This window comes from Dasypus novemcinctus, chromosome 14 (assembly GCF_030445035.2).
Source record: "Dasypus novemcinctus isolate mDasNov1 chromosome 14, mDasNov1.1.hap2, whole genome shotgun sequence".
Classification (NCBI taxonomy): Eukaryota; Metazoa; Chordata; class Mammalia; order Cingulata; family Dasypodidae; genus Dasypus; species Dasypus novemcinctus.
Genome location: NC_080686.1, coordinates 80312107 through 80456285, shown reverse-complemented (window position 1 = coordinate 80456285; position 144179 = coordinate 80312107). Strand labels below are relative to the sequence as shown.

At 36.4% G+C, this 144179-nt stretch overlaps 2 protein-coding genes, 2 non-coding genes and 1 pseudogene across 5 annotated transcripts; 2 read left to right on the top strand and 3 right to left on the bottom strand.

Moving 5' to 3' along the window:
• Nucleotides 1–3315: 3315 nt before the first annotated feature.
• UTP23 (UTP23 small subunit processome component) lies at nt 3316–14108 on the bottom strand. Its single transcript, XM_004471432.4, has 3 exons — nt 13818–14108; nt 9397–9571; nt 3316–4066 (listed from the first exon to the last, which is right to left on the bottom strand). The coding sequence occupies exons 1-3, from the start codon at nt 14003–14005 to the stop codon at nt 3674–3676; spliced, it is 756 nt and encodes a 251-aa protein (XP_004471489.1). The 5' UTR covers nt 14006–14108; the 3' UTR covers nt 3316–3673.
• Nucleotides 9238–9368, bottom strand: LOC111767345 (small nucleolar RNA SNORA51). The gene has a single exon (XR_002799190.1). It is a non-coding gene; the product is annotated as a small nucleolar RNA SNORA51 (small nucleolar RNA).
• Nucleotides 14109–23578: 9470 nt separating the features above from the next.
• On the top strand, nt 23579–24535 carry LOC101423110 (spliceosome-associated protein CWC15 homolog; annotated as a pseudogene).
• Nucleotides 24536–32537: 8002 nt separating this feature from the next.
• Nucleotides 32538–141222, top strand: EIF3H (eukaryotic translation initiation factor 3 subunit H). 2 transcript variants are annotated; one of them, XM_004471431.4, is made up of 8 exons: nt 32538–32713; nt 67301–67457; nt 124246–124413; nt 125929–126028; nt 127379–127528; nt 133322–133442; nt 135229–135361; nt 137561–141222. In XM_004471431.4, exons 1-8 carry the CDS (start codon nt 32582–32584, stop codon nt 137656–137658), a joined length of 1059 nt encoding a protein of 352 aa, XP_004471488.1. In that variant the 5' UTR covers nt 32538–32581; the 3' UTR covers nt 137659–141222. The 2 variants fall into 2 exon arrangements, with proteins under 2 accessions (XP_004471488.1, XP_058131919.1); XM_058275936.2 differs by lacking the exon at nt 133322–133442 and having other exon boundaries at nt 137561–137815.
• LOC111767349 (U6 spliceosomal RNA) lies at nt 61781–61884 on the bottom strand. Its single transcript, XR_002799194.1, has one exon. It is a non-coding gene; the product is annotated as a U6 spliceosomal RNA (small nuclear RNA).
• Nucleotides 141223–144179: the final 2957 nt, after the last annotated feature.

The window sequence follows — 144179 nt, the reverse complement described above, 5'->3', positions numbered from 1 at the left end:
TTCTGATGGTACTAGCAAATTTGTACTTTTTTCTAAAAGCATTTTCCAAGTCAATAGCCTCATATCGGGTGCCAGGGTCTGGGTTGATTTGTTCTAGCAAAGATACTAAAACTGGAAGAGCCGCTGCAAAACAGTCATTTCCTGATATATATATTTAAGGTTTATTTTATTTATTTATCCCCCTCCCCCTTGCCGCTTGCTTGCAGTCTGCTCTTCATGTCCATTCACTGCATGTTATTCTGTATCTGCTTGTCTCCCTTTGTTGCATCATCTTGCCGCACCAACTCTCATCCGCTTTCCTGATATTCTCTAAATAATCCAAAATTGTTCTTCAAGCTCCATCCACCTTCTGTACAGACCAAATAAACAGATGAGCTAAACGGAGATATAATAAGAACTAATACTCCTGTGCCATTCAAGTATTTGATGATGACAGTAATCTCTGCAGTTGCTTTTAGTTTATTATCCTGGTAGGGATGTTCCAACGGCTTTCACTTGGCCCTTCCTACACTAATAACCCTTCATCCATAAATGAGAGAGAGCCAATACTAGGATATGGCCAGTTGCCAACAATTATACATTGTAGAAATAGGAAAAAACACAGAGTGGGTTTGTGGACCAACTGAGCGCACTGATTTAAATTTAGGCTAAGATTTGATTCATCCCCAGATACCATAAACTCCCACTTTGGCAAACCAGTAACATCTTGAGTCCCTAGCAATGTATGGAAACCACTTATCTAAGACCACATGGGAAATCAGTGCCTAAGCTCAGTCTAGGTAGACATTTATATTTAGAGTTATCTTACATATTTTTTATCTTATATATATTTTCATTTACACTTAAATACTAAAGAAAGTGTAGTACAAATAAATGTTTTTAAAACATTTTAAAGAACTTAAATTCTACCTATTCACTCTACCCACTTATGAGAAACTATTAATTGAACCTGTCAGATCACAGCTATCTTGCTTTACCTAGATGCAGAGACATAAAATACAATCTCTTAACTACAGGTTTAAATAGAGGAAAAAGGGGAAGTATTTTTACCCTTGAAACTCAGTTGTAATGAATCATTTCTAGCCTTAAGCTACATACTTGTAGGGATGAGAAGTAGCTGTGGGACCATGAGAAATATAAGAAATACAGAATTCAGCCCATTCTCAATTCCAAACACTATTTGGAAGTATTTATGAGTATTCACAGAGACCATTTTTCAGAAGGCAAAGTTTCAGGGAGTTTAAATTACATCTACTCCACTTTTATCTCTAACAATGCTAGTAGCTATCCCCTAATGCAAACAGTCTTCTCAACAGTTTTTCCCCCAAATCACAAACTGGATTATGTTTACATGTGCATGCTTCCATGGCTGTATGGCCCTGGGACCACAAACTTTCAATTGTTATGAATAAAGCAAGTAGCAGTAGGGATTTTAGATAGGGCAAAATATTGTACACGGATATAATGAAATACTTTTCTTAGAGATCTTTTAGGAATTTAACTTGGAAAGTATATAAATGAAATAGTTATAAAATCTAAAAATATATACTAAATAATGCATTAATATTTTAAAATTAGCATTTTTAAATGGTTTTTCCAGCTTTCCTAAATAAGCCATAGTTTTTTTTAAACAAAGGAATACCTAAAATATATGCATTTTTAGTATATATTTCACCTCTTTATCACTTTCTCAGCTTGACTTATAACCCCAAGTCCTGTCATTATTGATAAACGCTATCCTCCCTCACAGGAACTACATATGGACTCTTTTTTCCCCAATATTTTTTCCTTGCTTTCCTTATTAAAAATGTTCCTACAGTTGGGAAATTAAAATGGAAAAGTGAAATTATAATCCACCAACACTACTCTAATTTGCCAGATGATAGTGTACATCTCTGAATTCAACTAGGAATGGCATTTTTGTAGGAATACACTTGAATTGTCTCAAATTTAAGAAATCATTTATTCATTTATTTTAGCCATTAGTAAGAACTTACACATGATGACTTTCATAACTGATCATGCTACTTTAACGATACAGATTAAGAACCACTGCTCTAAAATGTCATGGAAAGCCCTAAGTGAGAAGCTGCGGATTGGATTTCACTTTTTCAACGACTTTATACTTCAATGTTAAAGTGCAAAAACATTTCAATTTTGGCCTGATCTATGACTAAAACAATTGGAGATGGAGGGGCCGAAAAATGCAAGTTTTTAAATTCAATCTTTAATTGATCCTTAGACTAATTTAGATTCTTTTGGATAACAGTCACGAATCGATCTTAAGGATATTATGCTGGAATTCTTGCTATAAAGTTAATATTCACATCTAAAAAAATCATCCTCTGTAAACAAGTGAAATTCAAAAATAGTAAAGGGATCTTCTTTTTCCCCAGCATACTGTAAATAGCTTTGTAAAAGATTCTTTAAAAAAAAGGAGTGAAATGATTTTCAACCAAGAATTATCTTGATAGACGATCAGTGCAACAAATACGAGGATAGAGAAACATTGAGGTTTAAGAAGTGTACATCCTGCATAGCCTTTCTCAAAAATACTAGCTGTGCTCTACCATAACAAAGAGGGGGAAAAAAGAAAGAAAGAAAAAAAGAGTAAAACAGAGGATCTAGAAAATACAAGTGACGAAAATAAATCCCCTGGATAAGAATAAGAGGTAGTATGTCTTATTCCAGCTATGTGTCTTGCTGGACAGAAAATCTGTCTATATTGGAGAATGTCAGAGGGCTCCAGGAGTAACATCTTCCAAGTGGAAAAAAATGACCTGATATTATCTGATAGGTATGACCATATGGGAAATTAAATTGAGGTCCATCCCAGAGTTATTTGAGAATGTGGCAAAATTCAGTGAGATGCTTAAAGAAAACTAGGCCATTATTAACTTCAAGAACAATTTATATATATATATAAAATAAATGTAGTCATGGCATGCAACTTGATCAGCAGTGAACAATATTTATAATCACAGTAATGAAAATACTCAATTTCTGATGTATAAAAACTGAAATATTAATATATATGGAGATTGGAGGGAGGAGTACAAGCATTTCCTTTCTTTTTAATAAGAAGTCAAGTGATAATGGATGGATCAATAAGTAGCACTGTATTCATATTATATGGAAATATAAAGGTAAATTCTACAACTAGAAGAGTGGAAAAAGGTTTTCTTCTGTGAATGTGAAAGAGGGACTGCTTTAGCATATACTGTTTTATCAGAGGAAAATAAAGGACACACTAAGTTCACATTGAAAAACCACCTCCCAAAACCACTAAGTAAAAAAAGTAAATATTCCCACACCTAAACACATCCACTCTTTATTTTACAAATAATTTTAGGCAGAGGCTTATGGGTCCATATTCATTTACAAAAATAAATTCAGTCTTTTAACATAAGTACTTCCACAATTTTAAATACATTTTTCACATTTTAAAGTCTTTAAAAATATCCAAAGAATTCATTATACTTCTGCCTCCTGCTTCTCAGAAAGTACTTTTACCAGGGCTTGAACCTAGGACCCCGTATGTGGGAAACTGGTGTTCAACCACTGAGCCACATCAGCCCCCAAGTTGGCTTTTATGTTTGTTTGATTGTTTGTTTTCATTTTTTAGGAGGCACCAAGAACAAAATCTGGGATCTCCCATGTGGGAAGCAGGCGTTCAACTGCTTGAGGCACATCCACTCCCCTCCGAAAGTACCTTTGAGGTAGGTCTGTTTCGGATTCTTTTCCTTTTTCTTTTCTTATCAGAAGTAGAAGATGGTTTTGTATCCTGTGCTTTCTTTTTTTTCTTCAAACAGCTAAGAGGATTGGGACCACTTATTTTTTTGCGCTTTTTTCTTCCTCTCTGTTCTGGGTTTTTCACTAAACCCTGTTCCTCTTTGAGTTGCTTGATACTTTGTTTCTCATGCACTGAGACAAGCTGACCTGACTCCACAGCTTTAACAAAGGCAATTGTTTTGACAGACGGTTTGTCCAAGACTATAGTGTTCTGAATAATAAACATGAGAGGAACTCCAGGCTTTTTCTTTACTTTCACAGACAAATTCTGATCCTATTAAAAAGAAAAATAGAATGATGTAGTTCAAATATGTCAATTAAACTAAGGTGCCTTCAAATGGTAGGGTTTCTAAGAACTTTCTAAGAAGGTTACATTAGAAATAAGGATCACAGAATTCATTTTTTAAAACGGTATGTCTCACTGGTAAGGTATTTTATGATAATAAGAAGAGAAACAAAAACTGCACAAGGTGGAGTTCTGGGAAGATGGCATCAGGGAAAGCAGGCAGGACACAACTCTCACAAAAACAATGAAGAAAGGGCCAAAAGCTGTCTGAGGGACCTGCTTTGGGGGTCAGCAGATGAGGACAGTGCTGCACAACTCCTAGGAAGGCAAGGGACAGAGACACGAAGAATCCAAAACAATCACATCCTCAAGACATTAAGCCTGGATAAAATGCCTACCTAACTGCAGCTGAATGAGAGTGGAATAGACATCTAGCTCTCCTGTCAGCTGTTATAGAGGAAGAGGGAGGGTGAGTCGGAGGGCTTCTTTTCAGTGAATTTGGCTAGGAGAGCCTGCTTTGCATCTCGGCTCCAGAACAGAAACACAGAAAAGTGGACGTTGAAAAGAAATACCTCTCATGAGACACATAGCAGCAAATGTGAATTGCTCAAAGACAGAATGAGTGATTTGGAGGACAGAACATTTGAACTGGAAAAGACAGAACAGAAAGAGAAAAGAAAGGAAAAATGGAACAGAGTCTCAGGGAACTGAATGACAAAATTAAACACACAAACAGATGCATTATCAGTGTCCCAGAAAGAAGAGGGAATGGAAATGGGGGAAGGCAGAATATGTGAGGAAATAATGACTGAAAACTTCCCAACCCTTAGGAAAGACATAAATATCAATATCTAAGAAAAACAATGCACTCCAAACAGAACAAATCTGAGTAGACCTATCCTGAGACACCTACTATTCAGAACGACAGAGACAAAGAGAGGATTCTGAAAGCAACAGAAGAAAAGCAAAGCATCACATGCAAGTGAACCTTGATACGATTAAGTGCCAATCTTGCATCAGAAACCATAGAGGCGAGAAGAAACTGGTATAATGTATTTAAGGTACTGAAAGAGAAAAACTACCAGCCAATAATTCTGTATCCAGCAAAACTGTCCTTCAAAAATGAGGGTGGAGGAGCAGGTATAACTCAGCAGTTGAGCACCTGCTTCCCATGTACAAGGTCCCATGTTCAATCCTCAGTACCTCCTTTAAAAAAAAAGTCTGATAAAACTGAAGGGAGAAATAGGTGTCTATAATAATATTTGAAGACCTGAATACACCATTCTCAGTACTGGAAAGAACATCTGGGCAGAGTGTAAAGAAAAACAGAGCTTGAATAAAATGAAAAATGAACTAGACCACAGACATTTATAGAGCATTATACCCCCAAACAGCACAATATACATTCTTTTTAAGCACCCATGAATCCTTCTCCAGGATAGATCATACGTTAGGTCACAATAGAGAACTTAATGAACTTATAAAGACTGAAATTACACAAAACACTCTGATCATAACAGAATGAAGATGGAAATCAATAATGGATGGGAAAAGGAAAACTCAGATAAATGGAGATTAAACAACACACTCTTAAATAATCAGTGGGTCAAAGAAGAAATGGCAAGAGAATTCAGAAAATATCTTGAGATGAATTAATATGAGAACACAACATATAAAAACCTATGGAAGGAACTAAGAGTCTACAACTGCAATCAGGAAAATCCCATCCATCAGCCATGTGGGATCTAAGTCCCCTCTCAATTCAGAGGTGAAGTGGGCATCGCCATCCCAGGGTCCTCAGGATGGAGGAATAAAATATGGATTAAAGTGGACTTACTGGTATTCTACTATAGAATTATTGTGACTCTAGCAATGGAAGAAATTATATCATTGACGTAGACAGTGACCTCTGGAGTTGCGGAAGGCAGGGAGAGGGAAAAGGAGGTGTGATACGGGGGCATTTTCGGGACTTGGAGTTGTCCTGAATGATACTGCAGGGACAGATGCAAGACATTACATTTCCTGCCATAACCCACTGAATTGATGGGGAGAGAATGTAACTACAATGTAAACTAAAATCTATGCTGTGTAGCAGTGCTCCAAAATGTACTTGTCAAATGCAATGAATGTACCACACTAATGAAAGAAGTTGTCAATGTGGGAGGAGTAGGGGGTGTGGGGAGAGGGGTATGGGGAACCTCTTACATACTTTAATGTAACATTTTGTGTGATCTATGTATCTTTAAATTAAAAAAAAAAAGATTAAAAAAAACCCCCCACATCTATGGAACATTGTACAGGCAGTGCTGAGAGGGAAATTTGTAGCCCTCAATGTTTACATTAAAAAAGAAGAGCTAAAATTGAAGATCTAACTGCACTGCACACCTGGAAGAACGAGAAAAAGAATAGTAAATCAAACCCAAACCAAGCTGAAAGAAAGAAAACTAAAGATCAGAACAGAGGACCACAATGTAAGCACAGATGTCACCTTGTTTGAAAGCTATTGTTTCGAAGTCTGTACATCAGTTTCAGTAAATATGATATGAATAAGTTAAAAGATTATCGTTGTGGAAGGGAAAAGGTTTTATGGTGGATGTGTGGGAGTACTGTATATCGTATATATGAATTACTGTGATCTAAGGCTCTTGTGAAGAGAAGCTCAATAATTAGGAAAAAAGAAAAGAAAAAGATAGGATGTAGAATTTTTTCAAATCAATTCGTATTCTAGATCTAACCTTTAAACTCATTGCTATATTCCATTTTACTAGTAAGGGAACCTGACATTATACTGGGCTTCGCTTTTCAGGAAGTTTTGGATCACAGAGTGGTTCAACAATGGTGGCGGAGGAATACTGGTATGGGATGTTATTGACAGGCTATATATGGTTGACAGGGAGTTATACAGGGCATATGTCCAGGGTGCATGGTAATGTTTGGATATACTCATAGTGGAAACAATTAAAAACAACAGCTGGGGGGGTACTGGGTTCCTGGCCGGGGGTGCTCTGTCGTGGTCCCCAGGGGAGCAGCGGCAGTCCCCCAGGTGCAGCGGTAAGAACCAGGAAGGAATGAGGGTCCAACAGTGGGCCCCTGATACTAATGACTATGCTTGTGAGCCTATACGCCTGAAATAAGAACAAGGCCTAGAGCAGCACTGTGCCTGGGAGTTTCCTCCTGACAGCCTTCATGTTACTCAAATGTGGCCAGTCTCGAAGCCAAACGCAGCATGTAGATGCAGTGCATTCCCCCCAACGTGGGACACGACACCCGGGGATGAGTCTCCCTGGCACCGAGGGATCACTACCAAATACCAGCTGATGATGCAACTAGAAAATGACCTTGAATTAAAGGTTCAACGCAGACCAGCAAAATATCTGTCTACATATAATAACAGGACTTTAAAATGCTGTTTGACCTAATGTAAGGGGGAAATGGAAAGGAGAAACGAGTTTATATGGCTATGAGTCTCTAAAAAAGAGTCTGGAGGTTGTCAGGATTGCCCTTATGCACACCTGAGCAGAGTCTCAGAGACAGATAAAGTAGATACAACCCCAGGTATTGGTTCTTTTGAGGGCTAAAGAGACCTACGGGTTCTATGGTCATGGCAGATGGGGTTCACTGCCATGTCAGTTGGCCCTTCTTTGGAGCTGGTGTTTCTGCATGATGGAACTGTACTCAGATGGGATCTCTTTTCACAAGACTTTCATGCTACTTTACTGGAATTGTAGTTGGTGCTGGGGTTTAAGATATATCTAGGGGATTTGAATCTCTGGACTGACAATATGATAGCCACACCCTGAACCTCAACAGACTTCAACGCCTACACTCTGATTTATTGGACTTACCCCACTCAGCTAACATGGAGTTGAAGAATGTCAACCACCACACCATGGAGCCTAGAGTGCCTACAACTGAAAGCAGGAGGATTGCATCCAGTATCCATGTGGAATCTAAGCCCCCTCTTGACATAGATGTGCAATGGACACACCAATCCGATGTCCACAGAGAAAATGTGGCATTGGTGTGGGAAGGGTGGCCATTGTGGCTGCTGGGTACGGGGAATGGGAGGAAGAGATGAGATGTGGAGGCGTTTTTGGGACTTGGAGTTGTCCTGGGTGGGGCTTCAGGGACAATTACAGGACATGGTAGATCCCCCCAGGGCCCACTGGATGGAACGTGGGAAAGTGTGGGCTATGATGTGGACCATTGACCATGAGGTGCAGCGATGCCCAGAGATGTACTTACCAAATGCAATGGATGTGTCATGATGATGGGAGAGAGTGCTGCTGTGAGGGGAGTGGAGGGTGGGGGCGGTGGGGTTGAATGGGACTTCATATTTTTTGAATGTAATATTTTTTAAAAAATGAATAAAAACAAAACAAAACAAATAAAATAAAATGGAAGCCAAACACACACAAAAAAAGATCAGAACAGAAATGAAATTGAGAACAAAAAAACAATAGAGAAACAAAACCAAAAGTTGATTCTTTGAGAAGATAAACAAAATCAACAAACCCTTAGCTAGACTGACAAAGGAAAAAAGAAGTAAATAAATAAAATCAAAATGAGAGGGAGCACAATCACCACTGACCCCAAAGAAATAGAAGAGATCTTAAGAGGATATTATGAACAACTGTACACCAAAAAACTGGACAATGTAGATACGATGGGCATATATAAACTTCTAGTTATGCAAACTTATTTAATATCAAATCTGAAAGAATGTCTCTTCTCCTGCTTAGTCTTTAAAAGCCTGAACAGTTCTATGTCAGTGGTGAGGTCTTAAACATATGAACCATGCCTTTTTGAGACAGTATGAAATATATGAACATGAAAAAACACTCATGACATAGAATGCAAAATCTTTGCTCTACTCAACTTTCCTTCAAGAACCCTAAATCATTTTCATCACACGTTAGTCTGTAATTTCTAATTTTAATTTCTTTCTGATTATAGAAATGAAGTTACTTTGTAATCCTTTTTTTTAAATTATAAAAACTGATGTTTATTTTCCAGTACCCTCATTTCTACTTCCTGTTGGAACTGTGGATAAATAGCTCAGGACCACTCACACAGTGGCCTGAGCACTGGGAGCTGCAAGCCAGTCTTCAGCGGCAGGCTGAGTGCTCTGGTCTTCAGTAGGGAACTGCTGAATTCTTCCATGTCCCCCATTCACAATTCAGACCAGGCACAAGGCCTGGGCTGAGGTGTGTATGGGGTAGGCTCACTCTGCCTCCTTTTTCTATACAGTCAGTGCAAGAACACAGTCTGTGGTAAGCACCAGGAGGCCTACTTTGTAATCTTAAAAGTAGTATTACCTGTGTTGCCACAAAATAATGATGAGGATTTCCCTCTTCAACCATGGAGAGCAGACATTCTGATCCACTCACTGAATTCTTGAAATGGGGACAATTTCGAACCTGGGATTTTTGTGCAATCAATTTTGCCCCATATAAGTCCTTTCCCAGAGTTTCCAACTCCTTTAAAACACATCTGAAAAAAAAAATTCATTAGTGGCCCACAATTATAAGATACATTTCAGTTATTTACATAAAACAAGTAAAAAACAATATTCCTTTTTTTTTTTTTTTACAATCTGAATTTGTCATACAGGAGCCATAAATCAGCTTTTAAATTTGACATTTCACTTTTTACAGTGGTATTACCAAGATATATTCACACACTATACAATTATCCAAAGTGGACAATTATGGCTCTCAGTATAATCAGAGCTGTACATTCAACACGACAATCAATTTTAGAACATTTTCATTGCTCCAAAAGGAAAAACCTCATGTCCCTTATACCCCTTTATTATTTTAAAAGAGAAGACCTGGAAAATGCATGCACCAAGAAGAAAGAAAAGTAATAATAGATAAAATTTACTGAGCACATATATCATTCCAGGCAGCATGCTAATTTACTCTATACATAAGTCTCACTTGAATCTCATAACAACCCTCTTAAGTTAGGCAGCTTACTTTAAAATTATCCTTTTTTTGGAGGCCCCCATTTTAAAAGATTTGAAGTAACATGCCCAAGTTCAAACTAAAAAAAAAAGTTGAAATATGAATCCATGTAGTTTGATACCAGATCCCTTGCCCCTAACCATAGTGCAATATGCTTCCACTTTAAGTAAAAATCAACAGACTTTCAAAGTATTTTCAGTTAAGAAATGTAAAAATTCTCAAGTCAACAGGTCACTTAAAAAAAATCACAGGGAGTAAGTGGATGTGGCTCAACTGATTGAGCTCCTGTTTCTCACATGGGAGGCCCCAGTTCAGTTTCTGGTACCTCCTTTAAAAAAAAAAAAATCACAAATTATTTTCAAAGTCTCTATACATCCCCATTCCCACTGTTTTAAGGGTTGGAGACTTTACAGTGAGCTGTGTGGCCTTGATCTCAGGATTTAACCTCTCTTTCCCCAGTTTCCTCATTTTAAATGATTCTACAGGACAGCAATTTCAAAAAGGAAGTTTGAAATATTTTGATTGATATGGACTAAATAGAATGTATTAGGCAAATGAACAATATTTTACTCAGTAATCAATAATTAAATATACCAGTTGGTAAAGATTTAGAGCTGCCTCAAAAACAAACAAAACATACCTGAGAATTCCAATACCATATTACTATAAAATTCAATAGGATGTAATCTGGGAATCTACAAAATGCTTGATTTTAAGAAATAGGGATCAAAGCCCATTCTGCCAATACCAAAGAAACACTAGGCTACTCTAGATTGAAACCTAATTATGTTAGACTGTTTTGACCTGGTTTAAGTGTATGGTTCTGATAGCTAGTTTTTGATGTGGTAAGAGTTGAATAATCTTTTTCTGAAATGGCACTGAACTTTATTAATTTCTATCAACTTCAGATTCCTGGTAGAACAAGCTTTATATTTCCAGCTTGGCACTATTTAGCAGTGGAATCCTAGTGCCTTTTAAAATGTATTGCTAGTCTCTTTACAAAAGTCTCTGTTGGTTTTGGAAAATAGTTTCGGGGTAGAGCATCAGTTCATTTTTGCACATGAAATAAAGTTATTTCTGAAGTTAAAAAAAAAAAGAACACTATGCTATATAAGTATATAAGCATTATTTCAAAATTGAAGGCCCTAAATTACAAACAGGAAGAATAAGTATCTTTAAGAATGAGATCAGAAAATGATATATATGACTATACCATAAATAAAAAAACAGTATAGCTTAGAAAAAAATCGTAATGTTGAGGATCATCAATTAATCCTTAGCTAACAAAACAAGGCACAAGGAAGATATCAACAAATATTTTTCTAAGATTGAATGAAAATTTTGCAGAACACTAATTAAGGGCTATTAACTTATTTAATCCTCACAAAACCCTAAAAGCATCATTATTCCCTTTTTTTTTTTTTTTTAAGTTAAGGGGTTCCAGCAAGATGGTGCTGGCTTAGGTGGTACTGGAGTCAGTATATGTACATTCAAGAGACTTAATCTTTGATCTGTTCATGTCCCAGCTGGGCCCTGAGCCTTAACAGAGTTACAACACCTACTCTCCAGTTCACTGGACTCACCCAGGACAACTAACAAGGAGGTGAGGCTGGACAACCACCACACCAGGAACCAAGAGTCTACAACTGCAAGCAAGAGAGTCCCATCCATCAGCCGTATGGGACTGAAGCCTCCTTTCAATTAGAGGTGGAGTGGGCATCACCATCCCAGAATCCTCAGGATTGGGGAATAAACTATTGATAAGCGTGTACTAACTGGTATTCTACTATAGACTTATTGTGATTCTAGCAATGGAAGAAATTATATCATTGATGTGGAGGCAGTAGCCACTGGAGGTTCTAAGGTCAGAGAGAGAAAACAGGTGTAATACGGGGCATTTTCAGGATAGTACTGCAGTTATCTTTTTAAAAACAAAACCCAGTTCTGATAATATTTTGCTGCTCTATTTCCTCAAATTAAACAGCAAATTTCTTCAAACCTCAATATGCTTAAGCCCTCTAGATGTAACTACCAATGGTCTGGAAATAGAGACTTCTTAAATGACTTCAAGGGGCTGCAATATCCAAATATTGAACATAGGACATTCTATAGAAAAAAATTTTAAAGGGGGGGAGAGGGGATCTGTTAGAGTTAAAAAAGACTTAAGAGACATAGAAACCAAATGTGATTTTTTTACCTTGCTTGGACCCTGAATTTAAAAGGCATCTTTACCTTTTCAGGATGCATACAAAAGAAATGACAGAAAATGCTTTAAAATAACCCATCAATAAGGGGAAGAAAAGATGAAACAATTGGTCGTGTTGATTATTGCAAAAGCTGGGTGACAGTTGTTTCATTATACCATTTTGTGTATGTTTTAAAGATTATTGAAGGTGAAAGAATTGAGTTCTTTAGGAAAAAAAACGTTGCAGAATATAATTTCATGCAGTACTTTTCAACCTCTTTTATATCATAATACATAATGTTAACATTTCTATGGCACACAGGGGGACGTGGACAAGCTACGTGTAGCCAGAAGCAACTTAGGTGTACAGAAACAATGTGGGCACAGGTCATCTAAGGACATGTCTGGAAGCTCTGAAGGCTAAGGGGATCAAAAGTTTGGAGATGTCTGTAGCCCAGGCACACTGTTTGGGAAGCTCTGAACAAATATGGCAAGCTGTTCATGCAGCAGTATTATGTGAGAAAAGCAGGCCATTAACATAATATGCACAGTAAAAGTCCACTATTGGATTGCAACACACAGCCCATGAAACGGTGGTTAATCCCAGGTGGTGGAATTGAATCACTTTTTTTTTTCACTTCTTAAAAAGTCAATATTCTACAATGAAAAAAACCCTACTAAATTTCTCAGCAGTAGTTCTTCAAGATCTAACCTCATTTACCTTCTTCCCAGCTTCATTTCTAACTATATTCTGTGTGCTAACCTCGTTCCAAAGCATTTCACAACCCTATTCCTTTGCTCAAGACAAGGAATGCCTTTGTTTTTTTGTCATTAGTGGTTCTCTGGATTGAATGTGACTGGGCTCAAATGTTATCTCCTCTATGAAATCTCCAGTGAGTCCATCCTCTCTCGCTCAAGGTTCTATCCTAAGTGTTTCCACACTTTGACGACACAAGAAAACAGTCCTGGAGTCAAATAACACGGATTACAGACTGACTTAGGCACTTCACAGGCAGTGAGGACTAAGAGCTTGTCTGTCCAGTTCACGAAGTTATCTTCAGTGGCCAGAGCTGCGCTTGGCGTATGGCTGGAAACACAGTTGCTTTAATCTTGAGTCCTGACGTCTTATCCTAGGAATCGAAAATACTACCTCATAGGCAGTTGTAAGGTTTGAAAAACTTTGGGTTAAACCAGAAAAAGTTACGCAAACAACCTCTATTTAAAGAGTGTTAACTCTGAATACTGATATACCCTCTATATACACGATACCTTTTTTAACCCTTACAGCAATTTTATAGTTACTAACTGTGTTAAATAACTTGCACAAAATCACAGAACTGACAGGACTGGCTTCCGGATCCAAAGCCAGGTCTTTCTGAACACAAGGCACGTGTTCTTACTCGCCCAGCTAACTACACGTAAATACTTTCAGGATCCCCTTTGCGCTTCCACACAACGGTCAGCTCGCCGCCGGCGGGGCGCTCTGCTCCACGTGGGCTCGCAGCGTTTGCTGAGTGTGGTAGACCCTGGTCTTAACCACACCTGCCCGGCCCCGCCCCTCCCCTCCAGCCCCAACTGGGCCTACCTGGTGGTGCACAGCTGCGTCTCCCCCATGAGGTAGCGGGGCAGCTGCTCCCGCAGCTGGATACGGCCCCGCAGCGCCGCCTGACAGAAAGTGCCGTCCAGCAGTATCTGGTATGGCTCCCGGACTCCAAAATTGTTGCGGAAGAAGCCGAGATGCTTCTTGGCGTGTTTTTGCCTTGTGATCTTCATGCCTGGTTTACAGGGACCGAGGCGGCTGGATCAGGAAGCAGCGGCAAAGAACTCGCTCGCCGCTGACTATCGGTTATGCCTGCTGCTCCCGGAAGTGAAGCATATTTAGACCCGGAAGCAAACGCCTCCAGCTCTTGGATCTGCCGGGGCCCCTCCCATTGACGTCACGCCGGGCGAGCACGCGGTTCACTCGTGGTGCCCGCGCGTAAGGGGCGAGCCCTTAAGGCGGAGCTTCTGTCCTGGCTGGGAAACCTCTGGTGCGAGCTGCTCTGCTAAGGATCGCACAGGAGCAGTTTTGGGTCAGAGGGAAGAAGTGTGCGTGACCTGTGTAGCGCGGGACCAGGCTCTCAAGACTGGACTCTCAGTACCAAGAAATAATAATATCGAGCCTTAATGTGTTCCAGGCAGTCCTGGGTGATTTATCGTACATTATTCCTTTTAATGTTTATAATTCCCAAGAGAAGGAATGAAAGGGGCTGGCATATATATTGGACAACCAGGACTGCATGGGCTTGTACTGGTTGCGTTCCCTTCAAGAATTTTAGCAAGTGAGGGCATATGGTTCGTTAGTGTCAGAATTATCACCGGAACCCAAGAACTTCTCTTGCCTGAAGTTAGACGTTGTTGTTACACCCCATAGGGACTACCCTAACTTGGAAACCATATGTCAGGACAGAGTCCCAGGGCTTTGTATTCCCTCCTTTCCTTAAACCCATCTTAAGTCCCTCACAGGGAGTGATTTGGGACTCACTCTCCACACTTCAATTTCCAAGAGCTAGAATCACTGAACTTAATTAAGCCTTGATTCTGCCACTAACCCAAGCAGTTTGACCTTGAGCAACTCCACGAGAGAACTCCGTTCATCTTCATTGAACCCAGTACTTCATACATGGGAAGCAGGTGCTCAACCACTGAGCTACATCAGCTCCCAGAGGTTAGATAATTTTTAGGGGGCTAGCTTGAGTCAGAACATTTTTAATTTCCAGTGGCTAATTGCCAAGTATCCACTTCAATTAAAGAGAAAATAATCAAAGAATGAGCAGTATGGGATTTTACGTTTTTGTCCTGGCCTGGAGTCTGTTCCAAAAGACGTTTTTGCTAAATATTTAGAAAAAGAACCAAGGCAGAAAAAGTTTACAAAGTGACTGAAATGCATTGTTTGCATTCATGATTTCATTTCACGATAGAGGTTTATGAAATAGAAACCAAGATCTTCTGAAACAAGAGTCCCAGTATATCACTTAGATGGCTGCTTACATTTAACTGGAAATAAAAGTATTTTCAAAAATAAATTTAGGAATTATAAGCCATGAAAATTCATTGTAGAATTGGATTCAGTGTCCTGGATTATAATTGCTAACTACTTTCCTATTCAAGTCCACTCTTTTTTTTTAAGATTTATTTATTTATTTCTCTCCCCTACTCCCCACCCACCCCAGTTGTCTGTTCTCTGTGTCCATTTGCTGCGTGTTCTTCTTTTTGTCCATTTCTGTTGTTGTCTGCGGCACGGGAATCTGTGTTTTTCTTTTTATTGCATCATCTTGTTGTGTCCGTTCTCCGTGTGTGCGGCACCATTCCTGGGCAGGCTGCACTTTGTTTTGCGCTGGGCGGCTCTCCTTACGGGGCGCACTCCTTGCGCGTGGGCGTGGCAGGGCACTCCTTGCGCGCATCAGCACTGCACGTGGGCCAGCTCCACACGGGTCAAGGAGACCCGGGGTTTGAACCACAAACCTCCCATGTGGTAGACGGACCCCCTAACCACTGGACCAAGTCCGCCACCTCAAATCCACTCTTTATTCCTGTATGCCCATCCCCACCCCAACTATGCCTCCTCCACAGACAAGTAACACCACCCCAGCCTTGCAAAAATGGTTTAAAACATGAAGGAAGGGAAGAAAGAAAGAATGGAGGGAGGGAGAGAGTCAGCCCACAGATTTATCTACCTGTTCCATCCCATTGACCACTTTTCAGTATAAAGAAAAATATGATGCAGCATTAGAGTTTTGATTCATATTCTACTTTTTACAAAAACAAACTACAGAATATTTTTTTCAAACTCTTTGTATAGAATGGTGCCATTTTGCACACCTGACCCTTATTAAACAAACATGAAGATAGCTTAGTGATGATTAATCAAGTTTAAAAGTTTTCTATTACAGCAGCATTTCTCAAAACTTGATCTTAGGATCTGCAAAAACGGCTTTCAGTGAGCTTGCTTAAAATGCATGTTCCTGAATAAGAAAAAGTATGGAGGAAAAACAAGCTATTCAGAGAGGAATTGAGATGTATTATAATCTCCCCAGATCGTTGTCATGTGCATTAGAGTTCCTGAAGGACTGTTTGCAGTAAAGCACCACCTTCTGTCTTGTCATAGTGTACATTCAATAGGATATTTTCATTAAGTGGGCCACCGAAAATATATTTTGGGATGGATGCCAAATGGCCTAGTATTGGAAAATCAGTATTTGACCAGAAGTGAGGCAGAATCCAAATATTGCCATTATTGAACTACTTGGATATAAGATTAAATCCTATTTTGAAAATTATTACAATATTGTTACTAAAATTTTTAATAGTCATTAAGGGTTTTTTGACCTTATATTGCAGGAACAGTAATGTCTTAGCCTTGCTAGCTGCCCCCCTGCCCCTGCCTTGCCACTTGTGCTTGCTATCTGCTCTCTGTATCCACTTGCTGCATGTTCTTCTGTGTCTCCTTGTTTTCTCTTCTCGTCTTCTCTTTGGGAGGCACCAGGAACCCATCCTGGGACCTTCTGACATGGGAGAGAGGAACTCAGCTGCTAGAGCCACCTCAGCTTCCTGGTTATTGAATCTCTCTTTGACTTTTTCCTCTGTCTCTTTCTTGTTGTGTCATCTTGTTGTGACAGCTGTCTGCATGGGCCCACTTTTGCCTTCACCAGGGAGCCCCAGAAATCAAACCTGGGACCTCCTATATGGTAGATGAGACCCCAATCACTTGAACTACATCCGTTTCCCAATATAACCCTCTTTCATTATTTTAATGGCTGTATGACATTTTTCACAAAATCCCAAATGTAACGTAACATAATGTAACATAACAACGTAACATATGTGGCACTGACTGTGAGTTGCCACCCATATTTCTTCTCTTCTTTTTATTTATATATACCCAATTTTATTCTGGACAGCAATGTGCCCAGATAAAAGAATTTATCTCCCAGCCTTCTTTGCACCTGGTTTACCATATGACTAAGTTCTAGCCAAGGCTATGTAAGTGGGAGTGTTAAAAGCAAATTCTGGGAAGGCTGTTTAAAGGAAGTTAATTTAGGTTAGCAATAAGCACTTTTGTTTTTTCTATCTTTTGCCTTTCTGTTCCTTGGAATTTGGATGTGATATGATGAGTGGAACTCCAGCATCCCATTTTAGACCATGAAGTAACCTTGAAGAGGAAGACCATGTGCTAACACTGGCAAAGCAGATATCTTTATCTTGGGTCACTTGTGACTGTGGAGCTAGTATTCCAGATCTGGGCTTCCTACCTGTAAACTTCTTTTTACATTAGAAGATAAAGAAAAACTTTCCTTGGCAAAACTATTATTCTGAGTTTCTTTCATATGCAGTCAAACCCAATCTGACAGAGTAAGCTAAAGCTACTTGCAAGAATTAGAGAATTTTATATTAACAGATGTGTTTAATGAAACCTTGATATTAGTTAGTCCTCCCAAAACAATAGCCCTTTCTTTGAAAAGATCCATAATCCCAGTTAATAAGTTTTTTCTAAAAGGTAGATGTTTTTGAATTCCCTATATATATTTTTATCTTTATCTCCCTCTTAAAGATACATAGATCACACAAACTGTTACATTAAAAAAATATGAGATTCCTATATACCACACTCCCCGCCCGCCCCCCCCCCCCAACATCAACAACCTCTTTCATTAGTGTGGCGCTTTCATTGCATTTGATGAATACATTTTGGAGCACTGCTACACAGGATGGATTATAGTTTACATTGTACACTCTCTCCCAGTCCATTCAGTGGGTTATGGTAGGATATATAATGTTGCATCTGTCCCTGCAATATCATTCAGGACAAATCCAGGTCCTGAAAATGCTCCCATATAACACCTCTTTTTCTCTCTCCCTACCTTCAGCAACTCCCTTGCCCACTGTCTCCACATCAATGATACAATTTCTTCCATTGCTAGAGTCACAATACTTCTATAGTAGAATACCAGTAAGTCCACTCTAATCCACATCATATTTCTCCATCCATGGACCCTGGGATAGTGATGCCCACTCCACCTCTAAATCGAGAGGGGGCTTAGATCCCACATGGATGATGGATGGGATTCTCCTGCTTGCAGTTGTAGATTCTCTCGATTCCCTGGTGTGGTGGTTGACCATCCTCCCCTCCCTATTAGCTGACCTGGTAAGACCAATGAACCGGAGAGTAGGTGTTGCAACTCTTCTGAGCATCAGGGCCCAGCTGGCACATGAACAATCCAGGGATTCAAGTCTCCCGAACATGCACCAACCCCAGTGCCAATGACAGGTTCAGCAAAAGTGGCAGAAGAGGCATGTGTAGAGAGGTCACATCTGAGCCCAACTCCATCACACTCAGGAGTACAAATTCCAAAGTAGGGCCCACTGGCAAGGCACTGAACTCCAGAGCCATCTGCCATGGGTGTCTCTGTAGGCCTCAGTAACACCACTAACTGGGGTTGTATCTATTTTGGCTGTCTCTGAGATCCTGCTGAGACATACATAAATGCGACCCCTCTGATGACCTCCTGACTCATTTTGAAGTCTCTAGCCATATAAACTCATTTGTCTTTACCATTTCCCCCTTTTATTCAAGGTGCTTTCCTAGTTGCATAATCAGCTGGTGCTTGGTAGTAATCCCTCAGTGCCAGGAAGGCTCATCCCTGGGAGCCATGTCCCATGCTGGGGGGAAGGTAATGCATTTACATGCTGAATTTGTCTTAGAGAGTGGCTACATTTGAGAAACATGGAGGTTCTCAGGAGGTAACTCTTAGGCACCCTGCAACTCTAGGCATATTTGAGATTTCAAGCACGCAGCTCAAACACATAGTCATCTGATGACTATGAATTCCCCATATTTTTTATGAACATTTATATTATCTAAGTACCTTTAAATTTTTTTTCTAAAACAGCATATTAAGAAAGAAAGAAAGAAAGAAAGAAAGAAAGAAAGAAAGAAAGAAAGAAAGAAAGAAAGAAAGAAAGAAAGAAAGAAAGAAAGAAAGAAAGAAAGAAAGAAAGAAAGAACAGACAAGACAAGATAAAAAGAAATGTTTAGTGTCAGGGAAATGCTCTATTTCATCACCTGGGTTAGTTCTCCTCCCTTGCTTGTTCCATGATGCAATATAATCAAACTATGTGTTAGTCTCTAATAGAATGTTTAAACAATATCTGTCCAAAAAATAAAATAAAATAAAATAAAAGGTCAATTTTTTTTCAAAGAAAAATAAACTAAATCCTTTTTACATTTCATAGCAGCTATCTTGACATTTGTTACTTTTAAGAGTATAAACAACTTGATTTGGATTCAGTATGTCATTGAGATTCATCTCCTGTTGGGAACCATTAAATATGAAGAATCCCAGCTGCTTGGGGAAGAAGCATCAAGGAAAAGGTGTCATTTGGTTGTCAATTAAAGAAAGCAAGCTGGATTCCTGTGCCTAGGACCAAGTGGTACCAGTGAGCTCTTCCTCCAAAGCAAATGAGAGAGAAACTGTCTCTTAGACAAAAGGTTTCAAGAGATTTCTGTTTCTCAAGGATATCTCTGAACCAGACATTAGCCAGAAAGTGTCACAGTTAGAGGATTATAAAATTAGAGTAGGCAGTTTGTCTTCTATAGTACTTTATTTGGATGAAATTATATTTACAGAGAGCAAGTATTGCCATGTGAGGTTAGTTGAAAGGAATTGAGTATTTCACTATAAGTGATATGAACGTGCCCTCTAGTGAAATTTTACCACAAAATGCTTCTTGGTATTAATAAAAGTGGTGGAAACAAAAACTGGTAGAGAAGGAGGGAAAAGTTAAGAAGTGCAGTGAGTTTGTTTGAGTCTTTTATGTGGTCCCTGGAAAATTATTTTCTTAAATTGGTCCATTCCTGTGGGTGTGGGACCCTTTGATTGGATTGAATTCAGGTGGGGGCCTTTGATTGGAGTACTTCAGTGAGGTGTGACCCAGGGTCTGTCTTAATGCTTTTACTGGAATCCTTTATAAATGGTGGAGAAGGTGGAGAAAGAGAGCATTGTTTTACCCTGCCATATGAGAGTGGACTTCAGGATCACCTGCAGCTGCAGAAACATAGAAAACCTGGAAAAGCTGAGAGAGAGGCTGGAGCATAGAATCAGCAGAGCACAGAGGCACAGAAAGAGCCCCCAAGAGTCTCAAAGAGATGAGGCCTGGAGGAGACAGGAAGATGAGCCTGAATGTCCCCAGCTGGGCTCAGAGAGAGCCTGGGGGAGAAGGCAGAGACTCTCCGACATTTTGACCTTGCCACATGGCAGGAGTAGAGGATTGCCAACAGCTGTGAGACAACATCTCTGATGATGCCTTGATTTAGACATTTTCACAGCCTCAGAAATGTAAGATTTTTAACTATTCAATTTATTTGTTTATTTCATTACTTTTTAGGTGTTATCAGGGATTGAACCAGCACCTCTTACATGGGAAGCAGGTGCTCAAACACTTGAGCTATATTTGCTCCCCAAAACTGTATGATTTTGAGCTAATAAATTCCTATTATAGGGAAGCAGATTTGGCTCAACTGGCATCCACCTACCAAATGGGGGGTCCAGGGTTCAAACCCTGGGCCTCCTGACCCATGTGATAAATTGGCCCAGGCGCAGTGCTGATGCGCGCAAGGAGTGCTGTGCCATGCGGGGGTGTTCCCTGCATAGGGGAGCCCCAGGTGCAAGGAGTGCGCCCCATAAGGAGAGCTGCCTGTGCAAAGAAAGTGCAGCCTGCCCAGGAGTGGCACCACACACATGGAGAGCTGATGCAGCAAGATAACGCAACAAAAAGAGACACAAATTGCTGGTGCCGCCGACAAGAATACAAGCGGACACAGAAGAACACACAATGAATGGACACAGAGAGCCGACAACTAGGGGGGAGGGGAATTTTTTTTAAAGTTAAAAAAAAATTCCTGTTATAAAATCCAACCCATTTGTGATATTTTGCATTGGCAACCTTTAGCAAACTAAGACAGGCAGCAAGGGGGAAAATGTTCTACTTTAATGCATCACAAAATTCCGCTTGGCATTTAATTAAAGGAAGACTGAAACTGGTAGAGAAGCTCATGTTATAAACAGGTTTTATTTTAACCCATCAGAGCATTTTAGAAGATAAATGAATCCTTATAAAATTCATTGAGGTAAGCAAATATTATTATTGTTACTTAAAGGAGTTTAAAAATTAAAAATTATGTCAGATTATGGCTTTAAAAGCATTTTCTAAAAATACTATTTATTTACATTGAACAAAATCTTGAAGACATCTTTCAGTCATGATTTTGTGTATTTTTTTGAGCAGCAGGAGAACTTCAGGGCAGACACTGAACTCCTGGTGTCAGGCAATTAAACATGCTTTTAATAATCCAGTAGAATATTATTTCAAAATCTAGTGTTTATAATGGATTATACCCATAAGAGGTAATAGTTACATGATATACAAAATAAAAGATCACTCCTAGAATATTCTCAAATGTTTTCAAAGCGAGATCATTTTGTTTGAATATCAATTGGTAAGTCATAAATCAAAATACAGGGATGAAAAGTCATGTCATTTTAAAAATTATTATTATTATAGCATGCTGAGTCTTACGTATAAATTAATATTGCTTTCTTTTTATTGGCCCTCACTTTACCCTCTCTATTGTTCCTTTAACACTTAACGAATCACTTAGCTTGTCAAAATACAACTTCTCATAATTTCATTTCACATAAGTACACTGAAGGAGGCAGATGACTTAAACTGATCCCAATCAGACTAAAGATAAACTAGTTGTTTTTTTGCGTGGTTGGGGGAGGGGTTTTCTTTCTCTTAAAAAAAAAAAGCATAAAAAAGGAAGAATATTACATCAATTGTTATGAACAGCTGGTTTGAGATTCCTGAAATGCCAGTTTGTGGACAGAATCAAAACATAACAGAAGACAGAGTCAAGAGAATCATCAAGTTATGAAACTAGAGTCTTTCTGGTGCTTCCTTTGGAGTATACCCTACTTAAAATAATTTAATTTTTGTTGTTGTTCAATTTGTTTATTTTTGGTTACTTGTAGTGCAAATCATCTCCACTGATGGAATATATGTTTAATCTGGGCCAAATACTTCCTACGCCTAAACTAATAAAACAAACTCTCTTTAAGAGGGAAAATTATTGCATTACCTTCATTATAACCTTGCTTTAAGGGAATTTAAGATAATCTGCCTATGTTATCTTTTCTGTCCTTGACAACATTGTGAGGAGGCTGAGATGCAGAAGTAATTGTTACTATTAGCTTCTTTCAACTGTATACCAGGTGGTATCTTTTCTGCTCCATTTAAATATTAAGCAAAGTATTCAGTGTTTTAAGCTGAATGATTTTCTTTGGCCAAATGACTATTTATGGATTTCTAAAAAGTGTACTAATTTAATAAGAAATTTTAGTTTTGTCCTATTTATATGTCATTCCTTCTTGCTTTTCTTAGGTCTAATTTTTGTGACTCAGACCTAGTGCATTTGTTATGATGGCATAATACATTCTTTTGGGGAGGAAGAACTGGGACAATTAGATCCCTTTCCTCCCATTTCCATCAAGTAGAGAGCTTCTTCATGATTGAGAACAGCTGAAGGAAGGACTTCCTGTATCTCTCTATATCCTGTTACTTGTGTCTCTCCAAGGAGAGTGACTAGTCTGATGTTTTGGGAGCGCCCAGACCATCATATAATATCTCCTTTTCAAGGGAACAGATGGGGATAATAAACTGAAACTCTTACTCTTCAGTTTAATAAAAAGGGATCTTTGTGTCCCCTTCTCAGAGAATATTATACACAGTAGAGATAAGAATATTCAACTCTTTAAAGATTTGTTGCTGACATATTTTTTGTTGTTTAAAAATGGTGCTTTCCTGCTTTCTATGTTTCTGATAGAGACAAAAGAACTTGCCCCTCAATTGTTTGCCATGAATATGCAGTTACTTCCTGGAGGGACAGTAAGAAGAAAGATCAAAGTACATTCTAAGCACTATTATGCACACCAAGACTGGAGCAGATGCCAAGCTGGTCCTCTAGAGTTTGGTTGTGAGCACTGAGAAGGAACCCTCCATGTCTACCTACCCCATCACAAAACCACTGCTTAAGCTCAAGCCCAAGACTTTAAGTTGTTCAAAGGAACCTTGCCTTCCATAGAGTCTGGATGCAGGCAACATCTGCATATTAAAAAGAAATGACATTTAAAAAAATCCTTTGGCTTGGCATTTGGCCTTGGGCACAGAGGTTTCTGGGAGCCAAGAGTCATAGTGGTGTCTGTATGCTCTCCAGGTACTCCTTCATCAGACCTCTGCCAAACATAAAAGATGACAATAACAACCAGACTAACTTTTGAGCCTGTAAGAGGTGGAAGAGGAAAAGGAGAAGGTGATTTTTTTTTCTTAAGGAGAATTTATTATTTCATGGTTTTGAGGCTAAGAGAAAATCCAAATCAAGTTGTCATTAAGGCAATGCTATGTCCCAGAGGATTGGCATTCTGGGGCTGGCTGCTGGTCATCTTAAGTCCTTAGCTGGCTTGTCACCTGGCACAGCGACTCCTGGTCTTGCCCTTCTCTTCTGGGTTCTTTTGATGTTCAGTTTCTGGCTGCTGCTTCTGTGGCTAACTTTCTGAGTTTCAGAAAAGACAAGGAGGTGATTTCAGCCAGCTTTCAGAGCAGTATTTGAGCAGAGACTTACCCTCTCATACAAAGATAAAATACAGACCACCTACTCAGGCTGTCCCCGAAAAGGCTCATAACCCTGACTTCAGGAAAGAGTTGGAAGAGAGAAAGAGAGCTGCTGCAAGAGAAAAGAATTTTTAAAAAAAGGGATCTCCCAACCTAAGAACTTACAACCTCTTCCTCAGTGTCAAAGAAGCCTTAGTGACACCAGTTCCTGCGGCTAACCTCGATGCAGATGATCCTTTAATAGATGAGGAAGCTGAAGATTTTGAAGAGGAGAGTGATGATGATACAGCAGCTCTTCTTGTAGCACTGGAAAAAATTAAAAAGAGCCAATGAGCAGGCCAGGAAGGAACAAGAACAAAAAGCTGAAGAAGAGAGGTTTTATACAGAAAAACACTCTGAGTGGAAACCTACCACTTAATCTCACCAGCCCATCCCAGCCTCAGGCAAACTTCAAAATTAAAAAGAAGGTAGGATGAGGATGTTGTCTTAAAGAAATGGGCAAAAGATGTAGATGATCAGAATAAAGGCAAAAGATTTGTGAACAATAGGCTATAATCTGAATTTCACAAAAAGCTCATGGAGAAATATATTAAGTAGTACAGCTTTATGGGCTTAATTATTAAAAAGCTAAAATTGTAAAAAACAAAAAGAAATCCTTTGACTCATGTTTAGTGCCTTGACTCTTTCCTTTTATTGCACTTCTAGGGACCTACTTAGTAAGTAAAGTGAAAGCAGCTCCAATGCTGGCTGGTTCTAAGGCATGGACTGGTCATTGGCTGACATTTACCGGGCTGTGTTTTTCTAGTGGGTAGAGTCACTGTGCCACAAAAGTAGAACTAGTAAGACTATTTATTTTTTCATTTTTGCACTCAGGTGTGGCAGGCTATCCTTTGCTTCCTGAACCCATGTAGGCTTACAGGTTGCTTTGGAAGGCTCTCACCATCTCTTTCATTTTGACTGTAACTAAATTTGAAAAATGTCCAGCAAATACAAAAATACACTAAAAACTTGAGTTCCTAAGACTGGGAGGATGAAGAACATATTGTTGGGAATATATGGTACACATTTTACTCAGTAAATAAATACCCACAATGAAACACATACCCACAATACCAAACTCTTATTTTTGGAGGCAGAAATATAGCTTAATGGTTGCAACCAACCATCTTGATGTGTTCAAATGTTAGCATAAATCTTGGTTGCTCACATTTGAGTCAAATATTAAAAAGCAAGTTGTCTAAAAGCACTGCATATTAGTTAGCCAAAGGGGTTCTAATGCAAAGTACCAAAAATCTGTTGACTTTCATAAAAGGTATATATTTAGTGTAAAAGCTTACAGTTACAAGGCCTTAAGGAGTAAAATTCAAGGTTAGTTCCTTACCAAACTCTGTTGCCACATGTTGACACAAGATAGTGGGTGACATCTGCGAGGGTTCAGCCTTCCTCTTCCGTCTTAAGGTTCCATGGGTCCAGCTTCTTCTGATCTCAGCTGTAGGATGACTTAGGGCTTGTCTCTCTTCCCAGGACTCATTTCTTTCTGGGCTCAAGTGCTTTGTTCTCTTCACAAGGTTATCTTTAAACTATTAAGAAAATGGCTCATCTCTATTCCTGGGGCTGCAGGATTCTTTTCTGTGTCTACAGAGATATCTCTATTCCTCTGTGTATGTCCTTCTCTGTGTGTCTCCTTGATTGGGTGTCCATTTATATAGCCCACAAAGGGGGTAGGGACTCAAACTGAGCCACCCTAATGATGTGATTGAATCAAAGCCCTAATCTTAACATAATTTGATCAAAGTCATCTCAGCTGAATCTAATACAATTTAAGGATATCGCACCCAGAGGAACAGACCAGTTTACAGACATAATCAATATCTCTTTTTGGAATTTGTAAATAATATCAAGCTGTCACAACTGCTTAATCAAAATGTAATCTGAGAGCTTCTGACATAAAGACAAGTATCAATTAATGAAATGTATTTAAGAACATCTATTCGGCATCTCTTATTTTTATGTATGTTTTATTTTGTAGATATCTTCTTTTTTTCTGTCTAGTCTTTAATTTTTACTTTTGATTTTAAGATATTTTCAGACTTCCAAAAAAGTTGCAACAATAGTAGAAAGAACTCCACATGTCCTTTACCCAGATTGCCCAAATGTTAACGTTTTATACATGCGTTGTCATTCTCTCTTGAGATATATACACACACACATACATACACATACACATTTTTTCTGTACTGTTTGAGAGTAAGTTGTGAATTCAATGTCCCATTATCCCTAAACACATTACTATGTATTTTCTAAGAACACAGACATTCTCTTATATAGCCGCAGTATAATAACAAAATGAGGACATGATATATGTAGTTTTTAAAATGTTGTGCCTGCAGTTTGACTCCATGGCTTCTCCATGTTACTGCAGCTGCCATACTGACTAATGCTATATCACTGTTCCAATTAAATTTTTATTGGCTTAAATGAAAAGAAAAATCCAAGTACAGGACCATTTTTCATTTTGTTTTGTTTCATTTCTAAGTACTTTTAAACCAAAGCAACTTCAAATAATTTCAGTGCAGATAATCCAAGAGTCTCTGAGAATGTATTAAAAATATTCTAGGGAAGAAGATTTGGCTCAATGGATAGAGCATCTGCCTACCACATGGGAGGTCCAGGGTTCAAACCCAGGGCCTCCTGACCAGAGCGATGAGCTGGCCCACACACAGTGCTGATGCATGCAAGGAATGCCATGCCACGTGGGTGTCCCCTGCATAGGGAAACCCCACATGCAAGGAGTGTGCCCCTCAAGGAGAGCCACCCTGCACGAAAAAGCGCAGCCTGCCCAGGAGTGGCACCGCACACATGGAGAGTTGATGCAGCAAGATGATGCGACAAAAAGAGACACAGATTCCCAGAGCCACTGACAAGAATATAAGCGGACACTGAAGAACACACAGTGAATGGACAAAGAGCAGACAACTGGGGGTGGTAGCGGGGAGAGAAATAAAAAATCTGTAAAAAAAAATTCTAGGTCTTCATGACGTTTTCCTGTTAAAGTCCATATCCCTCAATTCAAATGATTATCTTATATAGTCAATATATTCTGCCTATTTAGAATAATGTAATAGGGGGTCTGGGTGGGGTGGAGGAGATAATTATAGACCATTTGTAAGATTCTGACTTTTACTTCAAGTAAAACCCATGGGAGGATTTGGAATAGAGGAGTGATATGAACAGAGTTAATATTATGTTAACTCTGTTAACATTATGACTGTGATGTTGCAAACATCCCAAAAGGGTGGAAGAAGTAAAACCAATTAAGAGACTACTTGCAATACTGCTGGGAAGAGATGATGGTGACTGTGTAGTAGCAGTGGAGTGATAAGAAGGGGGTGGATTCTGGTTATTATTATTAGCAAACTATTTTGAGTTAAATGTAGATTCACATGGATTTAAGAAATAATGCAGAGAAATTCTGTGTACACTTTACCCAGTTTCTGCCAACGGTGACATTGTGCAGAATTGTATTTCCACCAGAATATTGACATTAACACAGTCAAGGAAAAAAACATGTCCATTACCATGAGGATCCCTTATGTTGCCCTTTTTAGCCTTGCCTACTTTTCTTCCAGTCCACCTTCTCTTTATCCACTGGCAACCACTAATCTGTTCTTTGTGTCTATGATTTTATTTCAACAGAATTATGTAAATGTAACCAGGCATTGCATAACTTTTTTGGGACTGGCTTTTCTCAATCAGCATAACTCTCTGGAAATTCATCCAGATTTAAGCAATAGCTTGTTCTTTTTCATTACTGAGTAGTGTTCCATGGTATGAATGCACCAGAGTTTGTCTAATCATTCACTTGTTGAAGGATAATTAAGTCATTTCAAGTTTTTTTTTAATAAAGTTGCTATAAATATTTTACAGGTTCATGTGTGAATATAAGTCTTTATTTATTTTGGAAGAGAGCATTTAGAATTTCCTAATGGATCAGTGGTGGGGTATAGGGAAAGAGAAGAGTCAAGGATGATGCCAATGTTTTGGGATTGAACTCTGGTGGTCTTCAATATTTAAAGATTGGCAAGAGGTAGAGGAATCAGTAATGGTGACTACTAAGAAAGGAGCAGCCAGTGATCCAGGAAGGAAATATCATTGCTTCTTCCAGGCCCTTTCTAGCTAGGATGTTCATACTGATTTCCTAACTCAAATTCTACCTTGTGGGGATTTTCCCCTTAATTTATTATATATTTTTACCTCTGGGTTCTGGGGAACACTGTTTCAGATGGACCACAAGTACCATTTTGGGTCAGATTAAAAGAACCCATGTAATGTGTTTAGTACACATGGATTTGTGGGATATTTCTTTTTCTCCAGGTATTGAGTTCAATTTATTGTTAGTTCACAAGTACACACCCTAGGGAAGCAGATGTGGCTCAAGCATTTGGGCATCTGCCTACCACATGAGAGGTCCCAGGTTCAGTTCCCTGTGCCTCCTAGAGAAGACAAGCAAGACAGCGAGCTGGCAGGACAGGCTGGCATGACAATCTGATGCAATAAGATGATGCAACAAGGAGACACAAAGAGGAAACACAATGAGAGACACAACAAAGGAGGGAGTGGAAGTGGTTCAAGCAATTGAGTCTCTCTCTCACATGGGAGTGCCCCGGTTCAGTTCCTGGTGCCTCCTAAAGAGAAGACTAACAGATACAGAGAGCACACAACAAATGGACACAGAGAGCAGACAGCACAAATAACGAGCGGGGGGATAAATAAAGTAAATCTTTAAAAAAATGTTTGCACCCCTTTCAATGGTTCAATTCCTGTCTACGTTTAGTTTAGTTGAGTTTGAACATGTGACAGATGCAATGATGCAGCCATGAGATTACCAAATTCAATCTGTTGGAATCTTGCAATGGTTGGTGTTATTCATTTTTAAACAAATCAATTTTATTGGTACATATTCATAAAGCATACAGTTCATTCGAAGTATACAATCAATGGTGTCTGGTATAATCACATAGTTATGCATTCATCACTTCAATCATTATAACAGGATTTTCATTATTTCAATAATAAAAAACAGATAACAAACAAGAAAATGCTTCACTTCTTAATCTCTCTCTGTTTCCCCTGCTGTACATAGCTGCTATTTCTGGCTATTCTTGCACAATAATTTATTTATTGAGTTATTTTATTGAGATATATTAATATATCATATGATCTATCTAAAGTGTATAATCAACAGCTTTTAGTATAATCACAATGTTGGCCATTCAGGAGCACAAAAAATTTTTAGAACCATTTCATTATTCCAAAAAGAAAAACTCCACACCCCTTTGCATGCCTTCCGGGGGGTGTATCTAAGAACAATAAATTGAAAAGAAATTTTAAACTTTACTCAGTTTTATTCTTAGTGATAATATTATTTGAAAAATAATGTTATCTATATTACAGGATAAAGCAAATACATTCATTAGTATTTATAAATAACCTGGGCATTCTGTGATGCTCATCATTCCAGCTACCCAATGGCAGGCACAAACTTCCAATTCTGGTTCTTCCTTGAGAGATTTTCTTTCTTTTTTCCTTTTCTTTCCCTCTGCTTTCCCCCACTTCCTACTCCTTCCTTTGTTTTTTTTTTCCTCCTGTTGTTGATTTCTAGTGTAATTTTACCATGATCAATTTTCAATACTTCTAAATTTGTGAAGCACTTGTAAATACAGGACATTAACTTTCCATTTTGTATCAGGAATGTGTCCTGAAAACTTTGCCAGATGTAACTATTTCTGTTCCCAGATTGTAATATTACACTCTCTTCCACCCTCATGTGGTTGTTTAAAGCCATATGTACCCCAGGAAAGCATGTTCTTAAATTTAATCCATTCTTGTGGCTGTAAACCCATTATAAGTAGGATTTCCCCTTTCTCCCCCAGATGGCTCCAATGTCTGTTTGCTCGTTGTTTTTGCTCATTGTTTTTGTTTGTTGTTTGCTTATTGTCTGTCTGTTTTTCCTTAGGAGGAACTGTGAACCAAACCTGGGACCTCCCAACTGGGAGGCAGGTGCTCAACTGCGCGAACCACATCCACTCCCTGATCATTTTTTGTTTTTGCTCATTGTCTGCTTGTTGTTTTGCTCATTGTCTGCTAGTTTTTGTTTTGCTAGATGTCTGCTCGTTGTCTGCTAATTGTTTGTTTGTCTTCTTTAAGAGGCACTGGGAACTGAACCCAGGACCTTTCATGTGGGAGGAAGGCACCCAACTGCTTGAGCCACATCTGCTCCCTGTAAGTAGGACTTTTTTTGTTCTTTCATTTTTTTTCTTTTTCCCCTCCCCCCCCACCCGCTGTTTTTTGCTGTCTCTGTCCATGCACTGTGTGATTTTCTGAATCTATTTCTCTTTTTGTCTTCTTTTCTCATGTTTTTTTTTTCTCTTTAGGATTCACCGGGATTCAATCCTGGGGACCTCTGATATGGACAGAGTTTCCCTGTCACTTGTGCCACCTCAGTTCCTGGTTTCCCCTTGCCTTGACTCTCCCCTTTGTCTCTCTTTTGTTACGTTTTCATCTTGCTGTGTGACTCACTTGTGCGGGCACTGCTCACCGCTTGGGCACTTGCGCAGGCACTCAGCTCATTGTGCGGGCACTCAGCTCGCCATGCGGGCACGCTTTTTACCAGGAGGCCCCAGAGATCGAACCTGCGTCCTCCCATGTGGTAAGTGGAAGACCAATCACTTGAACCACATCCGCTTCCCTCCTTCATCTTTTTTTTAAGAAGAACTTTTTGACGAGGCTCCTTTGGTAAAGTGTGACCCACCTCATTCAGTTTGGGTCTTAATCCTCTTACTGGAGTCCTTTAGAAACAGAACAAATACAGAGAAAAAAAAGCCATGAAAGCAAGAAACTGAAAAGGGAGACACCAGCAGCAGATACTGCCAAGTAACTTGCCATGTGGCAGAGGAGGGAGAGGAGGATCAAGAGCAGCTGATATTTGAGAAGAAAGCATGGCCTTGATGATGACTTGATTTCTACATTCTCATGACCTCAAATGTAAGGTAATAAATACCCATAGTTCAAAGCCAACACATTTTTGAGCAGCCTAGGAAACAAAAACACCCCAGCAAAATAACAGCAAAAAACATCAGGGCAGCTGAATTTCAGCAGAGCTGCAACACCTACTCTCCAGTTCACTGGACTCACCCAGGACAACTAACAAGGAGATGGTGATGGACAACGCCCATCCCAAGGAACAGAGAGTGTCTATAACCGCAAGCAAGATAGCTCCATCTGTCAGCCCAAAGGGATCTAAGCCCCTTCTCAATTAGAAGCAGAGTGTGCATCACCATCTCAAAATCCTCAAGACAGGGATTGAACAATGGACCAGAGTAGATTTATTATTATTCTACTATAGACTTATTATTCTAGAAATGGAACAACTCTTATCATTGATGTAAAGGCAGCAGCCACCAGAGGTTCTGCATGATGGGAGAGGGAAGATTAGGTATAATATGGGGACATTGGATTTTGACATAATTTTGACATAACTCACAAAATTGTGCAGGACAGCATGTAAACTATAATGTAAACTGTAGTCCATATTAGAGGCAATGCTTCAATATGGATTCATCAATTGTAGCAAAGGTACCAAATTAATTAAGGATGTTGTTAATGTGAGAAAGTGTGGGAGGGGGCGGGAGGGGGACATATGGGACTCCCTTATTACTTTTATGTATAATAACATTTATATAATGTAAAGCTTCTTTCAAAGTAAATAAAATTAATTATTAAACGAAACAAAACACACCAGGGTAGGAATTGTCCTTCATTGATGTACCTAATTCATCAGTTCTGAATACATACATACTGAATTAATAAACATTCTCTTTTGAATGAGAAAGTTATCTAAAATGGTTTTCTGAAGTTGTCACAGTACTCATTTTAAGAATTAAGATGTTAATTTCAGAGTAATGTGTTATATGTCACGATGTTCTTAAGCAATATGTTCTGCATGATTATTTAACACTTTACATAAATAACTTTTCTGGTACTTTACTCTTGTAAATTTTTATATGAAACTAATAGCAGTGATGGGCTACTAGTTCTGATAATTCTGACCAAAGTTCCCATGTTTTTAACTCATTCCGTACAAGCTAAGTGGTTGCAGACTGCTAACTATAATTACATTAGACAAACTATGCAATACCTGCTCCTCAATAATTAACAGAATGATGTTGAGCAGATGTTTCCTAGTGTGTAATGGGAGCTAGTATAGTCCCTTAAAGTTTACAAAGTTGGAAAGAGATTAAAAAAAAATGAAACCACTTTTACGTATGAGACTATATAAAAGTGCTAGCTATAATGTTACGACCATCTGCCTAACGGAGAATGATAAAGTGGAAAAAGTTATGAAACATCTACGTTTGTCTTAAATCATGCGATGGGACCAAAGACCACAAATGCACAATGCGCATGTGCAAAAGAGCCTGTCCAGTAAAGACGCAAATCTGGAAAAGAGGAGGGAGTCTGGGCCCCACGCTCAACCCTCCTCCTAGTTCCGCCGGGGAACAGAGGGCCGCGCCTAACGTCACACGAGGTTTACTTCCGCTTCCGGGTACTCACTTTTCTCTTTCTTCCTGTCTGACTGCGAAGATGGCGTCCCGCAAGGAAGGCACCGGCTCTGCTACCTCCTCTTCCACCACCACCACCGGCGCAGCCGCGAAAGGCAAAGGCAAAGGCGGCTCCGGAGACTGGGCAGTGAAGCAAGTACAGATCGATGGCCTGGTGAGTGGGGTACCATCTCCCCTGGTCCACGTGGGGATCGTAGTTTCCAGTCCTGTTCCCCAGACACGTTTCCCTGTCGCCGTCTCTCTGGGTTTGATGTAAGTGGGCAAAGATTTTCCCTAGGACTCTCTTCCGTGATCTTACTTTTTGTTGGGGAAGTGCGTTAGCCTTCTCTGTTTTCTGATGGGAGTTGATGGTTGAGAAATGGGGCCGAGGCTAGGGTGTGTGTGTGACAGATGCATTTGAGATGGCTGGGAGAAAAGACTCAGAGAAAGACTTCTCTGGGAGACAGGCAAGTGACGGAGGTGTCGAGAAGTATTTTGTAGCCTAGTTTAGGGCTCCTGAAAGGGCAGCGTAAGGGAAACCTTTCATTGCTTTCCTGCTGAGATCCGACGTTTGTAACTTCCCAAGTGGAGATTTACTTTGTAGCCACTCTTTAGAGGTGGTTCAGCGCTTTACCTTGAACGGCATAATGGAAATAAACTTTTATGTAGAGCTTTTCCTCCAGAACATAGAAGATATAAAGAGAATTACATGTATTGAGTGGTTGAGGTTCGTTAACTAGGAAATCTAAGGAAATCCTGCATGAGGGAATGGACTAAAAGCAAGAGGCAAATTTAAGATGATGTGGCATTTTATTTCTATTGCTTTTAAGCAAAAAGCATGTTTACAACCATCTGATTTTTAAAGCATTCTTCCTTTGAGAGTGTTCCTGCCTCCTAATTATTATTATTTTTTATTAATGCAGACTTTAGATATTTGTAGTAAAGAAGTAGTTGTAAATTCATTTGAAAAGTTTATTGTAGGGGTCTGTGTTTAAGTGGAAATTAATGGTCAGTCTACCACATAGTTGGATCTTTGATTTGAAATTCATAAACTTGATAAGGAAATGTAGACTGGTGGTTACGATCTTAGACTCTGGAATCATTCATTTTTCCGAGCTCTGCCACGTTTTTCAGCTCTTTGAAATTAGGCAAGTTAGCCTTCCAAGGCTCACTTTCTTCATCTGTCAAATGAAGGTGAGAAATACTTAGGTTTATGGAGTTTTGTGGATTAAATGAGAAAATTCATGTGGTGGCACATAGTAAACACTTATTAATTGTTGTGGTTATGAGTTTACTGTCAGTGGACAGCAGGCTTTGAAAGATGCAGACAAGTTTGGAAATGCTTTGTCCACTTCTTTTGAGTCACTTGCGTAGTACTTTGAAAATGCAGTCTTGTCTGTTCTACTTAATTGATACTTCTGGCTTTCTCTGATCTGTTGGAGGTAGTTGTGTGTTCAGGAATAAATGACATATCTTTAGATACTGAAAATCAGTTGATGGGAGGACTTGAAGTATTGAAGGAAGAACAGTTTATGTACTTGAGAAATGTTTAACTCATTTCTTAGAAATTATAATATTTCATATTATATTTCCTTATGTAACAAAATCACTCTTCGAACCACTTTCTAGAATTGAAAAAGCAACAGCTTAGTGACATACATCTATTTGGTAGAGGTAATTTATTCAGCATATATTTTAGGACTGAGTACTGTGTTGGAGAGAGAATGACCTCAAGGCACTCACTGTCTAACATGGGAGAGTGATGAAGATATACCACTAATAGTGGCCTGGGTGCTGTAAGAGAGATTGTTGAAATAGAAGGAAAGCTGCATGTGGAGCCACACTGAATCAAGCTGGCACTATGCTCAGCAAAATCAAGAGACTTGTTCCCAATTTTCTGGCTTCACAGTTTAGTATTTTTAGCAACTCTCAGAGTTGATCACTTCCAAAGTACTGATTAATCCTAACCACAGTAGATTGATTTATAAATCTAAATGCCAATTTACTAATTTGCTATGAACAGTATACCTTTTCATTGATTAAAATGCTTATATCTACCATCAAAAGCACTCTGTTTGATTATCAAGGCATCTGGGAAATCAGATTAAAAATCAGAAGTTTGCCAATGACCACAGAATCATAACAAGGGCAAGTGAAAGACCTCGAGGGTTAGTTTTTTCAGGTTCTTGAAAAGTTCATGGATTTTTCTCTTACTTGGAGTAGTGGGTACCTCTGTGTTTTTGCTTCGTTATATAAATATTAACAAAATAAATTCTTAATAATTTCTCTTTCCCTTTCTGCAGATATCTGCCTTTCAGTCATTTAAAAAAATTGGTGGCAGCTAGATTATGATGCATTTAATTAGTTTTTTTGTTTGATTGATTCTCATATTTTGATCACAGTTATTTCCCTCAGATATCATAATTCATGTAGGAAACATTTAAATTGTACCTTCTTTCTGTATGCCAGATTCTGCTGTAGTTGCAGGGGATACCAGTTACTCCAGATTTCTTAGTGGGTTTTTCTTTATGTGGAATAATCAAGAGTTGTCAATCCTTGCATAATGTCTCTACATGGATATACTATAGATAACCCATAGTGTCCATACTCAAATTATTTTTAGCTCCTTCCTTAAATCCTTTTCCTCCTTTTCTTCCTTTTTCCCTTTTCCCCTGCCTTGATTACCAGTATTGTGTAATGACTAAGAGAATGCTGAAGACAGACCTGGATCCAAATACTTTTTATAGTAGTAATCATGACCTTGAGCAAGTTATTGAAATTTCATAGGCTTCCTTTTTTTCCTCTGTAAAATGGGGATGATGGAAAAGTAGTTATAAAGATTGTACAAGTGAAAGGTATGTAAAATGCTTAAGCTTGATATTTGTGTTTTAGTAAATGCTCAGATTAATGTTCAGTGTCTTGGTTATCCTCATCCCTTTTAATACTATTTCCCAAGTCATTCGGGCTTTAAGTGCCACCTTTGCCTGTGTAGTTTGAAATTGTAGAAAGAGCACTGGACTGATAATAAGGAGACACATATTCAAGTCCTGCACCCTCAAGTAACTAATAACACTTCCTATACTTGAACCTCTCCAAAACTATATTTCCTCATTATTATTATTATTATTAATATTACTAGACTCTCTTTGAGATATTTTCATCCTATCCTATGGCTCTAAATATTTATATGCTGATATTTCTTTCTATACCTGGCTCTTGAGTACCCTTCTTGAATACCCAACTACCTGTTTGGCACCAGTCTGTGGAAATCTCTTAGACTTCTCAAATTTAACCTATCCAAAATAGAATTATTGCCATCTCCCCCTTCCTCCTTCTGCCCTCATTGCTCTTGCCTTAGTCTTCTCCATCTTAGTAAATGGGACTACTACTGTTAGTCAGTTTGAACAAGTTAGACAACACCGGCATTAACCTAGATTCGTTCTTTTTCATACCCTTCGCACCATATCCTTCAGTAATTCCTGTTGGTTCCATCTCCAAAATATATCAAATTCATCTGCTTCTTCCCGTCTGTATGGACCACCAACCATGTCTACTTAGAATAAAATCTTGAGAGGAAAAACTTTTTAGCATAGTCTCTAAGACATTGCTGCTCTTGTCTCGTTCAGTGTACTTTCTTTTAGGCTGCAGTCCTTGTATTAGTTCCTTGTTTTCTCTGCCTGAAATCCATTCTCAAATAGCTCTTCCTCCTTAGTGGCATCTTTTGATCTAGGTGGCCAAAACCAATTTTTCTTCTTTTATGTTTGAACCTTTATTTCCTTTCCTAAATTGGTATTATTCCATCAATTCTTCTATCTCTTTGCTATTTCCTTTTTCTTTTGCATCTGAACATCTTCAGGTGTTTCCCATATTAAAATTTTCATCCTAGTCTGTCTTTACTAGGAACCTTAACTGTGTTCCATTCTTAGCTCCCACTTTTTCCCTCTTGATGTCAGTGGTTAAAGAAAACTGTAGTCTTCCGATGTTCCCTGAACTCACTTCTTTCGAAATCTGCCAGCTCCAATTCCTGAATTAGGTTTTTATTTTTATTCTTTGGTAACATATGTACAATCTAAAACTCTCCCTTTATTCAGGAATATTCATTGGTGTTTGTTACATTCACAATGTTGTACAACCATCCCCTTCATTTGTTATCATAGCTCGCCCATCACCCCCACCTGAATTAGTTTTTTAAAAAGATCACTGAGGGAAGCAGAGTTGTTGCATATGTTGAATTTTTCATTCAGATAATTTGAAATCCTTTCAACTACCAAAACATCTTAACATTTGGTCATTTTAATTATAAATCTTTCTGAAGTATATTACACAATTTAATCAGACAGTTTGAACAGAGTTTAGCCATATTTTGATGACCTGGCATTATCATTAACAGCATAAGTTATTGGCCTATTCTGGATAGTAGTCATCAAGAATCCCTTCAGGTGTTTTATAATAAATATGCCCTGTCTTTGGATTTTGAGTGCCTTGACTGTAGTTCATCATTTTCTTTGTCTGCCTGCTATTTTTGTTGTTAAATTTATCTCTTACCTCCTTGATCTCTTTTTTGCTTGCTGTGGATGAAAAAATAATCAGTATTGTTAGCATTATTATTATTATTTTTTTTGACATACTGGGGCTGGAGATTGAACCTGGGACCTTGTATGTGAGAAGCCAGTGCTCAAACACTGAGTTGGTTTTTTTTCCCCCATTTGTTTGCTTGTTGTTTGCTTTTTTGTCTTTTTAAGGAGGTACCGGAAACCAAATGGGGACCTCCAATGTGGGAAGCAGGTGCTCAACAGCTTGAGCCACAACTGTTCTGGAGCATTATTCAACACCCCCCCCCCCCAAGATGGCTCCCTCATCTGTTTGCTCATTGTTTTTGGTCGTTTTTGCTTGTTGTCTGCCTGCTTTTTTCTTTAGGAGTTACACAGAACCAAACCTGGCACCACCTATGTGGGAAGCAGGTGCTTAGTTGTTTGAGCCACATCAGTTCCCTGCTTGTTTGGTGTTTATGCTCGCTGTATGCTCACTGTCTGCTCGTTGTCTACCTGTTTTCTTTAGGAGACATTGGAAACCAAACCTGGGACCTCCCATGTGGGAGGCTACTTGAACTATATCTGCTTCCCCCAGCATTATTTATTTATTTATTTTAATTTCCCCTCCGCCCCTTGCGGCTTGCTTATTGTCTGTTCTCTGTGTCCATTTGCTATGCACTCTTCTGTGTTTTGTGCTTGTCTCCCTTTTTTGTTGCATCACCTTGCTGAGTCAGCTCTCCACGGCACCTGTGGGCCTGGTGGCGCCCTACAGAGTGTGGGCAAGCCTGTCTTCACAAGGAGACCCGGGACGGGAGCTCAACTGATTGAGCCACAGCTACTGCCTGCCCCAGCATTATTATTATTATTATTATTTTATTTTATTTTTTTAAAGATGCCCAGTTGTTGGTGAAGCAAGCACTGGGCTAATTGTAATACAAGGGCACTTCCTGGACTTTTTATTTTTTATTTATTATTTATTTCTCTCCCTTTCCCCTCTCCCCCCCGAGTTGTCTGCTCTCTGTCCACTCGCTGTGTGTTCTTTTGTGTCTACTTGTATTTTCATCAGTGGCACCGGGAATCTGTGTCTCTTTTTGTTGCATCATCTTGCTGCGTCAGCTCTCCGTGTATGCGGCGCCACTCCTGGGCAGGCTGTGCTTTTGTTCGTGTGGGGCAGCTCTCCTTACGGGGTGTACCCTTGCACATGGGGCTCCCTTACACAGGGGACACCCCTGCGTGGCATGGCACTCCTTGAGTGCATCAGCACTGCGCATGTGCCAACTCACCACATGGATCAGGGAGCTCTGGGTTTGAACCCTGGACCTCCCATGTGGTGGGTGGATGCTCTATCAGTTGAGCCAAATCCGCTTCCCCCCTGGCATAATTTTTAACATGAAGTAAGTACACTCTGAGTGAGGTTTAAATTATATATACAGTCTGGCATTTTGACTGTTAAGTTATATATTTTTCTTAAGCAAGTATGACATTGCTTATAATGATAGCTTCTTATACTAGGACAAAAAGCACTTGATATACATTATTATTTCTTAGACAGTAGCTCCAGATACTGGTAGGATCAAGATTATCTGGCTTATTCATACGATTCAGCCATTCATAGAGGCTGAATGACTTTTTTCTTTTTACAAAATCAGTTTTATTGATACATATTAATAAAACATATAATTCATTCAGACGGAATGACTTGTCAAGGACATAAAGCGCCTATCTCCTGGAGCTCTGACTCATATCACATCTTAACCATCCTTGGTTTGTTGTGCCTTCTATTATTATGGCTGCTTCCTCATTGTAAGTACTCAATACATGTTAGCTCTTCTATTTGATATAGAAACCATTATTTATCCCTGTTTTACAAATGAGGAAACTGAGGTACAAATAGGTTATGTAATTTCATGAATGTCAGGATGGGAGAAAATAGAAATTGAGGTGTCCACAAAATAAATTGGTGTTCCTTGTTTTGAGTGTCAGCAAATATATTTTCTAAAATTTAGGTCTCTTGCAAATTTATAACATTAAAATGTACAAGAAAACTAATATACTGGAATCTGTATATTTAATAATATGTTATATTGTAGGAGAAGATTTGTAGTTGGTTATAAGAGGTCTATTTAGTAAATTTTCTCACATTTGGAAAAATACAATCTTTAGCTTATGGATCACACAGATTAAGATGCTGGGGGACCAACAGTGAAGAAATTAGGAGTTATATTGAGAGTTGAGAGGAATACTGGTAACTATTCCTAAGTAAGGTAGTTTACGTACTTCAGGGGAACAAATCTGAGTTATCTGACTTTTCCATTTCAAAATGCTTCCAAGTTTTGGGATAACCCTACAGATATCCTGGGCACTGTTCCTTTTTCTTAAGGCCAGAGGGCATATCGAGAACCCTTTCCTTTTTGTTAACATTCTGACTGTGCCTCCGGTGTTTGTGGCATACACATCAGTGATGTCACACTGCATCAGCGTTTAGTCCTGGCTATAATTTAGGGAGTCTAACATATATGGTATTGTTCATAGAGGGAGATGATGTAAATCAGTTAGCATCTCTTGACCTTGCTTCTCTCAGCTTTTAATGCATGGCCTTTCTACTCTAATATGTGGAAGCATAATATTTAATTTCTTATTGATGTTTAGTCATTGTTGATATCAGTTTTAGAAGTTGGTATTGGTTTTAATAGTTGGTAATAGTTACAGTTGATTCTAGACTGGATGCCTTACCAAGTAAATGGAATGCAGTGAAAACTTTCAACTTTAGTTCTTACAGCAGATCTGGCCTAGATGAAGTGTCATATGGGCCTACCTCCTTTTATTGTGCTTCAGTTCATTGTGCTTTACAGATATTGCATTTTTTACAAATTAAAGACTTATGGCAACCTCACGTTGAGGAAGTCTATTGGTACCATTTTTCCAACAGCATGTGGTCACTTCATGTCTTTGTGTCACATTTTTTTTTTTTTTTTTAAAGATTTATTTATTTATTTAATTTCCCCCCCTCCCCTGGTTGTCTGTTCTTGGTGTCTATTTGCTGCGTCTTGTTTCTTTGTCCGCTTCTGTTGTCGTCAGCGGCACAGGAAGTGTGGGCGGCACCATTCCTGGGCAGGCTGCTCTTTCTTTTCACGCTGGGCGGCTCTCCTTACGGGGCGCACTCCTTGCGCGTGGGGCTCCCTTACGCGGGGGACACCCTTGCGTGGCACGGCACTCCTTGCGCGCATCAGCACTGCGCATGGCCAGCTCCACTTTGTGTCACATTTTAATTAAAATATATACATTTTAAAAATGTAATGCTATTGCACACTTAATAGACTATAGTATAGGGTGAACATACCTTTTATATATACTGGGAAACCAAAAAATTAGTGCAAATTTATTTGCTTTATTGCAGTGGTCTGGAATTGTACCTGTAATATCAAGGAGGTATGTCTGTACTTTGTTTACTCCTAAAATGCCTATTTTGACATTAAAAGGTTTGGGTGTACAATAAATATTTTATATCTGACTACTGGTTTCTTACCATTTGGTTACTTTCTTGTCACATTTGCCTTCAACTAGATCCTAGATAATTAGAAATTCTGATCATCTGCTTAATATTCAGGATTTCATGAGTTTGGCTAAGCAGCTCCAGATTTTAAGTCTTGGCAGCATTCTTCCAGACTTCTAGTGCAGCCCTAGCCTAGATGTGGGAGAAAAGCCTACACAAACATTAAGCTGCCTTTTTTTTTTAACACAACTTTATTTTAAAAGAGGTTTTAGATTGCATAAAAGTTACATAGAAAATATAAGGGATTCCTATATACCTCACCCCTTCCCCTTCCCATATCTTCCCCTATTAATAACATCTTACAATTGTGTGGTACATTTGTTATAATTGATGAATAAATATTGAAGCATTGCTATTAACCAAGGTCTATAGTTTACATTGCAGTTTACACTTAATTCCATTGCTCTAAAAATGCCCTACATATTCAACCTATTATTTTTTTCCCCTCCCCTCAAAATCTCTGGTAACCATTATCATAACAATCTTACATGTTCTTCCATTACTGCAATCTTAAGAAATTTACTTTTTCCATGGTTTCATTCCCCCCTTATGTTTGTTCATTCCTCAGCCTTGAGGATTTTGGGATGATGACGCCTGCTGTGCCTTTGCCAGTGGCCAACCTTTCTTTTAGTTTACTGGGCCTACCTTAGAGATTTCCTTAGATCAAAATTTCTAATTCCAGCATTTATAGAAAAACTTGATTGCATTTGCTTTGTCTTCAGAATTAGCTTGTAATTTTGTTTTTGTAAAGTGTTATTTAAATTACAGTACTTGGATATTGTTTGATTTGGCAAGGTATGAAAAAATATACTTAAAGAGAAGATAGTTTTATTTTCTTCCTATAAACTACTACATGTAGTTGATCATTCTATAAAATAGTTATATACTGTGTAGATTAGATTTAATAGGAAAGGACAGTGTAATCTACATACCCATCTGTTTGATGATGAATTGTACTTGTTTCATTGAAGGGTTGAAATGGATACTTGCATATGCCAGAGTAATAGTCTATATTTTTGTTGATGTTGGTACCAAGCCCAAGCATACAAGAAAAAAAAACTGATTAAGGAAAAATAGTGGTAATTCAGTATTAACTTTGTCAAAACAACTTTTTTTTTTTTTTTTTACCCTTTGAGTCTGAACATCAGCAGTATTCTGGCATAAAGTTTTAAAGTTTTATTTGCCTCTGAAATAGTACCTAGACTAGTCCCTGATTGCCTGAGGCATATAATGTATCCTGATGATTATTATGAGTTTTATTTGTCCTCAATCCCCTCTATAACTTCTATCCCACTCCCCAACCCAGTAAATGAATGTTTATCTCTGATGCAATACAAATGTGCTAAAATATGATTTTTTAAAACAAAAACAATACACATCCATTGTAAAAAAGAAGCAAAGAAGAAACCAGAAAAAACATGAAGAAGAAAATTATTCAGCATATAAATGCGTAACAATAAAGTTTTGGGTTTGTTTTATCTTTCTAGTGTTTTTCTTATGCTTTAATAAATTCCTGGAGTTGAAATCAATGGGTTAAAGGTTATGCATATTTAAATATTTTAAACCTCTTGCCATATTGCTCTCAAGAATAGTTGTGTTGTACATTTTTACTCTCCCACCTACAGAGTATGAGAGTGTCATTTCTTGGCACCATGACAAACTTTTGAAAAATCTTAAAATCATCATTTTAAAAATTAATATATTTGCATGTCAAATCATCATTAAAATGATTCAATTCTGTATGTATTTCCTGTCTTTTAGTGATATACCATCTTCCCCAATCACCCAGGCTTCTGATATCTTTGATTATTACTTAGGTTTAAGGAAAATAAGAGCATTAGGTAAATAAGAGCATTTACCTTAGTTTTTCAAATTTACATCTGTATTATCTGTACTATCCATTTCTTGCTCTCCTTTCTGAACTATTGCAAAAGTTTTATGTAATTACTCATATAAGACCCCATTTTGTACTTAGCCATCATACACAATGCTTCTAAGTAAATAATCTTAAAGAAGAGCTGTAACCCTTGAATACAAAAACCCTTCAGAAAATCCCTGCTACATACAATGAAGATCAAATTTATGGCTTGACTTTTAAGGTCCTTTCTACTTTTTTGGTTTCAGCCTCTGAATGTGGGCTTGTAGATGTGTTTTCAGTATTGGTTTGAGAGTAGCCTTTAAGATGATTAAAATTTCTGTTTTGGAGAAAAGAAAACCTCCAATTTAAATTTTATGCCGAAATGCATAATTTACCATTTTGTTCTGAAGGAACTTTTCACCAGAGAGAAGGTGAATAATTAATTGCCTTCTCATGGGCTTATTGTGGTATACTTTTTTTTTTTTTTAAAGAATTGTTTATTTTCACACACCCTGCTGTTTTTGCTGTCTGTGTCCATTTGCTGTGTGATCTTCCGTAACTATGTCTCTTTTTGTCTTCTCTTCTCATCTTTCTGTTCTAGGATGCAGAGGGATTCGATCCTGGGGACCTCTGATGTGGAGAGAAGTTTCCTATCAATTGTACCACATCAGTTCCTGGTCTCTGCAGTGCTTCACTTTGACTCTACCCTTTGTCTCTCTTTTGTTGCATCATCCTCTTGCTGTGTGACTCACTTGCGCGGGCACTGGCTCACTGTGCGGACACTGGCTCACCATGCGGGCACTCGTGTGGCCACTCAGCTCACCACATGGATACTGGCTTACCATGCAGGCATGCTTTCTCTTCTTCTTTTTCACCAGGAGGTCCCAGGGATCGAACCTGAGTCCTCCCATATGGTAGGTGGAGGCCATATCACTTGAGTCACATCTGCTTCCCTGTGGTATACTTTTTATGCTGGACAACTGAAATCTTTTAAATTTATAACACCTGTTTAATTATTTATTTTTTTAAAGGTGGTACTAGGGATTGAATCTACGACCTTGTACGTTGGTAGCAGGTGCTCAACCACTGAGCTACATCCGCTCAGTGAGAGTTGTTTTTTTCATTCAATCGTTTGTTTTTTGGAGGTACTGGGAATGGAATCTGGGACCTCATACATAGGAAGTAGGCGCTCTACCACTTGAATTACATCCCTCCCCACATCTGTTTAATTAAATACAATGATAAAGTGAGTAATACATGTACATGACATACAAACAAAATGCAAGAAAGAAGAGGTAGCCAAAAGAAGCTCTCACTTTTATCTCTGTCTTCCAGTCATCCTCTTTTTAGAGGCATCCATACTCTTTTGAATCTATTTTAGCAAGAACTGCCTTTTGTTAAGGAATCTGAAACAAATATAATTGAAGTATCAAAAAACCAAATGTTCTTCTAAATAGGCACAGGTTGATTTGAATATGATAAACCTGAAATGTGTTTGGAAGAAGAGAATGCAGAACAATTTTGAATTGTTCTTTTATTTTTTTCTTAATGTCCTGGAGAGGAAATGAACTTTGTTCTTGTAAGCATTTTTATCACTCATTTTACTTTTGAAAAATTATCTTCCAGCTACAGGTGGGAAATTTACAGGTTGGTTATATAAAGAGAGCTGTTAAGGTAGAAACTTAATATTATCAATTAAGCATCCTTAAAAGTTAAGATTTGTTTGTGATTAAATGTTACACTAGGCAATATGATCACAAATTAGTAGATAGATCTTTGTTTTTTTTTTCTTTTTTAAAGATTTATATATTTATTCCTCCCCTCCCCCATTGTCTGCTTTCTGTGTCCATTCACTGTATGTTTTCCTGTGTCTGCTTGTATTCTCATTAGGTGTCTCTGGGAACTGATCTGGGGACCTTCTGAAGTGGGAGAGAGGCAATCATTCTCTTGCGACACCTCATCTCCCTGATCTGCTGAGTCTTTCATTGTCTCTACCCTGTGTCTCTTTTTGTTGCACATCTTGCTGTGCCAGCTCTCCGTGTGGGCCAGCACTCCTGCACAGGGCAGTACTCTGTGCAGGCCAGCACTCCATGTGGGTCAGCTCGCCACATGGATCAGCTTGCCTTTGCCAGGAGGTCCTGGGTGTTGAACCCTGGATCTCCTATATGGTAGACAGACCTTCTGTATGGTAGTTGGAAGCCCAAATACTTGAGTCACATCCACTTCCTAGTTTCTTTGGTTTTAAAATGATTTGATTTGAGGGAAGTAAAGTGCAATTTTATAGGAATATAATATCATCTTTAAAACTGAAGTCATTTGTTATATGTCCCAAGGAAAGATAAGCAATTTATTTTACATTAAGAAAAGTAAATAATTGATTGTTTCCTTAAAAGCAGTCATTTGATTTTTTAAATATTTAGAAATATTTTGCACCATTTTACTTTCTCATTAAGAGTATTTTATTTTTTATGATCAGAACAGTGCCATTCCACTGAATTTCTTGAGGCTACATTCCCTTTTTTTCCCCACAATTAGATAATATAACTTTAAAAAGGTAGACCATCAATGAAAATGAGATCAAGAGAATAATAATGAAAATGCCCTTTCAACTGAAACATTATTGAAGTGATATTGATTAAGTGTATTGGAGCATTGTAACTAATCCCATGTGTGTCAGAGCAAAATACCAGTTTTTTTTTTCTTATTGAAGTTACTTAAATTTCTTCCACATCAAAACCTAGCAGCAGTGATTTAAATCCCATTTATTCTTTGACTCAGCCAGTTATGAAATGGAACCTCTATCCCACATGAGCCATAAAATGTGTTAAATTTAAGACTAATGCAGCTTTCTGCTTTTTGAATTTACATTTTGGCAGTAACTACCTTCTTTGTTCAGTGTTGGAAAAATGATCTAGGCTTAACTAAATAAGAAAACTGCCAAGATCACAGATCAATCAGTGAAAGAAACCAGAATTAAATGAACGTCTAGATATTGACTTTACATAATATGCTAAGGGGAGATTTTGTGGCATTACAGTTTCTTCAAGGATAAAATTCTTCTATGGTTAATAACTGTTCTTTGATGGTGATTGATGTGAGAAATTCAGGCTGTGGGCCTGACCTCCCAGGATGTACAAAACTGGGCTAAAGCCAAGTAGGAATCTTGCATCCTGCCTGACCTCTTTTCTAGCTGGCCAGCAGTGGGTACAATTTGGGGTTTGCATTTTTTATTTCAGACTTTTAAGAAACTCTTGGATGAACCTAGTCTTTATTTTTGTAAGGGTAATGGAAAATTACATATATACACACACACACATGCACACACAAATGAATGTACACAATATTTTGAATAACTTGGTTTAACTAATTGCACTTTTTTTTAGTTTGTAAATATGTTCTTTTAAAAATTTTTTTAATTTGAGAAGTTATAAGTTAACAAAACATACAGGTTTCCCATACATTGCCCTATCACAAACACCTTAGACTGTTGTGAAACATTTGTTACAAATGATGAAAGAACCTCATTATAATATTACTGCTGTTTCTAGTCCATAGCTCACATTTGGTGTGTTTATTACTCCAAAAGGAAAAATCGCATATTCTTTAAAACCCATTATTGACCCTTAGCATTGCTACAGTTCCTTCTTTGCCATTGCTATGAAAATATTACAATATTACTGTTAACTATAGTCTGTTACATTCGTTTTTTTCCCCATGTATCTCCATATTCTTAAGACCCTGTAATAGAGGAACATTCTTGTATTTGTACTATTTCCCAGTCATCATCTATAACCGAAATCACTATTGTACAGTCCCTACATTATCCTCTAGCTTTCTTTCAATTGACACTTACCTTCCTAGACGACCCCTTTCAGCCACAATTATATTTCTTTTTGTTTGTTTTTTTAACTTTATTTTGTACATTTAATACTTGTAAATATAAACAATTAGAACTAAAAAGAAAACACAGTTGAATTTAAAAACATCCGTTTGTCATTTAAATGTACTGGATACATATACATTTTTTTGTTTTTGTATCATACAATATGTTACACAATATATTTGGTTCGTAGTAATACAGTCATACAGTATTTGTCCTTTTGTGTCTGGCTTGCTTCGATCAACATAATGTCCCCCAGGCTCATCTATGTTGTCATATGTTTTATGATTTCATTTCTTCTTACATCTGCATAATATTCCATCAGGTGAATACACCATAGTTTGTTTATCCATTCAGCGGTTGTTTCCATTTTTTAGCAATCATGAACAATGCCGCCATGAACATAGGTATGCAGGTATCTATTTGTGTCACTGCTGTCAGTTCTTCTGGATATATACCCAGTAGTGGTATTGCAGGGTCATGTGTCAAGTTCTATAGTCAACTTCTTTACGAACTGCCAAACAGTCCTTCACAGTGTCTGTACCATTCTGCATTCCCACCAACAGTGAATAAGTGTTTCCATCTCTCCACTTCGTCTCCAACACTTCTAGTTCTCTGTCACATTCTGACAGGCGTGAAATGATATCTCATTGTAGTTTTGATTTGCATTTCCTAATCATTAGTAATGTTGAGCATTTCTTCATGTGTTTTTTGCCTTTTGTATTTCTTCCTTGAACAAGTGTCTATTCAAGTTTTTGGCCATTTTTAAATTGGGTTGTTTATCTTTTTTTGTTATTGTTATCCTTGTTTGTCTGTTATTGTTGAGTTGTAATATCTCTTCATATATGCTAGATATATAACCTTTATCAAATATGTGATTTCCAAATATTTTCTCCCATTAAGTTGGCTGCCTTTTCATCCTTTTGACAAAGTCCTGGGAGGTGTAGAAGTGTTTAATTGTGAGGTGGCCCCATTTTTCTCTTTTTTTCTTTTGTTGCACATGCTTTGGGTAAAAGGTCCAAGAAACCACCTCCTACTACCTGGTCTTGAAAATGTTTCCCTACATTTTCTTCTAGTAGTTTTATGGTCCTGGCTTTTCTGTTTAGGTCTTTGATCCATTTTGAGTTGATTCTTGTATAGGAAATGAGATAGGGGTCCTCTTTCATTCTTTTGGTTATAGATATCCAGTTGTCCCAGCACCTTGTGTTGAAGAGACTGTTTTGTCCTGTTAACATGAACTTGGTAGGTTCGTCAAAAACCAGTTGACAGTATAGGTGAGGGTTTATTTCTGAATTTTAAGTTCTATTGCACTGATTGATGTGTCTACCTTTATGCCAGCACCATGCTGTTTTGACTACTGTAGCTTTGTAATATGTTTCAAGGTCAGGCAGTAAAATTCCTCCCATGTTGCTCTTTTTTAGAAAGCATTTGGCTATTCGGGGACACTTTCCCTTCCAAATGAATTTGCTTTTTCTGTAAAGTAAACTGTTGGGATTTTGACTGGTATTGCATTGAATCTATAAATCAGTTTGAGTAAGATTGACATCTTCACAATATTTATTCTTCCAGTTCATGAACATGGAATGTCTTTCCATTTGATTAGGTCTTTTAAAATTTCTTTTAGCGCTGTTTGTAGTTTTTTGCATATAGGTCCTGTACTTCTTTGGCTAAATTAATTCCTAGATATTTGAGTCCTTTTGTTGCTATTGTAAATGGAATTTTCCCCCTGATTTCCTCCTCAGATTGTTCAGTACTATTGTACAAACACATTACTGATTTTTGTATTTTGATCTTATATCCTGCCACTTTGCAAAACTCATTTATTAGCTCAGGTAGCTTTGTCAAGGATACTTCAGAATTTTCTAAGTACAAGATCATGTCATCTGTAAACAGTGAGTTTTGCTTCCTCTTTTCCTATTTGGATGTCTTTAATTTTTCTTTTTCCTTGTCTAATTGCCCTACTTAGAACTTTTAGTACAATATTGAATAACAGTGATGACAGTAGGCATCCTTGTCTTGTTCAGGATCTTAGAGGGAAGGCTTTCAACCTTTCCCCATTGAGTGCAATGTTGACTGTGGGTTTTTCACATATGCCTTTTATCATTTCAGGGAATTTTCCTTCTATTCCTATCTTTTGAAATGTTTTTATCAAAAAAGGATCCTGGATTTTGTCAAATGCCTTTTCTACCTTGATTGAGATCATCATGTGTTTTTTTCCATTCAGTTTGTTAATGTGGTGTATTATGTTTGATTTTCTTATGTTGAGCCAGCTTTGCATATATTTGTATAAGTCTTTTGATATGCCATTGGATTCAATTTGCAAGTATTTTGTTGAGAATTTTTGCATCTATGTTCATTAGAAAGGTTCTTGGTAATTTTGTTTTCTTGTAATATCTTTATCTGTCTTTGGTATTGGGGTGATCTTGGCTTCATAAAATGTGTTGGGTAGTTTTCCCTCCTCTTTAAGTCTTTGGAAGAGTTTAAACAGGATTGGAGGTAGTTATTTTCAAAATGCTTTGTAGAATTCACCTGTGAAGCTGTCTGGTCCTGGAGTTTTCTTTGCTGGGAGATTTTTGATGATGGATTCAAGCTCTTTAAATGTGATTGTTTGTTAAGTGCTTGTATTTCTTGTAGTGTCAGTGTAGGTTGTTTGTGTATTTCTAGAAGTTTGTCCATTTCATCTAGGTTGTCTAGTTTGTCCTCTTATGATTCTTTTTATTTCTGTGGGGTTAGTTGTAACTTTCCCCCTTCCATTTCTGATTGTATTTGTCTGCATCTTCTCTTTTTTTTGTTGTTGTTAGTCTACTAGCTAAGGGTTTTTTAATTTTATTGATCTTCCCAAAGAACCAGCTCTTGGTTTTGTTGATTTTCTCTATTGATTTTTTGGCTCTCTATTTCATTTACTTCTGCTCTAATCTTTATTATTTCTTTCCTTCTGCTTGCTTTGGGATTGGTTTGCAGTTCTCTTATTTAAATCTTTGAGTATATCTCCTCCTTTTTTAATATAGGCATTTAGGGCTATAAATTTCCCTCCCAAGACTGCCTTCGCTATATTCCATACCTTTTGATAAGTTGTGTTCTCGGTTTCATTTGTCTCAATATATTTACTGATTTCACTTGGAATTTTTTCTTTGACCTGCTGATAATTTAGGAGTGTTTTGTTCTGCCTCCACACATTTGCGAATTTACTTTTTTCCTGTCTATTGTTGATTTCTAGTTCCATGCCATTATGATCTGAGAAGGTGTAATTTCAGTCTTTTTATATTGATTGAGGGCTGCATTGTACCATAACAGGTGGTCTATCCTGGAGAAAGATCAATGGGCACTTGAAAAGAATGTATAACCTGTTGAATTTGGATGCGGTGTTCTGTTAGGTGTAACTCATTTATCATATTGTTTAAGTTCTCTGTTTCCTTGTTCATCTTCTGTTTGTTCTAATGATGTGAGTTAGGTGTTGAAGTCTCCAATGATTATTGTAGAGCTGTGTATTTCTCCCTTCAGATTTGCCATGTATTTTGTCTCATGTTATTTTGGGCACCCTGGTTAGGTGCATAGATATTTATGACTGTTATATCTTCCTGATAGGTTGTCGCTTTTATTAATATATAATGAACTTCTATATCTCTTAAAATTTTTTTGCATTTAAAGTCTGTTTTGTCTGATATTAGTATCAAATATTAGTATTAGTATGCTCTTTTTTGGTTACTATTTGCATAGAGTGTATTTTTCCAACCTTTCACTTTCAGCCATTTTGTATCCCTGGGTCTAAGGTGAGTTTCTTGTAAGCAGCATATGGATGGCTTGTGGTTTTTAATCCATTCTGTCAGTGTGTATCTTTTGATTGGGGAGTTTAATCCATTCACATTCAATGATAGTACTGTAAATGCTCTATTTACTTCCACCATTTTATTCTTTGGTTTTCATGCTAGCCTTATCAAAAATCACTTGACTATATATGTGAGGGTCTGTTTCTGAATTCTAAATTCATTTCCATTGGTCAATATGTCTATCTTTATGCCAGAACCATGCTGGTTTTTTCACCACTGTAGCTAAGTCATATTCTTTAAGATCAGGAAATGAGAGTTCTCCAACTTGGTTCTTTTTTAATTTATCAAATAAGTTTGATAATTGGCTTTTAGTACAGTGGTTGAGAACTTAGATCCAACTCTTATCTCAGTGTTATTTTACGTATACCCCTATGAATTGTAGGTATTGTTGTTTTCATTTTACAAATGAGGAAACTAAAGTGCAGAGGATTATACATAACTAGCAAAGTGGTAGAGCTGGGATCTGAACTTAGCATTTTGGCTTCAAGACCTACCCTCTTAACCATTGTACTATACAGCATACCTAAATAAAAGGGTTATGCTTTTTACAACTCTGACTTTTAAGCCTTTCTCCCTCAATTGTCTAAAACACTGGTATGGGGGTAGTTAAGCTTCTAACAGGGAGTTGGACTGTGTCATTGGCTCCCAAATACTGGATTGTGTCCTAACTGCATTTAAATTACCTGGAGAACTTTTACATTTTCTATAGAATACATTCTTGAAAGTGAGAACACTGGGTAAAATGGAGTTGTACATTTTAAATTTCGTAAATATTGCCAAATTGTTCTCCAGAATGATTCTTCTTGTTAGTTTATATAAAAATATACTTTCTCCCTGAACCCTTGTCATTGCACCCAAGGCAATCAATCTTAATTTTTAAAAATTCGACTAGTGTAATGGTTGAAAATACCTCATTTTAATTTGCATTTCCTAATAGGATTGTCAAACTTCTTGTGTTTATTAACAATTTATATTTACTATGTATGTTGCCTATTTCCTTTGCACATATTTCTAATGCATTGTTTTTCTTATTGCTTTGTGGGAGCTTTGTATGTTAGGGATAGTAACTCTTTTTGTTTATATGTGTTCCCCTTATTTTTATTTATCTTTTAATTTTGCTTTTCAATGTCCTTAAGTGTAGAAATCTTATAAAAGTTGTCGTAGGATGATCTTGCCTATGAAAGTTCATAAAACTGTCTTATACTTTATTGATTCACCAAATTATAAAATACAACTGCTTTTGACAGATTATAAGTAATGTAACAAACACCTGTCTTCCCAATACCCAGCATAAGAAATAACAATTTACAAATATAATTCAGCTCCCTGGTATGTTTCAGTTCCAGTCTTTCTTCCCTGACTTTGATATTATTTTCCTGTGTATTTTTATACCTTTACTACATAAATTTACCCATAAGCAAACAATATATGATATAATTTTCTATATTATCTTCTGTTATTTATACACACATACATTTTAACATGGTATCTTTAATCTGTTTGAAATGTGTTAGTGTGAAGTAGGAATATAACTTTTAATAGCTAAGTTTTCCATCGCAATTTTGAATATATAAATTTAAAAGTTTGGATTTCTGACTCTTATTCATAGAGATTGAGAATCAATTGGCTGAGGGCAGTGGTTTTCAAAGCCTGATCTGTGGGGACTCCTGGGGGTCAGTTGGGTCAAAATGATCTGTACAGTAATAATAAGAAGTTACTGTTTTTTCGCTGTTCTCATGAGTGTCCGTGGAGTTTTCTAGAGGGTACAACACATATGATATTGTAATTGGTAGATTGTAGAAGCAGAAATGAGAATCTAGCTGTCATTGAGTAAGCCAGACATTAAAGAAATTTGCAGAAATGTGTCATTCACGTTTTAGTGTAGAAAATGTTGCTATTTTTCATAATATCATGTTATGCTAATATGAGTTTGTTTTGATTTTTAAAGGATTATTAAATATTAAAAATATTTCAGTTTCTAATCGTAATAATTATCGGTAGACTAACATACTATAAACAAAAAAGGAAATTTTAGAGCAGGGGTTCTTAACCGTTTTTGTTCCATGGACCCGTTTGCCAATAAGGTGAAAACCACGAACCCCCTTACTAAGTTCACACTATACTGTGTATAATTTAATAAATATATCACACCCACACCAACACATCCCCACAAAAATGTTATTTTGAATTTCAGTTCAAGTTTAGAGACCCCTTGTTAAGAACCCCCGTTTTAGAGTATTTTCTTGTTATATTAACAATGAACACTTGGAAAACTGCTGGTTTAGTCCATAACCCTGTAGGTGGGTATCATTAATCTTGTGATTGCTCAGGACACTGTGCTTTGAGTTACTATAGCTGATGAAGTCTCAGTTTTTTGAGCTTATTTAAACCCATTTAGTCTGACACCAGTGCTCTTAACCACCTCTCTGAAATTATGATTAGCTGTGAGTCTGTTTTTTAATTTGATCAGCTGATGTCCACTTAATCATGCTTCACTCAGCTAACATACTTCATTTTTACTAACATCCTCAAAAGCTGACATGCTAAAATCAACCTTATGTCCACATCATTCTGTCAACTTGATAGCACTGTGAGTAAAGGAAGTTTGTTATATTCTTTTTTGTGAGACTTCATGTAGTAAATAAGTGATTTCTCCATTTTATAAATATTTTCTTTACTTTTTTTCTTTATTTGATGTTATTTGAAATAAAAAATGCATACTTATAACTAAATAATACAAAGATTCATAAAAGAAATGATAATTTTCTCCTTCCTTTCTACTACCTGTAATTCCCATATTATCTATAGTAACCATATCTTTTTTCTCCCACCCACCCTATTTAATTTTAAACAAATCAGTTTTTTGATACATACTAATAAAGCATCCAGTTTATCCAAAGTATACAACCATCTGTGTTTGGTATAATCACATAATTGTGCATTCATCTCTTCAGTTGTTACTAAAGCTTTTACATTATTTCCATAATACTTAATAAACAAAAAACAGACACTCAAGGAAATGCAGTTTTATTGCGATATATTCAGATACCATATGATCTAGCCAAAAAGTATTATCAAGGGAAGACCAGCAAGACGGTGACAGAGTAAGGAATTCCTAGGGTTAGCTCTTGCGACAGGGCAGTTAGTAAATACCCAGAACTCTCTGGAGCTAGCTGAAGCACCTGTTTGGGGGCTCCAGGAGACAAGAAGAGCATTCTGCCACATCCTTGAAGGACTAGAAGGAGGAGACTGCCCATCTGCAGAGAAGACTTGTAAGTAGAGAGCTCCACGCCCCGGAGGCCAGTGTCCATCCTCCACTGGAGGCATAGGCTGCCTCGGGAGCTGTTCTGTGGATGGAATTGACAACTCCACTTCCCCAAAATGGGGGAGGAAGAGATGGTTGGGCACAACTTCAGCTACTGATCAGTAGATTCAGCAGGCTGAAGTATAATCCTGAACAGCTAAGTTTGAGCCTGTCCAAGTCAGAAAGAGGCTGGGAGCTACCATCTTAACTCTGCACCTGGCACGAGGGGAAGTGGGGTGGGCTGAAAATCCCAGTGCTGGTGGGGACTGGCTTCTTTCCATCCACATCAGATTGCAGCTCTAGGCTAGGCCCAGCCCCATTTCTGGTGGGGAGGAAGCTGCGGGGACCTGCACCAGCCTTTCCAGGAAACTACCAGCCAAGCCACAGAGGCTGGTGATCTTCCTACACTAGTGGTACAAGCCAACCCAGGCGCTGTTTTGTGGCTGGAATTTGAAGCTCCATTTCCCAAAAACAGGGGAGGAGGAGATGGTTGGCTGTTGATTTTGACTACTGATTGGTACACTCGGCTGGCTAAGGTACAACCCTAGGGTAGGGTGTGAATCTGTCCAAGTTGGAAAGAGGTGGGTGGCTATCCTTTTGACTCTGCCCCTAGCCTGAGGGGAAGCTGGGCTGACTGAAAATCACAGTGACGGTAGGAACCGGTTTCTTTCATCCTAGCCTAGGCTTCCGCCCACCTCTGGCATGGGGGAGGCTGGTGGGCCCTACACCAACCTATCCAGGTAACTGCAGGTACCTTTGACTGACACTGACTGAATAATCAGAAGCCTTTTGGGGCAACTGTGGTCATCGTGGACCCGCATTGAATAGGTTGCTGCCCACACCTGCAGCTCCATCCTCACCCCAGGCAGGGGAGAAAGGGGCATGAAGCCTCATCAGTCTCTCTGGACAACTACAGTCTAGGCCTGCACGATTTGGATTATTCCACACACATGTGACTCTGTCCTTACCCTTGGCAGAGGAGAAAGTTGGGAGAAGCTTCATTGGCCCTGGCACAATGAGGGCAGCTTGAGGCTCCATAGCTTATAGTACCAATTACCACCTTGGCTTCTACTGCACAACCAGTAAGGGAGAAAGGGCAGGAAGCTCTAAACTAGAGAAAAAAACTGCACCCAGAATAAATATTCTAGTAAGCCAGATGCCAAGGCACCAACAAAAAATTACAGTCCACACCAAGGAATAGGAAGCTATGGCCCAGTTAAAGGAACAAGATAAGCCTCTATGTGACATAAAGGAGTTAAGACAACTAATCATAGATGTTCAAACAAGTCTCCTTAACAAATTCAGTGAGATGGCTAAAGAGATTAAGGATATTAAGAAGACACTGGATGAGCACAAAGAAGAATTTGAAAGCATACATAGTAAAATAGCAGATCTTATGGGCATGAAATATGCAATAAATGAAGTTAAAAAACACTGGAATCATATAATAGCAGATTTGAGGAGGCAGAGGAAAGGATTGGTGAGCCTGAAGAAATGGCCTCTGAAAGTGAACATATAAAAGAACAGGTGAAGAAAAGAATGGAAAATATCAAACAAGGTCTTAGAACTAAATGACAGTAAAAGACATGCAGACATATGTGTCATGGGTGTCCCAGAACGAGAAGAGAAGGAAAAAGGGGCAGAAGGAATATTTGAGGAAATGATGGTAGAAAATTTCCCAGCCCTATTGAAGGACATGGATATCCATGTTCAAGAAACACAGTGTACTCCCATTTGAAAAAATCCAAATAGACCAACTCTAAGACACATACTCATCAGAATGTCAAATGCCAAAGACAAGAGAATTCTGAGAGCAGCAAGAGAAAAGCAATGCATAACATATAAAGGATACCCAATAAGATTAACTGCTGATTTCTCACCAGAAACTATGGAGGTAAGAAGAGAGTGGTCTGATTTATTTAACATACTACAAGAGAAAACTTTCAGCCAAGAATCTTATATCCAGCAAGATTGTCTTTCAAAAATGAGGGTGAGATTAGAATATTCACAGATAAACAGAAACAGAAAATTTCTAAGCAAGAGACCAGATTTTCAGGAAATACTAAAGGGTGTGCTAGAGCCTGAAAAGAAAAGACAAGAGAGAGAGGCCTGGAAGAGAGTCTAGAAATGAAGATTATATCAGTAAAAGTAACTAAAAGTATCAAAAGAGTAGTGAAAATAAATATGACAGATAAAACTCAAATAGTCAGGAGTAAACTTAACCGATGATGTAAAGCACTTGTATTCAGAAAACTGCAACTCAGTGTTAAAAGAAATAAAAAAAGACCTAAATAACTGGAAGAACATTCCATACTCATGGATTAGAAGACTAAATATCATTAAGATGTCAGTTTTACTCAGATTGATATACAGTTTCAATGCAATCCTGATAAAAAAGGAATTCCACCAGCATTTAAAAAAAATTGAAAACACAATCATCAAATTTATTTGGAAGGGTAAGGGGCCCTGAATAGCCAGAAACATCATGAAAAGGAAAAGTGAACTCTCATCTCCAGACCTTAAATCATATTACCTAGCTACAGTGGTAAAAATAGCATGGTACTGGCATAAAGACAGACACAGAGCAATGGAACCAAATTGATGGTTCAGAAAAATTACCCTCACATGTATGGTCAACGATTTTTGACTGCCTGTCAAACACACATAGGTCGGGCTGAACAATCCATTCAACAAATGGTGTTGAGAGAATTGGATATCCATAGCCAAAGAAGTAAAGAGGACCCCTGTCTCACACCTTATTCAAAAATTAACTCAAAATGGATCAAAAACCTAAAAATAAAAGGAAGAACCATAAAACTTCTAGAAGAGATTGTAGGAAAATGTCTTCAAGACCTGGTGATAGAAGGTGGATTCTTAAAGGAGATAAGAGGAGGACTGAGATGGACAACTGATGTTTAATGTATGTAGAAGTTTTAATTAGCTTTACTGTAAAAGTGTGAAAATATGTAGTAGATGGTAATACATAGTGAGTAACAGCTAGTTTATAAATGGGGATGTGGCTGAAAATGGTAGTCTAGGTATGTAAATCCCAGTTGACAGAATGCTAAAGAGTAATCTAGGAACTGAATAGCACTGTAAACCAAGAGGTGGATGAGAATTGTGGTTGATGGTATAGATGCAAGAGTGTCCTTTGTGAGCTAAAGCAAATGTATATAACTACTGCAGGGTGTTGGGAATGTGGAGAAGCATGGGAAAAATACAGCTGGAGCGACCTGTGGACTGTGGTTGGCCGTCATAATATAATATTCTTGCATCTATGCAAAAAATATACTGTGTTGATAATGGGGAAGTATGGAAAATGTGAACCATGTACACTATGGACATGGTAATAATCAGATGACATCTTATCTGTTGTAAATGTTCCACGACAGTGTGGTGTGTTGATGGAGGGGTGTTGTTTGGGAATTCTGCACATGTGCATAATTGTTTTATAAGTTTAATAATTTCTGTCATAAAAATATATTTAAAAAATAATAATATGGTGGGTTGGGGGAAAAACACATTGAATGTAAGATAAGGACTATGATTAGTAGTACGATTTTGACAATATTCCTCCATAATTTGTAACAAACGTCTCACGACAATGCAAGGTTTTGGTGGAGGGTTGATGTATGGGACCCCGTATGATATTATACATGTTTGCTTTGTAAGTTCACAACTTTTACTCTACACTTAATTGTTTATGTATGTTCATATATGTAAATGATATAAAGATGATAATGGGGTTGGTTGGGGAAAAAATGCTTTGGTTAGTAGTAATATTTTGACAGTGCTCTTTAATCATTAGTTAAAAAGGTTTAACAACAACGCAAGTTGTTGGTGGTAGGGTGAATTATGAGAGTCCTGTATGATGTTATATATGTTTGTTTTGTAAGTTTACAACTATTATTATACACTTATTGTTTATGTATGTTTATGTATGAGTGATATTCTTCAATAAATTAATAAAAGAGTATATCAGTGGCTCTTTTAAAAGCTGTTAATATGTAAAATTAAATAGAAAATAGATTGAAAGAAATTGTAAATTTAAAAGAGATTGTAAGGGCAGGTTAGATTAAAAATTAGGAGACTAGTTTTTTAAAAGATAGTGCTAAATAGTGGCATGAATGGAAAACATTGCTCACATGCATGCAAAGCAAAACAATACAACCATGTAGGAAGACAGCGCTAGTTTCTTATAAACTTACTAAATGACCTTGTAAACACACTTCTACTTGTTTACTCAAGTAAATTGAAATAATTTTCTCACAATGTCTGTATTCAAATATTTGAAGCAGCTGGGTCACCAAAAACTGGAAAAAATTAAAATGTTCACCAACAGAGGTGGAACAAAAACAACAACACAAGGAGAAAGGATTTCTGAGTAATATAGGGGCCTGAGTTGCCCCCCTCAAAACAGGGGGTAAAAATCAACCATATCTTAATATCCTGGTATGTCCTTCCACACCATTCTTGTTCATACAAACATAAAGGAAGACCCGTGTGTGTGTGTGTGTGTGTGTGTGTGTGTATAAAGTTATTATTATTTTATTTTTTTGGAACCTTTCCCTTTTTTTGTGGTAAAATATACCTAACATAAAATTTGCTATTTTAGCCATTTCAAAGTGAACAATTCAGTGGCATTAAGTACTCTCAGAATGTTGTGCAGCCACTATCTCTAGTTCTAAAACACTTTATCACCCTAGAAAGAAACCCTATACCCATTAAGCATTGCACCTCATCCCTCACCACCTTGTAACCTCTTTTCTACTTTCTGTCTTTGAATTTACTTGTTCTACATTCCTCATGAAGTGCGATCAGACAGTATTTCTATCCTTTCATGTCAGGCCTGTTTCACTTAGCATGTTTTCAAGGTTCATCCATTTTGTGCATGTATTAGAACTTCATTCCTTTTTTTGGCTGAATAATCCATTGTATAGCTATACCACGTTTTGTTTATTCACTTACCTGTTGATGGATACTTGCATTATTTCCACCTTTTGGTCGTTGTGAGTAATATTGCTATGAACTTTGGTTTACAAGTATCCTTTTGAGTCTCTTTTTTCAGTTCTTTGGGTATATACCTGTGAATCAACTTGGCTAAGTTATGGTGTCCAGTTGACTTTATTAAACAAGCAGTGGCCTGATTATTACTGTGGGGCTATTTCACGGATTAAAATGATGAGAAAGTTGATTGCATCTGTGGACTATTACAACTTCAATAAACTAAGGCGATGGCCTTCAACAATGAGGGAAGTCTCATCCAAACAGTTCCTTCCTTAAAGGAAGACTTGATGATTTCAGCAGTCATAGTAAGAATTTCTATCTCTACTTCAGCCAGCCAGCTTCTCCTGGGGAATTCATCAAAAATCTTCATTGGGGAAAAAAAAAGATTAAACAAAACAAAACAAAAAAACCTTCATTGGAGTTCCTAACTTGCAGCCTGCCCTACGAAATTTGGACTTGGCCATCCCCGCAGTTGTGTGAGACAATTCTTACAAAAATCTCATGATGTTTACAGATACCTCCTCTCTCTTCTGTTTCCCTAGGGCACCTTGACTAATACAGTGACAGAAGCAGAATGAGTACTGACAGCCTATTTTTACAAGCACTAGCAAAATCATTTGGAAGTAAAAAAGCAGAGTGTTTACATAAAATATAATGAATGTTTATTGTACTCACTTGAGAGGGCTGAGAGGTTTTTGTGTTCTGGGTATTGATTACTGCAGGAGGGGTGCCCTGAGGGAGCCATTTGTATGGAGCATTTCTTCTACACCATTTTTTTCAATAGTTTTTCATCTTTTTGAGGTGTGGGTGGGGATGGGATTCATGGTTATTTTGCCTCAAACTGTACTTAAAGTTACAGCACAGGAAAACACCTTTAGGTAGAAATAAAAGCAAAACGAGAGCATTTTGAAATGCATGGAAGTACCACACTTTTATACCCACTTAATAGTACTGCTAGTTATAAATATTATGTTCAGCTTCCACCTTTTCTGTTCATTTCCAAAGATTAACACACATCCATTTTTACCAATTCTGCACAAGTTAACCTCTGCTTTTCATTTTATAACCTGATTCCATTTTCTAGTTAACTATGTTCTAGTTATTAACTCCATGAGTTTACACAATATATTTAGTTTATAATTGCTCAATCATACAGTATTTGTCCTTTTGTGTCTAGTTTGCTTCGTTCAACATAATGTCCTCCAGGTTCATCCATGTTGTTATATGCTTCACGACTTCATTTCTTCTTAAAACTGCATAATATTCCATCATGTGTATACAGCACAGTTTGTTTATCCTTTCATTGGTTGATGGATACCTGGGTGGTTTCCATCTTTTGGCAATTTTGAATAACACCCCTATGAACACTGATGTGTAGATGTCTGTTCATGTCTCTGCTCTCAGTTCTTCTGGGTGTATACCTAGTAGTGGTATTGCTGGGTCACATGGCAAATCTTTATTCAACTTCCTTAGGAACTGCCAAACAGTCCTCCACAGTAGCTGTACCATTCTACATTCCCACTAACAGTAATGTTCTCTCTCCACAGTCTCTCCAACACTCGTACTTTTCTATCTTTTTAATAGTGGCCATTCTGATAGGTGTGAAATGATAATCTCATTGTAGCTTGGGTTTGCATTTCTCGATTAGTCATTGCTGATGTTGAACAGTTTTTCATGTGGTTTTTTTTTTGCCATTTGTATTTCTTTGGACAAATTTCTATTCAAGTCTTTTGGCTTTTTCAGTCAGGTCGTTTGTCTTATTGATGAGTTTGTAGCATCTTTTTATATATCATGAATATTAAACCCTTACTGGATATGTGATTACCAACTGTTTTCTCCCATTGAGTCTGGCTGCCTTTTCACTCTTTTGACAAAGTCCTGTGAGGTACAAAAGTGTTTAATTTTGAGGAGGTCCCTTTTATCTATTTTTTTTTCTTTTGTTGCTTGTGCTTTGGGTATAAGATCCAAGAAACCACCACCTACTACAAGATCTTGAAGAAGTTTTCCTACATTTTCCTCTAGTAGTTTTATGGTCCTGGCTTTTATATTTAGTCCTTTGATCCAATTTGAGTTGATTCTTGTATAGGGAGTGAGATAGGGGTCCTCTTTCATTTTTTTTGGATATGGATATCCAGTTCCTCTAGCACTATTTGTTGAAGAGACTGTTTTGTCCTAGTAATGTGAACTTGGTAGGTTTGTCAAAAACCAATTGGCCATAGCAGTGAAGGTTTATTTCTGGGGTCTCAATTCTATTCCACTGATCAATGTGTTTATCTTTTTGCCAATACAATACCATGCTATTTTGACCACTGTAGCTTTGTAATCTGTTTCAGGGTCAGGTAGTGAAAGCCTTACTGCATCGCTCGTCTTTTTTAGGATGCTTTTGACTATTTAGGTATACTTTTCCTTCCAAAAGTAAGAACAGGGAGCACGACACCAATGAATAGAATTAGTTAAAATTTATATCAGCACTTTTTTTAGACAGAGGCATGTGGTTGATTGTAGGGAGAGAGAAAATGAATCACTGGTCAGGATGACTGAAATAGGTCTTCTGTGGGGGAATCCATCTTGTGGCTTGTGAGTCTAGTGCTGCTAATGATTAAAAGCTGCCTTGCTTTCTTGCAGCTAATGGCAGTTCCCCGCTGATGCTACTTGACTTTTAGTGACCGGGGCACAACAATTTGACCAGCAGCTTCATTCCCTTGTACCCTCTTGCTGTCTGGCCCTTTAGCCCTACACTAACCTTTTCCCACTACATATATGGAGCCCTGCTTCAGACAGTTGCAGGGACTTTTTCCAGCACTGTCACCTCTGTATCCTATCAATTTCAGCCTTGTCATTGCCAACATGTTTGGAGCACTAAGAGTTACTCAGTCATTGTGAAATGATTAAAAGTAACTTGGCATTAGAATCTGATCTCATCTTCCTGATTTAATAATTCTCTGTCAGGTTATCTCTTTTTCCTCTTATGTAAAATGGGGAAAATAATGTTACTGACTTCATAGGGTGATTGTGAGGATTAAATTAGTCATTACATATGAAACACCGATGGAGTGTTTGACATTTTGTAAGTGATCAGTAAATGTCTGCCATTCATTCAGCAAATATATTTTGTCTATCTTTTTTTTCCCTGAGTTACAGCCCAATCTTTATTTAAAAACTTGATTTGCCAACTTAGCGTTTTCTACCAGTTCGGGGAGCAGAAACCATCACAGGCTTCACAATGTTTTGTTTAGGTGCTTTCTTTGTGGGAGCCCTAGCAGTAGCTATTGCTGTCTTTTAAAAATATGGAACGCTTCACAAATTTGCATGTCATCCTTGCGCAGGGACCATTCTAATCTTTGTATTGTTCCAATTTTAGTATATGTGCTGCCGAAGCAAGCACATATTTTGCGTATCTTTTATGTGCTAGGACCTGTGTTAGGTGCTAGGGGATGTGGTCGTGAGTAAAACATCCCTCTTTTTAAGACCATTTAAGAGGGGAGGCATAAAGCAGAAGATAGGATTTTATCTTACCTAAACATATACCGATAACCCATGAAACAATTTAATATGTAGAGCAAATTCCTGGTTATTCATGTAGAATATCAAAAGCATATATGTCAATTAATTACTTCTGATCAGGAATTTATTTTCCTTTTGATATCTGAATGATGCCTATTCTCACATTTGTAATGCAGTTCCATAACATTATTTCTTGAATTAAAGTATTGAGATATTAGTATGTATGTAGGAAATAGGAGAACCATAAAATGTCAAAATGAAGTATAAGTAAGTTCAGCTTTTCTTTTTTCTATTTTTCAATATGTATTTTTTATTGGAGAAGTTGTGAGCTAATAAAACAATCATGCATAATGTGCAGAATTCCCATACATTACCCTTCTGCCAACACCTTGCATTGTTGTGGAAGATTTCTTATAGATTATGAAAGAACATCATCAGACTATTACCAGTAACTATGGTCCATAGCTTACATTTGGTTTATTTTTCCCCTATACACCCCCTATTATTATATTCAGTTCAGTTTTGATAATAAAGGTTTGCTGTTTTTTTTTCTGAATGCTTTTTAATGTCAAGATCATAAATATTAGAGTTGGAAATTATTTTAGTTATCACCAAACCTTTCCCAAAGGCTGACATTTCTAGTTCCTATTTTCAGCAGCCTTGAATACTAGAAGAGAATTTTTCCTTAAAATTGAAATCTACCTTCCAGAAAGAAAGTTTGTCCTTAGGTTTGCATTTTAAAGTAAGAGTATTCCTCTAGAACTGATAACATCTCAGTGATTTGAATAGTGCTCTTTGTGTGGACCCCTAAACCAGAGAGATTTGAATTGATTGAACTGGACCTCATTGTAGGGTCTTTCTCTTTTATAATTACCGTTTCTGGATATGCTTATCATATTGATGGTGTCTGTAGTCAAACCAGTCTGCTTTCCCATTTCTCATTTGGGTAGTAGTACTAGTTTTACTAGTAGATTTTCTCTTTGGTCGTTATACAGCACTGAACACAACAATTCAGGGATGCAGTAAAGAGTGAATTTGTCCTTTCTTTTGTTTGGAGCACTGTACTTGTAATGATGTTGTATGAAATTGCAATTGAGTTTTTTGGGCAGGTGTATCATGGCTGGAGTTATATTGCCCCCACTACTCAATTTAAACTTCATTTTTCTTTTTCCTTCAAAATTCAGTATTAAAAATTTTCTTTTAATTGTCTTTTTTTTTTAAAGATAGATCACACAAAATAAACTTCACTTTTGTTAGAGTTAAGATACTTTTCATTAAATGATCTTTTGAACTGCAGCAACTCAATTTTAAGTATGTATACATGCACACAAATACATACTCCTGTTTTTTAAATTAAGGAAATAAGGTTGTTTTGGCTTGACGTTTTTGTATTCTTTTTTTCTTTTTTTAAGGAGATACACTGGGGATTGAACCCAGAACCTTGTGCATGGGAAGCAGGTGCTCAACCACTGAGCCATATCTGCTCCCCAATGAAAATTGTTTTTTTTTTGTTCATTTGTTTGTTTTTAGGAGGTTTTGAGGATTGAACCCAGGACCTCATATATGGGAAGCAGGCGCTTCAACCTCTTGAGCTACATCTGCTCCCTTGTATTTCTTTTTGTATCTATAGGAACCATCTGTTTAGGAGTCACTTCTAAAATTCACATTAAGCTCCTGTGTCTCCTAGCATCTCTCATGTACTGTGATTTTAGTAGCAGTACGGAGATTTCATCAATAACGTAAATATCCAGGAACCCAGGTAATCTAGACTAGCTAACTTGGAATCACTTAGAGTTGCTAGGTTGGTTGTACTAACTCTTCAATAGTTTCATTTATCCCTTTTTACTTGTTGATGTTTGTTCTGTTTATTAAGTTTGAAGATAATTTCCCTTCACAGAGAGGTAAGTTGAATAGGAGTTAAATAGTTCTGCTTGCTTTTTATTGATAGCATCAGTAATACCTACTATGTGGCAAGCTCTGTGCAAAGTATTTTCTATACATTATCTCACTTTCAATACTGTTTTTTTTTAAATTTCTATTTCTCCCCCTCCCAAATAATGCTAATAAAGCTGTGTATCAGCTCCATTTTGCAAATTAGAAATCTGAGGCATAGAAAGGTAAAATAGCTTTCCCAAGATCACAGCTAGTAAGTGCTGGAGCTGGGACTTACATACCCAGCCCACATCATTCTAAAGTCCACTTCTGTTATTTTCAGGAAGTGGGGAGATCTTTATGGTTTATACACTTCTTTCATTTCACAATTTTGAAGGTCTGCTAATTTTATCAGTTAGTGCTCTTCCATGTTAAGCTGTTTTTCTGCTGACTGCTTACTATCCTTAGAAGGTCTGGATTACATTAGTGTAAAGTCATTTTGTGTTCATCACAAAGTCTTTGTTTCAGGTCTGTTACTCATCATTTTAATTATTGAGTTACTGATATGAAAATCTCCTTGTTACTAAAGTTAAAGCATACACATACAAACTTTGAAGTTTGACTGGGTTTGAATCTTGGCTCCCCCACTTCCTAGGTGTGTGAACTTTTGCCATTTACTTAATTTCTCTCTGTCTCTGTTTTCTTTTCTGTGAGTATAATACCTTCCTTAATAAGGTAAGAATCACATGATTTGATAATACATGTGAAATAATCAGAATACTGCCACATCATGGTCAATAAATGTAACCTGTTATTAAATGATGATTACTGTTTTTATCAATAATGCATTTGTTTCAAATGAAATGCTAATCAGTAAAATACTAATGAACTCTTATTTTGTTAGACTTCCTTTTCCTCTGAGAACTTTCCATTACAATCTTAGATTGTGTTACTCTTTAGTTCCTTAGGTTATGAGCTTATATTAAATAATAATACAAATAATGATAGCAATAATACTATTAATAAAGTCTATATGCCAAGTACTATTCAAAGCACTTGACCTATATTAATATTTCTACATTGTAGGGATTATTATTAATGATTCTGTTATTATTATTGTGAACTTCTAAATGAATTGTTCAGCCATGGGTAGTGTTAACCTCCTTTATCTTTATGGAAACATTAACAATGACGATATTGTAAAAGCGGTTATTCCATTAGAATTTATTGAGTACATTCTTTTTTAAATTCAGACTTTATTTCAAATTCAGAAAATAACAGACAAAAGGCACCTCAACAAGTTATGGAGGTATTACTCCTAAAAAATTCTGTCCAGGCACTTTTATCTCATCTAATCCCAGCAACAAACTTATTTGTTCCTCCAGTGTTTAGGAAGATACAAGATGAACACAGATTAGTTAAATGGCATAGCCAAGGCCTCATTATTAATGAAGAAAATGAAAAAGAGAAAAAAATGCCTAATCATATTCGTATCTCACAAAACCAAACCCCATATTCTTTGACCTTTAGCATTAATTTATAAGTACCTTCTTTGTTTTTGCTACAAAAATATTACAATAGTATTGTTAACTATAGTCTATAAGTTACATTAGTTATATTTTTCTCAAGTATCACCACATTCATAACACCTTGTAGAACATTCCTGCGTTTATATTATTAACCACAATCTTCTTCTTCCAAAGTCACTGTTATACAGTCCCACCAGCTGTCCTCCTACAAACGTTATCCTCTCTAGACTACCCTTTTCAGCCACAATCACATCTATAAATACAATGTTTGTTGCACTCATTTTAAAGTGCTACCATTAACTCTATCATTACCACATATTTACAATTGACCTTATAATAGTTTAAAGGAGATACTGGGGATTTAACCTAGGACCTTCTATGTAGGAAGCAGGTGCTCAATCACTTTTGAGCCACAGCTGCTTCCCAATTGATTGTATTTAACATTCTACATACATCCAGCATCAGCTGCCCTTTCTCAACCCACATTCTGCCTCCCACCAATCTACACTCCATTGTTAAATTCGATAAGTCTATGCATCATTTTTAGTTCTTATCAGTGATACAATATTTGTCCTTTTGTGCCTGGCTTATTTCTTTCAACATAATGTCCTCAAGGTTCATTCATGTTGTCATGTGCTTCACCAATTGATTTCTTACAGCTGAATAGTATTCCATCGTATGTATATACTACGTATTGTTTATCCATTCATTGGTTGACGGACACTTAGGTTGTTTCCATATTTTGGCAATTGTGAATAATGCTGCTATGAAAATCTGTGCAAATATCTGTTTGTGTGTTTGCATTTATTTCTTCTGAATGTACTCTTAGTAGCAGGATTGCCAGATCATATGGCAGTTTGATATTTAACTTCTTGAGGAACTGCTAAATTGGTTCCATTTTATACTCCCACCAACAGTGAAGGAGTATTCCTATTTTTCCACATCCTCACCAGGATTTGTAGTTTCCGTTTTTTAATAATGGCCATTCTATGTGGTGTGAGATGTTATCTCACTGTTTTAATCTTCATTTCCCTAATAGCAAGTGATGTTGAGCATCTTTTCATGTGTCTTTTGGCCATCTGTATTTCCACTTTGGAAAAATTACTATTCAAGTCTTTTGCCCATTTTTAAAATTAGGTAACTTGTTTTGTCTTTAAGTTGTGTTGTCTCTTTATATAAAATGAAAATCAAACCCCTGTCAGATATGTGGTTTCTGAAGGTTTTTTCCCATTGAATTGGTTGTCTTTTTACCTTCTTAAAATCGTTTGAAATACAAGTGTTTAATTTTGAGGCTGTCCCATTTATTTATTTTTTTCTTTTGTTGCCCATGCTTTGGGCATAAGGTCCAAAAAAACCACCACCTCCCACAAGATTTTGAAGGTGTTTCCCTACATTTTCTCCTAGAACTTCTGTGGTTCTAGTTTTTGTATTTAGTCCTTGATCCATTTTGTGTTAATTTTTGTGTAAGATGTGAGGTAGGAGTCCTTTTTCTTTCTTTTAGATATAGATATCCAGTTTTCCCAGCATCATTTGTGTTGAATGGCTGTTCTGACCCAGCTAAGTAGATTTAACAACTTTGTTAAACATCACTTGACTGTGGATGTGAGGGTCTATAGGGAACTCTTGGGATTCTAGAGCCTTTCAGCATAGAGAGGCTGCTTGGTCATGAATGCTATACATGGATATTTTTGACATATCTTCAGCCACCAGGAATTTCAGATGTATATTTAGACTAAGGAAGCTTTATTATTTGCGTAAGGGTAAAGGAAATGATTTATATAATGTTGTGGTTTTTACAAACTCACTAGTATTATTTATTTATTTATTTTCCCTACAATTAAAGGGATTATAAGCTATAAAAATGGGTTTAAAGCTGTCTTCTGTATTTTCTTTCAGGTGATATTAAAAATAATCAAACATTATCAAGAAGAAGGCCAAGGAACTGAAGTTGTCCAAGGAGTGCTTTTGGGCCTGGTTGTAGAAGATCGGCTTGAAATTACAAACTGCTTTCCTTTCCCCCAGCATACAGAGGATGATGCTGACTTTGATGAAGGTGAATATGTTTATCTCAAGTATATTTTTTGCAGTGCACACAGTGATATTAATACAATTTCACCGTATACAAGCATTCTCTATCAGGCCTACTTAGTTACTTGATTTATGAGTTTCTTGGGAAAATTATACAGATTTTGTGAAATAAAGATTCATATCTTAAACTTTATTAATTTGGCCTTTACTTATTTGGAGTTTGTGAGTCTGGTTTGTAATAATTTGAATAGGATCTGAGCTGATATTGACTTTTTCATTATGAAATTAGTGTGCTGAATAACTTGAATTGTGAAGGACTGGGATCCTTGTTGTGTATTCAACTCCATTCCCTCCTGTAGTATTTTGACTCAATGTTTTAAAAGAAACAAGTTGAATACCTGCTTTAGAAAAAAGACTCTCAAGCATTTCAAAAACATTTTATATCTGTAGTATACGTGTAATTGCTTTGTTAACAAAGGCCTCTGGTAGTTAAAAGTCATCTTGCTGCGTTAGTACTCTGTGTGTGCGGCACCACTCCTGGGCAGGCTGCACTTTCTTTCGCGCTGGGCGGCTCTCCTTACGGGGCGCACTCCTTGCACGTGGGACTCCCCTACGCGGGGACACCCCTGCGTGACAGGGCACTCCTTGTGCGCATCAGCACTGCGCATGGGCCAGCTCCACACGCGTCAAGGAGGCCCAGGGTTTGAACCACGGACTTCCCATGTGGTAGACGGATGCCCTAACCGCTGGGCCAAGTCTGCTTCCCTCTCTTTTTTTAAATGTAGATGAAAATGTCTTCTCACTTGTCTGAACTCTCAGAGCTCATTTTCTAAACAACTGTTTTAACTGATTATTTTCAGATTTAATAAACTTATCTCATTTAACTTCACCTCTTCATAGTTCCTTGAAAGTATAATAGACCTAAAGTCTATTCTTGCTAAGGGTAATACCTTAGTATGACAAGTTGGTCTGCAACTCAGTTTTTCATTAAAGTAACCCTGGAAACTGACCAAGGCTACTTTGGTGTTATGCACTTGAGTACTTGCATTTTTTTAACCTTTGTGCAGTATGCCTTTTTTTCTTAAAAAAAAAAAAACTGACTATGCTCTCCCTGTTTAGTCTGAATTATCATAATATTTATACCTCAGATGAGATTTCTTTGCAGTCAATTCTGGCAGTATTAGGATATCTCTTTCCTCTTACATAACAGCCTATCTGAGGATGCTTAATTATAATTCAGTGGTAATTTTTTTAGAGCTTGAAGACAAGGGATTATTAATACAGTTTCTTTGGTTATAAGTGAGGAGACTGACAGGTTCACTTGAAGTGACTTGCCTAGTTACCAGGTTAGTGGGAGTAAATCCATTCCAGAACAGTTCACACAGTTTCCTTAGATAATTAATTTGTTTTACAAAATTATCAGTTTAGAATATGAACAGGAAGTAGTCTGTGCAGTTAGTGTATTACTAATTTTGGATCTTGATCATTGGAAGCTAACTCCCAATGGGCTTGTGGTAATTGACCAAGATGTAATTACATTAACACGCCCTCCTTTAAGAAGTTCATTAAAAATGATTTAACAACATCAATGTTGGAGAGACTACAATTTACCATTAAATAATATAAAAATAGCTGGTCATTGTGCTGTAGATGTGTTGCTTATAATCAGGAGTTAATTTGTACAGTTGGAGATTTTATCAGACTTGTATTCCAGACTGTGCTCAGAGAGATAAATAACTTACCCAAAGTCATTTAACTAGGAATTGGTAGAGTGTGGATCAAAACTTGTGGCTGCCTGGTTCCATATCCCATGATTTTCCCACTATACTGTGTTGCTTTTAGATACTTAGTGAAGTATAAGTCAATGATTAAAGATTTTCAAGTATAGTTGTCATTATTCTGTATCTGAAATCTATTTTTTTGTAAAACAACTACATTTATATTGTTTTGGTTTACTTTAGAAACTAATGAGATTTTCTATTTTTGTGATGTATATGAAAATCTAAGACAATACCCTGTCTTTTGTTAATTCATTAAGGTGAAATTCACATATGAAATCAAACATTTTAAAGTAAACAATTCACTGGCATTTAGTACATTCACAATATTATGTAACTACCACCATACCATATCTGTCTACTTCCAAAACAGTGCCATCACTCCAAAATAAAACCGAATACCCATTAAGTGGTCCTCTGACTTTAGGCATCTTCCAGTCTGCATTCTCTCAAGTCTCTCAAGATTTACATATCTGGATATTTCATATAAATGGAATTGTACAATATGTGACCTTTAGTGGCTTATTTCACATAGCACAATGTTTTTGAAGTTCATCCATATTGTAGCATGTATCAATAGACCTTTGTTGCTTTTTTATGGCTGAATAATTTTCAATTTTATGTATGTGCCACAGTTTGCTTATTTATCATCTGTTAATATACATTTGGGTTGTTGCACATTTTGGCTGTTGTAAATAATGCTGTTATGAATATTGCTTTACAAATATCTGTTCAAGTCCTTGCTTTCAGTTCTATTGGGTATATACCAAGAAGTCTAAATCTATTTTCAGTTTTCTGAGAAACTGCCAAACTGATTTCCACAGTGGTTGTACCATTCTACAGTCATACCACCAATGTATGAGAGTTCCCATTTTTCTGCACCTTTGTCAGCACTTAGTTTTTCTGTTTTTTTTTTTTTTTAATAAAAGTCTAAAAGTCATCTTTGTGGGTTTGAAGTGTTATCTCATTGTGGTTTTGATCTACATTTCCATGATGACCAGTAATGTTGAGCATCTTTTTATGTGCTAATTGGCCATTTGTATATCTTCTTTACAGAAATGTCTCTTCAAGTCCTTTACCCATTTTTAAATTGGATTGTCTTTTTGTTGTTGTTGTAGCATTTCTTCTATATATTCTAGATACTCACCATTAGGTTTTTGTCAAACCTATATAAAAATTAAAATTTCTCACTATTTGTAAATATTCTTAGAATAGTTCTCTATGTTGATTATTTTAAATCATGGTAAAGGTCCAATGTTTTGCTTACTGCTTTTCAGTTATTTTATGTCACCTAAAAAATATCCATTCAGGAAAGTATCTTTTTGTCACTCTTCCACTTTATAGAAGTAAAATAAATACCATATAAATTCATAAATTTAATAATTACATATTTTAAGTTGCTTAGCTGTTTGTTGTTTTTTGTTTTGTTTTGTTTTAGCTGTTTGTTTTGATGCTGCATGTAAACTGTAATTTTTAATCTATAATCCAAAAGTGAAATGTTAGTAAATTTTAAAAATCAGGTGTTGGCAAACTACTGTATACTAGCCACCTGTTTTTGTTAGTAAAGTTTTATTGGAGTACTGTGAAGGCCATTTCTTTCTGTATCATCTGTGGCTGCTTTCCTGTTACAGTGGCAAAGGTGAGTAGTTGTGACAGAGACTGTATGGGCCCCAAACCTAAAATATTTACTCTTTGGCCCTTTTAAGAAAGTTTGACAGCTCCTGTTTTGTATTTAACTTTTTCTTACTCCTTATTGTTCTCCTTCTCTCATAAGGTTAAAGAGTAAGTGATAATTTTCTCTGTTGTAAATTGGTGGTTTTTTGTTTGTCTATTTCTTCTAGATATTACCCTTAACATGACTAGTTTAACATGTGTTGTAGGCACAGATATGAAAATATAGATGTTATAGGATGTTTTTTCCATTGGACATCTGGAAAATACCAGACTAGGTAGCTTTTGCTTTAATTTTAATTTGCTTTTCCTTTTTAAAATCACATATTGTGTTATTGATGTTTAGGGAAACTGTCTCTTAGAAATTGAGAAGAATAGCATTAAGGTCATGGTTGCAGACTTGTGACCAGGCATTGTTGAGGCTGTGAAACTTGGGTAGGAATCCCAGCTCTATACTTAACTTGGTGACACTGAGTATCTTAATTTCTGAACCAATTTTTTTCTGACTCTGTAGTATCTTTGATTTTGCAATTAGTATTAATTGTTCATGCATGAGTACTAGAAACAAAGTAGGAAGGATAATTTCTTTATAGATTATTTTGTTTGGTGTTGCTACGTTGGTTATATTAGTATAGTATGATGGATGATTCACAACCTAGAAAGCTATGGCAGCATTAAGTTTCTCTTGTTTGTTTCTTTCTATTAAATTCACTGCTTGTTTTTGCAGATGTTGTAGGTCCTTTTGATGGCTTAAATCTTGAGGCATTTTTATATTATAGAATTTACTTCCTAGTTGAAAGTAAGCACGTTGCTCATATTAGAGAATCTTTGATTTTTAAACATAAGTAGAAAAACTCATTGAAATTCCCATTAGGGGGCACTATTATCAAGCTTAGGAGAACTGGAGAATAATTTGTCTTCTCAGACATGCAACCCAAAGCTTGCAAAAAGGGAAAAATATTTTTTCATCAGATAAGATTCAGATACTGTTTTATACAACTGAATTCCTTAAATATGTTATGAAGTACACTGAATTAAACACAGATCCAGTAACTGTCTTGTTCTTCAGTAGACCAAATCAATTTAATATTGCAGGTGATATAAGAAGCTTACTTATGCATCAGAGCCAAATCCATATCTTTTATATTTGGAGTGGACAAATATTTTATTTTGCTATCCTTCAGTCAGTCATAAAAGGTGATCCTTGGTCTTCAAAATAGGTATTTTTCAAACCAAGTGTGAAGACTATTGTACTACGGTTAGGGAAGATGAAATGATGCCTAAATTACTCAGACAATATTAATGTGTACAGCATGTAAAATTACTGAAATGATTCCACATACACACATACATACATACGTAAACTCATCCAGACTGCTTTTAGCTTTTTTTGTTCATTTTCAGTAGGAGAAAATTGTTATTGTTTATTGCAAAAGTTTGATGTTAGAGCAAAAAAGATTAATGTAGACTGTTCTACACAATTATTTTGTTACTATTAAGCTTTCCAAAAAAAGCAGAGCTGTAGAACCTTAAATAGACTTTTAAAAGGCTAAAACATGAATTGGCAAAAATGTAATTAAAAATGTGTGTAGAGTAATTTTTCACAGCATAGGTGTTATTTTCGTATACTAGGTTCTGATAGAGTAGGTTTGTATGGTTATATTATTTGCAATGCTCTTATGCAAGTAAGCCATATTTTACATTGGAGAAAATCTATGCCTAATTACTTGCTTCTTGAAGTCTCACCTTCTGTTTATTCTTAGTTTGCCTGGAGCCTATGCCTAAGGCAAAGCGACTTGCAACCCTAGCTGTATTGCTTTTGAGTTCAGGGAAGAGTTGAGTTAGGACAGAAAAAGCTTTTTATACTTTTTTAAACAGATGGGGGCATTATGTGAAGAGACAGGATTTTTACTTATTTTGTATTATCTTTATGAATAGTCAGCAGTCGTGATTTGTTTCTTTTGTTGGTTGTTGGCTCTTGGTATTTGATTTTTAAAAAAGAGCTTTTCTATTTTCTGTAGAAATTTTGGAGGTGTGTTTAGAAACTTCCTGGAGGAAAAATAAAATGTTAGTAAAGTTAGAGTAGAAGGTAATGAAAGCATCTTTAGGGGCGGTAAATTGGTGAATTAAGAATGGTTTCTTTATTAACCTTAAATCATTAAGTGGAAATACAATAGAATGTTTCAGATGTCTCAGAAAAAATTAGTTCAAAATTAAACTGAAAAAGTAGTCTCAGAAAAACAATAATTCATTTCAGCATTTATCTAGCAAATTACATTGGGAGGTGAAAAATATGTAAAGACACCAAATTCTGGATACTTTTAGGACTTGAATCTTAAATGGGAGAAGCAAGTGTGTAAATAAATAATTATGAAACAGAATTTATGTTCTATATGAAGTAGGTAAAAATGATGGGAACATCTTTTGGGAGATGACTTCACAGGGGAGGTGAATGTTTGATCTTGTAGGTGGATGTCCGTTGCAGATTTAGGTGATTTTTAAGGAGAAAGTGGTTACATCTTGTGAGTTCCTATAATTCACATTTCAGGTCCTTATAACGCATGTATTTTTAGAAATAATGAACAAAACTATTAATATATATTCAGTTTGGTATTTTAATTTGTCAGATCTAAGTATGTTCCTTGAATATTCAGGTAGAGTTGTTTTTTTGACTTAAAGGTTCTTTTGATAGAGAATTCCTCACAATAATATCAGTGCCCCATGTTTATAGAAACTTGGTACTTTTCAGTTAACTCTTTGGCTATTTAGTAAAATATTTAAATAAAATATTTCATAAATTTTAAATACTTAACACATATTTATTTACTGCTGCATGTCCAGGTTATTGTTCACTCAGATATGCTTTTGATTATTTAGATATGCTTAGTTTTTGGTTTATTAAGACGTTTAGATGTTAAAACCCAGATGTGAAGCATCAATCCTGTATTTTTATGCTATATTTTGTTTTTCAGTTTGGGGGCATGACAATTTTTAATACTAGATTAGGAGCAAAGTGTAGCTTCACTTCAGAACCCTGCCTGAAAAATATTTTTGTGTTCACTTCATATTTCAGAATCTAGGTTTTTAAAAAAGTGAGTTAACTGAGAAGCTCCTGTGCTTGAAAATGTGGCCAAGGTAAAAGGTTTTTCTGCTTGAAGAAATTAAAATGCTTTACACTGTTCCCTCCTTTGGTTCCCAAAGCATAAGTGTGATGGTTTGGAAAGAAGCCAAGTAAAACCTGTTCACATTTTGTGCAGACTTAAAGTAATACTTTAAGATTTGAAAATTACAGGTGGATATAGTACTTAAATAGTATTTAAAATTCCTAACTTTCCCAAGTCTAAAAATGTAATCCTTAAATTAGTATTCCCAGTGGTTTATATTTTGATTAAGTAAAAGGTGTCTTACTATTGAACCACAACAACTTCAGGTAAAGATCTTTGAATTTATTATTAAACCTTAAGGTAATAGCCATTAAAAATGAGCTGTTTTGGTGCTAATTAGAATGTTAAAAAGCTACAGTTACAGTATCTAGCCAAAGATGATTGCTATTTCTGTTTTTCCAAAAGTTGTTTAAACCAACACAGTTCTTGTCTTACTTCCTATCTTGCCCAGGCGAAGTGCTACCTAACCTCACGTTCCCAATTAAATATATTACCTAATCTGCAAGTTTTTTTTAGATGATAGATTAATTATAATTAGATTTGATGTTTTGATACTAATGCTGAATTTTCCAAACTCCTTTCATGTTTAAAAAGTATATCATAGTCATGTCAGTGAAGTGTTCTGTTTGTTTTCTGTCCATCTCTATCTAGGGGAAATTTTCATAGCTCTGGAAACTTTAATCTGTTTCCAGTTACTCTTCATAGATTACTTATTACCAGAGAGTGGTGTTTTCTTATCTTTATCTCTTTCTGCAATGAGGATTGTTATTTGCTGCCTTTAAAAAAAAATCAGTATTGTTTTTACTCAGTACGTTCGTAGATGCTTTTTAAAATAGTTGAAAGCAAAGAAATATTTGTTTTGATTTAAGTAGCAATATAATAGTGTAGGTTTATAATGTGATCCTGTACCTCCCTCCTTTCTTTACCTCAGTCCTTATTTATCCTTCATTTCCTCTAACATCAAATGTGTAGACATCATCTTTTAATATACAGGCTGCCTTTATCCCTTACTTAATTGGTGAAAGGCTCACAAAATTATTCCAGTAGTCTTTGCAAAACTATATTTGTCTTGTTTCTGTTTTATAAAATTGGATAGCTGGTGAATTTGTATTTTGGTGGCAGGCTTCCACTTCTGCAGCCAGCAATGTGACAGTAACAGTCCAGCAGCAGCAGGGTCCCTGGCTGGGACTTTTTGGCCTTGTGGCCTGCTGTTAACCCCAGCAGCAGGCACCAGTGACAGCAGCAGCAGCACCACAAATTCCAGTTGTCCTGTAGCCACTGTACCTTCCAAGTTTACCTTCTTTCACTTTTTAATTTCTCCTTTGCTCTTCTTTCTTCATTCTTTTGCTGTTCATTTCCACAAACCAATATTTGAGTGGGAGCTACGTGCCAGACACTTTCACCAGCCATTGCTTACCTTCGTTTCTGCAATGGATATTTTTTGAAGTGCTTGCTAGGTAAAGAATTTAGCTGCTCTGAGTAGACTCTTTGACTTGAAGCTTTGGGAAACTTGTTAGCACATTATGTTAGTGAAATCAGATTATTAGTATAAAATGAATAATCTGTGACTTACACCACCAGGTGCAAGAGTTTAAAAAATATTTTTGTTTTGTAGGACAATGACGGGATTAAAAATGTTTATCTGCAAATTTGTATATCTTCAAGTCTGCAATTAAGAGTCACTCTATGTATATTTGTTTTGTAAAATAATTTTGTTCCTAAAAAATTTATAAACTGATCATGGCCTTTTCATTTTCATATTAGAAATATTTTTATTTTTGATTAATTTTTCATTTGGTAGCAACTCCTGATACTTTAGAAAAAAGTTTTCCTGTCAGTAATATAATCTGTAAGTGAATGTATTCAGGTAGTTTTAAGAGTCTATTACCAAGACTTTTTTTGGTAATGTGAATTACTGTAACTTAAATTTTGTATTTTTTTCTCCTCTTCTTACAACCACCACTATACATAAAACAGGTAAAACAAAATATTAAAAACACTCAGTGCTAGAAGAATGTGAAGTTGTGTGAAGAATGGTGATATACTTTGATGGATATTAGCTATTTTCTCTGATGATAAAATGAGGAATGGGATGGTACATATGTAACATGGAATATTAAGATCACTGTAAACCATATTGGGTTAATTCCTTGCTCCTTCAGGAGATATTTGATATGTGACTTTGAGACTGATGTTTTGTCAGGATCTAGATTTGTATTTCCTTCCAAATTGTCTCCTCATCTTATACATTAGCCTAATATATATGGAAATGATGTGTGTATACATAACTCTTAGAAGAGAAACTGCCTAAAATTACTTCATATAGATCTTGCAGACATTCTGAAAGGCATAAAAGAAGGAAAATCTAGATTGAGTTCTGGCTAAAGTTAGGATATAGTTCTGGTTTTACCACTAATTGTATCTTGGGTCTTTCCATCTTCAGTTTTCAATTTGCAAGATGAATCACAATAGGAATTTGTGTAATTCCTTTAGCACATGGGAGACTGAAGCCCAGAGAGGCCTATCATTATAATTAGTGGCAAATTCAGAACTAGAAATCCCCACATGTCCACCTAATACATAATCCATCACAATTTAGGAGGGTTTTCAGTAATCCCAATATTTTTTTAGAATCCCAGTGAGTCGATAGAGGTCTGCAGTTGCAATGTGTAGGCATGATTTATTTACTTAAAAGGCCAATTTTTGGTGTTATTTACTATCAGCACAGATGGAATCATAAGTAATTATTGAAATTAACCTTAGATTTTAGAATTTAACTGCTTAAAGGCTCTAGTATTTTGCAACATGGATTGGAGAAACTAATTGAAAGTATAGATTGAGATGGGTAGGTTAGGAGAAAGAAAATGTTCTTATTAAATGCCACTGAATGCAATTATAAACAATAGTTTGAATTGATGGCTTAATTTGACTTAAGAACTCAGTGTCTGACTGATGACACAGGAAGACTTTCTAGAATACATTGCTTTGCAGATGACTTAAACAGACAATACTGATAAAGCCTGTCATGTGAATTTCCTTCTTTACTGAGTACACAGTATGGTTAAGTGGTATGTTTTGCAATGCTTTCAATCTGCTGTGACTGCCATCTGGGTATGCAGAATGAGAAGAGAGCATGGAAAGGAAATGGATCAGTTGTAAGGAATCTGTGTGAACACTGGGTGCCACTCATGAAACACTGAGCAGTTAGTGAGCTTCCTTTATAACTAGTACAACTAGCTGTCTTTAAAATGGAGGTGTGCAACATGTACAGCTCTCACAATTCATCTTTTGGCTGTCATGGCACTTGCGGTTGAAACGAACAGGCAATCCAGGAACAGGTGGCCATGATCATACTACCCTTTTCTTTCTTTTTTGATATAATCATTTTGCTGCTTCTGCTTTTGACACCTATGTTGAGATAGTTGTAAAAATCCTAGCATTTTCATTTTGCCTAGAAGGAAATTTTTTGGAAATTATTTACACTGTAAAACAAGCTTTGTGAGAAACATTTAAGACCTTTTTTTTTGAATGCAGTGCAATCTATAGATGAGAAAATTGCTTTGTAACCTTGCAAATTGTGACCAACAGAGAACCATAGGAATGATGAATGTGTGGGGAAGAGGAATTAACTGGCAGATTCTAACCTGAACACTTTGTCAGTGGATAAATCTCCAGTTTGAATGTTAGGTTTAAATTTTGTAAAACAGTTCCTTGGTGTGTATATGGTTACCTTTTTGATGTAAAGGTGTGAGACCTTACAAAACTGTGTTCACCATGAATTATCTGGTACCCCCTTAGGAATTAGCATAACTTTATGTAGATGACTAATAATACAAAGCCACCATGGTTTCTGTGGTTTTACCAACCATGGCTCCAGTTCTAAAATGTTTAAAATGAGACCCACTCTCTCTTTTTTAATATTTTGGACAAAGAGTTGTCTTATCAGAAAACTGCAGTAAGTTAAGCAGATCCATAACTTGGGGGAATTAATAACAGAAAGTTTTTGTTGACACCAGGAAGTAGATTAAATAGTGCAATTGTGGTAATGAGTACCATATATGATAAGTAAGCTTGAGCCACCTGCATTTTATTAGGCAGCTTGATACTTTGATCACAATATTATTTCAAGGCTTGTCTATTTAAATTGCTAAGGTTTCTTGTCATCTTTTGATTTAGACCATAATTTCTTTCATTGCACAGAGGTTTTTTTAAAGGAAAGGATCTGGCCAAGCCATAATCCTAAATTCAATAGCGAGGCTAACCTTAGAACAAGAAAACTTATTAAACATATAATTAAAGCTTCTAAGTACAACGGTTGAATATCAAGTTAATCTAACCTTTCTTTGTTTTTTTTTTTTTGGCTTATAGTTCTACTTCTGTTTATCATGTGGTAGTGGAGTGCTATAGGATTTTGGTATAATTCAATTAATTATTGTTTGATATAAATTGTTTGATATAAATTATTGTTTGATATAAATTTAAAAATATGTATTTCATGTTTTGAGACTGTATGTACTGCTATCAGTTTCCCTTCAGCTGGTATTAAGTGGTTTTGACAAACATTGAGAATTTATGGAGAGATTTTAACTACTTCACCCATAATGAATGAATTATACTAATCACAGAATTTAACTTGTTTGAGAAATAGGCTTACTTTGTCTTTGAACTTGAAATCTTTTAAACTTTAGTTGGTCTAATATAGATGAATGAAATTTTAGTCGTGAAAATCAACAGACTTTTCCTTTCACTGATTTTCTTTACTATAAAAACAGCCTTTCACAGTTATTTAATGGCATCTTTGTTATGTATTTAAACACATGTTATGACTTTGAAAAGTAAATATTCATTTTGACTAGTAAAGGGAAGATTTAATAATTTAAGATACCACTGTCCTTAGCATAATAGTAATAATAATAAGTGCATATGTTAAAATGTACATATAAGATGCTTTGTACATTTATTCATGTGCCCATTAATTTTCACTGTTTTGATTTTTGAGTACTATTGCATTTGCTTAAAGTTTATCAGTGTAATTTTTTTAAAAGATTTATTTATTTATTTACTTCTCTCCCCCCCCATCCCGGTTGTCTGTTCTCTGTGTCTATTTGCTGCGTCGTCGTCTTTGTCCACTTCTGTTATTGTCAGCGGCACAGGAATCTGTTTCTTTTTTTTTGCGTCATCTTGCTGTGTCAGCTCTCCGTGTGTGTGACGCCATTCCTGGGCCGGCTGCACTTTCTTTTGCGCTGGGCGGCTCTCCTTACGGGGCGCACTCCTTGCGCGTGGGGCTCCCCTATGCGGGGGACACCCCTGCTTGGCAGGGCACTCCTTGTGCGCATCAGCACTGCGCATGGGCCAGCTCCACACGGGTCAAGGAGGCCTGGGGTTTGAACCGCGGACCTCCCATGTGGTAGACGGACGCCCTAATCATTGGGCCAAGTCCGCTGCCTCAGTGTGATTTTTTTAAGCCTTGTTAAAGGCATTTAGGAGAATGTAATATCCTTCTTTTAGTATGTTCGATTTGCCCTTGTCAGTGAAAGGAATGTATGGAAATTACAATCATCTGCCTTTTTATTTTTCCTAAAAAGACAAAGGAAAAAATACTAAAAATAGGAAAAGTTTTTTTTTTTTTTAAGTTTTGATATTTTATTTACACTAAAACCAGAATTTAAAAAAATAATAATTTTACGTTCCTGGCTTTAATGGAAAAATTTTGAATGTTGAAAATTGCTTACAAAGCGTTTGTAACATATTCTTTTTTTGGAAAGTAGGGTTGTACTTTAGGTTTTGGAGGTATCTATTCATTGAGTCAGGAAAGATGAATTCATATAAAAGACAGGCACAGATTTAGAAAAAAGGATGATATGACCATAGAATAGTGAGAAGATAGATTCTTCAGTTAGAGCAGAGGCTTAGTTTTGGGGAATGGTCTAAAATAAAAAGAGTTAGATTATGGAAGACATTTAAAAGCTTGAAAAGGAAGCTTAGACTTGAAGCAGTTGTGAGTCAATTTAGATTCCCTAGCAGAGATGTGATAGGATAAAATCAATATTTGGTGAACATTCATTTCTGGTGTGTTCTGCTGGAGTCAGGGAAAATGGAAAGATAATGAGGATTTGAATGAAATATGGTCAGTACCAGTAAAAATGAAAAGGTGAATACTAGAGAGAGATGGAAGAAATGACAGAAGATTGAGTTAAAGGCTACACATGTATGCTTTGCGGGGTTGTCTACATGTATCAGATTACTTTAATATCTGACATATTCTAAAAGAATTAAACTCCTTTTCTTCACCTCTTTCCCTCTTGAATACTTTGTAAAAATTTAGCACCTGTAACATGGTCCTAGTATGTATTACAGAGCAGGTGGTATAATAAATGTAAGCTGTTGATAACCAACAGAGGCATTACTACCCTGAGAACAATACCAACTTTACTAAAATCTGAAATAATTAAGATCCTTCAGTTTAGGAATTATAGGAAATTGTTTGAGCCATTTAAAAAAGTACATATGCTGTATGGAGTCATCAGTATGATACAGGTGTAGATTGATATTTTTAGGGCTGCTTTATGGAGAGAGAATTAATCTTTATTATAAAGCTCCAAGGGACACAACTAAGGTATAGTAAGAATAGTAATAGGAGTGAAAAAGATATGTGTTAATACAAAGAAGAGTCTTCTAACATGAGGTTTCTTAGACAGTTATGCTTTGCCTCAAAAATAGTCTCTACAACGTGCTGGATTCATTAATTCATTTACAGATATTTACTGAGTGCCAGCTATCTCTCAGGAACTCTGCCAGGTATTGAGGGATAAAATGACTAACAAATGGAGAGAGACATTAGACAGTTGACCAAATAAAATACTTAAAACTTGTGCCAAGTGCTGTGGAAATAATAAACAGGTGCTTTAATGAGAGATGCTTTATTCAGAGTCCCTTGTATGAGGGTATATATGTAAATATTTAGCTGACATCACAAGATAAGAAGGAACTAGCATTGTGAAGAGCCAGAAGTGGAAAACCAAGTGCAAAGGCCCTGAGGTGAGCTTGTCATTGTTTAGGAATTCTCTGAAGGCTTACCAGTCTGAGTGAATCTTTCTGAATGAGAAAAGGTGGCTCTATGTCATTCTGAGCCTTGTAGGAATTTGGGTTTTATTCAGTAAGCAGCAGGAGGCTACTGAAAGGTTTTAAGCTAACTATAGTAATCTAGCCAAATCTGTGACTGTCATGTCCTTTATAATTTTCCATCCTTAATCTGGACTTTCTGTTCTTTGCATTACATTTGTAATATTTATAGAAACCCAGATTTGGTAATAGGATTTATTTCGAGACAGTCTGTCCATGGCTAGTAGATAACCTCCATCAACAATGTCTGGTGTCTTCCCCCACCCCACTTTAATAAACTTTTCATTTTGGAATAGTTGCAGATTTACCAAAAAGTTGCAAATGTAGTACATAGAGTATCCCTTTACTCCTTAACCCAGTTTTAATTTCCCCTGATGTTATTGTCTTCTATTACTGTGGTGCATTTGTCTAACTAAGAAACTAACATTGGTATATTATTATTAACTAAACTCTGGATTTTAGCCAGATTTTCACCAGCTTTTCCATCAATGTGCTTTTGCTTTTTCAAGATCTAGTCCAGTTTACCACACAGAATTTAGTTGTCATGTTCTTTTGTCCCCTGTGGTTTGTGACTGTTCTCAGTCTTTACTTGTTTTTCGTGGTCTAAACTGGTTTGAGAAGTAAAGTTAAGTAATTTGTAGAATGTCCCTCAGTTTGGAATTGCCTGATTTTTTTCATTATCAGACTGGGGTTATAGATTTTTGGGAAGAAAACCACAATAATGAAGTATGTTTTCATCACATCCTATCAGGGGGTACATGATATCCACATAACATCATTGCTGATGCTAACTTTGTTTATTTGGTTAAGGTAGTGTCTGATGTCTTTTTGAGTTACAGACTATTTTGTAAATCTCTATAACCTAAGGATGCATTAGAACATGAATGTTTTGGTTGAAAAATTAGAGCATGTTTTTGGGAAGAAACAACTTGAATTAACTTTTCTTATACTGTTTTTTCCTAATATTTTAATATCTAATCAGCATGGGAAGCAGTATAAACATAGTCTGTCTTTAATATATATAGTTTTTCACATAGCTTAGATGAAAATTTTGTTTCATTTATATTATATCCCACCTTGATTATACTATTGGATATCGAAATTGATAGATGTGAATTAGGATCCATTTCTGATATGTAAATTACATGTTGGGAGAACATTCATTGTAGTGCATTGGCACATCCACATCAGGAATATTTCATGTAGTAATTAACATTTACCATGGATAATGCTCAGAGTGTCATTGGCTTGCATAGTTTTTTACCACTGCAGAGCGACTTTCATATCAAGGAACTTTCTGGACTTTTACATATGGAGTAAATATAGTTTTGGCCAGTCATAGAGTATACTACCAATGTGAAAGCTATATACTGACATATAATCTGTGAAATTAAGAGATGGGGAAAAATTGCTTGAAATAATTTGCTTTAAAATGGCTTTATATAGCTTCTGTGTTTTCTTTTGGATGACTGAAAACTTTTAACTTTTTATTTTTATTATGGTAAAATATACAACACAAAATTTCCCATTTTAACCATTTTTAAGTATGTATGTCAGTTGGTATTAATTGTATTCACAATATTGTGTTATACTGCTCACCACCATCTATTACCAAAACTTTTTCATCACCTCCAACTGAAAGTTTGTACCCATTAAGCAATAGCACCCATTCCTCCCCCACTGGTCCCTGATAACCTCTCATCTCCTTTCTGACTCTGTGAATTTGTTTATTCTAGATATTTCATATAAGTGAATCGATCATACAGTATTTGTTCTTTTCTGTATGCTTGTTTCATTCAACACAATGATTTCAAGATTCATCCATACTGTAGCATGTATCAGAACTTCATTCCTTTTTATGGCAGATCATATTCCATTATATGAATATACCACATTTTATATAATACTGATCTGCTGATGGATACTTGGGTTGTTTCCACCCCACTTAACCTCTTTTAAACTATTAAAGTTAAAAAAAAAAAAAAGGAAAGAAAATATTTACATTTTAGAAATATTTGGGATATTTCTTTGATTTCCCTTTTATGTCGTTGTTCTTAAACTTTCCTTTGATTATTGACTCCAAAGATCTCTTTATATTTGTTAACTAACCTTATTCTTCTGTGTTTGGAACTAAGTAGCTACTGTATGTCAAGATTTTACTCTTTATTTAGTAAAATAGATTTTACTAGCTGTTAGAAAAATACATTTTACTAGCTGTTAGTAAGGACTTAGCAGTAAGAATCTTTTTTTCTTTTTAACTATAAAAAGATCATTAAAAAGTAAAAGACTTAAATGTTAGTATTGGGAAGGCAGTAATCTTTACATGTTGTCATTGTCATCATCATTATCATTACGGTACTGGTAAATTGCACACATTTATTGAGTGTTTTATCATGTGCCAAACATTGTGTTGAGCACTTGGCATGCATTCATGTAATCCCTATAGTGTTTTAAGAGGTAAGTCTATTACTTGTTCCCATTTTACTGAAGTTTAGGAGGATTAAGTAATTTGTGCAAGAGCCACTGTTACTCTTTGTGGAATCAGGATTTAAAGTCTGCACACTTAACCTCCTTATAGGAAACTTTTTTGTTGGTTGCTTATTGTCAGGAAGAAGGGAGCAGAGTCATCAGAATGTTAGAAGGAAACTGTTATGCCCAACATTTTATATGTTCTTGGTCCTTAAGTTCCCTAAGTTGGTTTCCAAGGTTTTCATGTAGTCTCTTTGTACTGAAGCTTGAATGTGAAATGTCTGTACCTTTTTGTTTTTCTGGCATGTATCAATTTTCTTATGATAATTAAGATCAGTTTTCACAGTGATATCTGATCAAAAGCTGCACATTCTTTACATTGATACTGATGAATACTTTATTTTATGTGGTCATTCATTGAGTCGCTACTACATCAGATACTGTCCAAGACATGATAAAAGGTAGGAACCAGTAAGATTAATTTCTAGGGATATGCAAACATGGTTTCTGCCATTTCAGTCTACTGGTGGAGTTGAGATTTAAATAGGGAAGATTAAAATAGTATGCCAAACTTAATGTAAGTCATTACATGACTGTGGCTTAATGACCAGTAGAGGACATGCCTTCAGAAGAGCAAGTCATGTTGGCTTTAGATTGAAGTGATCTATATGGAATTTAAGCTGGATCTTGAAGGGCATGTAGTTCCTGCCTTTCTCTCTGACTGTATCTCTGGACATTATCCCCACTTCTTTTACTCCCACCCCCATTGTGCTAGCCATACTGTCCCAGTTGTTTACCGCACAAACTGAAGTCTGTTGTGTCTTAGGAAATGGATTGTTCTATTTTTTCTACCCCCGTCCATACCTCCTTCTCATATTTCAGGATTCAATTGAGACTCCACAGACATATCCTTGAGCCAGGTCCTGGGTGCATGGCTTTCATAGGTCATATGCTTATACTATGATGGACATATCCGACTATTTATATTTTTAAAAGTTTAAAAAAATAATTTTAGATTTATAGAAGGGTTGCAAAGACAGTGGAGTTCTTGCATATCTTTACCCAGTTTTCCCTAAAGTCAACATCTTATATAACCACGGTACCTTTGTCAGATCTAAGAAGTTAGAATTGGTACAATACCATTAAATAAACTGCAGACATTTTTCAGATTGCCCGGTTTCCAACTAATGCTTTTTTCCTGTTCCAGAATCTAATCCAGAATACCATACATACCATTTTGAATTTAGTTGTCATATCTCCTTAGTCTCCTCCAGTCTGTGCATTTTCCTTGTTTGTCTGTTTTCTTGGCCCTGACACTTTTGAAGTGTACAGATCAGGTGTTTCATACATTGTCTATCAATTTGGGTTTATCTGATACCTTCCCATGATTAGGCAAGGGTTATGACTTTTTAGGAATAATACAACAGAAGTGAAGTGCCTTTCTCGTCGCAGATTATTGGGATAGTAGAATGATAGCAACATGAGATAGTATTTATGATAATTACCTTGATCCATTGGATTAGGTGAAAATGCCAGATTTCTGCACTGAAAAGTTACTCTTTTTTTCCCTTTCCATACTCTGTTCCTTAGAAGTAATTGGCTAAGTCCAGCCCATACTCAAAAGGAGGGAAATTAGAGTTCCGTCTCCAGATGGGAAGAGTATCAAAGAATTTCTGGAGCTGTATGAAAAACACCTTAGTAATTAATAAAATGTGGATTATCAGACTATATTCTAATTATCTTAAATGATTGTTCTCCACTAGACTTGATGGTCTTTAAGCTCAGGGGCTGATACTTGTATATTGTTTCCCCAGCATTTAGAACAGTGGCTCACGCAAATGCTCAAAAAAATATTTGTTGAATGTGTTGACCTATAAAAGGGAGATTGTGAATTGCACACAAAGCTCAAGTATTTAAATTTAATACTGTTGGTAGTGGAGCAGTATTACTAGTGTTTGAGTGGTGTGACTGAAAAAAAACGACTGTTTCAGTATCCTTTGTTATAAGTTTGTTTAAATTTAAGGAATATATTCTTCCTTAATTTCAACATGATATTTAGAAAAAATTATTTCTTCTTAGCTTTGAAGGAGAACTGATTAAAGCAATTTAACAAAATAAATTTAGACTAGAAGTCTTATTTTATGAATAAAGATAGCTGGCTGTATGTTTAGAACATACCCTATATTTAGAAGGTTGGACTTACTTGGGAAAGCATATAATTTGTAAGTAAATTAGCAGTGATAGAAAAATGCCTTCCCATTTCTCAAAAAAAGGTATTTAAAAGTACCAACGTTATGTTTAGCCTAGCTTTTGCATTATAAATGGACTCTCTGAACCCCTAAGCATACTAAATTTAGCTTCTATATTGGATACCAGTTTTACTTATAGATGCATTTCTGGCTTCCCTTCGAACTTTATGAATCTTTTTTCTTTTCTTTTTTTAGAAGAATGTTGGATGAGCCACTAGGAAGAAGAACAATAAGCCATGCATGCATTTGACCTTTGGCTTTCTTGCTAAGTAGTAGCTAAAAAACGAAGAGGATTTTTTTTCCTAGAAGAACTTCAAGACTGGGCAAATGATTCAGCTGCCATTGTCACCACCTGGTAGAGGGAGTTTTCTCTACCTGCTTTTTATCCTGAGGCAATTCAGTGCTTACACCAGTGCCAAATTATTAGTGGCTACTTAAGACACTCAGAATGCAGGGATTTTGTCCCGTCTCCTAGTGCATTATTTCCATTTGAAAAACCTGCATTGCCATTTGCCATTGATCTTAAAGACTCTTGCCTATAGAAAAGAGTAAACAGAATGTGTGTGTTCATTTAAATAAACTGTTTTAGTGAGATTTAAGGAAAAAAATTATAATCTTAGAAGATTCAAGTGTTGAGTGTTTTACTAACAAATTGTTGGGAAATGAAACTATGAAATGAATGGAAACAGACGAATGACATCAAATCAGTAGTTCTTGTAATTCATAAAATGTTACATTCAGATAACTTAAGAATGAATGGCTGATACATAACTCATGCAAGTAAATATATGGGTGTGGTGTGTGTATAAAAATTTATATATATGTATAAATTCTTAACATTCTCTTCTCTATCCCCTTGCTATGACGAACTACTTACATTAACACTTTCTGGCACCCCTCGATTAAAAAAAAAAAGTTACATCCTGAAATTTGGGGGTTGACAGTATTAAGGAAGTAGGAGTTGACATGATAAAATTAGGAGTTCTCCAAATGGGAAAAGTTGGGTGGGTGGAGAGAGGTTTTGAAATAGAGGGCGTTGCATGAGCAAAGGTACCTGAGGGACACACAGTATGTTAATATTTTAGTTCCCATTTCCTTATCTGTGAAATAGAGACAATTCATAACTACAACAACATAGTATATATTAGTTGTGACAGTTTTCCAGAAGTTTGGCCTTTATACCCTTGACAGTAGACAACTATGAAGGCTTTTTAGGAGTATTGTGACAATGATCTGAGCTGTTTAAGAAAAAATATTAATGGGATACAGAAAAACCAATTAGAGCATTGCTTTGGGAATGAAGGATGGTATGAGTAACGTTTTGTCTGCTTAGTAAAATTAGTAACAGTAGAATTGACTTGTGGGCTAGGCTGAAGAAAACTGCAGCTTATATCCACTTTGAATAAAATGTATACTATTTATATTTTATTTTATTTAAAGATTTATTTTTTATTTATTTCACTCCCTATCCCCGCCCCAGTTGTCTGTTCTCTGTGCCCATTTACTGTGTCTGCTTCTATTCTTGTCAGCGGCACCCGGAATCTGTGTCTCTTTTTCTTGTGTCATCTTGCTGTGTCAGTGGGCAGGCTGAACTTTCTTTTGCACTGGGCGGCTCTCCTTATGGGCGTACTCCTTGTGCATGGTGCATACCACTGCATGGCATGGCACTCCTTGTGCACATCAGCGCTGTTTACATTTATTTTAAATAATTAATCTTGTAAACTTTATGTTGTATCACCATATTGTTCAACTTCTTAAAACCATGATAAAAATAACTTCTAATATAATTATTTTGCATGTGATAGTGACTATCTGGTACAGTAGAGAGACATAGGTCCTGGATGTAAGCAGACTCTCTACCCTTGAGGGTTATTCTATGGATTAAGTAAGAATGCATATAAAACATTAAGGCAGTGCCTGATTCATGTTAAGCACTTAATGCAAGGTGGATATTATTGTTTTGTTTTTCCACAAAAGCATAGTTTTGGGTACAGTCGTTCATTGTATGGCTGTATGTGTATGAAATATATAGGGTCTATCTTATACTGAAGAATGATTTAAACTTAATCACCGAGCTTATGCTTATCAAACTTAAAGCTCAAGCCTTATTGAGTGGACCAATTTGTGTACTATAATTCAAAGTAACCACAGCAAGTTGAAATTTGGAAGGTTTTAAACAGGGTAATATTTAACAGAAACAAATAAAGGTTTGGTCCCTGAGGAAAGAAACTAAACCATCACTAATTCATTGTGAGGATAGACTCAGCTAGAGGTTTCTGGTAAAGGGGTATGAAAGTAAGTTTGAAACATAATGCAATTGGAGTCTTGATTTTTTTCTAGCCTCTTTAATGATAGAGGGTCTTTGGTTTGAGTGAGACAGAGTACTTGCTTGGTCATCCTGACAATTCCACTTTAATTCACAGGCTCATCATCTTCGTTGGTAGTAGAATAGAGGAGGAAAGCTTAGCAAATTTGTCTGCATTGGCACACTGACTTGCAGCAGTTGGGGCAGTGAGGGCAACGAGATCCTCATTATCCCATATGTTTTTAAAAGTCATGCAGGTTTTTTCCTTTTTAACACTGTCATCTAAGCCCAGGATCATGGGGTGATCTGCATGCAGGTAGACCACAGTATGACTATTACATCGTACCCTTATTATATTAACACATTATAACATGGGAAGGCTTGTTTGGCTGCATATATTGCCTTACCTGTTTTGTTTCATTTCTGTTCTTTAAATTTTTTTTTTTTTTTTTTTGGTTTCTCTTTTTGATTCTTTGCTTTTGATTCTCTTTTTGGTATATGCCTGTTCTGCCTAAAGTATTTTATAGTCAAATTTATGCTTCATCATTTTACCCTTACATTATTTTCATTTTTTTCTCAGGAATTTAGCATGATAGAAGGATTAAAAAAGTGAGTGTATAGTAGAGATTTAGTATCACACTAGTAAAAAACTGTCTTGTAAATATCTTAAAGCCTTAGTCATTGGACCCTGTATTTTAGGCAGAAATACCAAATTTATTTCAGAAGATGGTTGTATGTATAGTGAATTGGAATCTGATTCTTGATGCAGTCATGAAATATGCTTATCTTCTTTGAGGTCTTACTCATTATTCCTAATTATAAATCACATTCTAGAGTTAGAAAATGGAATAATCTTAGAAAAGAACTATTTCAAAGTATAAGGGAATATTTTGAAACTAAGTATCCCATTTCTTAACACATTTTCAATTTAATGGTTTATTTGTATTTATATAGACTCATGTTTTTCTTGTTTTATTTAGTGGGATTTATAAGTTACAATCATTATTTATTTTGATGTTCAGTTTGTCCCCAGTTTGGTCTATTAGAGTCCAATAAAGCTGGCCATGTCCTTTTGAAATTTCCCCATCAACTATTTGAGCATTTCCTTCATCTTCTTCATTATGTGATGTTCCATGCTCATTTGTACTTTCCCTGTCTCACTTGTACAGTCACTTCTCAAATGAAATCCTAGGTGCCTCTAGAGAAGAATGATATTTAGAAGCCATGAACTGCATACCAGGTATACTCATTGCTATTATGTGTTGCTGTTCCCAGGCCTTTGAACTGACAGAGCTAGGGATTATATGTTTTTAAATACATACACACAGACAAACATCTTTACATTTACACTTCGGTAATTACATGTATTGAAAACCATGTATTCACACTGATACCTTCGTCCAATTTATTGCAACAGTGTTTATTTTAGTGTTCTCCCTTTCCGTATTTCTAGCTTTCTCTGCTGACAGGAAAACCTGGACCACATTATTTTTAATGCATTTACTCCTTTATGCAACTAATCTCCTATCTCAGCCAATACTCCTTTACCCATGCTTATTCCCTTCTCACCCCACTTGAACTCTTGACTTATACTCTGTCACCAGTTAGTGGGTGCTTGGATGCTGACTCCCCATACTGTGCTCTACCGAGCCCCCACACCTTCCGCACCTCAGTAGGTCTCTTACTGCCCCCCCATACCCAGACCATTGTTCTGTAAGGATGAGTTTCTTACCTGCTTGGGCTTTGACACTCCACTCGAGCCCATTGTGTAACCCTTTCTCCCACAAGCAATGGACATTTTCTTCAGAAATCAAACACAAAATTAAGCATATGAATTTAGAAACTTATGCTAATTTTAAGGTCCTTTGCATTAAATAGGTTTTTACATTTGTTTTTAAATTTAGTGGTAACATACAGGTATGATGTAAAATTTCCCATTTTTAAGTGTACAGTTCAGAGATCTTAATTATGTTTATGGTGTTGCTACCATCACCACCGTCCTTAACCAAAACTTGAATTTCATCACACTGAACAGAAACTTCAAACCCATTGAGCAATAACTCCTCATTCCCCCTTTCCCCCAATGCCTGGTAACCTTTAATTACCTTTCTGTCTCTGAATTTGCTAATTCTGAATATTTCATATAAGTGGAAACATGCACTATATGACCTTCTGTGTCTGGCTTATTTCACTTAGCATAATGCTCCAAGGTTCATTTATGTTGTAGCATGTATCAGAACTTCATTCCTTTTCACAGCTGAATAATATTCTTGTATGGCTGTACTACATTTTGTTAATTCATTTTTCCATTGATCAACACTTGGGTTGTTTCCACCTTTTGGCTATTGTGAATAATGCTGCTATGCACACTGGTATACAGGTATCTGAGTTCTTGCTTTCAGTTTTTGGGTAAATACCTAGCAGTGAAATTGCTGGATCATTATAGTAGTAATTCTGTGGCTAACTTTTTGAGGAACTGCCAACCTGTTTTCCACATCAGCTGTACCATTTTACATTCCCTCCAGCAATGCATGAAGTTTCCGGTTTCTCAACATCCTAACACGCCTTATTTTCCAGTTTTTTAAAAACAGCCATCCACATGCACACGAAATAACTTACTGTGGTTTTGATTTGTATTTCCCTAATGACTAATATGATGAGTGTACCTTTTAATGTGTTGACTATTTGTATATCTTCTTTGGAGAAATGTCTTTTTAAATCCTTTGCCCCATTTTAATTGGGTTGTTTGTCTATTGGTTTATGAGTTGTAGGAGTGGAGTTCTTTATATATTCTGGACTTAAACCCTTATCTATATGATTTGCTACTATTTTCTCCCAGTGTGTAGGTTGTCTTTTCAGTTTCTTGATAATGTCCTTTGATGCATAAAAGGTTTTAAATAAATAATTAATTAATTCTCTCCCCTTTCTCCCTACAGTTGTCTGTTCTCTGTGTCTGCTTGTATTCTTGTCAGTGGCACTGGGAATCTGTGTCTCTTTTTGTTGTGTCATCTTGCTGTGTCCGCTCTCCTTGTGTGCAGCGCCACTCCCGGGCAGGTTGCACTTTTTTGTGTGTGGGGCGGCTCTCCTTACGGGGTGCATTCCTTGTGCGTGGGGCTCCCCTCCATGGGGGACACCCCTGTGTGGCACGGCACTCCTTGTGTACATCAGCATCGCGCATGGACCAGCTTACCACATGGGTTAGGAGGCCCTGGGTTTGAACCCTGGACCTCCCATGTGGTAGGTGGATGCTCTATCAATTGAGCCAAATCTGCTTCCCAAAAGTTTTTAATTTGATGATGTCCAATTTATCTATTCTTTTGCTAGGGAGAAATTTTTTATATTTTCTTTTTCTTACTTTTTATGTTGGAGTACAGCTGCCTGGGTCATTTTTATCTCATTCTTCCATCTCTGAAGGATTAAGCTAGTTATCTGCCTCACAGAGTATCTTCATCTCATTTGAACATAATTTAGTTTGGGGAAAATTTAGGTAGAGGTTATAGAACTACTTTTCAAGAATAATTTACTGTACATAAAAGATTTCAATATAAAACACAAGACAAAAAATAAAATCATGAAGAACAAAAGAAACTATGAGTGAATTATTTAATATTCAGTCTCAGAGTAAGAAAGACCTTTTTTTGTATGACACAGAACTCAGAATAAAATAAATGATTAGTAACTCAACCATATAAATATAAAAAGTCTTCATGGCAAAGTAAAAAAAAACCATACTGGTAATTCAGCACTGACAAACAGTCTAATTTTAAAAATAAATATATCAGTTTTTACAAGTCAGAAAGGGGCAAAAAAGCAAATACATAGACCAGTAGAAACAATGTTCTGAAGATGGTACAGACAGTTAAGAAAAAAAGATACACAAATAATACTTAAGTGTATGAAAAGATGCTCAGCCTTTCGTAATGAAAGAAGTGAAATGAAAAATTACAACCAAATACTAATTTTTATTCATTGGATTCGCAAAGATTAAAAGGTTTGATAGCACACAGAATTTGACAGGACATAGTGTGTAGGAAAACAGACACACTTGTACATTGTTTAAGGAGTTTAAATTAGTACAAACTGTATGGAAAGAAATTTGGGAATATCAGAAACACATGTATCTGTGGAAAAATTAATTTAATCTCAATTTTATATTGACCAGTTCAGATACTAATGCTAGTTTCCTTGGTAAGTTAATGCTTAGTGTGGATCTTCAATGTAAACAACTTTTCTGTTTCCAGTCAGACCTCATTATTTTGAGCCTGAGTCTTTGGAGAAGGGTTTTGATAGATAAAACAAAAAAATTTTTTTTTGTAGGGGGGAAAAAAGCACAAATTTCCATTCAAACTGCACTACAGTTGACTCTTGGCATTCACGGATTCATCATTCTTACTTCCAACTTGGCAAATCATTTAGTAAATTAGCCTACCAGGCTGCACAGTTTAGCATTTGATACCCACTTACCAGCAATATTCTTTTCATTATCATGTTGTGGGTGGTGGCTTTTGATAAGTGATTGAAACTTTATTTCTGGGAAATATGGTGGTGATAGACAAAATGAAGTGTGCTAGAAAGTCATTACCCAGAATATAGACTGTTTGGATAAAGAGCAGAATATCAAATTCAGCAATGGCTAGGATCTTTGACAAGAATAAATCCATGTGAATTGTCAAGAAGTATGTATTGTAATGGTGTTCTTATTTTGTCATGACTATTTCAATTAGTTTGTTACACCTAATATGTGCCATTTAAAAACTATGTGGCAGCAGGTATAAAAAGTGAAAAGTAAAATGATATCTCTTTTTAAAAATAGGATATTATATCTATGATTTCTTTTCATTTAACAGTTTATCTTCAAGGCATTGATATTGCCAAATTGCCTGCAAATTGCAATAGTCTGTACCACCACCAATTTTGTCTGAGAATGCTTTCACATTCTTGTCAACACTGGGAATTATCAATTTTTTTTTCCTTTTTGCCAATCCTATAATTGACTACATCTTTTTAGTAGCATTTCTATAATTAATTACAAGTCCAATTTAGTGTTATTTTTCCAGTTTCCAGTTTCATTTGGCTTTATAGAGTATTTTTGCCTTCAAGTTTCCAGTTTTTATGTAGACAAATTTATCAGTCTTCTCTTTTGGTTCTTGTGTTACATCATGCTTCACAGACACTTTAAACCAACATATGAAAAAAATCAACCCATTTTTTTTTCTTTCAATGCATCTTTTACTTTTAAATGTTTAATCTATCTGGATTTCTTTTGGTGTAGAAGTGTGTATAAAGATCCAACATTTTTATAATGAATGGCAATCCTATCATCTAATGTCGTTTCTTTGGTTATCCATTTTTTTAAATCAAGAATTCTTATACTATTTTTATCATCTACTAAATCCTGTATATATTTTACTCTATTTCTGTGTTGTTCTAGTCTGTGTACACATTGTCTATTTCTGCTCTACTACAAAATTGTTCATTACTATAGCTTTATAATATTAAGCATATGGTAAAGTTTGTTGCAATTTTTTTAAAAGATTTAATTTTATTTATTTATTCCCCCCCTTGTTGTTTTTGCCCTTGCTGTCTGCTTTCTGTGTCCATTCACTGTGTGTTCTTCTGTGTCTGCTTACCTTCTCTTTAGGCAGCACTAGGAACTGATCCTGAGACCTTCTGGAGTGGGAGAGAGGTGCTCAATCTCTTGCACCACCTCATCTCCCTGGTTTGCTGCAGCTCTTATTGCCTCTCCTCTGTCTCTTTTTGTTGCATCATCTTGCTGCACCAGTTCTCCATGCAGGCCAGCACTCCTGCAGGGACCAACTCACGGTACAGACCAGCCTGCCTTCACCAGGAGGCCCTGGGAATCGAACCCTAGCCCTCCTATATGGTAGACAGGAGTCTAGGCACTTGAGTCACATCTGCTGCCCTGTTGCATTTATTTTTCAAACTTTTCCTATTTTTGTCATTTGTTCTTTCACATTTTCAATGTTAGTGTTTTCAGCACCTGTGGGATGTTTTGTTTTGTTATTGCCCAGTTAAAATTCAAGATCAGCTGTTAGTTTTGTCAAGTAATATGAGCCAGAGCTATCCCTTTTGAGCCTCCCTTCAGCGGTGACCTAACTCTGTCTACTCCCTTGTACTTCCATTTAAGGAGTTGAGGGGTATTTAATTAAAATTTTTTTAGAATGCCATATCAAAACTGTATAAAACTGTCATGTGCTCCAAAAGTTAGCCCTTGAAAAGTGTCAAGGGTTTATTGAACTGGGTACTTACCCACTGTGGAATCCCACAGTTGACATTTTACAGGCAACAGTGGATAAAGGCCAAGTGATTTCATATTACCAGACCATTGAATATCTCCTCACCCCTCCTTTATGATGATAAAAGTCCCAGTTTCCTGTAAGATATTTAGAAAATGTTTAAAAATTATTTATAACGCACATTGGGCAGGCACAGAGAGCAGACAGCGAGTGCAAAACAGTGGGGAGAGGAATAAATAAATCTTAAAATATATATATATACGTAAAGAAAGCAATTAAAATTATTTGTAATTCTTTGCTCCAGAGCTTACTTTTACCATTTTGGTGTATATTCTTCCAGAATTTTTGGTATGTATATATATCTTTTACAAAATGGGATTTTTTTTGGTGGTGGTGGTGGTGAATTTTGTTATGTAATATGCTTCTTTCACTTCATATTTTTGAAGCCCATTTTTCCAGGTCAAGAATATAAATGTATATCATCATTATATACTTCACATGCTTCACCATGTGTAGTTAAACCATATTTTATTTTCATACAGTTAAGTATATTTGAGCCCATCTAAATCTTTCATTATGGGTAATTTAAAATTCCATGACAAATGCTGTTTTTAAAAACAATTTTGTTGAGATATTCACATAACATTGAATCCTTCTAAAGTGTATACTCAATGGCTTTTGGTATAATCACAGAGCTGAAGAATACTCAAGTTGCAGTAAAATTTGCCTCTTTTATCAGGCAATATAAGGACTGAATGAATAGTCAGAGTATTTGAATCTAGTATTGGCACTAGAATTGTGAAAACAATAAAGTGAAAACAACCACAGATAAGCCTCCTTTTGGCCAGCCCTCACTATTACTCTATTACTTAAACTCTTAAACAGCTATTTTAATTTGCTCATATTTAAAGGATGCTAATTTAATAAGAGAAAAATGTAGTTTTCCAGAAATTGAACATAAAGTATGTTTTTGGTTATACTTTAGCTCTATTTTATTATATAGCATAACCAAATTTAGTACTCTGACTTCCTAATATATTCTTTTTTTTTTTTTTTTAAGATTTTTTTCTTTCTCTCCCCTCCACCCCCCGTTGTCTGTTCTTTGTGTGTATTTGCTGCATCTTCTTTCTTTGTCCGCGGCATGGGAATCTGTATTTCTTTTGGTTGCATCATCTTGTGTCATCTCTCCATGTGGGCGGCACCATTCTTAGGCAGGCTGAACTTTCTTTCGTGCTGGGCAGCTCTCCTTATGGGACGCACTCCTTGTGCGTGGGGCTCCCCTACGCGAGGGACACCCCTGCGTGGCACGGCACTCCTTGCATGCATCAGCACTGCGCATAGGCCAGCTCCACACGGGTCAAGGAGGCCTGGGGTTTGAACCGCGGACCTCCCATGTGGTAGATGGACGCCCTAGCCACTGGGCCAAGTCCGCTGCCCCTAATATATTCTTGCTTCATTGTAACTGCAAGCCAAAACCTTGTGTGGTGTTCACAGAACATTACATAATTTCTGGATTAGTATTTAGTGTTTTAGGTCTCAAGAAATCTTCTCGACAGAGTTAGTTCCTTTGCCATATATTATTTCCACTTTATTCCCAAGTAGAAATAAGTAAGCAGAAAATATCGTGTTGACATAAAGATAAAATTATGCTTTATGCCAGAGAGAGGTTGAGGATTTAAGTAGATACTTTTCAGTGCATTGTTAAAAAAACACTGAAGGTCTTCTGTTCTCTAAATGTCTCGAAATTTGATATTAAAATACTATTTTAATATTGAAGCTTGGAGAATAAACTTAACCATAATTATTATGAATATAGTATTTTAAAATAAATGCCTCAATATAATATAAGATGAAAATATAATGCGAGTGGAAGGAAAAGGGTTTCTTTTTTTGAAGGACAGATCATACTTTTCCTGAGTGCTCCTTAATTGTGCTGTGGAACCCTGTTTTAGTTAAATCTCAGTCATTTATAGTGCCAAAACATTCTCTAAGTGTTAGCTTAAATTCCAGTTAGGTTCAATTTAAAAATTATATTTTCTTTCAGTCAAAAGTAATAAGCAATGTGGTTTTTTATGGAAATCAAAAGATTTAATTGGTCCATACCATATTGATGCAATATTTTTTTCCTGTATAACCAAGGTCCTAAAAAATGTGTAGTTTATACTTTTGTAAATCCAATAAGCCTTTTAAATCAATGAAGAGTTTGCCATTGAGAGGAATCTTGGTTAAATCTTTACAAGAGAATGGTTCTTTCCTCCAGTTTCTTTTAGTTTGTTTCATATTTTCTTACTTGAAGTTGTCATAAACTTTTATTGGGTTTAGGGAGCCTTACGGAGTGCTTGCACATTTAGGGGATATATCTTTCTATGCTTATCCCTGTAGGTAGTACAGTAGGTAAAGAAGGTGGTGCCAGAGTGGGGTCCTAGGGAGGATTTCTGAGAAGTTTGTTATTCTAGAAAGCAGTACCTTATCTACCTACCAATGTAAAAACATTGAGCATTGGGAAGAGGGAATTTTATATTTGTGTTTTCACTAGCTTTAAGAAAGTTTCTGTTCCAAAAGGAATCATTGAAAAAGTAATTTTATGTCTAATCCACTCATCTTTAAAGTTGAAAAAAAAAAAAGAAAAAACTCCCCCTCTCCTCCATTTCTTTTGTATGTTTTTGCAGGCCTTTTTTTTTTTTTTAAATAATGTTAGAACTTCCTGGTGGTGGTGTTTTGAGGCAAAATTTTAAAGACTGAAGAACTTGGTGTAGCAGGCAAGGAAATGCAAGAAAGTTGAATATTAACCAAAAGAAAGGATGCTTGAGAGTGCTTCATGGTCCCACCCCAAGTAAAATTTAAAAACTTGATTAGTGGGTGGAAAGGGCCTGGGGCAGTTAATATAGTGGTAGATGGAAACCAAAAGGCAGAGTTTTGATCCTGAACTGGAGTCATCTGTTTGCGCCATGAGCAGCATTTCATGCAAAAGTGTGGTATGTATGTGTATCATAGATAAGGACTACAGATGGGCTGCTATTTAGAAGTGGAAAATAAAAGTTGTTCTTACATTTCCTGATTAAATAGTGTTATCAGCGTTTGCTCTTATTAGGAGTTGCCATCAAGCCTAGTAATATAGTAAACTATGTTTGCACTGGGGCTGTTAAATGCCCCTTTGATCTAAGAATACTGGGGAACAGCAAAGTTTACCAGAATAAAAAGCATTGGGTTGAATGTATTCTCAGAGACATATTACCAATTTTGATGAAAAGTATTAATATTATGGACTTAGCCACAATTGGTGGTTCTAGTGCTCTCGTATTTTGTTTATCAGAGCTTTTAATGTGTTGAGAGTAATGGCTTCCTTATTCATTTGCTTAATTTAACAAATATACTTAAAGCATTTTCTACTTATTTCTACTTTTCTCCCTTTATTTAAAATGTGTGCAGATAACAGAATTAATCTTTGAATATTTGCTGTGTCTAATTATAGTAGATATTTTTCTTATAGGTTAAATTAGATCACAATGTAAATGAAACCTAGAAGTGGTAGTTAGGATCAAAGTAATATTATAGCAATCTGGAAGGATTAATAAATGTACTGCTGTCTTTCCTATGCTTAGACTTCTGCTCTAGCAACTTTTCAGTAAGTTTCCTCAACTCAGAACTTCTTCCAAAGTTTTTCTTTTTTCTTTTTAGTTTATTTCTAAAGTACTGTTATTGTGGGGTTGGTGGGATAAGAGAGGAGCTGTTTTCTTTTTTATTAACCTTTGATCTGATATTTTAGATTGTATTTTCAGGAACAAATGACTTGCAGTAGTGGTCCTAGGGAATCCTACTTAAGATTGAATAGTAGAATAGTAGGAGACAGAAAAAAGTCAAGACAAGTGAGGGCCAGTATAGAGAGGGACTTTGGGCTTGGTTATCATCTAAAAGCAGGTAGGAGTAACTTTTAGCCATAATATGAAAGTAGAAATGCTTTTAAATGAATATTAAAGTGATAAGAGATTGTTATGATAGGAATATATTATCATATATGGGCAGTGGGGAGAAGTGCATTATCACAGCCAGCAGATGTCAGACTCCTTGGATTTTGTTGTGTTCGCGTTATATATATTTTCCTTTTGGTGCCATTCATTTTCTCAAAGTACAGGAAATCTGACTTTTCAGTGTGAAAGGGTCTCTTACTGCATTTGAGATTTTAATAATTATATACCTGGTTTCCAGTGTTCTTGATGATTCTGTAATAGAAATACTTTGGTCTTAGGATTGTGTGTCATTAATGAAATCATATACAAGCAATATTACTGAGCTCTTTTATATTGTAGTTATTTCCTTTAGCCCTAGTTGTTCTTTGTTCTAAATAATACTGTAATTTTTGTTGGCTGGAAGAAAAATCTGTTCATGCAGTCAGCTGATGGGCATGTTTGTTTAATTCAGAAATTTATAGTTAGTAAAAAATAGAGTTATTACTTCCAAACAGTATTGATCTCAGTTGTATCTCAGAATTACTGGGGAAGGATCTTGATTTTACATGTTTTAAAAATCAAGTTATTTTAACCATTAATTTTGAGATTTTTGAAAAATATACTTACAGAACTACCTAAAACAAATGCACAGTGTAATGAATAATTATAAAGCAAACATTCATGTAACCACTACTTTGGTCAAGAAATAGAACATGTATAGCACCACAGAATGAGTATTTCTGTCTGATCTGAGTCTCCTCTTCCTCCCCCAGAAGTAACTAGTATTCTGGTTTTTATGAAACATTTCTTTTATAGTTTTACCAACTGTGTATGTATGCATTATAAATTCGTTTACCTCTTTTTGAACTTTATAAATGGAATGAAAGTTTATGTTTTCTTTGTCTCGCTGCTTTCATTCAGCATTGTATTTGTGACATTTATCTTCTGTAGTTAATTCATTTTTCATTGATGTATTCTGTTGTACAATTATTTGTTCATTCTGCCCACCATGAGCATTTGGGTTGCTTCCAATCTTTTTTTTTTTTAAGATTTATTTTACTTATTTCTCTCCCCTCCTCCCTCTTGCCCCAGTTGTCTGTTCTCTGTGTCCATTTGCTGCGTGTTGCTATTTTTGTCCGCTTCTGCTGTTGTCAGCTGCACGGGAATCTGTGTTTCTTATCATTACGTCATCTTGCTGTGTCAGCTCTCCGTGTGTGCGGCACCATTCCTGGGCAGGCTGAATTTCCTTTCGCCCTAGGCGGCTCTCCTTACGGGGTGCACTCCTTGCTTGCGCGTGGGGCTCCCCTATGCGGGGACACCCTGCATGGGGCGGCACTCCTTGTGTGCATGAGCAATGCATGTGGGCCAGCTGCACAGGCGTCAAGGAGGCCGGGGGTTTGAACCACAGATCTCCCATGTGGTAGATGGACGCCCTATCTACTGGGCCAAGTCCGCTCCTGCTTCCAGTCTTAATGTGAGTTTTGTAGATTTTAAAAATCACCGTATATGTCAAAATATTTTGGGTGCTGAAATTGTTCTCCGTAGGTGGCTACTTAAAAACCCTTATCTAAGGTATGAATGCTGGAGAGATTAGACAACATTCATGTTTAAAACTAGAACTTGTGCATATTCTGAAGAAGGTATTCTACTACTGTCTAGTATGTTTGTGCTAGGTTTGCCAGTAGTTGATCGTTGGAAAGTGTTTGGAACTTTTCCCATGGTATTCAAATATATTTCTTCAGCTTTCCCCAATAATATGAGGATATTTCCCAATAATGTGAGTGAACAAAGTTTGAGTTAAATCGAGTGATTAAATATGGTCCTTATCTTTATATTTTATTGCTTTGCATTGGCAGTAACACTTTATTACTTTGCATTTAAAATGTGGTCAGAATGTGTCTCATGAACTTCTGAAGTACTGTAGCTTTATCTATCCTTAGTTGTATTATAAGTATTTGCAGGCATTATTTAGACCTGATTCATTCTAGATAGTGCCTTGGACTTCTTATTTCCCTTATTTGATTAAATGATTGCGGTTGTAACTGCATTATAACTATCATTAAGTGAAATTGTGGAGTACATCAATAACTTAGCAACTCTCAGACATCTTTTTGAAACTTTTTGATTTGTTTTGTATGCTTTGTTTCACCATATTTAGGTTGTATGTCCATAGGTTTGAAAATTATTCCAGAAATGAGAGAAAGTAGCCATGGGGAAAAACAATTTAGAGATGAAGCAGTTTTAAAGCCCAATAAAAATGCCCCATTTCAAATTATAAAAAGAAAAAAAAAAAAAACCCAGAAAAGAAAAAGAAAACACAGCAAATTTTTCTTGGCCTTTCCTGAATATATCCTAACTTAAAAAAAAAACATAAAAATTAGCCAAGTAGAGAATTCTTCATAAAGCTTATGCAAAGATTGAATCAGTTTTCCTTGAATTCCTACATTAATTTGTCTCTTGATGGTATAGTAATAAACAGTGTAATTATAAATTATAGCAATTGCTTATTTGATAATTTGCAGGTTGCTTTATTGGCTTGTGAATTTCATGATACCAGTTTGTAATTTGTTTCTTTTTTGCTGGGTATTGGAGGATGCAGTAGGCAGGATACAGATTTCTAGTCCTTTTCTTGAATGTGTAAACTCTAATTCATAATAATTGAAATTATTTTATAGTATTTTTTATTGCCATAACCACCAAAAATGTTTTTTAAGATTTTGACATTTTCTTGATGGCACAGTTTCTTTTGAATGAACCCTTTTTAAAGATAATTTGTAAAGATTTTGAATATATTTCACTTTTTGTGTTAATTATCTCTCGAGTCCATGTTTCCTAACTTCAGACTTCAAATATATGTCTTGCCTGAATTAATTGCACTAACCTCATGTCTCCCTGTCCCAAGTCTCTTCCTCTTTAGTTAATCCTCCCCTCCACTCCTAATGTCATAAAACAGAAGTCTGAGAATGTCACTCCTACTTAAAATACCTTTCTTTGGTGCCATTTGTGCACTGATAAAGCCCTGGCTCCCTGGCTCCCTGGCTCCCTGGCCTTTTGCCCTTTGAAATAATGGCTCTGGCCTACCTTTCCAGCTTTATATCTTGCCATTTTTCCCGACACATTATATAATATGAGGTTGTTTATAGAGTTCCCTAAAAGTTATGTATTCTTTCACACTTCTGTGCCTTGGCCCAGTGGTTTCCTCAGACCAGAATACTGCTCCCATTTTACTGTCTGGCAGACGACCCATCCTTGAAAATTTAGCACAGGTGTCATTTCCTTCCCGAAGTTCTGTACCCTACACATCTGTTGAATTTATCACATAGTATTGTTTATTTATGTGGCTTTCTTACCTACTGTGAACCGTTTGAGGGCAAAGACTGTATGTCTTAATTCAAGGCTGGCTATTCAGCTTCTACCATAGTACTTAAAAATAGAGCTAGGTGCTCAGGAAATACTGGCTGAAATCATCCAGAACTGGAGTTGGAAATGGCTCTGGAAGGCCTTTGAATATGATTTCATACCTCTTATTTTTATTGTAATATGGATGATTTGAGTTCATTTGGTTACCCATCTTTTATTTTCCAGGATATGTAGTCTTTGTTATCCTTTTGATTATCAGGTAGTCAAGATACTGGCAGAACTACCACAAATATCCAAAATGTACTCCATAGGGCTTATCACTGACTTTGAACTTTTTGTTAAATCATCTCCTGATGTGATGCTAAGTGCTTTTGTATTTTAAGTAATATGGTTTTAATTCAGAATATGGAACCCAAACTAGCTTCATAAATAACACTTGTAAACTGTTTTCTAAATAAGACTTTTGTGATTAGTTGTTTAGTCCAGGAATGAAGAGGCAAAATTGAGAGGTCAGGTACTGATTCTCTTTATTGATGATTTCCTGTATTTGATGGTAGAATTAGTTTGTAATTTTATTCTCTTTTCTACTGTCAGTAAAGTTTATTGTACTAAAATGCTGGGTAAAATCCAGTGTCTTTTTCATGGGTACTAATGGAAGTAGCGATAGTGTGAGGTGATGGAAACATTTTATTTCTAAACACTTTTCAGTTTGCAGTTGATTTCTTTTACTCTAGGGAGCAGATCCTTCACAGCTGTTAGAAAATGTAAGTGGGTTCCTCTCCTGCTGTGCAGATCTTTCCTTGTTTGGGAACTTTTCATGGCACAATAGGGGCTTTTAAAAGTGTCACAAATGTAAAGGAATTTACACTGCAGTAAGCATAGAGTTTTGTTGTTGCTGTTTAGAGCAGAAAATTGAAAGTTAAAAAGTAAATGGAGGAGAAAGGCTGCGGAGCATGGTGTGCTTATGAAAGCGTGCTTTTTTGAGTTAACAACAATACCATCTCTGGGTCATCTGGATTTTCTCAGTTTTCCATTCCTATTTCTTCCACTTGAACATTCTCTTATTGGTGAGCTGAAAAATAAAAGCAGAATAGATTGATAAATCACAGACAAACAATAGCATACATCCTGTCTTGATTAATATTTAGGTCAATATATTTGGGAGAGGGGTGTAATCAGCCGTCACATGGTAGTAGTAGCCTGTTGAATTAGCTTCATATTTTGAACTGGAGTGCATACTTACTATTAGAAATATTTCTCCAAGTACTTTGCGAGGTTCAGTCGTTAGCTCATTGTTGAGAAAAAGAAAGCACTCTGTGGCTGAAGAACATACTTCTTAGTATCTTTTAACTTTCAGTCTTTTACTGTTTAGCATGAAGATTGCAGCTATCACATTGGAATACTAACCTTAGCAGCAGATGTGAGCCTGAAGCATGTTACACATTTCACCAGATGTTCCATTTCTCTTTAGGGCAATCTTCTGGTTAGTTTCTTATATCAAACAGTATAAGAAATCAGAATTTGAAGTTTATTTTAAACATACTATGGTTGTTTATGGATAAGAGAGAGAAAAGGCACACAGTCTTACAACCTGAAAGACTGAATGATTTGCATAATATCATATAACTTATGCTGCAACTACATTTTATATTTCTGGTTAAGATTGAGTCTGCATTCTATACTAACAAATTTGGGAAAAATATATTTCAAGAAGTACCTTAGTATTATGTTAGTAAATTCTTTGTTGACTGCTCAACAAATATTTATGATTTACGTACTCTTTCTGAAAAAGTGTTTAAGGCAGATAATGACTTTCTTGTTAATTTGACAATTTAAAGCATTTTATAATTGAACAAATTGTGGATATTCTTAATTGTAACATCTGCAGGATGTTAATTTATAAACACTGTAAAATGCTATGTTGTTTTCATGCTATGCATACTTCCTGTAGTGTATGCTTACAGTTCAAAAGAATTATTTTCTTATCTATTTCCTTCAATCTTTGAATTTTTAGCACTGGTCATAATTCTGAGTCTGGAAAAGATTTCATGATACTCCAAATTTCTGTGTTTTTCCTCCCATCAATAATGGTCTAACAGTTTTATGTAACATTAAGGAGTGTTGCTTTGTAAAAATAGAGTTGTAGCTAAGAAGAAATGCATCATCTTGTTTCTTTGGGGTAGTAGGAATAGAATAGGGTAATTCCAAAATTTATATTAATTGAAGAGATTTATGATATTAATTGAATGTCTCTATGTCTGCTCTCTTGGAAACTTTGCTTTATTCCTGTTGGTTCTACGTCTTCCCTTTAGGGGAAATACAGCAAAAACAGATCTATATTGGATATATTTCAGAAGAGACATTCTCTGTTCTTCGTACTTTCAGTTGGATTCTTTAAAAAAAAAGAAAAGCCCTCATATCTGCAGGACTTTAATCTGGGGAAAACTTGATCTTTTCTGCCCATTTCCATCTTAGCCCTTTCCAGTGGTTGTAGCATAATAGCTTCTCTTGGAGATTAAAACACAAAACAAAGACAGGCTCTACTTATTAATAGTAATATGAGAGGCTACCAATTCATGATGAGCCCTTTTTCCAGAATTGGAATTATTAAGGAGAAGTCTTACTTTCTCCTTTCTAAGCTCTGTAGGAAATACTTTTCTCATCTGCAAAATGGGAATAGTAACAGTACCTACACCATGGAGTTGTGGGGAGGATTAAATACATGTGAAGTACCTGCTACGGGATAAGCTGACAATAAATAGAGGCTATATGTAATCATTCTTGTGGTTTTTAAAAAATGAGAGCTAACATTATAAAGAACTCAACACATGTAGCCTGGTTTGTAAACTACTAAGTGCCTAAGTGACTAGCATTTCTAAAAGAACATCTTACTGATACTAGAAATTACATGTTTGCTTTTGTCCAGCTTTGGTATTATTTTCTTACAGTCCTTTTTATGATTATTGATATCAACCATTTTTATTTAAAAACTTATGATTAAAATTAATTTGTCATCTATCCCCATGTACACATAACCCATCACCAAGTTAAGAAAATTAAATATAAGTAAAGCTCAAAATTGGAGTAAATAGTTGGCCAGGAAGTATGCTGATCTTTCTCTATAATAAGGAGATAAATTCATTATACAGGGCATTGCAACAATGGAAAGGCATTCTGCTTAATGTGCGGGGTATTGCTTTATCTGCTTTTATTTCTGATAGGAGAACAGATGTCTATTGAAATTTTTGTTTTATGACACCATCTGCAAAATGTTACTGTTTAGTAGGTGGTGGGTATTCTGAGATGTTTTGACCTTTAACATTCATGGAAGTTTAATTGATTTTCTCTGGACAGGCACTTAATGTACTAGTCATAATTCAATGTCAGATGATTATCATCTAAGCCGTGGTCTCTATAAAAAAGTGCATGGGTCATAACCATAGAAAACCACATTTTGCAATATTTTGCCTTATATATTTTCTTGGTTAGGTTGTTGAGTAGAAGTAACAGGTATTAGAAGGTAAGAATTTTACCCCTAAGAAATCAAACATTTCATGCTCAAGTGACTTCCTACAACTCTGTCCTTCATAAAATCCTACTTTAATTTTGTAGGGAAGGCAAATTTAATAGGTACAGAACAGACATGAGGAATTACTTTGTGAGTAATTTAACCAGCGTATGCTACCTTCCTGAGATGTGGTGTAGGCCTGGAAAGTGTTTTGTGAGGGCATTTGAACCATGCTGCCTCTGCAGACAAATATCTTAAAAGAGTTTTTCATCTGGCTTTGAGAAGCCCTTGGAGAAATTGTCTACAACATTTTCTGAAGTAGAAGAGAGATGCTTGGAGGGAAAGACATGATGGTGGCAGGGAAAACAAATTACTGATGAACTTTAGTCACTTACTTTTCTTAGGTCTTTAAATGAGACACTATACATTTAAATTATGCTTTGATCTCTGCGTTTTAACCTGATTGCCAACCTTCCTTTTCCCAATGAAATGCTTGAGGAAGCAGTCCTTGTCTTTCTAGCACTTTCTTACCCAACAGCATTCAGCTGATTTTAATATGAGTTTTGCTGAGTGCTTAGTGTGGCTTGATCCCTTTGTAGTAATGGACAGTTATAGAGCAGATAGTTCCTAGTTTGATGCTTTTTGATCTGAATGTAGCCTTTGACATTATGAATTCTTTCTCCTGGACCCTCTGCTACAAACATCTGGTTTACCTCTTGAAATGCTTCTGTTACTGAACTCCTCAAATTTTTGCATCTCTCTTGCTTTTTCTATCTTCAAACTTAACTTTCACTTCTGTGAGCATGGGAATTTCGTTAGGAATTAAAGAACAGAATGTACTCTATTTGGACTTTTAGGGCTTGATAATTTTCTTTTTAAAATATGTCTTTTGAATTATAAAAACTAATAGAATATTTCAAAGAATTTTGAATAGAGGAAAATTTATTTGTATTGTATCATCTTTAACATTACAGTTATTATATTGGTATATTTCCTTCTAAACTTAATTTTTGAATTTTAGAGCATATTTACCTTTTGTTTCTGTTTCATATTATTTTACATATTTTTGTATTTAACAGTAATCATGACCACCATTCTAAAAGATGCACTATAAACTCTTGAAGGCATTTATGTATAGATTTCCTTGACATCTTTCTATTGTCAAATACATTAGGTAGTTTCTAATTATTTTGTTATTATAAACAATTTTGGTGACTATTTAAAAACATTTTGTTCATATTTTGAATTATAACCTTATTCTAGTTTTCTAGCCGAAAAATCAGAGAATCATAGGACATAAATATTTTTATCATGTATTGAAAAGATTTATTGTAGCTAGAAAAGTCTAGCCTTCAGTCCTAGTGGTAAATTACTTATTATATGGGCAAGTTACTAATGTGACAAATAGAAAGATTAATACTTACTACCTTGCATATGGATTTGTTGTTTGGAATACGGTAATTGGAAACTATTATTAGTGCCAACATTTTCCTTAAGGGTTATGGTTCCCAGTAGTATGTGAGCGTGCCATTTAACTGTGACCATATAATTTACCATACACATTGGGACACTTTAGTCCCAGGCAAATGCTAACCCATGTGGGACATCAGGATAATAGGTATAAACTGGGACCCAACCACAGTAGAACATATGCCACCCTACAATTAAACCATATCTTAACCATTGCTAGACTTTTTTTTTTTAAGTTTCTTTAGTTCAAATTCATTTGATTGTAAATAATTTTGAATTGTGGGTTACTTATTTGAATGAGTCCAGTGGAGTAAAACTCTCCATTTAAACATAACCTAAAATATTGTCTTTATTTTTCTACGTTCTATTTTTCTGAAAAAGACATAAGAAAAATTAACTATGTAATATTGATTCCTTCTCCCCTTCTCAGTATAGAGACAATCTTACATAGTGCTCATTGAAGTTTCTACTGTTTTGGAGTGTTTGCAATGTTACAGATTGCTCTTAGAAATTCTTTTTTTTTCCCTTGATATTCTTAATCACTTTGGATAAATTTGAGTATGTGGTTACTCCTTTTTTATACCATAAGGAGAACTATTACAGGATTTATCTGAGGCTTTTTTAACAAGGACCTATTAGAGCATCCACTTGTGCCAGGCAGTCTGCTTGATGTTTGGGACACCACGGTCTATTTGGGAAAATGTAGACATAACAAGGCAATGACTGCATTGTGGGATAATGTTACGAAAGTGTGATATACAAAGTATAGACCCTTACTTGGACTTGGGGAACTGTGGTAAGTTTGCAGAAAGAAGGGACTACGAAGCTTTGACCTGAAGAATGACAACACATATCCAGCCTTTCTCTTGTCTGCCATGTGTATTATTACTGCCATATTAATCATCTTATGATCTACCCACCTCCTGTTCTTTCTCTGATGGTTTGAGTATCATGCCAAGAGACAAGTTATGAGAAACAATGACAGCCCATAATTGGCATCCAACTTCATGATCTCAGCAGCACATGTATCAAAGGTTATATATATGCTTTGAAGAGTAGAGTTGGTTATTTTGTCTCCGGTAATATTCAGCTAACAGGGTAGTTTCATTTGGTTAGCATTTTTACATTAATTACATATTTTTGTTTTTTGAATTTGGATTTTCACCTTTATTATGTTATATTTTCCACCTCTTAGAAATGGATCAGAAGGGGTTCATTCAAGCATAAAAATAATGGTGTGAAAAATATGCCTCAGGATAATAGAATAGGGGACAGGAGTCCAGGGCCTAAATCCATATTCTCATTGGGGTGGTTGCTCCCCAGGAGTCATTTGGCAGTGTCTGGAGACATTTCTGATTTGTCACAACAGGTTTGTGTGTATGTGTATGGGGGTACCTACTCACATCTGGTGGGTAAAGGCCAGGAGTACTGCAAAACATTCTACAATGCACAGGACAGCCCCCCACAACAAAGAATTATCCATCCCAAAATATCAGTAATGTCAAGTTTGAGAAGCCCTGGTGTCAGTGGAATACAGATCTATATATACTAGGAATGAAAATCTAGTGGTGTGATGATTTACACAAGCAACTGAAAAAAGAAAGTGTGTGTATAGGAATTAAAATGACACATGTCTGGAAAGTTAAGGATTTTTTGCTGTGATTTGCCCCTAGTCCTTGGAGTTTTATGTCTTTATGAAACTGTCAAATGATGTTAAGGTGTCATTGAAACATTTTTTTGTGATTTAAAAATAAACCACAATGGCTTTTGTTTTGTTTTGTTTTTGTTAATAAGGTTTTTCCAGGACAAATTATACTTTCCAAAAAATTATTTCCAAAAATACTAAATCTTGTCACTAAAGATGAACCTGAGTCCAAACGTCCAAGGCATCATTCAAAGTAGCACTTTTTTTTTTCTTTTTTTAAATACAAACAATCACAAGTCATACTAGAGAACTTTGTAAAACCTGCTGCAGAGTTGATGACACATATTATGTTTGGAGAGAAAGCAGAATAGCTGTATTATTTCCTTTATGAAATACCTTTTGAATAATGTTGCTTAATATCAACACACATTATATTATATAAAAGCATTTGCAACTAAAATGTGCATGCTACTGGATATTCAGTTTCAGAGTTGATGCTCAGAGAAACATTCGTTTCTAGCATATGCATTGTTCTTGTATGAAAGAGAACAATGAGGTGCCTTTTATTTTTTATTTTTTAGTTCATCATGGAAAGTCCATGATTCAGGAGAGAAGAGTTTTTATTTAATAATTATTTTGTGAGTTACGATGTAGACTGGAAAAAAACGTATTGTGATTAGTACTTATAGAGTACAGTTATGTATTTAGCAAGGAAAGGACTTTGTTACTTCAGTTCCCATCCACACACTGTTCCATTTATAGGGAACATCTTCATTGGCTCTAGAATACATTCCCCATCCCCGGTTTTCACACTTGAACATTATGAAATTTTCGATGTGTCTTTCGATCCATGATGTTTTATAATTAAAATTGACGGTGCTTTTTCTTTTCTTATACTCAGTGGGGTTTAGACTTGATGAAATAATGTATCATGCTTTCTGATCTTCATTATGGAAGGAAAAAGTGAAAGTAATAAAATTAAGTTTTAAGTCTCTATGTATTCATTTTTATAAAGTGCTAATAAAAAAATGTGTGGTGTGAGATTAAGACTGACCTTGCTTTTCCATACATCTGAGAGAAAGATGCCTACATGAATCTTTGATGCAAGATATAAGAGACTACATTTTTACACCTTCCTTATGACACTGTTCTGCCAATAAAGGTTATTTCCATTCCTTCAGGTGATTTACTACAGTGTCATATTTTAGCTAAATATGTAGTGTTCTGAGTAGCTTAAGACTGTTACTTCTGAGTGAATATATAGCAATTTTTATTATTAAGATTATGATACTAGGATTAGCCTTGACAGTTTTAATTTATTAGATGAAGAAATGGATGAGATGACTGGACAAATTTAAAAAACAAATCCAAATATTACAATAGGTTGGAATAGCTTTCAGAATTTAGTGAAATCGGGAATTAACCTAATCAACAGACTCTTTCTGTGGTACTTCGAAACTGTATGTACTCCAGAAAATCATGTCTTAAAGCTGGTCCATTCCTATGGGTGTGAACCTTTTATAGGTGGGACCTTTTGGTTAAAATTGTTACTTCAGTTAAAGGGTGGATCTTAATCCTCTTGCTGGAGCCCCCTATAAATGAGGTGAATTCAGAGAGAAATATACAGGAACAGAGAGAAAGCCAGAGGAAGCCAGAATCTGAAGCAAGGAAACCCAGGAGAGAAGGAACACCAGTAGACACTGCCATGCACCTTGCCATATCACAGAGAGTCCAGGATTGCCTGTAGCTGGTCTTCTGGCAGAAAGGTGTCGCCTGATAAAGCCTTGATTTGGACAGTTTCATGGCCTCAGAGCTGTAAACTTATAAGTTAATAAATTGCCGTTGTAAAAGCCAACACACTTCTGGTGTATTGCATTCTGGTAGCCTAGCAAACTAAAACACTCCCTAATTGAAATTATCTGTTTTTAGGTATTATATGTTCTTTGAACATAACTTTTAGTGAGAAGTCTCCATCATCATGGAGTCTCCATTTCATCCAAATCCAGATATCTAGGATCAGCTGACATTGACAAAATGCTTGCTGCTTTTCCTGATAACCTATAACTTTAAGGAAACTTCCTAGGTATGGAATCACACCTATTCTAAGTCATCCCACTCCAAACGTATTTTGAAATTCTGGGAGAGATGCAAATCATCCCTGTCACTGGTGTGCAGTAATTAATATTTTTTAATTATTAAAAAATTTATATAATTTAGATTGTGATACTCTAAATTTTTAAAAACTTTATATTGGTGGTTTTCTTGTGTATCAGACATCAGTTACATTGTCGTTAGGTAATAAAAGTTTGCGAGAGACTGTTTCAGGGCTTGTCTGAAATAGAAGTGTCAGGATTAGACACTTTTGGACCTCCTTGTCCAAGTTAGCCCAAGACCTGTTTTCCATGTGGGGAACCCACATATGCTGTAGTCTAGAACTGTCCTCACTTCTTAAACTGTGATCCTTACTGCCATTACACTCTTCTGACCACTCTTGTGAGTCTTATTTTCAGTTTCTGTTTACTCAGGGTTCTTAAGGTTTCTAGAGCATGTCTAGTGAAACTGACTTTTTTCCCATTTATTTCTGTGGAATATTAGCACCTGAAGTCATAGTAGAGATAATTGATTCCAACTTCAAAATTCCTCAAACACAGGAAATATTCATGACGAGTTCTTATCTGGTCCCTGCTTTAACTCTTAAATTTGAGATGGATTAAAAATTGGATGAGGCTTTTAAACTCTTTTTTTTTTTAGGGCTGTTTGGTTGTTTGGAAGCTTAATTCAGCTTTATTTTATTGTGTTTAATGGCAGAGCCAAAATTGCAGTTCAGGTCTCCTGTTTTCTTGGTCTGCAGCTATTTTTTCATTGTATTATTTTGCAAGCTAAAAAGCCAGGTCTTTTTGACTCCCAGGCTTGCTTGCTTTCCTGGTTGTTTTTGACAAAGACAGTTTGTTCACCCTCAAGGCTTAGACAACTATGAAATTATCCCGATACTTTCTTTAGGGAAGCTAAGCATTTGAATAGACCCAGGAACATTGGCTTCCACCCTGAGTGTCCGGTGTCCCTACTAGAATGCAGGAACCTCTTCTGTCTTCACTGCCCTATGCTGGCCATTACCTAGAAGTGATGGCACATTATAGCTCTGAATAAATAAGTACTGTGTGAATGTATGAAGGAATGAATGTATGAATATGCTCTTTCAGATTTTTGGCCCCCACAATACAAGGAGGAGGCATCTCTAAGTCATTTGTAATGTATCTAACTTAGTATCTTAATCTTTTCAGCAAGGAAAAGGTATATATACCCTTTGGGGAAAAGGAGTGTTTTGTTATTGTTGTTAAGGTGATAGTGTCCAATCTGAAAATGCTTTGAAATATTGCATATATTCTGATTAAACTTAGCTCTGTAAGCAGGTACTGTTTGATCTACCTCTGGCATATTTTCAAAAGCCTCAGGATACACTGCTGGTTCCATATCTGTGGATACTGCAATGAGGGATAATTTGGAGGGGGCAGCATTGGGGAGAGAAACAATCTGAAACAAGTGTTCAGGGAAAATAAAACAAAAATGTTTCTTCCCTAGGTTTATTCTTACCATCATAGTTATGCAGTTTATTTCTATCAGTGTAGCCCATAGAGGTTAATTCTATTTCAGACATCTGGCAGGATCTTGCCTGCCAATTGCGGGAGAGAATTATTTGGTCTGCATTGTTGTTTTTTAAATAGCCTTCCAGTATCTTTCTATAGTAATTTTCTTGCCTTCCAGTGATTGTTACTTCCCCCCTGTACAGTGTGTTTCATTTTCTTCTCTGATCCAAATGGCCCTTCATAGAAGAGTATCTTCATTTCAGATTACATACTGAAAACTGATTAGAAAAGTCTTGGTGATGCCTTCTAGAGGTCACTTTGTAAACACCTGAAAAGCTAACAGGATGCCATTAGCTTAAAGGTGGTCTTTAATGTGTGACTGTAGAGCTATATACCTCAAAAATACATTTGTAATATAGCAGATAGGATTTGTCCTGGGATATTTTCATTATGTGGCATTTTTACTGTAGGCTAACTTTTCTCCTAAATTGCAAATATGGATTCTACTCAAATATAGGAGGGTTTTCGTTCTATGAGGATCAGAATTCCTTATTTTTAGAACAGTTTTAGCTCATTCGCTTCAGTGAGTAGGGTATGTGGGTAGGGCATGAGCTTTCTCTGTTCACCTTGGGGAAATACTGTCTTGATCACAGCATAGCTTAGGTCTAGCCTCCATCCAGTTTTTCCCATGATGCATTTCCTGTTCTTGGAAAGAGTGGCATTTTGTTGTCTTCTGCTGAAAGCTGAGGCTTACTTTGGACTTTTCTGTTATTCTTACTCTTCCTGCATCTTTAGTGATCTTAGGGCTGATCTGTGCTGCCATGGCGTTGCCCCTGAACTGAATTGATTACTGTGTCACATCTAGGTCATAGCCCATCTTCTCCCATCCCATAGATAAAGGACTGGAAGTTCCATGAGAGTCAGGACCATGTCTCTCTGGTTCACTACTGTATCTCTTTTGGGTCTTGGGTATTTTGAAATTTGCCCATTTTGAGAATTTTTTGAAAGCTTTGGAGCCTCACAAAACTGTATACGGGTATGATTTGGGGAAATTCGTAGAACCCTTGAAACCTCAAATTCAAGATTCCTGGGTTAGTTATTGTATTTTGAAAGGATATTGCAACAGGAAAGGTAACATGGTCTCATTAAAAACAAGCCATAGGTTCTGTAACCTCAGATTTATCGTGAACTACCATGATGATTTCTGTTTGATAATGCTTTCTCAGCGGGGAGTTCTATTCCTTATTGTATTAAATGTGTTGGCTAGAAGTGGCATGTGGAGGGAAAGAGGCAGATATAAGACAAGGTGGATGGAGAGTATAGATATAAATACTTCTGTTTCTCTTGATTTAAAAAACCTTAGCAAATAATTTGCCCTTCCTAACCTTTTCTATAACTCTTGTCACTTTGCATTATTGCCAGCTTTCTCTTTGTTAGGTTGAAGTTAAGAATACTTTTAAAAGATTGTATCCCTCAGGCTTTCTTCTTGTAAATCGTCTTTAATACTGATTTTCTATTCCAAATTGTCCTGGATGTTTGAGGGTAAAGGAAACTTTTTTTTTGATAGTTGAGGCTGTTAGTTTGGATCATCTTGCTGAGCAATCAATGGTTCATTGTAAAGTTGTTTGCTATATCCACTTGAGTTTCATGTGGATGGGCAGTATTTCCAGATAGCTTTTTCCCAGTCCCCTATATGAACTGAAGTCATCTGTTGGGGAGGGAGGCAGGAAGCTCAGCTCCTTCCTTTGGCAAAGTTATAAATGTAACCAAGAGATAGAAAGTTATATAGTACAATGCAATTATATTGTTATATGTACAGTAATAATAGAACACCCAAGATTACCTTTTCTTGAAATCTAATTTCTGTAGCTTGTCTCTTTCTTTATTGAATCTGTTCTTTATTGTACCAAATATAATTAGCTTATAGTTTTAGTATCTAAGAAGTATTTTTTCCTTTTGTAATCCTTTCTCATGGTAGATTGTTTTTTTGATCATTTTCATTTTTGCACATACGAATTCTTTTTTCATGAAATAGATATTACCGATTCTTAGACTTTCTTTTTTGTAGTTACACATATAATCTCTAATCCCCTTCCCCCTTTTCCTGATTATCCCCCATTCCCTCTCATCCTTATATGGAGATGATTAAGGGGGGAAAAAAACCCAAAATAATGAAAAAACACTATTCATATGACTCAGATAAGTACCATAGTTCCTGGTTTCTAAATAATAATTTTGAAATTATAGGTGATAGTGATAACTTATTGAGGTCTTCTTGAGGTTATTCAGTTATTTAGAGAATTAAGCTGTTGTGGTAGATGATTTCTTTTAATCCTCATAACTACCTTGTGAAGTAGGAACTGTCTCCCCCTTCCCCTGCTCTTTGCAACAGAGGAAATCTAGGCTAAGATAATTTATCATGTCATAAAACTGATGATTTAGATCGGATTGGTGCCTTCAGGTTCTGAATAGTCTAGTACCCTATCCTTTCCTCTGTTCCCACAATTTAGGTTGTTAGCGACCATGGGAAGTATGAGCAGTTTGGCCTGCAATAAAGTACACGCTTCTTTCACATCATATGAACTGCACATTTTTTGCCAAAAAGCATGGATAGTATGTGTAAGAAAGCAAAAATCCCCAGAGACTATTGCTGTTAACATTTTAGCATATTTCTTTCCAGTCATTTTCCTTAGCTGGAGGGAGCAAAACAAATTGTTTACATATCTGCACTTATAAGGTTGTAGTCTTATGTTCTGCTTTTTTCCTATATCTTTTTTTTAAATAAAGATTTATTTTTATTTATTTCTCCCCCCCCCCCAGTTGTCTGTTCTCTGTGTCCATTTTGCTGCGTGTTCTTCTTTGTCCACTTTTGTTATTGTCAGCAGCATGGGAATCTGTGTCTCTTTTTGTTGCATCATCTTGCTCCGTCAATTCTCCGTGTGTGTGGTGGCATTCCTGGGCAGGCTGAACTTTCTTTCACACCGTGTGGCTCTCCTTATGGGGCGCACTCCTTGCGCGTGGGGCTCCCCAACGCGGGGGACACCCCTGTGTGGCACGGCACTCCTTGCGTGCATCGGCACTGCGCGTGGGCCAGCTCCACTCGGGTCAAGGAGGCCCGGGGTTTGAACCGCAACCTCCCATGTGGTAGATGGACGCCCTAACCACTGGGCCAAGTCTTGCTTCCCCTCTTATAATATCTTTTAAGCATTTTCCCATATCATTTAAATTTGTTAAAAACAGTCTGGGTGATTTTTTTTGGAGAAAACAATTTTGAGAACTACTCAGAAGATAGGTAACAATATGAAATCAGGAGGGAGAAGTTGGATTGATGACTCAAGTTTTGTTCTTACCAACAGATAAAATATATATGGGGAGAGTGGGTTTGATAAAAATTCATTTTGTGCTTTTATTGTGTGTATTACCTATGGGACTTACCCTGAAAATGCTCATTAAGCAGAAAGCCATCTGGCCTGGAGGTAAGTTTTCGGTATTGCCAGTCATATGATTGAAAGTTCAAACCACTATTTTTCAGGTGAGGAAATTAAGACTCAGAGAAATAAATGCTTTAACCACCACCTGTTCACTGGGTAGCCATTTTGAAGAGGGTACCTATTAGAAGTTGATGCCACTCTATCATCTTTATCCAGTTCCTAGCACAGGTAGTGCTCAGGAGATAATTTCAGAATGAATAAAGTGAAATTTTTGTGTGATTATTGCAAACAGTACCTTCAAAAAGTGATCATTTGTTCTCATTTGAATCTTTATTGCTCACTATGGACACATCCCATTCTGTTTTTTTGTGTAGCTGGAATTTGAAATTATTATTTTAAAAAATACTGTGTTGTTATTCTCTTTTCTCTTTTCAGGTCTCATATACTATAACTCCTCTTGCACAAATCAGCCTTTATAATTATTTGAAGAAAATTATCAAGACCCTGTTCCTTTAAGAAACTCACATTTTTCATCTGTTCACTGGGACTTAGTTTTATGTCCTATCAGTTTGATAAGTAGTTTCATATTGGATAAAACAGTTAATTTTAGTAGGCCTCTATTGTTGTTTTTTTTCCTAAATAGTACAAATTGTTCCTTGTTATGAAAAGTACTCATAAGGTCATTCTCTTGTTTTACATTAAAAACCCAGATTTATAAAGAAGTAAACCAAATTCATTATTCTATTACAGAACTGTTGCCTGCTTCTCAAAAAAATTTCTAAATAGTTTTCCTTTGAAGCCCCACATGAAAGCTTTGTTGCAGGGTTAAGTATTAGGAAAAATGCTATCAACTTTGAGATCTGATGTTTTTCTCCTTTTGAAATAATATAAATGACCAAGTTTCCTTTTTTGCTTTGATTACCAGAATACGCATTGCTAAATGTATGTATTTTAATAAAAAAATCTATAGCCCGCTTTGAGTCTCTGCCTCACTTTGTTTCTACTTTCTATTCTGATTTTTACTTTCCCTAGTCCTAATTTACTGATAACTTTATGGGTTTTAATGTAGGTTACTTTCACAACCTTTGTGGAAGGGACAAGATCATACATATAAAGCTATAAATACACTTATGTATGTAGAGATACAAAGTTTTCTATTAATTATGACCTTTTCTAATGCATTAACAGCACCCAGATGTTTTAGAAACATCCCATTCTTATACAATATTTTCAGCACCTAACTTTGTTCCAGCCATTAATCTAATAATACCTGATATATAGCTGTAAATATGACATATGTTATCTGTCCTCATAAAAGCACTTATTACATAGCGTGAAATGGATTTGCTTTTCTATACCTAGATTCTCATTTGGTCTTCTAACATACCATGCTCTTAAGTGTATTAGAGGCAGCTCTGGTCAGTGGATTATTCTTGAAATGAGAACTCTTCATGGAGAGGGGTGAAGGAGTTCCATCCCTGGGCCTCATCCAGGTGAATTCACTTAGTCTGCATAAACAGAGCTCAAATGACATACAGTTAACGTATTTAGTAACTGCTTCCTATTATCCACTTATGTACATGTATTTTCATGACCAAGGACATGAATGTAATTTTATGTGTTTTAAAGCCTCAGCCTCAAAGAAATAGGATCTTCTGGCTGTATTTCATGATTTAGTTAAGAAGATAATATGAATTTGTTGCAGGATGTTCATGTTATATTCTGTGAAGAATCCAGTTTATTTCATAGAATTATTCAGGCACATTACAGTCTTTCAAAAAAAATCTGATTTCCATTAAGTTTCAAAGCTCTTAGTAGTTTTAAAAGACAAAACATAGTGTATTTCCTATACCTCCCCTGCCCCCATCAACCCCATTCCCTTACCCCAGCCTGGCATTCTAAAGGAATCATTTGTCAGAATTCACCCACAATAAAGAAGCCATTAAACCACCCCAGGACAGATGAACTATTTTTCAAAATATTTCTGTAAGATTATTAAGAACAGTAGTATTTTTGTTATTTCTTTTTATATCGAACAGATTAGAGTTTCTAGGTCGAGGAGAATTTATATTAGATATTTTACTGAGAAAAATTGAACTGTTACCAAAAGTCTTAGTTAGTCACAGGGGTGATATTAACAGAAATGTATTAATTGGTAGGGGGCGGGGGGAAAGGGAGAATGAATATGTGATACAGACCAGGTGAAGAGAATATGAAAGTTTTAAGAAGTCTGTGGGCTATATAGTTCTCTCTACTCAGAGTAGACTCTTATTTAATAATTTTTTCAAATGCACATTCTGTTTGCATAAATGTACATCTGCTCCTAGCTTTGAACATTGCCTGAAACGTACGTGCGACTTGGCAGAAAGTTTGATATGAAGAGCAAAGCACAGAATGACGTTTGTCTTGTTAAATAATGGGGCAGACCCTTCACAGTTTGTGTAACCTGTGTGCACTCACTGGTTTTCACATGGTGCTGCTGCAAAAAAGGCTTGTATTGTTTTCTTAAAAGTCCTACTTAAGGCAGCACTGGTGCCAGAACAGAGGAGATTTTGATGAATTCCACTTCTCTCTTGGTGTTTGTTGAAATCATTGGTTTGTTTAAGGGAAGTTGTGAGATTTTGTTTGTTTACCTTTTAAGCCATTTGCATCTCCTGATTGAGTTTAGCTTGTTTCTTTGCTGCAGCATGAATGTACTAGTTCTGGTCTCAGTTTGTTCCTTTACTTTGATGTATTTGTGCAGGTCATCTTTGATCTGAGCCAGTATGTAGTTACAAAGTAGTCTTGGCCCAAGTTTCAAATAGTAACATCGAATGCAATGGTTTAGTGTTAGGAATTTGATTACATATTTGTGATAATTATCAACTTTATTTGAAAATCCTTGAAGGTAGTTTTAAAATCTTGTTGGTAGTGCTAAGTTATTGATTAATTTAGTAATCAGATGTGATTTCAGAAAACCTAGAAAAATGTATATTTCTCTACCATCTGTGTGCTGTGCTTTATTGATACAGGAATAATTTACTTTGTAGTTCATCACTTTTAGAAGTGATGAATCTTAAATGGGTGGTTGCTTGGGCTTTGGAGCCAGAGAGTCTGAAGTCAAATCTAGTCCTGCCACTTTACCAAGTGTGGTGAACAGCTTTTCTGGAAGGATTTCAATAATCATGATTAGCTCATTAGAGGTATTGTGAGGAATTAAGTCGTATAACATATGTAAACCACTTTAGCAGGAAGTCTGTCATGTAATAAGTGCTCATTAAATGCTAGTTTCTTTCCATGTACCTCTTTTCTTTCCTTTTCCTCCAGGATATACCTGTGTATATTTTTAAATTATTTGGAATGATCTGATAAAATATTAAGGCATTATATGCTCATTACTTTGTTCTTTAAAAGTTCCCTAATAAAACATCTATAAAACACTTTTTTCTCCCTCCCTCTCTTCATTCCTTCCCTCATTTTTCCTTAATCTGCCATATAGATCCTTGAGTATTAGAGTATGCTATAACTTTAACTTCCTATCAGTTCATCCCAGTCTAGCCAAGTGTGGATAAATTTTATTCCTGTTTTCCGGCAGGAAATTGTATTTCATGAGGCTTCACTTAAAATAATAAAATTTTAAAAAGATGATTTTTAAAAAGTGAGGAATTGAAGATGAAAAGAATGCTGTTTAATTGTATGGAAAATCTTCTAATCCATTGCCCTTCCCAGAAATCTTCAGGAAAGCGCAAGTCACATACTCTTGATTGCCTGCCAGTGTAACTCCAGATACAGCATTTAACAGTGAGACAACATATTATTTTCAGTGTTTTCATATTTGAAGATAAAACGAGACAGCCCAACAAATGTGGTAGATTTTTGAAAGGAATAGTTATTGGGCAGCCTGCCTCAGTTAAGACAGTTTTTTTAGCTCTGGGCACTTTAAAATTGACTGTTTGCAAAGAGGATATCTGGAAAAAGTGAATATGAACATACTGGTGCCAAACTTCGAACAGTTAAACAATGTTGTAAAGCGGGCTTTCCTTTGCTTGAAAGAGGCTTAACCAGTTAAGCCAATTGTAGAGGTTTGAAGAGATTTATAAAACTTCAGCTCAATTTTATAATACTTCCAAATTTTGCAGCACCACCTCAATTGCATCTAAGTGCAGCTTTTGTATTAGTAATTTGATTTGGTTTAGTAGTAACTCCCAATTTGTCTTTGACATTCATTTGCTATACACTGTTTCTCCTCAGTTGGTCTGGTGTTTGCTTTTTATTTTTTATTTATTTATTTTTTAAGATTTATTTTATTTATTTCTCTCCCCTTTCCCCTGTCATCTGCTCTCTGTTCCCATTTGTTGTGTGTTCTTCTGTGTCTGCTTGCATCCTTGTCATGAGGCCCGGGGAAACTGTTGCTTTTTTTGTTGTTGCTGAGTCATTTTGCTGTGTCAGCTCTATGTGTGCACAGCACCACTCCTGGGTGGGCTGTGCTTTTTTCACGCTGGGTGGCATCCTTGCAGGGTGCACTCCTTGCGCATGGGGAACACCTTTGCGGGGAATACCCCGCAGGCAGCACTGTGCCTGGGCCAGCTCACCACACGGGTCAGGAGGCCTGGGTATCGAACCCAGGACCCTCCATATGGTAGGTAGACGCTTGATCAGTTGAGCCACAACCACTTCCCTGATGTTTGCTTTTAAACTAAGAATGCTTACGAGGTTCTTTCCTAAAATTCTTATTACACAATTCTAAGCCCTTCAGTTGAACATTCTCTTGGATTTTTAAATAGTCCACCCACCAAAAATTTTTTGTCCTGGCCATTTATCTTTGGATATTCTCCAGGAATATTTAGCCATTAACTCAGACATGAATGTCACTGGTTGAAATTGCTGCCTTGGGCTTCTGCTAAATATTAGAACTTTAGAACAAAATGGACATGAGCACCAATTCTGTAAAGTTATCAAGAAATGCTTGTTTCTATACTTCATTGATCACGTTAATTCAGCATTAGGAAATTATGGCACTTTATACCTCCGAACCTTGTTCCTTCTTTTCCTTTATTCTTTTGTTTCTTCTGCTGTGATTCTCTTCTGAGAAGTTACTCTTTAAGCTAGATAGGAAGGAACCTTATTTCTCTCTGGCTACATTTTATACATATACCTCCTTTCAAAACACTAATCCAGGAAATTGAGGACTGGCTTGGGATGAGCAGACATATAGCACTGCCTCACAGCTTGGGAGCTGTGACATGGTATTATCACAACCACTTCCAACTGCCATGAGCCTTCCCCGTGCCCCCCACTCCCCTTCACTTTAGTGTTGTGCGGAAACCAGGTCTGCTGTCCTGCCTTACTCTTGCCACCCCCACTCTAACTCGTGGGAGAGACTAGCATAGTCACAGAAGCAATGACATTCACCCAGAACATTAGAATCTGGATTGACTGGTCCTTATTTCCCATGTAAAGATTACTGGTGTGTCAACATTTTGCATTTCTTTCCCTTGTCTCTATCAGAGACCAGGGTTTGGGTAAACAGGTGTCAGCTGGTGTGGTGGCTCAGCTCAGTTGAGTGATGTTAGCTGCCGAATACATGGTTTTGAGACAGCTTATTGGACAGTCTGTTGTGCATTTCTTATCCCTACTTAGTTTTACCAGGTAGTTCTTGTGGGGTTTGGTTTTGTACTTTTTGAAAACCTGCGTTGGAGAAGGAGGAAAAAACTTTGGGTGAAGGGAGGCCAGGGTCACACATCTGCATTAGCTTTGGTATGAGGACACAGTTGTAAAAGTCTGTAGAGATAAAACAATTTCATTTATAATATAATTTCGTATTTATAATAGAATTATTGGTTCTTTCTTTTTATTTTATTTAAAAAAGAGTGGCCTCTTTTTACACCATGAGTTTACTGGAGCCTCATATGAGAAGCCCCACGCAGACTAGGAGTGCCAGCTTCATCTCAGAGCTCTACCATCCTCATCCCTTGCCTTTTCATGATCACATGTAGTCCTTTTCTTTCTCTGGGTGATGAATCAGAGAGGACACTCATTTTTATAAAAATATGTTGTGCTTATTATCTAATTTCTAAAATTGGGGTAGCAGGTGAGTCTAAACCAAGATGAATGTGCTGGAACTTCACATTGAACAGACCCAACACATTTTATTGTGTAATAGTGAAATTACAGTGCATTGTAGTTTTTTAAAGCAGCTTTATCAACTCATCTATCATTGCTCTTTAACCTTAATTTTTATATTCATCTAAGATATTTAGGTCCTTTAGGTCCTGAAAACCTTTATGACCTTATAAATAAATCATTTTGCTCAAAGCCTTGCAAAAACTTGTCTGCCATGAACAAGGTGTAGAAGAGAATGGAACACCTTCCGCCTCTCTTATATAGAAGCTCTCCTCCCCACTCCTCAGTCCCCAGAAGTAAATACATTGAGCCGTAGTCACTCTACCTTGTCACAGTCCTTATATCCCTGACTGTCTTCCCTAGTTTAAAGTAACACTTCATTTTCCTCCTTATCCTTATCTGAGGGGCTATTATGTAAGACTTGGGATGGAGCAGGAATTTGCTACCAATCTTTTTTTTTTTTTTTTAATTTTAAATATGAATGCCTGCTGAAGGCCTAGCAGTTATTTATAACTGCACATGCACTGAACAGTGTAGTCATATCATTTTAACTGGGAAGAGCTGTCAGATCTCTTTGGAGATGGGAAAACTAAGCACCAGAAGAGGATCATGACTGGACAGTGAGTCTGTGAGATATCTCAGACCTGGCATCTAGATTTCTAAGTTGCAAGACTTTTCCTATTCCTATGATTACAAGTTGGTATTCATAGAACCTAGCTTCTGCTTATTTTACAGCTAAATGGTACACTGTTTGTGGATGTTTCTGAAGTACTGAGTTCTATAAAATTACTTCTGTACTGTTAAGTGCTTGATCATTTCTCCCCATCTCCTCTTCCCTATATCTTTAAAATAAAAAATTAAATTCTGGCCTCAGGTTTACCTGTGATATTGGGACTTACCATTCTTAAGTTAAATTTGATTAAAATCCAGTAGCCAAATCAGTGATTTTACTTTGATTTTAAAAGAGTCATTGGGTTTTAAAGCAGAAAGAGACCTTAGCAATGATTTTGTCCCACTTCCCAGATTGCTGTGGGTGATATGAGTCAACTGTACTACCTGGGGGATTCTCTTCTGTGCCAGAGAGACAAAAAAGTAAACATAGAGAAAATTGATGATTACCGTATTAATTTTATACTGCTGCTTCCTCTTCCTTCGTAAGGTTGTGGTGTTTTTAATTGTGGTTTAGAATATGTCATAGGTTGTGTGAAATTTTCCCCCATGTTTTAATCATAGATCTGCAGAAACACTGACTTGGTACATAGAAGCATCTAGTGTTTTACTATCTACCCCACCACTACTCCACCCCCTCCTGTAAAAACAAACACAGAGAAATAATGTTAGTTTCTCTCTATATATAAACTTTCCCCATTTATGAAGGAAGGTAGGAAGGAAGGAATGAATGAGCCTACTTTCACAAAGAGAGTCATGTAGGTGTTGTACATCTTGACAGAGTAGTACAGCTTCTGGCTCTGTAGCAGCTTGGCCATGGGCCTAAGTGGTCCTTGTAGGTAGTACTAGAACTTTAATTGGGTCTTTCCTTTTCTCCAGCTTTTCTAAATAGCAAAAAGAAGAACTCCAAAAATGTGTATAATTTTTGTGTAGTTTGTGAGTTGTCTGTCATCTTTTATCACAAGAAATTTAACCTTCCTTTTTATAAAATCCTTTGCCTACTAACAACAACTATTAGAAAATAGACTGTGTCCATATGAGGAAGGTTTTTCTATACTTTATGACTCTGGAGTCTTGTTTGCTCTGTAAAATCATAGCAAATCATAGCATAACCAAGGAAATGACAGACATGTAACTTTACTTTTTTTTGAAACCTGATTAAGAGTGTTGAAAATAAAATGGCTAGATTATGAGTGAAGCAGGTATGTTTATTCAGCATTGTCCTGCATTCATTATAATAGAAATAGCAGCTTGGATATTACATTAGCTATAAAATTTTCTCCTGTGTTATATACTTGATAGGCATTATTGGGCTGTTACCTTTTTTGTTTTTTTAATGTCTTACGTTGTCTGGGCTATTCTTCTAATAATATTGCTTTAAGTTAATAATATACATTATATTCATTAATTTGGCAAAAGTAAGCCATTAAACCTTTCTTTGCCTAGATGGTGATTAAAATATAGCAACATAACTATTCTAATGAAAACATAGTGTCTGTTGCTTATTATAAAGGAACACACAGACAAGAAAAAAATTCTTTTTTTTAAATTTAGCATATGCAGTAGGGGGCACCAGATGAAGGCAAAAATGAATTCTTATATTTTAAATCAGCTGCAGCCTGTATCCTGTTCACATTTAAATACTGTGGTAGTTGTTTGTCAGTTACTTTTCTTTATGATTTTAACTTCTCATTTCTAAGGATTGTGTTCAAGAAGAGATTGATAACTATTCTCATTTACTACTCCAAATGATATTTCTTAAAACCAGTTCAGTAATTAAATTTCTTCGTAAACATTTGCTATTTTTAGGGTTAAGAAAGGGGAGTAGGAGCCACATTTAATAATTCATTGCTTAGAACAAGGCATTGATATTATGTTTTCAATAACCTTCTCTGTAAAATAGTTTTTCATTAAAGATGAAAGGAAAACCCAATGATTTGAAAATTTAATTTTGTTTTCTTCATATGCAAACTGAACGACTGTTTAGATCTGGAAACCTGCTCCCTATAGTTAATAAGTAATTATGTTTTTAATATTGGTGGCATCATTAATAGTTTTTCTCCTCCTCTTCTAATCATCTAGTTCAATATCAGATGGAAATGATGCGGAGCCTTCGCCATGTTAACATTGACCATCTCCACGTGGGCTGGTATCAGTCCACATACTATGGCTCCTTTGTCACCCGGGCACTCCTGGATTCTCAGTTCAGTTACCAGCATGCCATTGAAGAATCTGTTGTTCTCATTTACGGTTAGTAGAAGGTCCTTTATTATTCTTTACTTCCCTTAATGTTATTACTACTATTTTTGCTTTCTGTCTTTTTTGCCTCTAAGAGCAGCCTGGCAGGACTTCTCAAGTAAATACCAACCCTGTTTCTGCAGCAGCCTCAGCAGCAGCTAAGTCTAGACAGGGTTTCCTTCTTTCTGTTTATTTTTCTTGCTATCAGGGCCCTGATGTGTACATTTTGGAATGCTGGAGTAGCTGCTTCATTTTTATTCCTCCTTCTTCCCTCCCTCATTGAAGGGGCTGGTGGAACTAGACCAGATGTCTAACAAACCCCGATTGCTAGAGTGTCTGGCTCTGTACGTGACTGACCAATCATAACACAGCTTGCCAAGTTTTTTTTTTTTTATACCTTTGACAGCAGCGTACAAAACCTGGACTGTTTCTTAGCACAAAGATTTTTTTCTTTTCGGCCTATTTAATGGTGTTTCCTCAAGCTCTCCAGACCAGATGTTCTGTGCTGTATCAGAACTGTAGGCAATTTAACAGCTTTATAGCCTTCCCCCTCCCCAAACACTCACAGTTTGCCATATCTGGCAGACTTGCATATAGTTTCCAGCTGAGAAGTAAATGTAACGTCCTGAGTATCTGTCAGAAAAAATACTAATGAATACGATCAATCTTATGAGCTGCCCCAAAATTGTTTCAGTATGTTAACAATTGGATTACAGTAAAGAACAAGTTGTTAAAGTGTACTTATATTGGCTGGAAACATTGCATCATCAGACCTTGATGAATTTTCCACTTGTTTCATTCTATTTTGGTTTTCATTTTATCACCTATTGCTAAAAGTTTCACTGTGTTAAGTTTCAGACAACATGAATGTTAACACAGGTTTTAGGCGAATATTGGCATGCCAGAGCCATTATCATCCAGCAAGTGTTAAGCTCCCCTACTCATGGAGTGTCTAAGCAGTTAGTTTTGACAAAATTAGTTTAATTAAAACGAAAAAGACACATTTGTGGTACCACTTTAACTTTGGTGGTTTTGTTTTAACTAAGATATTTGCGCAGTGATTATTAAAATGGATACATTTTGTTTACAGGACACTTATTTTGAAATTAGTTTACTGAAGAACTGTGCAAGTGCATGCAGTGAATTTTCATATTTTATATACCATGATATATGGTATATTTAATGATGTATACAACATCTGATATATTCAGTTTTCAACAAAATTACTGGTTCTAGTTGAAGAATGAATTTGAAAACGCCTTGACTGTATTTTGAAGTCTTCTATTTATATTTTATGGAAGAAGTTTATTCTCCATATTCTAGGTAGGATTAGTAGGATCCTGGATTTACACTTACTGTTTTATTCTATGGTTTAATCTGTTTCAGACTATGTTCTGGTTATTTCTTATTTGATCTTTATTTTGCAAAGATAGTGTGATAAATAAAAGTACCTAGATCAAGCATTAGTATCATTCTAGCATTAGTAGTGACAAAATTCTTAGTGATTTCTTTCTTTTTTTCCTGGAGATCCCATCAAAACTGCTCAAGGGTCTCTCTCACTGAAGGCATACAGATTGACTCCTAAACTGATGGAAGTTTGTAAAGAGAAGGATTTTTCTCCTGAAGCGTAAGTGTTTTGGGGACCTATGAGCTAGATGGTAAAGGATTGGGTATTTTTCTTTTAAGTTTTCAGGTTGCCACATTTATTGAATCCTCAGTGGTGGCTGATAATGCTTTTGCCATGTGGACTGTAGAAGTTGTCTTCATGGCCGAGTGCCACTTGATTTCTCCCATTCCATGGTTAAACTATTCTTTATGGAATGCTTCATTTGTTCTCACCAAGGGTGAATTCAGTTAGGGTGGGTGTGAGTATTAATTAGCTACTAGATTTGAAGAAATAAATGATTGAATAAAGGGAGAGGAAAGAGTGATCAGAGGTTGTCAGATTGTAAGCTTTGTGTTAGAATGGTTTTGAGCTGCATGCATGTCTTATTTTTTGAGCCACTATCACATGAGAGGATGGGAAAGATAAAAACATTTTAAAGATCCAGCAAAGAATGTGGCTTATTGGAAATTTTATAGATGGCAAGTATGGAGAGAATTACTGGTTAGAGCTGTTTTACAGTCCTACTTAATGACATTAGAATATATACATTTTAATTTTAAAATGTTCAGAATTCCTCCTTTTTTAAAAAAATTTATTTAAAAATTTTTTTATTTTAAGGAGGTACTGGGGATTGAACCCAGGGCCTTGTATGTAGGAAGCAGGCGCTCAACTGGTGCTACAACCGCCTCCCCCCTCCCCCATTTTCTGTTAATTACAGGAATTTTTATTAAATCAAAGTGGCTTTGATTTCACATCAGACAACTCATGCTAGTTTCACAACTGGCTCCTAAATAAATTAAGATGCAAAGAATTTTAAGAAGGAAAGCTAACATATAAACTATTCCTAGGTGTAATAGTAACAACTAAACTATGAGAGGCCACATTCTTTGCTGTGTTCGGAACCATTATACATGGAATATCTTGTACATGTTCTCTTTAATCTCTTTAGTTCAGTTGGCTTTGAAATGAACTTTCCAAGAACGAGAGTGTCTCTTTTCTCGCTATTTACTTTTCACAATGTTTTAGATATAAATTGTCTAGCATTACTTCCTGTGACATTTACTATTTAGTGTCAATCAAATTTTAAAGATACCTGATTGTGAAAAATGAATAGTTTCTTTTGCCAAGAATCTTATTGTCTGGGCTCATAGCTCAAAACTCAGAGCATTTTCCAAGTTATTCAAATCACTCTACTTATACCTGATTTCTTTAAAACTCTAGTTTCTTTCCCCTTTTTAAGGGTGCTAATGAAACAAACTTAAAGATCCTGGAGAGGACCTGAAATTAGATAAAATGCATGAAATAGTCAATTAAACACTTACTTACTTACTTCTGGCCCCTATACTGAAGTATTTTTTACATGCTTCACAGATTGAAAAAGGCAAATATCACCTTTGAGCACATGTTTGAAGAAGTGCCGATTGTAATTAAAAATTCACATCTGATCAACGTTCTAATGTGGGAGCTTGAGAAGAAGTCAGCTGTAGCAGATAAGCATGAGTTGCTCAGTCTTGCTAGCAGGTAAGAGACCCTGTCTAATGAAGAATCTGTGAACATTTGCTTTCTGCAGAAGATGCTTTTATGTAGACTTTATTTACAGAACAAACAAAAAAATTTACTGAAGAACATTTTAAGGTTACTAAGACAGACATAATCCTACATGTAGTACTTGTCAGGCCTAGCTAAGGTCCTAGGAAAATGCCAAACTGATAAAGTGAAATACAGTGTTTTAATATTAATTACTCTTATTCTCAGAACCCTGTGCTGCCTTCCTTTGCTGTATCATTTGTCCTTTGATACTATAAATGCACCTGGGGAAGGATTTTTTTTTTTTAATTTGGCTCAGCTTTCTTTATTTGTATATTGTCCTTAAAGGCTTTATGGTACTATGTCTGGATATTTAATAACACTCGAGAAAAGCAAAAGTGCCTCCTTCTTTTGTGAGTAGTAAGCTTCTAGTTGTTTGAGTTTTCAACTAAAATTAGAATTTTCTGAGCCTGACACTGGCTCTTGCCATTATAGATAGTGGTGACATGGTTTCCTCTAAAGTGACTGCTTTTAGCTATCTAGTTGCCAAGGTATTATTTATTATGCTAGTGTAAAAAATTGCTGACTGAGGTGCTCCAAAACAGATTTGCCGTTTATGGAATTAATTCTTATTTTATTCGCATCTATTATTACTTGGAACAAAAATATGAGCAGGGTCATGTATATAGTAACTCTGAAATGCCCTTTAAGCTTGATGTTAGTGATTTTTTTTTGTGTGGTGATGGGAGGCTAGCAGTAGATCTATAGAAGGAAATTAAATGGACAGACTAGACAACCTGTGTTTGTGGAATGACTGAAAAAAACAACATGTATGTTCTTAAGCAACCAGTTTAGAGTGAAGCTCAATTTTTTACCAAAGTTTTTATTATCCCAGCTAGAATCCTGAACAAAAAACATACATACAGACCTACTACTTCTCTATACTAGGGAAGTAAGATAAACACAGAAGGAACAGAGAGCCGTGTCCTCCATGCTCTGGGATGGGTAGGACTGTGCCACCTTCTGTGGATCCGTCCCGAAAGCCAAAAGATCCACCATGAAGGCCACTAGGAAGCATTTACAGGAAAGAGAGATTGCAAGTGGATGGTAAATATAATACTAAGTGATATAGCCATGTAGCAAGGCTAATTTAGCACCAAAGACTCTGTTGGATTGAAAACATATGCAAAATAGTCCTTTAATTTGTCTATTTTAGAAGTTCATATCTTTTTCTTTATTGTTTTTACAAATACTTGGCACAATTGTATTTAAGGCATTGAGCTAAGAACCGTTTTCGGCATGAAAGTTTACAATTTGATGTATTACGTATATAGTCATATAATAATTTTCTTGTAGTAAATTTACTATGTGAAAGCTTTTGCTTATATAATCCACGTCTTCACCTTTTCCTGAGCTTCCTTTATTAAGCATACAAAACAAATATAACACTTCTGTGCTTTCATTTTCCCAGCGAACTGGTTTGTGATATTTCTTTGTCCAAAGCAGCATTTCTGATAGCCCAGAAAATGTTTGCCATAGTAACTAAGATTTGGACAAGTATTTTATAGTCGTTTTTATCTTCTGCATTTTATTTTGTGATAAGGAGGAAGAGAGATCCTTACTTACCATGTGAAGTTATTTAAAGACTAAGTTAGGATTCCTTTTGGAAGGGGGAAAAATGAAGTCTTTACTTCTATACTTACATTAATGAACTGTTACATTTAACCAAGTTGATAGTGCTAAATAGACTGAAACATAACTTCTATACACCTCAATTTTTAATTTCAAACATTTGTAGTGTGATGATGGTAATCAGGCCAGTTGCCATCAACTTTTTTTGTAAGAAAACTCACCAGAAATCATTCTTAAGCAGCTCTTTAAACATTTTAATTGGTCTTGCCTTTCACAACATATGTGGGTGCCAGTTCTTTGATATACCTGATAAATGTATTCTACTGTTAATAAAACAGGCTACATTCCCTTTAATTAAAAAAAAAGCCCTAATTTTTTACTTTAATTTTATTAGGTAGAAGTTCTAGTAATGGTTATTCCATAACAGCCTTTATTAATTTAAAAAAATGTGTTACATAAGCCTTCAGCTGTTCACACATGAAAAACAATTCTGTTTTATTTCCTCTTTCAAAAAGTAAACTAAGGGTGAGTGTCCTACATTAAAGATAATAAGGACAAATTGATACCGTAGCCAGAGCAGACTAATCACTTCATCTCTCGGTTCACATCTGTTTAAGTTATCTGTTCTCAGTTCTTTGTTTCCTTGGCAATAAAAGAAAAAGCGGTATTACTGAAACTCCTAACAATACCTCCCTGCTTCAGTATTCTAGCTGAACTGGTACTGAAAAGATTCCCATAAATTTCCTCTTGGTATTGGATCTAATAGTCCCTGAATGTTATCTGTGAAATTATGTATTGTTATTTTTTGGTGCCCTTCAAGGGCTATGTTATGCAGGTTTTTGAATATTTCTGACTGGATGTGTTTCTGAAGAGTTTTATCTTAATATAAATTTTATGAAATGTTTATAGTCCACACATCTGTGCTTATAGCAGTGTACCTTCATTGTACTTACATATACTACAGCCCATATTAATATTTTACCTTAAAAAAAGAGTTCCAGGTAGAGAGGGAAAGGTCTGTTCTAGTATTGCCTTTCTCATTGCTAAAGTCAGTGTAGTCAGTGTCCAAGGTACAAGATCTGGATGCAAATAATAAATCTTTCTCCGCATATGGCAGGACCCCTCCTATTCACTTTTCTCTAGTGTCACTGCTTCCCCCCCCCGCCCCCCAACTTTCCAATATTAGTGTTGTTTTTTCCTTTCTCTGAATTCCTGTTGCCCTTACCCACATAAATCACTTATTTAACAACCAATCGTGTAGTTCATTTTGACATTTCGTATACTTAATGCAGCTCTTTGGGCTGTAGTTCTTTCATTGGTAAAAGTAAAAGGATGGGTATCTCCCCTGAGACCAGTCTCACCACTGCCTTCCTCCCCTCTCAGGACCTGACTTCATCAATCCCCACCTTTCTCATGTATCTTCAGTTCCTGTTATACTTTCCCATATTATTTATTGATTTGTTTTTACCATTTTTAAAAGATTTTTAAAATGTTCAAATCTTCAGAAAACTTGGAAGAATAATATGGGTACCCATAAACCTTTTACTTAGATTAACCAGTTGGATATTTTGTCACATTTGTGCCCGTTTTCTCTCCTTACGAATATAAATATGCATTTTTTTTCTAAGCCATTTTGAAAGTAAGATGCCAGTATGACTCAACCACCAAATACTTTAGCATATATCTCCTAAATATAAGGACATTTAAACTTGTTTGTCTCGCTCTTCGTAAAATAAAATTTACAAATATGTGTAACATTTAACTGCATGCTATTATCTATCTCCTTTACCTGCTGCTGCATTTTCTCCTGTATTTTATAGTCAAACTTCTTTTCAACATGTCACTGTGTCTGTTTTCTTATTCCCCACTAATCCTCCACACCTTGAAGTGTTCCATCTACTCAGTGTTGTTAGGGACCTCACCAGAGTCAAAGAGGACTTCTTTATGCCAATAGATGCCATCGATTCTTTAGCGTTTAGTCCTATTGATAAGATCCTAAAACTCTTTCTCTGGACTCTGTGAAACAACATCTTATTTGGGTTACCTTCTTCTGAGTAACTCTTCTGGATTTTTTTCTCATTTTCTGCAGTGAGTCCTCATCTCTTGCTCATCACTAAATATCAATGTTCATCAGGGCTTGTCTTCTCCACCTACAATTCTGGGGTGATTTCACCTTGGCTTTTGCTAACCTGGGCCAGGTTCTCATTACTTCTCTTTTTTTTTTTTTTTTTCCATTAATTTTGCAGTCTCTGGCTTACTTCTTTTAACCTTTCCCTCTTTCATCCTAGTGCTCTTGCTAAATGCTAACTGGATATCAAATTACTCCTTTGCTTCAAATCCTTGGCTTGTTTTCCCATCGTCCTTAGAATAGAATCCAAACTCATAGTCCTAACATCCAAGAGTTTTTGTACTATAACCATTGTCTGCCTCTTTACTCTCATAGCCTCTTTTTCCCAACCTTGCCCTTCTCCTGGATTCTTGGTGTACTGAGTTATTTGCAGTTCTTTACGCATAATGCTTTTCATGCCAGCACCTCTGAACATACTACTTACACCCATGTCTGTAGTATCCCACCCCCTCTTCCTTATCTGGTTACCTCCAATTCCTCTTCAAAATCTCAAAATTCTTCCATCTGTAATCTGGGAAGGTCTCATCTGATACTACCAAAATATCCTCTATGCTTCTGTTATACATCTGTTATACCAGTTACCACCACTGTATTGTACTTACCTCTTTGCATTCTTCTCTTTTTCCTGGAATATGTTGAGTACAACATTAAATGGCCCTGGAATATCATAACAGACTCTGTTTTTGCGTGTGCAGTTTTAATAGACATAAAATTCACCATTTTAACCATTTTAAAGAGTACAGTTCGGTGGTTTTAAAATATTCACGATGTTGTACAGCTATCACCATTATCTAATTTTAGAACATTTTTATTACCCCAAAAAAGAAACTGCATTCCTATTAAGCAGTCACTCTCCATTAACCTATTCCCTTGAAGCCACTAATCTACTTTCTGTTTCTGTGGAATTTTTTATTCTAGACATCATATAAATGGAATCATCTGATGATAGGTGGCATTTTGTGCCTGGCTTCTTTCACTTAGCATAATGTTTTCAAGGTTCTGAATTGTTGCAGCATGTATCACTACTTCCTTGCTTTTTATGGCTGACTAATATTCCCTTGTGTGGATATGCCATACTCTGAAATAGGTGTCTCTACCTCCCCTCATCCCAATCAACTGGGAAGTTCAGTGAAGATAGATACCATGTATATCTCGTTCTCTACTGTCTCCCTGATTCCTAACACTGAAGCTGGCATGTCATAGGTGTTTAGTAAATATCTGAAATAAAGGAATGAGTTACTACTATTTGTCAGCTAGTTATTTTTGGTCTGTAGAGTTGTAGTAGTTGTTCAGGCATGGCAGAAGATGGACGCAAGCAGCAATCATGACTGTGGTAGTCATTGTACCAAACATCAGCATCTCTTTATAAAAGATTTTGATAAAAGATATTGTAAGTGACCTGCAATACAGATCTCTGGAGAGGAAAAGAAGAGTGAAAGACAGTACTGCAGATTCTGGGAAGGTCAGGAGGAAAAGGAACACTTTCTTCATCTGGCTTTGCAGAGTAAATGCTATTGTTGCTCCCTTAGAACTTGCTATATAGGAGAGAAATAATTTGCCAATTGTCTTAATCTGTTTGCACAGTTCTTCCTTTCTCTTGATGACGGATTGAAATTCTTTGAAGCCCAAATTGTGTGTGTGTGGTTGGGGGAGGCAGTGTTGTTAAGGTTGAAATGGGTTCAGAAACACTCAGCTCAACTTAAACTTGGTAGTTAAGAAGATAGACATGATTATACATTATTTTTAGATCACTAGGTATGTTTACCAGTTCCCACCCTAACATATGTATGCTCTAACCATAAGAAACTGAGCTGTTTCAGATCCCCTGAGGTACAGTTGTGGGTTTGGTATAGAAAGTTTAATGACAAGCTGACTTGCATTCTTTCCTCTACCCTGGCTTTTATGGGTATATGTGCTTTCATTCTTTTATCAAAAGGTAGGTCAGTTGCATCCTATTATTGTTTAACTCAGTGGCAAAGCCGTAACTTTAAAGTATGACATGTCACCATATTTACTTTACATTACAGCAATCACTTGGGGAAGAACCTGCAGTTACTCATGGACAGAGTGGATGAAATGAGCCAGGATATAGTTAAATATAACACATACATGAGGAACACTAGTAAACAGCAGCAACAGAAACATCAGGTTGGTATTATAGAAAAATTCAACAAACAGTATAGAATTCATTTCTAATACGATGCTTCAAGAGCCATCTACAAAATGATCTCAATTATCTTTTGCCTTGACTGTTAGCTGGTAACTTTGTATCACATTTAGAAAGATTATTCTTTATATAGTAAGTTCCTAATATATGATTTACTAGTTGTACTTAAAAATACCTGCTTGAAGAGAGCTGGTGTATTAAATTCAGATTCTGACTCCAAGGTTATGCAAATAAGAGATACATTTATTGAGAAAAGCAGAGGCAAAGAGATTCCAGAATGTTACAGCTCATTTCTTTACTAACTATAATTGGTTTGGTAGTGGCTCATTGCAACATAGTTAGCAATCTTCAGTTCATTTAAAAAACTGAGCAATTGTGATTAAGAGCAAGCAATTTTGATAGGAAATAATAGACCAACTGCTGTGAAATAGATAGTATAATACAGATAAAACCTTAGAATTACCTGAATATTCTCAAATGCACATGTATATTGCTATGGCCATTTAACCTTTATTTTATTAGTGTTGCCTGAAGGCCATATGATTTTCACAGATCCTGGAATATTGTTTTTGGACTATATTGCTCTAAATGTTTTTAGCATTCGAGTCATAGGTTAGTTGATTCCAGAATATTTATCTGGGAAAGTAATGTTTATATGACAACTCTGTGTTTATTAAAACGTACTTTAGACTGGATGTTGTTAAATATAGAATTCTAAGCTAAGTGGTTCAAAGAATATATGTTTAATAATTTTTTAAATATCAGAGTTCATATATTTAGTGAAATTTAAAATACTTTGTTTTTACTACAGTTAGAATTAACATATAAATATATAAAGTATCTCTTTAAACTGAAGGACTGGTGGTTCCAAATCTCTGAAAAACTGGGGAAAAAAACAAAAAAAAGTGACCCCAGGTTGATTTCATTCCCCTTCTGGTCCATCATGTAGGTAAAGAACCTCCTTGGGTTTCAAATTGAATATTTGTTACCTAGGACATAGTTGATTCTGGAAACCAATCCTACAGATTTTTTTTTTTTTTTTAATTCTAATATGTCTTAAGGCTTTGCATTTGACCTTTATTCATACTTAGTAGCACCATTTATAACCCTTTTAGATTTATCTCATTTCTACCCTCATAGGCTGTAAATGCTCGAACTGAATCTGCAATAAAGCAAGTTAGGAAGAATTTCCTTCATTTTTGTAGGAATACAAGACTTTAAATATTTACTAGCACACCTTGGTTTCTCTTTAACCTGGCTTTTTAAAGGCTGTCTGTATGATATTTTTTGCTCTGCTATTTTTAGCAGTCCATAACTATTGGCCCTTGATTATAATTGATCTATAAGTTTATATTTTATATTTATATCTGTATGTATATCTATATCTATTTGTGGCCTCTTACCCTCTTTCAGACTTCAAAAGAATTTGAAGCATCATCTGAACTAGAATTCATTATTACCTATAGAGCTAAGGCTCAGAGCAGATGATTATCTGTTAAGAATGGTAATAATAGTAAATGTAACAATAGTATCATCATCGGTATTATTGTTGAAGTCAGTAGGGATAAAGCTGTAAGAGTTCCCAGTGTGGCAGTTTATTACTGTTGCCATGTTTAACTACTTAGAAGCAACAGATACCAAGGATACCATTTATAAAACTGAGATTAGAATTCATAGCAATGGGGTTTTGCTGGTTGCATCAGTCAGGAGTCCTTTTCTCCCTCATCAGATGGAAAATCAATAAATCCTTTTCCCTCTCTGTTCCAGTATCAGCAGCGTCGCCAGCAGGAGAACATGCAGCGCCAGAGTCGAGGAGAGCCCCCACTCCCCGAAGAGGACCTGTCCAAACTCTTCAAACCACCCCAGCCCCCTGCCAGAATGGACTCACTGCTCATTGCAGGTATTTCAGTAGTGCAAAACACGGCCAGTTTTCTTTTAGAAAGTAGAAAACAGTGAAAAATTTACCAACAGAAAAATACACCATAAAAGCTAGTATATTTTAAGTGGTCAGGTGATGAATTTGAATCTAGTGCCTGTAATTGAAATTTAAGAATTTGTAAGTTAATGTTATTTCTTTTTTTTTTCTTTTCTTAAGATTTATTTATTTATTTAATTCCCCCCCCTCCCTTGGTTGTCTGTTCTTTGTGTCTATTTGGTGTGTCTTGTTTCTTTGTCCACTTCTGTTGTCGTCAGCAGCACGGGAAGTGTGGGCAGGCTGCACTTTCTTTTGCTCTGGGGAGCTCGGGCGCACTCCTTGTGCGTGACGCAGGGGACACCTCTGCGTGGCAGGGCACTCCTTGCGCGCATCAGCACTGCGCATGGGCCAGCTCCACACGGGTCAAGGAGGCCCGGGGTTTGAACTGCAGACCTCCCATGTGGTAGACGGACGCCCTAACCACTGGGCCAAGTCCATTTCCCAGTTAACGTTATTTCTAAGGCTTTTTCAGTGCTTCATTCTATGTACATCTAAACATTTTGAGGTGTAATTTTAAACTCTCTAAAATGGGAAGTGTTTCTTTGAGTCATCTTTCATGGAAACCAAGAAAAATGTTTACAGTCTTATAATGGAAAAGATAATTTTCCTCAGGCCCTTTCCTTTACTTTTTATCTTTTAGCCTAGCACTGAGCCCAAGTCAGTTGAATTTAGTTGAATTATCTCACTTGAACAAAAGTAGTTTTCCCCGTACTTTGTCTTATACATGAGTATAATTCTGAATTGACTTTCTTAGGGGATACTTAACATTTAATACTACCTTTAAGTAGTAGAGACCTTGTGTCCTATCCCAGGGCTTGGTTTTGAATATATACCATTTTTTCTCTCTCTGTCTCACTCTCTAAGCTATATTAACCTTACTTCTCTATAAATTTTGGGAAATACTATTTCATTCAATCAGCCAGTTGTCCTTGAAAGATATATTAGAACAAAAGCCCTCTCAAGGAAAAGCTGATCTTCCACAATTTCTCAATTTTATTGATATGTTTTTTAGGGTAGGGGGAAAACAAATTCCTTAAAACTTTCTAGAACATGTATGAATTAAATTTGGAGGGAAGCAGATTTGGCCCAACCAATAGGGCATCCGCCTACCACATGGGAGGTCCAAGGTTCAAATCCAGGGCCTCCTGACCCCCTGTGGAGCTGGCCCACACACAGTGCTGATGCGTGCAAGGAGTGCTGTGCCATGCAGGGGTGTCCCCCGCATAGGGGAGCCCCATGCTCAAGGAGTGCGCCCCGTAAGGAGAGCCCCCCCAGCGCGAAAAAAAAAAGCACAGCCTGCCCAAGAATGGTGCTGCATACATGGAGAGCTGATGCAGCAAGATGACACAATAAAACGAGACACAGATTCTAGGTGCCGCTGATAAGAATACAGGCGGACACAGAAGAACACACAGCGAATGGACACAGAGAGCAGACAACTGGGTGGGGGGGGGTTGTGGGGAAGGGGAGAGAAATTAAAAAAAAATTATATTTGGAAACTGAGACCTACTGCCCTTCTTGAGATCCTGAAGTTTCGAAAAATATGTAACTTTTGCATAAGAATGATCATCAGTTTAAGTGATGAGTTGTTTCTTCTAGCGAATTTTCTTTTCCTGCCCAATCTGGACTGGGGAGGAAGCTCTGGAAGCACTCTGCAAGAATTCTTAATGTTTCTAAAGCACCAGACTGAAAAGTATTGTACTTGTTCAAGTCTGGGTAAAGTGTGTGGTTAGTTTGTAGTTCTATGGCTTTATATTTTTAATATCCTTTCTATTTAATTAAGGGAAGCCTGTGATATTTTCTAGTTTGCTGGTCTGATCTATATGGTACATTTTGATAGATAGCTATTGTGTATTTACTACTGATAACCTTTTAAAAAGTTGTGGGTTTTCATCATCATCCAGGTAATCTAGAAAAAGATAGCTTATTTTCAAAATAACTTACATTCATCATTATCCCTTAGGGAAAAATAGAACTAATTCTCATGTACTCTTAATTAAAACAAAACAAAATTCTGGTGGTTTCGTATTATGCTAAATTTCTTTTTCGGCCAGTGTTATTGTTCATTTTACAGTTTGAGTGGAACATAATGACTCTCTCTTTCTCCCTTTCCTAAATGCACAGGCCAGATTAACACTTACTGCCAGAACATTAAGGAGTTTACTGCACAAAACCTAGGCAAACTCTTCATGGCCCAGGCTCTTCAAGAATACAACAACTAAGATAAGTTTCCAAATAAGGAGTTAACATGGACTCGTGGACTCCTAAGACCACATTGGAGCAACTCTGAAAGGCTCAGAGGATTTCTTTGATGCCTTTGCCACCTTTGGTTATAAAGTTGTCTTCCTAACCAAAAATAAAGTAAATAAGAAAACCGTGTTAGTAGTCTTGCCTGCTTACTTGTTTGGTTTTAGGCGTATTTTATCTACCTCCTTATTTTTGTTTTGCCTGTACTTATTTATTTCCTGAAGATAAAACAAGCCATGATCAGAAGCCTCACCAGGCTGTGCCCTACAGGCTCCACCTTTACTTCCTCTGAGGTGCCACATTTCAGCTACAAAGTCCACTGCTGTTTTTGCTGACTCCTGACCTGGAGCCCGAGCAACTATTGTCAGATTTTACAGTCATGGCTCCCAAATGAGCACCCTGGAATGGCTTGGGACCCTTTCCTTTTCAGTTCTGCAGGTAATGATCAGCCAGTCCCAGGCTCAAAGGTCAGTAGGCACAGGAATTTAAAAAACAAATCACTTAATTAAGGGACCATATTTCAAATGAAAATGAATTTCATTCTGCATACAGTTTTATTTTCACTTAGGACTTTATCTTTCTATACCATGATATGTCATTCTGTTAACGATGAGTGTTGGAGTGGTTAAGGAGGGACTGAAAGAGCAACAGTACTTTGGAAAAAAATATTTTTATAATTTTTATATTTGAAGGATTATTAAAAATCCTGCTATTGGTATAACAGTAAAATCAATGAGCTCTTTTGGTTGGTAGGGGTGTGTAACTATGAGACTCTTATGTAGAGATTTATACCTTGAAGACCCAGCCCTAGGAGGAGTATTGATTATAAAAAAGGGCAGTGGATAAAGGTCATAGAGAGTTGAGAAAATCCTTTCCTACACCAGAGGTTTAAAGGTACCACTGGAACTCTGGAGTTGGGATAGCTGGATTGAAACCCAGGTAGTGTGTCTGTAGGTAAGTTACTTAATGTCTATGTGCCTCAGTTTACTGACTCAGATGAGAAGAGAAATGGAGATGAGAGTATTCCCTTATAGCGTGGTTATGAGTGTTAATTGGGTAGAGCTCATTGAAAAGTGGTGGTTAACAGTAGTAGGCATTCATTGCATAGCAGTTATGAAGAACTGGGACATTCTAGGTGATTTATTTAGGATAATGGCTTGTTAGCAGGTTAGCTTTTAAAGAACATCCTAGAATCCAGGTCCTTGCTCACATAAGTAATTATTTTCCAGGGATAAAGCCCTAGACGTGGCCATGTCGGTCAAAGGGTATACAAAACTTTAAGGCTTTTTACCTGTATTGCCAAATTGCCTTCAAGAAAGGTTATGCTGCTTTGTACTCCCATGTATGGTAATTCTGAATTTTTAAAAAAATTCATTATAAACTTTGTTTTTAGAGAAGTTTTGGATTACAGGAAGGGTACATCAAAAGTATAGGGGAGCGGGAAGCAGATGTGACTTAACCTGATAGAGGGTCTGCCTACCATATAGAAGGTTCAGGGTTCACTGCCCAGGGCCTCCTGGCCCGTGAGTAGCTGGCCCATGCACAGTGCTGCCACGTGCAAGGAGTGCCATGTCACATGGGGGGTCCCCTTTGTAGGGGTGCCCCACGTGCAAGGAGTGTGCCCTGCATGAAAAAAGCACAGCCTGCCCAGGAGTGGTGTCGTACACATAGAGAGCCGACACAAGATGATGCAACAAAAAGTGACACAGATTTCCAGTGCCACCTGACAAGAACGCAGGCAGACACAGAACACACAGCGAATGGACACAGAGAGCAGACAACGGTGGGGTGGGAAAGGGGAGAGAAAAAAAAAAAGTATAGGGGAGGGAGTGGATGTGGCTCAAACAGTTTAGCGCCTGCTTTCTGGCACGAGAGGTCCCAGGTTCGATTTCCAGTGCCTCCTAAAAAAAAACAAAAACAAATGAAAAAGCCAATTCAGGAGGCTCCCAGTTTGAATTCCCAGCCCTGGCACCTCAAAAATAAAATAAATAAATAAAATAAGGGATTCCCATAATTACCCCCACCTTTTCCCCTATTTTGTAACGTTTACATTAGTGAGGTGCATTTGTTAAAATTGATGAACCAGATTGAAGCATTGCAACTAATCAAGGATTGTAGTGTATGGTTTACACTTTGCACTGTACAGTTTTATAGGCTTTGACAAATAATGTCACATATCCGTCATTGCAGTATCATACAGAAAAATTCCAAAGTTCTAAAGATGCCTGGGTTACACCTATTCATCCCTTCCCTTCCCGTCTGCACCTCTGGTAACCATTAATTTTTATCAATTTTTTAAGTTCTTCCATTAGCACATAATAATAACAACAATAATAATAAATCTACATTGGTCACGGTTACTCTCTCCCGCCACCATCTGTATTTGAATCAACAAATATTTGAGTGTGAATGTATTAGGCAGAGGGGAAATATTGATAAATAAAACCAGTTATGGTCCTTGCTCTTGTGGATTTTATACTTTATTGACTCATTTCCCTGCCCTCTAATCGTATTAGTTTCCTGTATTTGGAATTTTATTGTGGAGTTAAACAAGGCACGTTTGATGATACAGAGCAAAATAAAAGGAAGAAAAATCAGTTCAAACATGATTTATATTTTCCTGAAGGTATAAGATTAAATTTAACAATATCAAATTATATTTTCTAAAGGTGTGATCTTTCTTGAATTCCATATGATCACTCAGATACTCATAACTCAAAGAAACACATGAGTACACATTTAGTGGAAGATTTCAGTAGTTTTTAAAGACTTAGGAATTACTGTAGTGGGAAAAAATTGTTTAGGAAAACATGTCAATGGAAATTGAATCTCCACAGTATGTAGTGTTAGGGAATAGCTTCTGTTCAGCATTTGATTTGAGTGCTATATTCTGACATTTTTCAGGAACAAATACATGTGGTTCATCTTCTATAAATATTTGCAGTTTCTTCAAGTTGAAATGAGGAAAGCTCATAAACCGAGTACCAGGTCTAATAAATCATTCACTTAACTAAGAACAAAAAAGACAGAGAAAGCTAGCATGTTAATATAATGGAAAAATAAATGTTAAGAACCAAGACATTTTAAAGCATTTTTGACGTTAACCCCATAATCATGGATAGTCCTTTTATGAAGCTGTAGAAAACACGGCATTTTTTGTATATGGAAATACTTGGGAGAATGAAATTTGATCCTTTATAAACCCCTTATACTTTCAATTAATATTCATCTAAACTAAAAGAATTTCTTTTCTATTTATGGAAACTTGGGAATTGAGATGTGGTTGTGCTAACTTAATAAATGGACCTTGGTGTGATTTCTCAACTATGTAAATTCCTGTCTTATAAAGTGTTACTACATTGTTCACATTATGTTTTTGTAATATCCTTTTGGAGACCTATGTCAGCTTCATTCAAACCATGCTGGCATTGAACTTTGGTGTGGGGATATGAGAATGTTATGAAAGAATTTTTTTAGTTGTAAGCTCCATTTTTTAAAAATTCTTTCATTCAGATTAAATATGTACTATTAACACTATATCACTGACCAATTTTTTTCCCCTTTCTTTTTCCCACTGGGTATCTTTCTGTGATAGTTCTATACTTTTTCATTCTTCTGTTTAAAAAGTATCAAGCAGCTACTGTGCACCAAGTACTCTTGAAGTTACAAAGACAAATGGCACAGATTGTGTCCTCAAACTTTTTAATTGGTTAGCAGAATCTGCTCTGAGCAGGGGACAAGAGTGCTTAAAGGGGTTATACTAAACTGGGGTCAATCCAAATGGCTGTAGAGCTTAGTTTTAGCAGATGATTCAAATACCCATCTGTAGAAAGCACAAAGAAGTTAAAAGTGCATTGGAGAGTGCTTTGATCCATCTCTACAGAGTGTCCCTTCCTCACTCAAAATGTATAGAAGGGTTGACAGTGGTTAGTAAGCATGTAAGGAAGAGAACTGCAGAGCTGGGTCTACTAAAATTTGACAAAGGTGAGGAAAAATCAATGGATGGTTTCGGATCCCATGTAGGAGCTAGAACTTCCTTATTTGGTGATGACTCCTAACTGGAGTATGAGCCTCTTCAGATGGCTATAAGAACAGCAGTTGATCTGACACCAAAAAATTGAGAAAGTGGATAGGAGGATGGGAGTCAAAGCTACTGGAAAATTACAGTTTGCTGGAACAAACCTATTGTGACCTGATCCCTGTTGAGAAGAAACTGCCTTAGAGCTTTCTTCATGCATAGATCACACTCCCTTTTCTGTACCTTAAACCTATTTGGCTCCTCAGCTACTGGCAGAACCCAGAATGACTGCTAAAGCCTCATCAGTGATTGTAGGGATGTAGTCCAGGCGTACAGGGATGGTTCCCAAGAGCTACCTCCAATTTGAATTAGGGTTATTTTGTAGTTTTAACTATCCCAGACATACTTTCCTTCAAGTACCTGAATCCATGTCATCAGTTTATTAGAGTTACAATTTGATACCATGGGATTCAATGTTGAAGTCAACTGCATTTTTTTTTTACAGCTACAAGTTAAGCAATCTCTCAATGAATCAATGACAAGTATTTTACCAAAGATTGACTACAGCCTCAGGGTATTACTAACTTAAGTATTCGCTGGACGTATTGTGAGTTGAGAAGAGAGTAGATGGGGTGCTGAATCCATGCTTCCTCTGAGACTTGCTTTTATGTCTTTTAAAATAGATGATTTCTTTCCATGCACATTTCTCCCCCTAAAAATCAAGGATAAGAGAAATTCTAATTTGCTGATGTTCTGTAAAGAAAACTAAATATGAGTTTCTCCTGTTTTAATTCCAAAATCATTGTAAAAGTGAGGGACTCTACTATTTCTCCATCAGTCCCTTAACAATGCAGGATGCCCTGTTTCCAAGTGTCCCTGTTGAAAGTTGAGTTGATTTGCAGTGGAAAATATTCTTACTTCTTCTGGCATGTATATCAACCTTAAGGCATAAACTCAGGTGTCACTTCCATTTCCCTCAGTAATATTTTTTTCATTGACCCTTCTCCAGGGCACAGCCATTTCTGGCATCTCCCATCTTCCTTTGTGGACATGGAGGCAAAAGATTTGTTTAACTTTCAGCAGTGTTTACTGCTTCTGACGGTAAACGTTCCTTTCCTTCTCTTCTTGGGCCCGTGGTCTTTTGCCAATGTCTTCCCTTGTGTGTATTGGAAGTAGTTCTTATTTTGTAAAATCTCCTGGGTAATCTTTCTCCACCTTTGTTTATCTTGTCATTTGGCTTTTACTTGCTTAACTCATTCCTAGATTCAATATGCCTATGATTCTTTGGTTTTGATACTTGCTTTTCTCCATTCTCAGGTTTTAAAGTTGCATTTCATTTTTTTCCAAATAATCACAAGGATTTTAATTCCTGGCGCCCCCCCCCCCCAATATAATCATGCATCTCAGAATGTCATAATTCTCCAATCAGGCAGGCAAGTGTCCCAATAACCTCATCTCTCAGATCACAATTGTGAGGATCTATTTTTCTCTTTGATGTGTGCAGCTCCCATTATTGCTAATGAAAGGTCTTCATGTGCATTAAGGGGGAACTAGACCTTTAATGAGACACAGAGAGGAATTGCAGCTGATGATTTCCACTTCTAGCCCACTGTACTATAACACAAATGCACTCTCCGGAGGCAATGGGCCAAAGAAATACAAAGTGCATGTGCTGCCTCCATAAAATATCTAGTCTGGTCCATTAAGATATTGTTTTGAATTGTAGTCTCTGATATTTCATACCTTGCCGAAAGGGACCCCTGTAATGGAAGCGAAAGATCCCAGGGATTAGAGAAGACTATGGATGGTCTCAGCTTTTAAGAGCAATCTCCAACATTAATATATTTTACAATTCACAAAAATTTGTTCATATGTTTTTTCATTTGGAACGGGAAAAGATTTACAAATGCTCTGTACTGAGAATATTAAAGGAAAGAGACAGATACAATTCCTGCTCAGAGATGATGAAGCCTAACCTCCAAGGGGTGATTATAACTAAAGCTAACACACCGTAGGTGGCAGGACCAGGACTGGAGCTCAGGTATTGTGTTCTGGGACCTTTGCTCTCTTACCAGTAGCACATGGCACAATTTCTCCCTTCTCGACTGGACTCTAGTAAAATAGTTCCAGTTTCAAGATAGCTTCCTATTTGTGTGATATGTTCACTTTTCTAGTGAACTACTCTCTCCTGCCACACCAATTTCTGGGAACTGTTCTACACCTTAATTCACCCCCCTCCTAAATTCATAGAATCCCAAAGATGAGCTTTCAGCATCCACTTTTGCAATTGAACCAGGGTAGATACCTAACCTAGTCGGAGGCCATTTTCTGATACACAAGGATTGAGATTAAGGGATTCCAGTGTCTATCTGGCCTCATTTCTTGAATAGAACATATCTAACTTCTTGTTAACCATTTTGTAATATAGGGCTGAGTAGCAGAGAGCAGAGCAAAGGGGAACAAACTGGAACAGAGATG

Bases quoted from the DNA above. Each gene is read 5' to 3' on its own strand.
- UTP23 (XM_004471432.4), bottom strand. From the start codon at position 14,005: ATGAAGATCACAAGGCAAAAACACGCCAAGAAGCATCTCGGCTTCTTC. The intron at 9,572-13,817 runs GTAGGCCCAGTT...TTTTTTTTTCAG, and splicing joins ACGCAGCTGTGCACCACCAG to ATGTGTTTTAAAGGAGTTGG. The intron at 4,067-9,396 runs GTAATACTACTT...TCTTTTTAATAG, and splicing joins ATTATTTTGTGGCAACACAG to GATCAGAATTTGTCTGTGAA.
- EIF3H (XM_004471431.4), top strand. From the start codon at position 32,582: ATGGCGTCCCGCAAGGAAGGCACCGGCTCTGCTACCTCCTCTTCCACC. The intron at 32,714-67,300 runs GTGAGTGGGGTA...ATTTTCTTTCAG, and splicing joins AAGTACAGATCGATGGCCTG to GTGATATTAAAAATAATCAA. The intron at 67,458-124,245 runs GTGAATATGTTT...CTAATCATCTAG, and splicing joins TGATGCTGACTTTGATGAAG to TTCAATATCAGATGGAAATG.